Source organism: Simochromis diagramma, unplaced genomic scaffold, assembly GCF_900408965.1.
Source record: "Simochromis diagramma unplaced genomic scaffold, fSimDia1.1 OVJJ01000150.1, whole genome shotgun sequence".
In the NCBI taxonomy this organism is placed as follows: Eukaryota; Metazoa; Chordata; class Actinopteri; order Cichliformes; family Cichlidae; genus Simochromis; species Simochromis diagramma.
In genome coordinates this window covers 60,499-182,394 of record NW_024387083.1, presented here as the reverse complement: position 1 = coordinate 182,394, position 121,896 = coordinate 60,499, and the positions used below count along the sequence as shown (strand labels likewise).

Here is a 121,896-nt window from a genome sequence, read left to right as displayed (position 1 = left end):
ATGACGCAAATTTCAGAAACCAGCGCATTTCCACAACCATCTCTCTTCCAGAAATTACATAAATTGACGTTTATGGTCTCACACAGAAGTATTTAGCTCTTGTAGAGAAAGGGGCTATATTTTGGGGCTCTTCGCCCCCATTAGCATCATTTCACAAACACAAGCCAAAGCACTCACGTCAACCCGAGGCCGGGCCGCAAATCCTCAGCTGCACAAGAGGGGAGGCGGGGAATCCCGGAGTGTCTCTCTCCGCAGGTCCTCGATTTACAGCTTCAGGAGCCGGGAAGTCCCAGCACAGCTCCCCGGGTTGTGTCCTCGGCGCTCCTGGAGCATTTTTTCCCTTATATGCCACAGACTGAGACTCGGACAAAGAGTGGCGGTAGATGGGGGAGACACAAGCGTTTTCCACAATTTTCTTTTCTTTTTTTTATAGACACAGAACTGCTTTTTGTCCCACAGTTCTTTTTTTAATTTAAGGGAGAAGAGGGTGCTCGTTTTGATCACATGATTACAATTCACCTGAGATAGAAAAAAGAAGAAGAAGAAGAAGAAGAAGAAAACAAAGGGAGCAAAGAAAGGAGGGGAACCGGGGGAATGAAAGAGGCAACACAGAGATTCACTCGTGGTTAGGATTCCCTTATCACAGTCAGCATTCATGGATAATGAAAAAAAGTGGTGATTTTTGGACTGGGGGCCGGTGTGTCGCATGGCGGGGATACAAGGGGTCATTGTTGCGAGGAACAGCGCTGGTGGTTGTATCCGTGCGGCCAGTTACGTCCCCTCGCCGTCTCTCCTTTCTGCTTACCAGCACTGTTTGGTTTGAAACGCGCGCTCTCTCTCAGTTAGAGGCGCTGATGCAATTATGAAATCCACACGAGATGCAGCACAAACTGCACGAGCTCTGAAATTGGCGCTAACACCTGTGACTCAATCTGGCTAAAATTAAACACGTTAAGCGGTTTGGATCGTTTTATACTAGGCCAAAAAGATGCCCATTTTATATCCGTTTCATAAGACATGCCTGATTGTGTTGTGGGTTAATTTAATTTAAACGTAAGCTCCCTAACACCATGCGTTGAAGTAAAAGTCAGAGAATATTGCTATATTTCTTTCTTTCTAAACCAAGTGCGCAACTGGTGCGTAAAACCTGCCATTTCCAAACTTATTTGAGGCCTGCATCGCAGAGCGCGTTTAAGTACCGGGTCTCTTTCTGCTCACAAGGCCAAGACTGACGCCCATTTCTTCTCTTAGTAAATAATCAGGACTCGGATCTGTCAGTGCTGTCTGTGAGCATGTTCTGAAATGAAAAACCCCTTCTCCATAGCCACTATGTTATATACAGGAGGAAATTTTCTCTCACTCTTTTTCCCCGAAAAAAGCAATGTACAGGATTGAGGCTTCAATGTGAAGTGTAGATGTTTCAGACAGTAAATTAAAGATTCTTTTTTAGATAATAATAATGATAATAATAATAATAATAATAATAATAATAATAATAAAGCTGGTTTCCCTGCCAAAATTAATACCCAAACACAGATAGCCCAATTTCACCTTTATCGTCTTATCATTATTGATGTGATGAAACTATGCATCTCCCAAAGTAAAATAATTAGAAATGGGTGCTCATGTACCCAATTACTCTGTTTAACGTAATAAAAAATACAAATGGTGCGATGGGTCTGGATAGATAGACAGATAGAGGGAGAGGATGTTAAGGAGCTAGAGAGAGAGAGAGTCCCCGGCCAATCAGAGAGCTCAGAGTCTGCGCCCGTATATGTGCTCTGGTCCTTTAAGATCTCTCCTCCGCATCTTTTTCATTTTTTTCTCTCGGGCGCGTACAAGGAGCTCTTTAAGCCCTGGTACAGACACACAGAGCAAGCATTCATACTCGGGCGGCGCGAGCGAGGGGGCTGGGGAGCGAGCGTCACTTTGGAAACTCGGACGGGAACTCACGGATTCTCGTGCTAAACCGACGACCTCCTTTTCCTCATTACTGAAGTAAGGCGCTTAGCATTTCCAACTCTTTCCTCTCTACAGCTGCTGCTGCTCTCACTCTACCGTTTGATTATTTCTTCTCGTCAGAGTCCGAAACTCAGACTTATAATGCACTCTTACCTTTCATAAACATGGATCATTGTTTAGCTATTTATGGTGTGTTTTTTTTGTTTTTTGTTTTTTGTTTTAGCCACCACAATGATTCTGTTAAACCATGTGAGAATAGTCCTGCTGCCAAAAGTTAACGATGTTGTAGGGCTACAGTAATATCACCTCTCCTCTTTTCAACAAGTGCTGCGAAGTTTTCCAGCCGATTTGTGTTGTGGTTAAAGTTTCATGTGCCGATCATCATAATTTATTTGGTCTTCAAGTGTTTTCCCCCTTTATTTTCTTCAGGATTTCATCATTAATTAAAGAAAAGTGCACAACAAGCGCAACAAAGGAGACTCCCAGAACTAAAGGCCATTTATGACTCTACACTTTTACACACGTATTAAAAAGTCCGATTATCCCCCATATTTAATTGGGTTATATTTCGGTATCTGGCAGACATTTAATCTTTAGATTATGAACAACAGAACCTTTTTTTCAAAACCAAATGAAAGCCAGATTTCTGGCAAGTCGGGTGTTGAGTGTTAGTTCAGTGGGTAGCCCACAGTAAATATCCTCAGTAATGAGGATATTTACTGTGGACACGCGTTATCTAAAGGGTGGGTCGAACGCAGTTAAGCTGTTATCAAATAAATTCAGCGATATCTGTTGTTCTGCTGCACATCGGTAGATGGGCCCAGTTGATTTTTTTATTGGCTTTTCCACTGATTTGATCTTGGTTTGATCTGCTAAAGAGAAAACATACTTAACCAATTGCTCGGTGGCGAAAGCAAATGATCCCCGCTCGGTCAGGTGACGCTGAAAAGGCACCGATGGTGTTTTCGTTGTTTCGTAAGAATGAAACAAGCAGCATGTACTACAAACACAAGAGACGCGCGCGTAAATGCGCTTTCCTCAACAGTTTACGCACACAGACCTTTAGAGATGTGATGACAGCCCGCGAAGTGTCCTTGCAGACCAGGTGGCAACCGAGCATCAAAATACGCTTCGGACAGATGGGGAAGCTGCACCAGCCGCTCTGTTGGAAACGAATACAATTCCTAACATCCAATTAGATGTTAGGCTAATTAAAAGCTGGTGTTGGAAACATGTATTTAGAGTCACAGCGCTCACAAATGTAATTTGAACTCCTGTGCCGTTTGTTAAATTATAGATTTGGTTAATTAATTATAATTGCGCACAGCAAACGAACCGCCAGGAAATGCAGAACATTGATTCGGACATGTAGTGTGCTGCATGATTACGAAAAACTGTAAACGTATCAAAAAAGAAATATGAGGGAAGCAGGGCGTTGAGAGGCCAACCTTTAAAAAAAAACAAAAAACGACCAGAGCGATTTTCTAAATAGAAAACAAATAATCGGACTGCGTGTTGCTCTTTTCCATGAAGTTTAGGACGCAAACTTCCAGACAGGCCGTTAATTTAATGGACAAAACGAGGACAACTTTAAACCTGCCCCTGTTTAACAAGCTGTCTAATTTATAGGAGTGCCCATACACACACACAAGGGGGGTTATGTTTCCAGCGGCATGATGTGTTTATTCAAGAACCACGCGGTATAAATCCGACTTTTGTGCTGCTGTGGTCTCCTATCATTCCAACACATTTTCTCCGGGGACCTTGCAATAACTGCAAAACAGTAGCTTGTTTTGGGAGCCGAGGCCCGGACCTGCAGGGGGGATGTGCGCTATAGAGGGCCACAAATATACACATATAGGCATGGTTTCACATATCGGGATATCGTGTTGAGTATTTATGTGGGGTTAATGCTTTCAGATCCAGGACTTTTAGCATCTTAATGCTGGATTCGAAAAGAACAGAAAGTTTTGCTAAATCGTGGCCAACCGTACCCAAATCCGCTGTCGCTCTACCTCTGATTTATTAAGCTGATGCTCCTCATCCCTCTGCTGTTTCAGGTCCTCGCTGTTGGATCTCGATCGCGGGATAAACGGAGGAGAGAAGGAAGGTGTAGTCAGGAGGGAAGTAAGAGCGGGTGAGTTTGGCGGAGAGAGTTGCGCAATAGCAGGTAAACTGGGGTCCAAGGTGCGCATCGAGCCGCCTATGATACCAACAACACGGATGGAAAGAACTTTAATGTGGAATCCTCACAGAGTTTTGCAACGGAGGCTGAGAGTAGAGACAGACTGGCAGTTTATATTATAACTTAGATGAGGCCAGAGAGACAGCCGACCCTCCGTGCGTAAACTGCAGAGCTACACAGAAACAAGAACCAGACAGGTAGAGCTGAGCATTTAAGAACAGCTTTTTACATCCTCTGCGCGCCTGGAGGCTTGTGTGAAGGACGATGTCCAGAGAGGAGCAGAGCTTTTCAGAGGTTGAGCTCAGCCCAGGGATGTCTGACGACAGCCGCTCCCTGTCACCGGGTCATTCCTCCGGGGCCGCTGGTGCTGGGGACTCGCCTCTCCACGGGCAGCAGCATCAGCCGCAGCTGGTCGGGCTGGACGACGCGTCGGCGGGTTGCTCCTCCGTCAAATCCGACGACGAGGATGACCGCTTCCCCGCGGGAATCCGCGACGCTGTGAGCCAGGTGCTCAAGTGCTACGACTGGACCCTCGTGCCCATGCCCGTTCGCGTAAGCAGCGGAAGCAAGAACAAACAGCACGTGAAGAGGCCAATGAACGCCTTCATGGTGTGGGCGCAGGCGGCGCGGAGGAAACTGGCCGACCAACACCCCCACCTGCACAACGCGGAGCTCAGCAAGACCCTGGGGAAGCTCTGGAGGTGAGCAGGCCGGTTGCTTATAGTCCGTCTTAAGGCCCACTTTAAAATCCCGAAAACGTCTGGCTCTCACACACAATAAATTGAATAATAATTTTAGGTGAATTCTCGTTCCACCAAACAAGAAAGAGACGATTAAGCTTTGACAGATTAAAATGTCCCGAATAAACAATCACGTGAACACCACCGCTCAAGGGTCACAGCTTAAGTAGCTACTCCAGGAATAATTGAATCAGACACTGAAGACTTTTTTTTTTTTTTTTTAATCAAAAATGAACACACACGCGCGCGCGCACACACACGTTAGTTATAGTTACAGGGGCATCATCTCAATAAACTGAAACATATCAGCTCAAACACATCAAACACACGTTTCTATTTCAGCTTCTGCAGGCTCACAGAGAGACCACTGTATATTCACCACTTTGACTCGTGTGATTTAGTGCACACCCTCCACTTAATGTTCTTAAAGTCGAATGCAATGAAAACCAACACAGTTATAACGTGTTTGAAAAAAACGCCTCGCTCTGTTTTACACGTGATATTATCTGTGATATGTTTCCTGGAAAAAAAAAGAAGTATTTTTAGACTATTAAGAGGCAGCTCAGTCTTCTTTCCGCTTTAGGCCACAGTTCACCAGTTGAGCAGCTCTTGTTTTTTGGTGCAGTGAGTGTGCCCTGGTCACATGTTTCTGAATCCTGGCTAATTCAATTCACTGTTTTAATTCCTGGGAAACATTAGCTGGAAGGAGTTCCCCCCTGGCAAAGTTCATTTAAAGTACATTAAAAGTTTAAGAAGAAGAATGATCTAGCCTTTTTTTAATAGTTAATAAACTTACAGTTCCCTAATATTCTGAGTCTTTCATTTCTTCATTTGCTTACAGAAAACCTGCACTTCTTTCATTTCAACCTTCTGTCAGGCAGGCACTGGAGAGTCTTTCCTTCTTGGTTGCTGACTTCTTCAGATCGCTCATTATTTCTTACCAAGAAGGACAGAAAAGGTTAAATGCATTACCTTGCAGGGATCATATTAATTTGATAAAGACTTGACCTTGGGCTCAGTCAGTAGTAGTTAATTGACCCACAAACACGATGAACAGGGAGGCTGAGGAGGGTCAGGGTTTTCTCATGCCACTCCTGTCAGGGGTGTAATAGTAGGAGCTCAGTCCCATGTTGCAGACAGGATGCAACTTTGGGCTGTGTTATTTCATTAGAGTTTGGCAGTCAGAAGCCGCTGGCAGGAGTGACATTAGATGCAGCTGTGGAGATGTAGCAAATGAAACTATTGCTGCTAACAAAGGAAAATATGTCATCCTGGCAGGGTTGACAGAAATATTAGCAAATCAGAAGGATTAGCAAAAAATTTAAACACATTTTAACTTGAAGATAGGGGACAGACAACATGCCCCCCCCCCCCCCCCCCCCCTCCAAAAAAAAAAGCAAACCAAAAAACACAAACAAACAAAAAAGTATTGTTAATGTTTTTATAAGACAGAAAGTGGTAACATTATTGGGTGTTAAAGAGTATTCCAGAGGAGTAAAGAGAGGCATTTGAAATCACTTCTTCCTACTCTGGGATCAAATTCATTCCTTTAACTCTTAATCAACCTTAAATCAGTTCACAGTGAAACATGAACTGGTTTAAGGTTCAGAAATCCAGATTTATCTCGTTATGAAATTGAAATGGAAAATGGAAAACAAAAAAAAAAAAGAAAGAAAGAAAAAAAGCCCCGAAACTCTTCAGCATCTGAAATCCTACACCAAGGAAGAATTGGAAAACATTTAGGTTCCAAAACTGGAACAATCAGTCTCCTCGGTTTCTAATTTTTACAAAGTGTTGGTCAGAGATGAGGTGTGTTCTCTGAGGTGCTCGGTCATCCAGCTTCATGGGAGTGTGAAGTGCTTAAATCAAAGATGAGGTGACAAAGCAAACCAGTAAATTATTTCTGTTGCTGGCTCATTCAAAATGAGCGTATTCTTCAAAATCCAAATATTTTATCCTTTCAGCATTTATCATACTGTCTTTCTACACATTTCAAATAAATCTAAGGTTTTAATCATTTGCAAATCACTGCCAGTCATAAAGGTTTATTCTTTTTTTATTCTATGGTCTTTTTTGCACCATCCTGTAGAATATGTACTGTATTCAACAGGAAAAAAAGTGACTATGGATCTTCGTAACTTAAACGATCAAATTTACCATTTTTCCCCCCCTGAGGCTTCTCAATGAGAGTGACAAGCGACCTTTCATTGAGGAGGCAGAGAGGCTGAGGAAGCAGCACAAAAAGGACTACCCTGACTACAAGTATCAGCCGCGACGCCGCAAGAACGGGAAGATTGGTTCTGGGTCAGGAAGCGAGGCTGAAGGCCATTTGGAGGGTGAGGTCATCTATAGCCAGTACCACTACAAAGGCACCCACCTGAAAGTGGCCTACAGTGGGGGAGCCGGGTCCCCTCTGGCAGATGGGCATCACCCTTATGCTGTAGGTGGGCTGCCGGCTCCCGCCCGCTACTCCACTGTTAAGCCTGAGTCCACTGAACATGATGACACACGCTTAGGTAATTGTCTGTGAATCTGCAGGGCAAACGAGCTGTAACTGCTTTCTCTTTTGCCACAGGTCAGAGCCACAGTCCTCCAACACCTCCCACTACTCCCAAGACCGAGCCTCAGTCTGCAAAGGCAGGAGATGGTAAGAGGGAGGGAGCTGGGAACGGGACTTCTCGTGGTACAATGGGAGCGGAAGGAAGCTCAGGTGCTGCGGGGTCTGGGAAACCTCATATCGACTTTGGTAACGTGGACATTGGTGAGATGAGTCATGAGGTAATGGCTAATATGGAGCCGTTTGATGTCAATGAGTTTGATCAGTACCTTCCCCCTAATGGGCACCCAGGGGTTGGGCCGAGTGCGGGGGCTGCAGGAACCACAACAGCTACTCCGGCCTCTCCGTACACCTATGGGATCTCCTCAGCTCTGGCAGCGGCCAGTGGACACTCAGCAGCCTGGCTCTCCAAGCAGCAGCAGCAGCCGCCACAGCAACACCATGGCTCCCCTCTGAGCTCAGATCCCTCCAAAGCCCAGATTAAGAGTGAGGCCGGAGGTGCTGCGGGTCACTTTGTGGAAGCAGCTTCAGCAGGTTCCCACGTCACCTACACCCCCCTCAGCCTTCCTCACTACAGCTCTGCCTTCCCCTCGTTGGCCTCAAGAGCTCAGTTTGCAGAATACGCCGACCACCAGGGCTCGGGGTCATACTACGCCCATTCGAGCCAGGCTCCGGGGTTGTACTCCGCCTTTTCTTACATGGGGCCTTCCCAGAGGCCTTTGTACACTGCCATCACTGACTCAGCCAGCGTATCGCAGTCGCACAGCCCCACACACTGGGAACAGCCTGTCTACACAACGCTGTCGCGGCCATGACAGATAACGAGACCAGAGCGTGCCGGTGCAGGTTCAGCCCCAACGTCAGACCAGAGGAGCAGAGGCAGCAGCAGCAGCAAGAGTCGCGCTGGTGGTGTCAGAGTCGAACGAGATCTGGTCTGGGGGGAGTGGGCAGGCACTGGGGGATGCGTCTGGGGAGGCAGAAGGGGGGAAACACCGTTCTGCTCTTGCCCAGATGAAAACATGCTGTCACAGCCTGAGGATGAGCTTGGAGCGTGGTGCTTTTGAGGAGCGGTCGATCATTTGCGGCACTCGGTGGAGGAGTCAGAGTGCAATACATCGATAATGCAAATAAGTAAAATAAAATAAAAATCACCCACCCAACGCCACCAGCAGCACCACAGCAAAGCCTTTGGCACTTCTGGCTGTGTTCATGGGTGGTATGAGATCACGTACTTGTCAGCGTGTATCACAGCAGTCCACAACGCCACGGGCAAACGGAGGGGTCAGAGGTGACAGGGACACAGCGAGAAAAAAGCAAGACTTCGATCTGTGAGCGCGACAAAGGAGACAAATTCATTTTACCCGAGATGTTTGTTTTAACGCCAGGAGAACGGAGTGCCAAACTATTTGCCGGCCTTTCACTTCTCAGGCTTGACTGACCTTTTGTCAAACAAACGTTAGCCTTGTATTCCTTTCGAAAGTCAACACAACAAATACGCACGACATACTGTCCTCTCAGAGCCACAGTCGTCCCTTTTTGAATTCAATTTGTTTATGCTGTGTTCACTTAAAATGCCTTTGTACACTCGACAAATGGGCACGGAGGGGAAAAAATGCCATAAATCCATGCTGTGCTTTTGTTAACTGAAGTGTATATTTAGCTTATTGGGTGTACTTGAAGTTGCAAATGTACTTATGTCGATACACACAAACATGACCAAAGTTTTGAGACCAAAACCTGTACTTTTTATAAAGAAGAAACTTTTCTTTTAAAAGAAAGTTTCTCCCAACATAACATTCAAAGCTACCTTACATTTTGTGGCCAATTAGTGTTTTGTTTTTTGTTGTTTTTCTTAGCTTTGACTCAATTCAAAATGCAATCGTGTCAAAAACTTCCTTTAAGTTTGTAGCACAAAGGCACTGACTCACGATGAAAGGCAGTTCTATTCATCTGCTGATAATCCATTTTCACTCAGTGTTTCATGACAAAATCCTTAACAGAAACATACTTGTTGTTTTAACAACGTGCTGTGTTTACTGTACTGTTTAAAATGACTTTTTGCCATTGTTATCCACTGAAAGTCTACAGCACTGCCTTTGTCTGTTGTTGTTTTTTTTGGTTGAGTGTGAGACAAAATGATCTTTTGATTATAGTTTAAAAAGTTACATTGTAAATAATGCCAACACTGAGAAACAATTTCCAGGCACTGAATGTTTTAACGCAGCCTGATGTCAAATAGAAAACGTGCCTTGTCCTTATTATGACTTACTACTAACAGCTTTTGTATCAGTACTTACCTTTTGATGATTACTTACCATCTTTATTTACACGTTATACCTGTTATTTCTCTTCCCTACATCCCGCATTCTTCTTCACTGCTTCTCAAATATATCTGCATTTTAAATATCTTAACCTATATCTGCAAAAGAGCTAAACTGAATTTCTTTGTTTTATACATAATGTATATCGGTACTGCACACATGTGGACCATATGCATGCACCACAGCTCAGGCAGAGCTCAAAGTAAGTTTTACTTTAACCAATTACCTCCAGCATAAGAGTTAAGCTTACATTCTCATTGCGACTATATATGTGTGTGTGAGCTATGGGTAATGTTTTTAATTCCACATTTATTTATGATTTGGTTTCACGTTTACGTGCACATCCTTTCTCTCAATTTCTCATTTGAGCATTTCACATTTCTCGTGTAACTGCGTCTGAATAACAGCAGGTGTGAAAGCCTGAACACGATGATGATGACTTTGTATTCTCACGTGAAATAAAGCTTTGTTATTTCTGCTTGAATACAAGTTTGCCTCTTGAAAAGTCATAAATACTACAAATGATGAAAAAAGGTTCCTTTCGGTTGTGAAGACCACAAAAACTCTTCTCTTCTGGCTACAAACTGCAGTGGAAAAACAAACAAACAAAAGCTCACGTCTTTGGGGCATCTAATGACTCAGCCCATGCTGCTCACATTCCCAACATAATCTCTTCAGCTACTGGATAATTCACTTTGGCTGGCTGATGCTCAATCTGGCCACTGGTAGAGGTAAGCTGGACACGGCTGATGGTGATGTGCATGTGGAGGGCGATGAATGAGACTGTGATGCAGCTACCGTCCTTTACATAAACTTAAAGTAATGCAGCCTCGAGGGGCAGGGTTGGTTATGCATGCATATTTCAGGTTCCTTATATTGTGTGTGTATGTGTGTGCGTGTTGTGGGTTAAGCCTGACTCTTAATTCCCTCTTTTTAATCGGCTGTGTGATACTTTGCAAAGACAAAGAGGGCCATTGAAAGGGATCTAGGGGGAGGAGGGAAACATGGGCAATGAGGGAGCGTACCCATAACTGCCTGGCCTGCCGCTTCAGCAGGATACAAAGGGACTCCTACACTCCATGCAGAGACCCAGCAACCCTCGCTACCCTCTAAGCGTCCCCAACACTCACCCCATCCTAGTACAAAAAAAAAAAAAAAAAATCAGATAGAAGCTGAAATGGGATTCAAATAATGAAAAGGAGAAGATATAGACAGAGTTATGGGATTTTGTGTCAAATGAATGTCAAAGCAGGTGTCAGACAGGTGACTGTTGAGATACTGCTCAAAAGGCTTCATTTGATTCTCGCAGGCAATGAAACGTTAGCTGAGCACATTCTGTTCAGAATCTCCTTCGCCTGAGATGTGAAAGGAGGTGGCACGCTCCGCTCTGATGATCCATGAAAAAATAGAACAAAAGCTCTGTGCTGATACGACCAAACTGACAAACGCAAATGAAGAATCAGAGGAGAAACTCCAGAGTGCAGTAATAGATCAGCCTGTGATAATCCAATCTACTGATCAAGTATAAAACAAATCTATTATAGAGAATCAAATGAAAGTTTGGGAGGGTGCAACAGGTGAAAGAAAGAGAGATGAGACTCAGTTGTGTTGCAGCTATGAGATGACCACTGCTGATCAAAGGAAATAAAATGCAGTTCAATTTGTTAGTACAGGGTTGGACCTTCCTGAGATGTTCCTCTGAGATTCTGGTCCATGTTGACATGACAGCATCACACAGCTGCGGCAGATGTGTCAGCTGCACATCCATAATGTGAATCTCCTGTTTCACCACATCCAAACGAAGCTATACTGGATGGTGATCTGTTGACTGAGGAGGCCATTTAAGTGCACATTTAACATGAAATTTCCCACTCGTGGGACTAATAAAGGTATCTTATAAACTCAGAAACCATCAAGATGATTTGAGCTTTTTGACATGGTATTATCCTGTCATGATAACATGTCCAATCCCTTTATCTCCATCCACAAAGGAAAGGAAATGTTCAGCAACACTACTCGGGTAGGCTTTGCTCAGTGCTCAAAGGGGCCTAAAAGCTGCAAAGAAAATAACCACCATGCGATTACATCACCTTTTTTAAATGTTCTTTTTATATTTTTTTTATTATATCAAATTCTGATCATCCAGTCAGAATATCACAGCAGAAATCAGGAAACACTTTTTTATGAGCTGTGCAAATTGTAGCCTCAGTTTTCTTTTCTAAGTTGAGACTAGTGGCACAGGTGTGGTCTTCTGGTGTGCATTCAGACTTTAGTTGGTTAAGTGTTTTTTTAGCTTTTGCCACATTCCTCTCAGCTTGCAGAAGTCTGGCCATTCTCCTCTGTATCCCCTAGAGATGGGTGCGTGGGAAAATCCCAGCAGATCAACAGTTTCTGAAATACTCAGACCAGCCTGTCTGACGCCAACAACCACGCCTCATTCAAAGTCACTTACATCACCTTTCGTCCTCATTCTGAAGCTCAGTTTGAACTCCAGCAGGTCATCTTCACCACGTCTGCATGCCTGAATGCAATGAGTTGCTGCCATGTGATTGGCTGATTCAATATTTGTGATAATGAGCAGGTGAACAAGTGTACCTAATACAGTGGCCAGTCAGCGTATATCTAGGAAAGCAATAAGAGAAGTCACGTTGTAAAGGACTGAAAAACAAATCAGACAAATGACAAACAAATCAAGTAGGAGGTGGAAGTTCCTGATCCAGCGAAGGTCTCGGGAGATTGTAGTCATTCCCTCTGCTGGAGGCGACCTGATATTGGCCTCCCTGTGTTGGTGCTGGTGAGCATCACATGAGCCACCCTCTCCAGCCCATGAAAGAAGCGCAGCATCACCCCGAGGCGCCGTCTCCTCCAATCAAAAGACTCATAGATTAAAGCAGTTTTTCACACATTTTACACATAATTACTAATGCCAGCGCCAACTGGCTCCTGCCTGCTGATGCTCAGAGGTCACAGTGACCGACACGTCTTTTCTTTAAGTCGACTACAGAAGAAAAAAGACGAGTTTCTTCATCAGTTTTGTTACCAGCTGCATTTTTTTTCCCTTTCAAATCAGTTCTGTCTTTACATACATGTCACGGAGCTCCCACAAACACACACACAAGCAACATATAATCCGCTCGCCTATTTACTAGAGTATCATCACACACTGTCTCCTACAAGAAATCCTTTAATCTGCTTTCTCACAAACTTTCTGTCTTCCCGCATTCACTCGCCGTCTCTCTGCCCAGGCAACAACCCATTTCTCCTAAAACAATACACTGACTGTTTGGCTGCTTTGTGTTTATGGAGTGGGGCGGGGGAGCCACACACACCATGCATCATGACTGTGACAATACTTCTCCGTGTAAACATCAACATCCACTGTCGGAAGTGAGGATTCTTACTGTTATCTATCGATCTACTACAGTAATGTGTGCATTTAGTGCTTGTTGCAGTAGGATTCCTAAGTCTTTATGACTTATGAACCCAGAGAGTGTAACTTCACCCTCATTGTAAACCTCTGTTTACATTTCATAGTGTAAGTAACATAAATCAAACTCTTTATACAAAAATCTTTATTTATAACAATAAAACTGTAATTTCACTACAATCACCTCTTTTCAAAAACACAAATACTTAATAATACAGGATTCCTTTATAAAACTTAAGTGTTTGACTGAGATATATCTCCCCCTTGTGGCTCTTAGAAGCATTGCAGCTGCTAAAACAATTGAGTTCAGTGGGTACCAGATAAAAGAAAGAAGAAAAAAATGAGCTGGGTTGTGATGAACACTAAACAAATAGTTAGAGGGGAGAACAATAAGTAAGTTCACAGGATTATGAACTATAAACAGCATACTAATTTGTTTTGCATTATTTTGAGTCTTTAAGTAGTCTTATGCAGTACACCTCATGTTTACAGTCACTGGAGAATTACAGCGACTGGATCTGGGAGTGGGCGTGAAGGAGACTCCTCCACTGGGTTTTGTGTAGCTGTAAAACCAGTTAGGGTGGTGGCTGTGAAGCAGCTTAGGCTGATCTGTCAGCGTAGACTGCTTCATAAGTAGTTTAATCAGTTATGATGAGCTCGTCGCAACCCCAGTCCTCGTAACTCCCATCGGGAAGGTACCTGCGGATGATGATGGGGATCTTTCTGCTCCTGTCGGTGAGGACAAAAAGACAGAGATACTGTTACAGTCACCTGCTCTTTAAATAATGTCACTCACACATGAAAAAGAGAAATGACAAAAAGTCATCAAAGAAAATTATGGCTTACTTTAGTTCTTTCATAGCTATCTGCAGCGGGTCTGTTTCTCCCTCCAGCTCCACCATAACTGGAGCACACATCCTGTTGGAGACAAGTCAGCAGGTAAACCACATCAGTACAGTGTTAGAGCCTTTTTTCAATGCTCAGTCTACAAACACCATGTCTTCTTCTTTTAGGTAATTGAGGGTTAGTATTTAAGGAAGTCTGGATTAATCACTGACAGGTGGAAGTGCCTTAAGAGGAAGCAAGTCATTTTTGATTGTGCTTTACTTTGTGCCGCAGAGTTTCCTTTCTCTTTTTTAAAAATTGAAATGGTTTGTAGAAGGTAAATGAGAGGCATATACTACAAATGAAGTTCAACATAGCTAGGTTTCCCTGCACTATCTGGCTTGACAAAACCTAAAACCCCAGTCAAAGATGACAGGTGTCATCACAGAACTGTTTTTGTTAACTCAGGCTCTTTGTGTGCTCACATATAAGAAAGGGGGCGTCTGACACGATGTTTGACTCTCCTTTAGCGCAGAATGGGTCGAGTGAGCATTAGAGACATTTTTAAGTTCTACAGGTAGCATTTACAAAACATCTCACTTCAGCAGAGAATCTATATCACATTTACAGGCAACTGGAAATAAAAATAAAAAAAATCAGTAAAAATGTGGCACTTCTGAATGATTTTAAACTAAAACTTTAACCACAACATGTTGCTGACCAGGCTGTGTATTTAGCAGAAGTTACTGTGGTGATCTGGCCAGGTCAAAGGAAAGCCATCTTTGTGACACTGAAAACGCTGGCTTTAGCCTCGTCTTACCTTGCTAACCCATTAATCTCACTAAGGTTAAGATCAGAAGGTGCTCACGTGAATCCAACTATCATCTGTAACACATGAACTCTAATCACAGGTAAACTGATATTTCTGGTGCTAATTAACTTTATATTAATATGACATTAAATGCACCAGCTTCACTCAATTATTCATGGTCCTTACCTTTGCTCCTACAAAAGACAAAGTAACACAATGTACTATACCAGAAAGTCAGATGCACTCAAATACTGCAGTACTCTTTTACATTACTTTTCAGCATAGTTCTATATTCAATGACAAAACTTGACAAAAGGACCAAAGAAGTGTGGACGAATATTTTCAACATCTCACTCTCACCGACTGTGGTGCCTTACGACCCACTCTGATAGTTATGAAATGCTTTGCTCTCATAAACACAAAAGTGGAAACCTGGATGACTGAGAACCTTCACAGACAAAAGTGGAAACTCCTATGTCAGGTTTTCAGGAATATCGGCAGACTGGTGTGGGAAACATAAACCATCTACACTGCAGACTTCTCCCACAATTCCACCCAGTGCTTCCTGCAGAAGTTCTCTGATGACTCTGCAATAGTCGGCCTCATCACTGATGGGGACGACAAGGAGTACAGAGGTCTGACCCAAGACTTTGTGGACTGGTGCCAGCTGAACTACCTCCAGATCAACGCCAGTAAAACCAAGGAACTGGTGGTAGACTTCCGCAGGCACAAGCATTCTCCACTGCAACCACTGAACATCCAAGGTATGGACATTGAGGCTGTGGACAGCTACAGGTACCTTGGTGTTCATCTGAACAATAGACTGGACTGGACTCATAACTCAGACGCCCTCTACAGGAAAGGGCAGAGCAGGCTGTACCTGCTACGGAGACTCAGGTCGTTTGGAGTGGAGGGCCCACTCCTGAAGACCTTCTATGACTCTGTTGTGGCTTCTGCTATCTTTTATGGTGTGGTCTGCTGGGGCGGCAGCATCTCTGCTGGGGACAGGAAGAGACTGAACAGGGTGATCCGAAGGGCCAGCTCTGTTCTAGGATGCCCTCTGGACCCAGTGGAGGTGGTGAGTGACAGGAGAACGGCGGCTAAGCTGTCATCCCTGATGGACAACATCTCCCACCCCATGCAGCAGACTGTGACAGCACTGAGCAGCTCCTTCAGTGGGAGACTGCGGCACCCACGGTGTGGGACGGAGAGATTTCGCAGGTCTTTCCTCCCCACTGCTGTCAGACTCCATAATAAAGACTAACTGATCAAGCACACACATCCATACATATGCAATAATACTAAGTGCAATAATCCTTTCTGTCATCGTTGTATTTTTACTCAGTTGTATATAGTATATAGTATTTGTATTTGTATTCTATTTTTATCTTATTGTATATTTATTTTATTTTATTCTACTGTATATAGTATTTTATTTTATTCTATTCTGTACAGTTGTGTACTGTATTTATTCTTATTGTATTCTAATTTTGCCTCATAACTTTTGCACTGTCCACTCCTGCTGTGACAAAACAAATTTCCCACGTGTGGGACTAATAAAGGTTATCTTATAACCTCTGTATCAGTTGGACGTGGAACGTCAACACCTCCAGCATGATTAACCTTAAACCTAACCGTGAAGCCGTAAATGACAATGAAGAAACACTCACGCTATCTGGAGGGCTCGTGTCCCCAGCACTCTGGCCCTCTCGTATTTGGTCATGTACGGAGTTGTGATCCTCTTCTGGTTTGCCTGCTGGCCCTCTCCCGCGGGCAGGATCTGCACGTTCTCCTGGTCATCCTATTCACCAGAAAACAACCGACAATAAACATGATACAAAGGCAGCGATCAGTAGTGCTAAAATAAAACTGACGACAAACAACAAAAGCAAAGCAGTGTCTGTGCTGTCCAGTTAAGAGAGTCATCAACTTACGTCTTCCGCGTTTTCGAGATCATCTAATCCCTCATCCTCCTCGGCATCATCAAAATCTCCATCATCGAAGCTGCAAATTTGACACAAAGTTTTGTTTTTAAAGACAATAAATAGATTCTAAAGACAGCAAATTGTCAATAAGTTTATACAGAGCACTTAGCAGTGTGGCTAACCGCGTTAGCTACAATGCTAGTTCGCGCCGAGTTATACTAAAGAAACAAGCATTTTAATATGAATTTCATCAAAGTGTCATCATTACTTACTTATCTTCGTTGTCGGACATGTTTTAACCTAAAGTTTACGTACAATATTACTCAAACAGTAGAAGAAAGTCAACACACTTTGTTGTTAACACGGACCCACATGAACGCTACGAAGCTTAAACTTCCGGTGGTTTGGTGCGCTGGAAAATATTCCGGATGAAAAACAGGAAAAGGAACTTTCTTTCCACTTGTACTCCAGTACAATTACATTTATTTATTGTTTTTAAATCCCAAAAAACAAACAACAAAAAAAGTTGATTGTTGTAATTAAAATAAATAAATAAAATTCGCCATTTGTCGTACGAGCGGTATTTCTGTCTTTTTCTCTCTTTATTTTTTGCAGTCCTGTCAATGAGCCTGCAGCTTTTTATGACCCCTAATTTTACTGCGAAACAAAATACAACAGTATTAATACAGGAAAACATTCTTTTTGTTTGAAACTATGAGAAACAGATAATTTTCTTTGTTAACATAAATGCAGCTGCTGTCGTTCAGCACCACTGAACGACACAGGAAATCTTTCCTACCTGTGGCCATCTCCCTGTACAACGCATCCACTTAACACACTGGTTACTGCTACAACTACACGTTTCTTTTCCAGCTATTTATTTATGAGTGACTTATGTATATATATGTATATATTGTACTATTCTAAGTTAGCATATTGTCTGTCTTGTCTTAATGTTGGTTTATAATGGAGCACTGTAACAAAAAATAATTTCCCCCAGGGATCAATAAAGTATTCTGATTCTGATTAAATGCAATTTAACCTGGGTTTCGTTTAGACTTGACAGCCAACACGTTTTTCTCCCTTTTTCATTAATGTTCAGACGTCAAACAAACTTTCAGAATAAGATCTTCTAGAACCACAAATTAAGACTCATATTTTGAGTCACCAAGTATTTTCAGCCTCTGCTCTTTATTATTTTCCTTTTACTTAAAATCATAGTGAAGAAAAAAAAAAAACACTGCAAAATTGAGAATGAACATAATCCTACATTACTGGTGTGTTAACAGGTACATTGTGCGTGTATATTAAATATTTTTTGTCTGTTGTTTTGAATTCAAATGCACTACAGACAATACTTAACACATGAGATTTATTGCACACTTAAAAAAACCCACAAGTATGTGATACAATACCATAAAAAATAAGATGTTGATAATTTTTAGAGTGAAAAAACACATTAATAATAATGTATACATCGTGCCGACTGAGAACAATACAAATTGTTTGGTGATGTTACTGAGCTGGGCTTTAACACATAATTAGTAAGCATGTACTTAATAAGTGCATATTTCATACTGTTCACACATGAACAATGAGAGCTTCTGACACTTCTTCAACTCTTTTTATCCACAGAGTTCTTCGTGCTTTCTTCTTTGTGGTTCAGGATTTTTAGTACTTTTGTAGGCTTGAAATCTTTTTTGGGCTTCCTTAGCTCTTTTAATCCTTCTTTCTGGAAGTCTGAGAAGAGATGAAAGAGCAGCAAAACAAACATTAAGCAGTAAGCAAACATTGACATAGAGCATTATTTGTGATCCAACGAATCAATTTCTTTCTGCCTTCGTCATACAGGCAAAACAGAAGATACAAAACAGTACCAAAGAGCTTTTATTAGAAGGCTCGTTATCTTACCTTTGTTCATTACATCTTCCCAAAGCACGTTATTTTCTCTCTCCCTAATCAGAAAAACAAAGTTGCACTCAGATAAAATGTACAAATGCAAAAGCATAATTGATTTTTTTTCCTTAAGTACCTCTGTCTGTCCTGATCCAGGCAGCTGATGATGTGGTTCCTCTGTTCAATGATGGTGACCAGCTCATCCATCAGCTTCTTCTCTTTATCTCGATCCTCCTGACTCCAGTTCTTGTCTGTGTGTGCAGATGATGACAATGAAAGTTCAACACAATGAGATTTCATTTAACAAATCAGTGATCTCCATTGGATTCCACTGATAAGATAGCAACAATATTCTTATAGAAACATATTAATTCATCTCAGTGCCTTTTAAGAGTCAACTCAGAGCCTTCTTGTAGTGTTTCTTGTTCTTGTTGCACCATTTAGCCTCAAAAAGCATGTCAGGATCCAGTGTTACTTACCAGTCTGTGAATGGCAAAAGTATGTGACCCTCTAAGATTAACTGGTAATTCAAATATGTGATTAGAAACAAGTGTTTTCAGTGACAGACGTAACAGTCAAGTGTGAGCTGGTGTTTCTGTTTCTCATCAGGCTTGAAAAGTTCACAAAACCATCTCTAAACTGTTTGGACTTCCACCAGTCTAGACTTACAGTAGCGAGTTTTCAAATGGAGGAAATGCTGGAGCATTGTTACCCTCCACAGCAGTGGGTGTGTTGTAGCGCGGGAGGTCACAGAGGAACAAAGGTTAGTGAAATCTCAGACTCTGTTCCCTCACAGTGACCAAAACTAGATCACTTTCCCAAACAAATAAATGACCAAGTCTATTACTATGTCACGTTTGTTTAACTGGGTCTTCTTTCCTTCTTTTAGGATCATCATCTATTCTTCTTTCCAGCTGCTCCCTTTAGCACCGCAGTGTCTCATCTGCCTCATTAACACTCTGCATTTCTTCCTTCACTACACCCATGAATTTTGTCTGTGGTCTTCTTCTTAGACCATCAGTCTTTGTCCTCTCTGTGGAAAAACAAAGTGCTCCTAAACACCACAAAAACTAAGGAAATAATGGACTTCTGGAGAAACAGACCCTTAGCCTATCACATCAGCAGGGACTGTGTAGTGACTGAAGTTTCTGCGCCTGCATCTGGATGATGATTTAACCTGGAAAACCTACACAACTGTGCTGATCAAGACGGCACAGTGGCGACTTCGCTCCCTGAGGTTTCCTGAAAAACAATTCCCTAGCCAAGGAGCTTAAAGTGTACAGGCGGAACTGTTTCCCGGTGTGGTTTGCAAGCTGCGCTGCTCAGGAAACACTCCAGAGGGTCATCAGCGCAGCACGGAAAATCACCGGCTGTGCTCCTCTCTCTAGGACCTCTACAGGTCCTGGTGCCACAGTAAAGCCCACAGTATCCTGATGGGCACATCACACATCCTGGCTGTTACCCTCAGGGAGGCGGTGCAGTTGGAACAAGGCAAACAGACTGGAAAAACAGCACATCTCCCAGAACTAATAAATGAACACTGAAGAGTTTGCCTCCTTTCACTAACCCGTGCAACCAGTATTCACAGCTGTGAACAACAGTGCAATAATAATGACACTCACAGACATACATACACATTCAAACACACACTGATTGAGATAGTTAGATTGCCTTCTGTGCACTAAATAGGACTGCATACAATTTCACTTGTTCACAATTTCACTACTTTTCTTACATGATCATAAAGATTCTACACTTCTAACCCCCTAACCCCTCTAACTATGTCTCTGAACCGTGTCACAGCAGGTCTCGGCTTGTAAACATTCCTTTTCACCCTTTCAGCCATGCTGTCACAAATCACCCCAGACACGCAAAAGTCTGATGGCAGTTATGTCAACTTTCTGCTAAAGACCTTTCATCACGCCTACAGAACCTTGGATGAAAGAATATTGATCCCTGAATTATTTACAATTCAGGGAGATCAGTAATTCCCGTTAATGTCAAATACAGTGGGTGATAAAAGTGACTGAACAATGCACAGAGCTACATACTAACCAGGTTTATTAAAGAGACACCGGAGGTCGTACTCCACGTCGGTCTGCCTGTCCTCCAGCTTTTTCTGCTTTGTCCTGAGAAATAAAAATTACACATGTGTTTACGATGCTCAGAAAACACGGAAAAAAAGAAAAGCCGCACAAGTGAAAAAACGCTTACAGATGAACCAGCTCCGTGTCGTGGCACATCAGAACATGCCGCTCGTGGATAAGACAGAACCACTCCATTAGCATTTGTTCCTCCTGTTTATCTGAAATAAAAAAGCAGGAAGTGTCAATTTAATTGTATTTACACAAAGCGGCTTCGCAATATTGAGAATTTTGTGCCAATAAATTATTTTATTTAGTATGAACCATTTTTGCAGCCTCTCAGGTTCCTCTCCAGTTCCACTCCTTTTCCCTCCAGTGTCTCCAGATGTTGATCCACTTCTCTCATCTGCACCTGCAGCTCTTCTGGGGAAGCGCACTGATCTGTCTGCACCTGTCAAGCAACAAATATCACCAAAACTCAAGACTTCAAAAAATAAATAATTTCTTAAATAAATCACACACAAAAAAAAGTGACTAAACCTTGTTATTCTGGGTAAACTACTCAGTTTGCTCAAAACGTCTCATCTTAATGATGAGTCTGCATCTACATGACACAAAGGCACATCTAGAAATGACTCAGAATTAGATTTTGTGGCCTTTGAGTTTGTTTTAAATCCAGCTGTTGTACCTTTCTCTTGATGAGTGGGAATCCATGGCCAGGTGCGGGGCCCCGACAAGGCGAGAGGTCCTGAACGGTATTTGATTTGGATAATGTGGGTCTTTGAGCCTTAGGATCGTTTTCACAGGAAGGCTGAAAATAAAAAATATATATAATATGGAAAACTGTAAGAAACGCCATACGAGATTGTCCTCTGGTAGAACGTGAAACGTGCATTAATGTTTGGCCTTTATTGGTTAACTCTGATCTCTTGTCGTACCTTACTTCGCCACGATGTGGCAGCTTCATCCGTCTGTGTTTCACCGACAGGTGCAGAGCAAGGGTCAGACGCAATGGCTGGCACAGAAAGACTTCTGGGTAAAATGCGACTCTGTCTTGAAGCAGGAATGGGACGCGGACCTGCTGCTTCTGTCACATCTGATGGAGCAATCTGACCGCCATCTCCACCTCTTTCACCACAAGGTCTCTCTGTGTTAGTATCTGCAGTCAATTCTTTTACTGGGTCAGGTTCTGCAACGTCAACACGCCCTCTGAGATCCGGGCTCTTCTGTGGGAGAGCTTTTTTTTCTTCAGCCTCCTGCGATGCCAAGGTGCTGCACTCTGATTGGGTAGCTCCCAAAAAAGGCTTATTTTGGTCTTCAGATTCAGATTTAGCAACCTCGCTTTGAGAGTCGTCCTCCTGCACATCTTCAAAAGGATTTGGAGCAGGAACTTTGGGTCTTTTGGACGACCCATCTAAGTTAGAAGCAGATTTGGATCGAAAAGTGGGAAGTGGAGGTGGAGCTGGAGGCAGCTGTGTCCAAGGTCCCGGATGCACGAGGGCCATCCATGGATGGCTGCTTTTCATTTTAGATCTAGCGCTGACTGGGCTGGTGCTATAGAGTATTGGAATATAAAAACACATTGAAGAAAGTCAGTTATTAAGACCTTATCTCTTGTTCCATTTTATGAATGGGCATTTTCTTTTATTTATTTGAATTCCACCACAGAAACTTCGCACCTATATTTCAAAACACACGATGTGCTGTTAAGTCTGTTGACTTTGGCCACAAAGGGAAGAAAACATCTGATTTAAATTTGGCCCATCTCCCCTTCAAGGTCATCTGTTCAAGCCTCTCTATTGTAGTTGTTTTTAGATCCTAAGCCAAGAGTGTCTGTGATGTCAGAACATACCTCAAACCTGTGTAGAGCCGGAACATCAACGTTTTTGTGAGACTGACACGTTTCAGACGGATTTGTGCATTGAGAATTTGTAACCCAGGATCAAATCCAGGTCAGTGCAAACTTTTACTAATGTGGCCACACTAACACTCACTGCTCACTCAATTTAGCCTCCTGGAACTTCCTCTTCTTTCCCAAAATGCTAAAGAGCTCCAAGGTAAGAACCTTGAAAAGCACCCTGGCCAATATTAAATCAGGTCTGGGTTCATATTTTTATTGGCAAATGTGACAATTCGTTTTTCAGCATTTAATAAATGATTAGATACAAATCAGAAAAGATGCATAAGAAAAGACAAGTGCGTGCCAAAAGGAAGCGATGAACAGGTTGTTTTTGTCACACTTACCCTTGAGGCGGACTGGCTGCACATTTGCTTGGACTGGATAAACCACCTGCACCTGCAGAGAGAAAGAGTGAGGAAAACAAAACACATAATGATTATGTCTTAACAGAGAAACAGATGTATGACCAGAATACACGCAGAAAGCAGGAATGTAATAATTACGACTGAACAGCTACAAGAAAACAAGTGTGCCAGTTTACCTGCAGCAGGGGAGCTATTTACAGTCTGTGAACTTCTGATCCTGGCTGCAGGAACAGGGCCTACAGAAATCCGCCTTGGTGCTGGAACAGGACGAGTCCTTCCATCTATCCTTTCTGTCCCGCCTGTTTCTGCTGTCTTGCAACTCAGTGTGTCCTGTGACTCTGTTTTCTTTGTGTAATTAGGGACGCTGGTGATAGGCTGTCCACCCAGAGAATAACAAACTGTCTGAAGTTTACTTTGAGATCCAGTTTGCCTGCTGACGTCGACGTGAGTACCTTTACTGTTTGTCGCATGGTAAGCGCAGATCAAGGAGCCAGCGTCACTTCCCTGCGTGTAAGACTGTGGTAAAAGAGTTGCGTGGCACACTTTGCACCTGAAATACAAAAGAGAAATCTAAATCTACCAGATCTACTGAATCAAGAGTGTCAAATATGATCAGATATTACTGTATTACAGTACTTTTCAGAAGAATTGAGCCTGATCTCGTGTTTTTTTATGTCAATGTTTTTTTTATATCACACACCTGTCCAGTTTCCTCAAACCTACTGCACACCATGCTGAGATATGTCTAGTTTTCAACTAATAACTCTTTCTAAACTGTGCAAAAATACTATTTCATGCCTGCAAACTTTTCTATCTCTGGCATTTTGTTGTTGTTGATAGATTCAGCTAAATAAATGGGAAATAATGACGTACTTTTGCCACAGGATGCTAGTAACAAAGTGCCTAAATATACAATTTAAAACTGGTTCTTCACCAAGTAGTGTGTGATGTGCAAACACAACACTGTTTCATCCGTTAATTTGGGTGGAGTTTTTATGCTGGAATGACTCATAGGCCAGTGTTGAGCAGTTTAACCATGAAATTTAAAAAAACAAAAAAGAAAAACAGCTACAAGGACTTTACTAAAAATGAGCAAAAAAGCAGCCAATGACCAAAGAAACTCTGAAAAACTATTGCTCAAGACCACTTTTAAAAAGTGACAAGAAATTCTGGCTCCATGGAAACAAAATATAAAGAAACCTCGAGGTGGCTTAACACTTTTGCACAGCATTGTGACCTTCTGTTACCTGAAACAGCTGCGGTGGTAAACTTTTCCATCTATCAAATGCCTCTGTATCAGGTGCACGGACTTCAAACACAAACTGCACACAGTCTGCGGCCTCGCATCAGAAACATTTTCCTCTCGACTGGTTTTGCTGTCAGTCAAGCTCTGAAAACAGAAGAGAAACCAGTCGCTCAAGTGACAACCACAGAGATGACTAAATCAGAACCAAAATAGCCTGTGAACATTCACCTTCATGCTCTTTGGATGATGGTAAGTTTTGCTCTTCGAGAGGCTGTGTGAGGAAGTGCCGTGCGATGACCACAATTTGGCAGGACCTGCTGTAAAGTCAAGATAAGACACGCAAATCACCGTGCATGCACTGTTTCTTTGAGGACGGGCCAGTCTGATTTCATTCACCTGACCTGAAGAGTGAGGGATAACACTGCATCCAAAATATTAATTCAACTGTATATGTTTGAGCAGGACAGCAAACTTCAGCCTGAAACAACAACATAAAATTAGGGGCTACAACAGGCAGATTATCTTAAACGCACCCGAAGACTTCCCATTGAAGAAGCAGTAGTACTGAGCAAGGTAGGAGATGACGCTTAAACGATCGGGCACCTTGGTGGAAACCATATCCTTCGGATGCAGGAAGGCAGGGATACCCAGCTTTGTTTCTGCTATCTCAAACGCCTGCAGGCCCACAGGCGAGAAACAGGGAATGAAAGTGAATAAACCGAAACAAAGATGCGGGATGCTTTCGTTCTGGTTTCTAATCAGAAACTCACCAGCTTGTTATTTTCATAAGCATTATCTTTGGAGAGGGACCTGAAGTCTCTGGAGTAAAGTGAAGAAATTGGAGAGATTCAATTAAAAACAAAAACAAACAAAAAAACAATAAATGAGCGACAAAGTTGATGATTAACTACATAATGAACTTTTCTAAATACAATAGAAGCAAAAAGCATTAAAAGATCAGAGATGAGATGATTCCAGAGGAGTGGTTCAGTGTCAAATAAAACAAATTAACCGATTTCAGGCCAATGAGACTGGACAAAGAAAGGGTTAAAAAGAGATGCAGATTAGCAAAATGACAGCAGATTAACCAAAGTGCACACGGGCCCCTCTGCTTCTGATTAAACAGAAACAGATAGGGGTAAACTGGAGTTAGAAAGTCAGAAGCAAGGCACAATTCACTCCGCACAGCCATGACAGCTCTGTTAACATATGGCATTACTCACATGAGGTCAGGGCGGTGTTTGTGGATGATAGCACAGAACGCAAGTCCATCTGTGAATGAGGTTGACATGTTAGTTATTTCCACGTCGGGATAAGTGGCGCATGTGACGCGGCACCACTCCAGCAAAACTCTCGGTGATGCCATTTCTCGTGCGACTTTTCACAAGTGGGCAGGGAGCAGAACATGGCACCGTGTCAGAGTCGGAGAGATCAGATACAAGTGGTGCAGGTCTGGCTTTTTTTTCGGAGGAAACAGGAAGCAAAGCATCTACCTTTGCAACTATTTCTCTGCGGCCAGACTTGCACGTCGTGGTGGCGAAACAGCAAGAGCAGGAAGGAAGGAAGTTTATGTTTTCCCCCCCTTTCGTGTTGTTTTTGTCAAATATAAACAAAGGCAAGTAAAGCGACCGCGCATTGCTCCAGCGTTTCAAACCACGACCACAAGTCTCCTACTCGTTTCAGCTCGATGCTATTTCCTCCACCGCAAAGATGCACCGAGCCCCTGAAGTGAAGCGAACTGTTAGAGAAACACTGCCAGTCCTCTGGTCTGTTACACGGGGCTGATATTTTAAACTTAGTCCGTTATTAGCTCTGCAGTTGTGCTCCACAATCTATGAAATGCCTAATAGCTGCCACTGGAGGGAGACACAGAGCTGTTCTTGCCGCCTCTCTATAATTAGGAAGAAAAGTTTTGTAATTATAAGTTTATTGTCCGGGTGCAAACTTGACAGACCGATTCAAAACTGGCCGTGCCTTCTTTTTTCTTATTTCTGCTTTCTATGTCATTCAACTCTGTTTTCTACGTGTCCATCCACTTCTCGCGAGATCGAGGCACCACATAAATCTCGCAGTTATGGCTGCGCCTCCCGATGCAGAGAGTTTGGAGTCACGTATCAGTGAGTGTTTTAAACTTATTCTCCTGCGCCCGTGTTGTCCGGGGACCCCGACACTGACAAGTTACTATCCGTGAGTTGTTGTAGATGAGATGAAAGCTCACCGTAGCTGCGTTTGTCCCGTTAGAGGGGACTCGGACCCCGCCGTAACACCCAGGATGCTAACCTAGCTGCGGAGCTCTACCTTCCAGCTGTCAACACAGCACAGACATGCTGGCTTTGGATTTACGACTCTATAGCTAAACCGGGATGCTGGGGGCAAGATCGTGGGACCCAGAATTTGCATTCACATAGGATAGACTGTGATTAAAGCAAACCTGTGACTTCGTGGAAAAGCTCGAGAAGACACTGTGACACGACTGTGACTGTCGACAGCAAGCTAGCTAACCTTACACTCAGTTAGCACCTGTCCCATGTAGTCTGCTTGATGACATGCTGGGATACACTTCTAGCCTGCTTAGTCCAAGTTTTGTACATTATATTTCGACAAGACAACCTTATGTTTAGTGAAAGACCTCATGCACTCCGTGGCCAGTATGTTAAATATTTGTAGTTCATTTATGAACATAGCATAAACGTCCAAAAATGATTAATAAAGGTTGTAATGTTTACTTAAACTGCCACAGAGAAGCGTTTTAGAGGCATTTTGGCGGCTATATTTAGGCTGTATCGCTGTGCTTATATTTCATTAGTTTTATATGGATGTAATTAACTGAAGGAAGATACTAGGACATTATAACAACTCGCAGTAACCAAATCCGAAAACATAAGCATTTAAACATAAAAAATAATAAGATTCGGAAAGGTTAGTAACATTTATACATTTTTTATGTGATATCCCATTTCAGACAGAGCCACAAATCCACTAAACAGAGACACAGACTGGAGTAGCATCCATGCCTTCTGTGACCAGCTCAACAATGAGTTGGAGGGGTAAGAGCTGGCCCCAGGGCCAAGACATTATTTACACATCATTACATAATTATAGTCTTACTGAGCCTTGTGATCATGTCTTCAGAGATATATTCATCTTTTCTACAAAAGGACAGTTTTTCTTCTACAACATTGGTAACTGTAGCTATATCAACACATATATTATGCCGATTTCTAGTTGTTTTTGAAAATGGCAAGGGTAATAGAAATTGAGCACAGATTTTCTTTTTTGTTGTTGTTTTTGTTTGTTTAGGAAAGAGCTTTTGTCAGCAGTCATTTTAGAATTTTGAATAATTTTATGCATCATTTATTTTAAATAAACCACCCCCAAAAATGTGACATGTTCATAGACCGCAGCTGGCCACCAGGCTCCTGGCCCACAAGATCCAGTCTCCACAAGAGTGGGAGGCCATGCAGGCATTACTTGTAAGTTCAGATCAGAATCAGGATCTGTTCAGTTATTTTCAGATGCTTTAGTTTCAGCTTTTGCCATTTTTAGATTTTTTTTTTTCCTACCCTTCAATTTCAAGGTCCTGGAGACTTGTATGAAAAACTGCGGGAAAAGGTTTCACAGTGAAGTGGGCAAATTCCGTTTTCTCAATGAACTCATCAAAGTTGTTTCTCCCAAGGTAGGACTTTAGGTCTCTTTGTGTCTGTGCCTCTTTGATACATGTCTTTTTTTTCCTTCTCTCTTGTTGTTGAGCTTTTTGTGCAAATGACCTGGGTTTCATCTCCAATTTAGTACCTTGGAACACGGTCCCCTGAGCCAGTTAAAATAAAAGTTTTGGAGTTGATCTATAGCTGGACTTTGGCGTTACCAGATGAAGCCAAGATTTCAGACGCTTATCAAATGCTGAAAAAACAAGGTAAGAGTCGATCTGTCATTTGATGAATCCTGTCAAAACCCATTTTTAAAGAGTAATTATGCTGAACTTGAAGATGAAGATGCTGTAATAGAGTTGAACATTTGGAGCTGAAAATTAAAGTAATAGGCCCACGTGGATAAAAATGCCTTACGTTGTAACAGATGAGGTAAATCAACTAATGAAAATGATTAGACATATTTAAATAACTCAACACCTTCATGTTCTCTGCTTGTTAATCAGGTATTGTTAAACAAGATCCTGAGCTGCCACCTGACAAGCTACTCAACCTTCCTCCACCCAGACCCAAGAATGCTATTTTTGAAGATGAAGAGAAATCCAAAGTAAGGACTTTCGTACTAAAATATATGAACGAGTTATGTAGATGTGATGAACTAGCATCTGATGTTCTTCCTCATGTGAACTCTGACTTTCTACTTTGTCAGATGTTGTCTCGCCTATTGAACAGCTCGCACCCCGAAGACCTCAAAGCCGCCAACAAACTCATTAAGGAAATGGTCCAAGAGGTAAACACTCTTTCCTTTTCCTTCCTATTTTCTTCACCACATTCATTCAGTGCAGCGATGTGTGATTTTTAGGAACAGGAGTAAAATGGTGCACTCAGAGCGGAGCAATAACTGAAAGAGGAAATTGGGAAATTGCCCTGTGGGTGTTTCAGTCTTTTGTACTCATTTCATGTCTAACAGGAATTAGTCTTTGCTCTCATCCATGAACCTGAACTGATTTCTCCCTGACCTTGCTGCGCTCTTGCTTTACTGCCTCTGGCTGTGTTTGTTGTGTTACAGGTCACCACAGTTTGGTCCGTTCATGACTGTTTCCTACATGTGCACTTGCTTTTGGCCAAAACCCGGTATGTGTGCAGTTTGTGAGTTTGTGTCTCGTTGGTTTTAGGATCAGAGGCGTGCAGAGAAGGTGTCAAAGCGGGTGAATGCCATTCAGGAGGTAAAGGAGAGCGTCACTTTACTGACTCAGCTTCTGCAGGACTACGACAGCACGGCTACCGATCAGAGCAATGCTGAACTCATTCAGGTGAGAAAAAGACAGATGCTTTAAATCAAAAGATCAAGCTGTAAATCAACCTGAAGCCATCTCCATTTAAAGTATTTTTTTAACGTGGCGTGTGTGCTGTGTGGTCAGGACCTGTATCAGCGCTGTGAGAAAATGAGGCCAACACTGTTCAGACTGGCAAGTGACACGGAGGACAACGACGAGGCTCTGGGTGAGCTTAGTTATTATTCATCTGCCACTGAATAGGAGCTCTCTCCTTTTTTTCCCACTATCATATCACTCAAGTGATGGATGGAATGAGGAAGTGAGGGAAATTTTTCAAAGGAGGCTACCAAAGAAAAAGTGAGGAAAGTAGACACAGGGACAAATGTTTGTAGTGAGTTGTATAAGAGGCTGGACACTGTGGAATGAGAAAAAAGGTTTGTACCGACTGACTGGACGGAGCGATCGACCTGGAAAGGGTGTGAGCCAGGTTAGGGGAAATGTACTAACAAGTGAAGAGTGTGTCGAGAAGATGGAAGGAGTACTTTGAGGAGCTGATGAATGTAGAAAATGGGAGACAGAGAGGAGGAAGTGAGGGCAACTATGAAGAGTTGGTCCAGATGACATAATTGTGGAGGTGTAGAGATGTAACTCTAGGAAAGAGTGAAGTGGACTTTTTGACCACACAACCCTGGACAGTGAGGTCGGATCTCAGAGGAATAGAGAAGTGTTCTTGATTTTTCAAGAACAAGGGTGACCTATAGATGGTCTAAAAAAAATCTCTCTCATAGTATTTCTTTTTTTTTTAAAGAAATAAAGTGATGGTTTCTATTAGCGCATGAATTTATTTTTCTTTTTTGGTTCAACCGTTTATGAGCAGTCTTTCTAACAGAGCCAGGCGATTCTGATTAAATCCAGTGATAAGGATGAGCACTTTGTCATCTTTCCTCAGCGGAGATCCTGCAGGCCAACGACAGCCTGACTCAAGTCATCAACCTGTACAAGCAGCAGGTGAAAGGGGAGATTGTAAATGGAAACAACACATTAAACACACAGAAACAAACCGGTGGGTGAAGCTTTGAACACTAAAGAAGCCAAAAAGATTTTACTGTGTTACAATGAGCTGTCTAAAAGAATCTTTTAGTGAAGGATCAACAGTACTGATGGATTTCTCACAGGAGGAGGGACAGCGCTGCTAGATCTGTCAGGATTGGACACGTCACCACAGTCGCCGCCTTCCTTCCCAGAGTTTCCCACTCCCACAGACAGCCTAAACCCTCCCTCACATGGGGACATGGGGATTAGTCTCCTTGATGACGAACTCATGTCGCTTGGTAATAAAACACGTCAGACAGGCGTATGTAGCATACAACTTAAATCTCAGAGTCCTGAATGGAAACTGAGGGAAAGAAAACTTTTGTTCCTAAATACTACAACACTTTGCACCTCACACAGGTTTAAGTGAAGGAACACACACCTCTAACCCCGCCTCACAGCCTGAGGACTCCACAGCATGGGACTCGTTCCAGGTGAGCGGTGGAGAAAATCTATTATTGCATCTGTGAAGCTCTCATATTTTTTTCCTGTACTCATTTTTTCTATTTATTAATTTTTTTTAAACTTTCAGTCCTCTGACAGCATAGATACAGATATCGCAACAGCGCCCAGTCTCCTTTTGAGTCCAGATCCGCTTCCCCACTCTCAGCCTCTTTCATCTGGCTCCACTCCTGGGAACTCTGCCTTGGATGAACTGGACCTGCTGGGAAAAACCCTGCTGCAGCAGTCTCTACCTCCAGAGGGCCTGCAGGTCAAATGGTACCTAACAGGATTTGAGCACGATCACATTTTTGCTGAATTCATAGGAAAAGGCTCCTAGATGGCCATAATACTTTTGTAGTTTTGTAGTTTGGACAGCATCAACATTGAGTCAGGAGTTGGTTAAACTACTGTTTCTGGGAAAAGCAGATCAAAATCATTTAAGAGCTCAGAGCAAAAGTTGACGCAGAGTTGCTCATTCTTCTTCTCTAAGGGACAAGCAGCAGTCTAAACCGACTCTGAGAGACCTCCAGAACAAGACTGGGACAAACATCGCTCCAAATCCAATTCCAGCTTTTACCGCTGAACCTCCTGCACCTGTTCCCAACTCCCAGCCCAGCCTTAAAGCCACACTGCTGGATGTGTCTCCCTCTCACACTGAGGTTTCTTCTGCAGACGTTTCTCTGACTGATGTTTTTGTACCCTTAGAATCCATTAAGCCCAGTAAGTAAACGAGATCACTTATTGGTTTTATACCAAGGAAGCTTGTTTGGTTTTGAGTGTTTTGGGTATATGATGAACTAATTTCCTTTCTGTCCTGTCTTTCTGCAGGTAGTCTGTTACCTGTAACTGTGTTTGACAGCCACAGTCTGCGGGTTCTCTTTCACTTCGCTCGCGACTCTCCTCCGTCTCGACCCGATGTTCTGGTGGTGATTATCTCCATGCTTTCGTCAGCCCCTGTGCCTGTCACCAACATAAACTTCCAGACTACTGCTCCAAAGGTCAGCACTGATATAGTCCAAGGCCTTTGTCCCCTCTGTCAGATGGAGTAAATGAGATCCACAGCTGCTGATTTAGTGTCTCAGTTAAAAAAAAAAAAAAAAAAAAAAAAAAAGAGGGAGAGAAACAAAACCCTAATGTTGTTTTTATTTATCAACTGCAGACGATGGCCGTGAAGCTGCAGCCCCCGTCAGGGGCGGAGCTCCCCGCTTTTAACCCCATCCTCCCTCCTGCTGCTGTCACACAGATCTTGCTGCTAGCAAATCCAAACAAGGTAGGTCCGGATATTTCACAGAATAGATAGCCAGACATCACAAGGACATTTCTGAGCAAAGGCCAGAAAAAAAGAGCCTTTAAACTGTTCAGCAATAGATAAGTGCAGCATATTTTCAGTGCTGATTATCTTGGCCAAGGTTGGAAAAAAGAATAACAGATCTAGAAAAATGAAGCCCCAACTTAATTTAATGAGAAAGCAGAATTAAACACAAGCTTGAAAGCAACTCTGCACTGGGCTGTACCCCATTTAATTATTTCTTTGGACTGTTCTTTTTGTATAGCATTCCACTTTTTAGCCTTTAAAAACAAGAAGTTAAAAGAAATCCCTTTCCCAAAATTATTTTGACATTCATGCCCATGATTAATGAATTTTAACAAAAACTACAGATGTGACAGAAAATAAGGAAAAGCATAATGGGTCCATTTGAATCCCGTCATCTGATGGGAAGGTCAAGGAGCCTGTCATTCCTCTTGTCCCAGAGCATTAATTCAAGCTGTCATACTTAGCCTCTCTCTGCATGTGTTTGTGTCTCAGGAGAAAGTGAAGCTGCAGTACAGATTAACCTTCACCATGGGAGAGCAGGAGCACAGCGAGAGCGGCAGTCTAGAACAGTTTCCGCCTCCGGAGAAATGGGGGAACCTATAGCATTTAAACACAACCACAACCTGACAGACTTTCTGCTCTCAGACTCGCCCCCACCCCCTAAACTGACTCCTGAGCTGGAGGCCTGCTGAAACCTTTTTCCTTTGCAGTCATGTTGTACTTTCTTTGACTGGTATTGATTGTGTTCCTCTGATTACACTCATGCGCAGTCAGTGTAATGTGTGTACGCTTTGCTATAACAAGTCACGTGTCTAGGTCTAGTCTGCTGTATGTGGCTGCTTAAACAAACCTGCAACAGCCGCTTCATAGTTGTTGCAGTTGTTTTTTTTCCTTCTTTTTTTTTTTTTTTTTAAGCACAGTGCTACAAAGGAAGTAAACTACAACAACTGTGTGCATATTAGGTTATTTGGTGTACTTTATTTTTCACCTCAGGCAGTCGAAATCCATTATCAGCTGTTTACCTTCACATCAGCATGCTACGGTCGGTGAAAAATGGGACACAGTGCTTGCAAAACCCAACGTCAACACAAAGCGACTCTTTAAGTTTGCAAAACGAGGCTGAACTGAATCAACTTGTTGTGGTGTCTGTTTACGTTGATTGCTTTTCTTTCACATTGACTGAGTGCACTTTGTGATCACAGAGAATGATTGTTTTAACACTTTTGTTTTTCTAGCTGACCCCTCGAATCTTGTGTAATGAACAAAATTTACTGTTAACATCAAAACTGTGTATTTTCTGCCATATGTGCCTATTTTGCAGTTCTAATATTATTTAAAGTTCAGTTTTCTTTTTCTCATCTGTTACATGTTTGTCATGTGAGGCGTGCAGATTCAGATACTATTAATATAGTCATCTTTAATACGCTATGAGTTCAATTTTGAGATTAGTTTGACATTTGAGTTGTTGTGTAAGCATTTATTCGGAAAAATGGAAAACTTGAGCATATGCAAACTGAGCTGCACTCCGGTGCTCTGAGCGCGGTGTCCGTCTCAGACGTGTTCAGATCGTTTCTACAATCTGCGATGCATGACAGCCATGCTGAACACTTCCTCCCACAGGATCCCGATCACATTCCACTGCACTAATTTCCAGTAAGACTGCTTTGTTAAATGCCAGATATCGCAGTTCTGTTATGTACATTTGAAATGTGTGAGAGCATAACACTGGTAAAATGGGGAAATAAAATTTATTCTTGGTGATCAAAAGAAGTGTTCAAGTGTTTACAGAAACACACAAACATGTCTTGTACACCAAAGAACTTTATTAAACATGAAAAACAAATTTAAAAAGGGGACTTACTGTTTGCTAGGAAATCTCATTCATCACTGCTGCAAAGACCAGACCACACTGGTGATCCTCTAAACAGGTAAGCCTCAGGAGATTTGTTAGTAAATACAAACTTAGAAATCACTAGTTGGTAAGGCCTCAATTTGCACTTACGTAACAAGATCGAGGTAAAGCTCAAAGAAAAACACTCCAATGTGGTAAAGGTTTTTAACCCACTTTTTTTTTTTTTTTTTTTTAAATCACATCAGGATCTGTTTTTAATATTTCAGAAGGATTTTTTTTGGCTTCCAACAATGATCTGAAACAGAAAAAACAAAATTAACTTCAACACCTTCCTTTGCCATACCTACACAGAAAATAACACTATCAACCTCTTGGAAGTAGCTCACAAAGAGATTCACAATACAAAACAGCAGCTTTGCTTTTTTCCATCCAATACAGCTGCAACAAACTAAGCTAAACGAACACAGAATTGCTTTAAACCAACTTTAAGCTGAAAAAAAGTTTTCCACGCAAACACCTGAAGCCAGTCGAAAACTAATGTTGAAGAAATGAAGATCTCTCAGTCAACTAAAACATGCTTTTAACTGGAATGTTGGAAGAGCGATAAAATGAAAAATTCAACACAAATCTGCCCGGGTGTAGTTTGTGATGTGCTGTGTAACACTGATGCACATACTACATCATTTCCTCCCAGACAGAGATGCCGGAGGAGGCGCAAACTGGTATGGCGAGTGCCCCATCAAACCCATCATAGGCTGCGGAGGGTTGAACTGCTGAGCCATTAGAGGCTGAGGGCCTGATGAAGGAGGTGGGGCATTCCCCGCAGCGCTGCCTGCTGAGCCGGAGCCACCTCTGGAGCTGCTGTTATTCTGGTACTGGTCATAGGAGCCGGAGCCGTAACTACGTCCTCCATCCCTGCTGCTGCGATCTCTGTAAGAAGAGGATTGATCCCCATCCCGGTTGTTTCCGCCGCGGCTGTAGCTGCTGCCGCTGCCACGGCCATCCTTTGAGCTGCTGCCCCCACCAGCAGAACGCATCCGACGATCACACTCATCCTGGTACATCATGTTGGGATTGTTTGAATTGGAGTTGCGGAAACGGGAACGGCCACCTGGGAATTAAGAGTTGTAATGAAACTGTTAGCTCATTCATTTACCCAAGCATTTGTTTATGTGATCAATCACTTGCACCCTTAAATACAGTCAATCTATCCTTCACATACTACCAAAGCTCATCCCCATTTAGGCAAATCAATAAAGACTCTTCTGTGGTGCAGAGAGCTCAGCAGTTAAACGGTTTAAGCAACACATGATGCTTAAACCGTTCCTCACCTCCTCCGCTGCGTCCACTGTCGGCCAGCTGCAGCAGTTTGGGATTGATCGCCTGCCGGGCTTCCTCCAGGACCCGAATCAGCTCTCGGGCCTGCCGGAGGTTCCCCGGAGTGAAAAAGGTGTAAGCGGTGCCTTTGTTAGTGCTGCGAGCTGTACGCCCGATGCGGTGGATATAATCCTCGGATGAGTTAGGGTAGTCATAGTTGATGACAAACTTGACATCCTCCACATCTTTGGCAGCAGGGGCGGTGCGAGAGGAGAAGAGGTCAGTAACAGGGAGGGAAAAGATGCAAACAGAAGTCAGATCAAAACTAACGCTAATTGACTTTTACATTATTTTGAGTGTTCATCAATTTTGTCTTTTAAAATGGGAACAGTCACACAGACAATAACTGCAAGACACCCATCGTCCTCTGAAAGCATCACTTACCAGTCAAATCATCGGCTATTTGTACTCTGCACGCATTTAGAAAATGACCTAACGTGCCAATTAGAAAAACAAATAATGTAGCAGAGAAATAAAGTATGTGCACACATGAAAACAGGTTACATGCAGTCAAATATAAGCTGAAAAACTAAGGAAAAAGTTGCAGTACGAGAATTTGGATAAACATTAAAAAAAGAAACAAATTTTCAAAAGCTGTGACCCTAAAATTAAATATATAATGTAGAGAAATTTCTGACAGAAAAGATTAACTCAAAGTTAAGAGGTCTGTTTCTCATTACAGTTGATGAAGGGCTCAGAAAACACTGCTGATTAGAGAAAATGGACGTCTTGTTTTGGAAGCATAATGACAAAGACTGGCGGAGAGGAAAAATAGGGAAGGGGGAAGGGTTAGGTACAGTACTTACCCTGTAATCAGAGATTTAGGGATTTCCCTCTCTGTCCCCCCACCCATCACCAGTCATGGGAGGTCTGCAGGGGTAGGAGGAGAGCGCACCGGACAAATGCAGTCCCTTCTCCAACCTCGCCACTCCTCCACAACCCTCCCAAAGCTGGAAGCTGTCTGGGCCAGAGCTCCAGCTGGACTGTGCTGGGTTGCGGTCCTACCCTACTCCTAACTGTGCTTCTTCGTGTGTCCCAGCCGTGATCGGCCTGGAACCATTACTGCTGGGCTTATGTATGTTTCTAGAGGAAGAGGTCAGTGGAGAGGCCTTCTAGATTCTTTTATGTCAACTTCAAGGATCTCATATCCTTGCCATTTTTTAGATTACCAAGAAGTGATGATACTAACTTCTAATTAAGAGATTGGTTAGTGAAAGAAGTAGATTTTTTCGAACGGGCTTTGACTGATGCTGCTTGCTCCAAATGCCTCCTAGGTCACGTCAAAGGGCAGTGGTATTACCGAGCCCAGCTTTTCAATTTTCGTAACAAGAAACAGACATTAAAGGAGGGAGGACGTTCTCTTTAAGAGAGATTTGGGAGTGGGCTCTGCCAGGGAATGTGCTCTAGTTCTTATGATGGTATTTAGAAAGTCTGACCTGGTGATCTGGTGTGATGTATACAAAGACAACAGGCCAAGGAGTTCAAGACAAAGGGGAAAGTGAAAGCTGTGAGTTCAGGGATAGAGGTGAAAGGGACAAAACGGACAAGTCAGAAATGTTTAAAGGCAAACAAATAGATAAATAAGAGACCAAAATGAGGTGGGGTGGGGGGGGGGAGTGAAAAAAAGAAGAAGAGAAGGAGGGATGAGAGAGAAACAGGCAGACAAATTAAGAAAGACAGAATAAAAAGGAAGGGGAGTGAAAAGGAGGGAGACTGATCACAGTGAGGTGGCTCCTCCAGGCCAGGACTCCTGCCAGCCAGGACCAGACATGACGTCCTCAGAGGGAGAGGTTGGCCTGGACAGCCAGTGGTGGGGGTGGTGTTGGGGGCTGGCATCAGGGGGGCAGTTCAGAGGGAAAGTCTCCAGAATAGCCGCCCGTGCCCGGCTCGGCTGCTTTCCACCCTCATTTCCTGGCAGGTGTTTCTGTCTTTATCGTCTTGTGACACACCACTGCAGCTCATCTTCACAAAACTGTTTTCTATTTAAGTGCATTAGCTGAAAGTTCAAATTTAGGCACAATTTTATGAGTTTGTTATTGAATGGACTTGAATCTCCTCGAGGACTTTACGGGAAAGTTTTCTTAATCCGTTACAGCCGTTCGATTGAATACCGGCTGTGAATATGAGTGAATGTTATCAGCAAGTGCTTTGGGTTCATCCCTCTGTTGATGGCATGCCAAATAAGAGTCCAGCCTCCTCCACGCCCCCTTCTTCGCCCTCTCACCCGACAGCTGCCCTCGAGCATACGATCAAATTTTGGAAGCCCAGCGGCACCCTGCGCTTGCCACTCCCTCCCCGCCCGTCATCACCCAGGCTGCCAGTGTCCTGGAAGACGGGGGGAGAGCTTCATTAGCGGGCTCTTTGTTAAGTTTTCAGCAGAGACGGCCGTGTCTGGGAATCAGATTAATCAGGCTGTCTTTCTCCCCAAGACAGCTTTCGATTTGTCATGCCTAGGTCCGGCTGCAGGCTCCCGAGAGCCTGTGTGCTTCTAGTTGCCAGAAGAGAGACTTGAAACAAAAACAACACAAATAAACAAAATGAAAAGAAAACAAATGAACACAGAATTAGGTTCAAAGTTGGACTGTTGTGCTGTAAGGGGCTGCTTGGCTAGCCTCTCCCCTTACATCGTCACACTTCATTCAACATCAATCCTTCGTTCGGCTTTCTTAGTGTTTCTTTAATAAAGCAAAGAGACTTCAGTGTCTGGAGGAAAGCCTGCTTCAAATGACATACTTCTTAGATACACACTTTATCTGAGAAGCAGCGCATGTGTTTGTGGTTGGCCTTTGATAAATTTACTGCGAATAAAAATGCAGACAACAGCCAGATCAATATATACTGATCATTATCATTCTAAATACTGAAGAGGGAAATATATTGCATGTATGTGGGGCTATACTTAGGAAATTACTTGCTTTATACTTGAGCACACATGACATACCAAGCCCACGTGAGGCGACGTCAGTAGCAATGAGGATGGGTGCTTTGCCACTCCGAAACTCTGCAACATGAGATGAATAAGAGGTGATTAGGATCAGCTAATTAATTTAATTCAGTTGAGTTTGTATAATTATGCAAGCAGAGCCAAAACATGGTTCAGGGCAGCACAACACAACAGTACAAAGAACTGTCGTACAATGAAATGTCAGAGAGTGTGTTTATTGTACCTGATAATACCCAGTCTCTCTCTGGCTGACTCTTGTCACCATGAATACACATCGCTGGCCACCTAGAAGACAAATCAGCAACTTTAACAGTGCGTCTGTGTGTCTCTGCTCTTTTGATCTTCTCTACAACCACTCATCTGATGTACTACAAACCAGTGATGGGCAATTCAAGCAAAAGTACAATTCAATATTTACAGTGGACCAATTTGACAAGTCTTCAATTATTGCTCCTAAATGACTGTGCTTAGCTAAGGCTGTGGAATAGCTTAAAAAGCTCCAATAGCTCCAGTCCATATACACACTCCAGTGTTAAACTGCCCAACTTCAGCATAGACCATACCACTGGGTGACATCATGGTGTCCATTCTTTATTACAGTCTGCAGTTAAAACGGATGCTGGGATGAGTTGGTATACTCACCCGTCACGTCTCATCCTACGTGTCAGGTCATCACACCGTTTCTTGGTCTCAACGAAGATGATGGTCTTGTTTTCCTTCTCAGCCATAATCTCTTCCATCAGCTGGATAAGCCTGAGAAAAGCAAAAGAAGCAAATGCATTATAATTAAAGGGATGTAAACGCACACACCAAACACAGCAGATGCTGTTATTATTAACGTGAGAAGTTAACTCCTATGTGACCAGATCACCAAACTCTTACTTTTGGTCCTTTTCGCTCTCCACGCAAACGTCAACAATTTGAAGGATGTTGTGGTTAGCGCTGAGCTCCAGAGCGCCAACATTGATCTGGACATAGTCCTTCAGGAAGTCCTCTGCCAGTTGGCGAACTTCTTTAGGCCAGGTAGCGCTCCACATCAGAGTCTGTCTGTCCGGCTGGGCAAGAGAACCCACCAAATAAAAAAACTATACACTAAAACAGCTTTGACTTCAAACATAAGAGTAAGCAGCAGAAAACAGAAAAACAAAGAAAAAAAACCCCAAAAAGACAGAGATACAGCCTTTGAGTATTAGCTTTTACCCTGATCTGATCCACAATTTTGCGTATCTGTGGTTCGAAACCCATGTCCAGCATGCGGTCAGCCTCATCCAGAACTAGGTATGTGCAGCGCCGCAGGTTGGTCTTTCCAGCTTCTAGGAAGTCAATGAGACGACCCGGAGTGGCGATGCAGATCTCAACGCCTGGACAAGACAAAGTTAGCATGTTTCAGTATGTAATATAATCAGTTAAACTGAAAAAAAATAAGTTACAGACTAATCGAAAGTGGTTCCCAAAAGGACACAACTGTATGGTTGCATGCTCTAGTAGTCTTCACCTCTCTCCAAGTCTCGTATTTGAGGTCCCTTGGGAGCACCGCCGTACACACAAGTGCTTTTGATGCGTGATGACTTTCCATAGTCATATGCCACCTGCTGGACCTGCTGAGCTAGTTCTCTCGTGGGGGCCAACACCAAGCACTGCACAGCACATATATAAAGCCACATCAATCCTCTCTTTAGAGTTTTAGTTTTATGTTGTGCTTTGAGGTCTTTAATATCTTTAATATAATTAGGTTATTCCAAGGCAGACTACTCAGTGATTAGTGCTCTCCTTTTCTCTTCACGTACAATGGGTCCATCTCCACGCTCCAAGTAGGGCTGATGATTGATGTGCACGATTGCAGGCAGGAGATACTGAAAGAAGAAAAATATGGAAGACTGGTTAATCTTTCACCTGTGAAATTCATCTGTGTGGTGCGTACAGGTGAAGAGGAAGACACATCTCACCGATAAAGTCTTCCCAGAGCCCGTCTGAGCAATGCCCACCATGTCTCTCCCACTGAGTGCCAGAGGGAAACCTTGAGCCTGAATGGCTGTTGGTTCCTTGAAGTTTTGCTGCATCAGTACATCCATTACATATTCTAGTTGGAAGAAGCAAAAATAAGGGACGACAAAGTTTCTGGTTATGTATGTCTGCAAACTGTCCACAGTGCTGCAGGTGTATCCATGAGTGCATGTGCTTACGAGGAAACTGTGCATGATGGAAGCTGGTGACAGGTTTTGGGCAGCCTGAGCCTCGGACTGTGATTTCTTTCTTTCTGCGATACTCCTCAACATCATACTGAGAGCAAAGAGAAGAAAAGCAACAAGTGAAGACAGACTAAACAACACAACAGGTGCAGCTGAAGGTCAGACTGTGACATGACGGACATAATACCTGGCTCATTCGCTGCACTTCGGAATTTTCATTATAGAAGTTTTTCTCAAATTTAGGAAGCTCGTTCAGGTCCCATCTCTTCTTTCGTAAGCGTTCCCCAGGATTCCGAAACTTCTTACCCGGGGGTGGTCCTCCTCTGCTTGATCCGAATCGGGGATTGCTGGAATATGACAACGAACTGTAAGGTCAATGCAACCGCTGCTAGTGACAATAAAAAACATATAATAGGGTTTTATGATAACTAACTAGCATTAGCTGACAAGCTAACTTAGCAGTCCTCTTACCCTCTGTCACGACCACGGTCTCGGTCTCTGTCTCCGTAAGAACCTCTCATTTTGAGGGCTCTTATTAAGTTTTGCTAATGGACCTTTATCTTCTACAGGTTGTACGGCTTTTGCTTACAGATACTTTTTCTGGCCTTGCTTGAAAACTCCAGAAGCTTCACTCGGCGAGACCGTGAATTAGCTTGGAAAACTGACTAAATCAAAAATAAATTAAAATGTCGTCTTCGTAAATGCCTGCTGAAAAGTTAAGTAGCACAACCCGCCATATTTCCGTTGTGACAAGCGTCGTTAGGGTTGCAATAGTAATAAGACGCAGGAGATGGTTGTGTTGTTGTTAGCTTAACACAGAACCGGAAGCTGCTGTGACTGGCTGGCGGCTGGATAAGCCCCGCCCCCATACTGTGAGTGACATACTCATGGCACGCGTACGTCTGTTTACTTACTTGGCCATTTATTAAACAGCTTTGGAAACTTAATGCAATACACTCACTGGCCAGAACACCGGTTCACGTGGTCACCTGCTCCTTAAAACAAACAGGCCATCAAGATGAGCCGCTGAACTACAAACCGAGCTTTAGAATTGAAGACAATTTAAGTGACTTTGAAGATGACATGGTGGTTGCTTCCAGTCGGGCTAATCTGAGTATATCAGAAAATAGTGAAATATTACGTTTTTCCCACATCACCGTCTCTAGGGTTTACATGGTCTGAGAAAGAGAGGGAGGGGGGCATAACTACTAAATACCAAAAGTTGAGTAAAAAACAAAAACTGTCTAAAACATTACTTGAACGATAGTCTTTCTGTCAATGGTGTTTGCAGGGGTTCTAATATTCTGCTAATGACAATGATGGAGTCTACAAGCCTGCAAAAACTGCCAGAAATGTCTTTTTATTTTACTATTCATCTTTTATTTCTTTTTGAAACATCAACAGAAATCGATATAGCATCAAAACATGTAATATTACCAATATACAAACAAAAAAAATATCATACAACAAAAAATTAAAAATAAAACAGGAGTATATATGAAATGAAACCATTAAAACACAAATATATTCAAACAGAGCACTATACCAAGCAATGGCGTCCCAGTCGTCGTCATAAAGGTTTTGCAGCACTAAGTTTGACTTTATTTACAGCGTTCCTTCCATTTGGATATAGTATTTTCTGGATTAAAATACAATAAGCTTTGCAAAACTATGATCTGACAGTGTTTTGAAGAAAATGCTCAAGTATGAAACGCTCAGAACAAACACACTCGACCTTGATTCTAACTGAAGCAATGCAGGTTTAGTAGAAAGATACACAAGTGATGCGGTCACTGGGGCAGGAGGCGGCTGGATGGGATGTGGGTCACAGATGGAATCCAAACACTTTCACCCACCTTCTATTGACCGAATATGATTTTGTCATTAGGACAAACTGAAAACGCACACATCACTTTGGCTGGTTTGACTCCTTTTCTCACAAAAGGTTGGGCTGTGATGTACTATGTGTCGACCCGCAGTCACTAACTCCAGTCTGTTAAATCAATATACACTCAACATAAACAGAATCTCAGCTTTTATACAGCTGTGCTCTGCCATTCAAACATTTAGAACCACAAACCACATGCAAGTTTCATACCAGCCACTGTGTAAACGCATATTAAACATAATTGGATAAAATATGAATGCATAACTTAAACAGTTTCAGCCATCTTTTGGAAAAAGAAACAATTTCTGGCCAGCCCGAAGGAGTTTAGTCACTTTTCATGTCCCTGTAAATGTACTGACCACCAATTTTAAAATGCTCAATATATTCAAGTACAAATGTGATTTCAATCTGATTTAAAGCCTTGTTTTCACCAACATATCTTCGCATTCTCTCTCTGTAGCGGCTAACAACGTGACTTATTTGCCGCTGCTGTCGTAGTGATGCCATTACAAATGACACCAGCAGAGGCAGGGCCGATCTGTGCAGCACGTAATGCCATTAATTATGAGATCACAATCCAGGGCGCATCACAGCTGGGCCGACTACGCAGGAAAGTGCTGCTCCGTCAGTAATCTGTAATCTGTGTGGGCGTTGTCCTTCCGTCAGTCCTCCTGCCTACGCTAAAAATCTCTCCTACAGCTGTTACCGTGCTTCTCCGCAAACAATATAGAGTCTGGCCAACAGCTGGAATGCCATTACATTACATAATGATGACATCCACAGTAAACTCATAAAATTTCTAGGATAACAATAACATACACCTTCAAGCTCAAACAACATTTAGATAAAATATTTATTTATCATTGAAGTCATATATTAAAAATAACCCCTGCAATTCAAAGGTCACTTGAAAAAAAACAACAAACCTAAACTTTAAGACAGTGTCTTGTTATTTGGAGCAAAGGGTGCTATTTGGCAATATATAATTACAAAGAGCGAGAGCGCTAGCAGAGAGGTGAGGAGGAATATTGATATTGATTATGAATCAGTGTAAAGAGTAAAGAATAAAGAGGCCACGTGTCTCAGAAGAAGATGGCACTTATTTTCTCCAGCTCATATCTAACTTTTTTAATGCCATAGTGTCATTAGTGCAGGATTAAGATGGTATAATGCAGGCACGGTTATCTGTACGAATCCATTTTCCACGGGTGAATACAAAAATTGCATTTCTTTCAGCGATGACCTAAAATCACAACTAAAACAACACAAATAATAGCTTGGACAGTTAAAGAATCAACCTCACTCCTCCCTCACTTTATTTGTAACATCTACATTCTTTTCAAGCTCCTCATTTCCGTGCTGTAGCAAACATTTCCTTTTTCCTTAGAAAGAACTCTGCCCTGCCTTGGTTTCAGCAATCTGGCAACCATGTGACATAAATCTGATCTTTCACTGTTATCTAAATGTGAAATAACCAGAACCACAGCCTGAACTTCCATGTTGAGGTCGGGAAAAAAAGATCCGATTCTTCCGTGGCTGCTAAAAACTTGAGAAGGGCTACAGGAGTAAGGGTTAGCCTCTGAGTGTGTGTTTGAGTCTCAGAACTCATCATCAGAGCTGAGTAGAAGGGTCTTTTCATTGTCCCCGCGGGTGCTGATGTTACTGTGGCTGCGGGAGAGCGGTGGCCCTCCACTTCGCTCTAACGTAGACTGCTGGGTGTACTGCTGATAAGCTGGGGAGAAGTTGTGGATGGCGTCCTGGACCATGTCTCCTGGATTCATCGTCTCCTTCAGGCTGCTGGAAATGCTCTTCATTGGGGCACAGCGACCTGGAGGTGTGATGGGAAGGTGGTAAATATTAAAAAGAGACACTGAATGGAAGCAATACATGAGCGAAAAAGGAAAGAAACTAAGTTTCCATCCCAACTGCCAGCTGGATTGTCCAAATAAACCTAAGCATTGTTGCAAAGAATATAAAATATATTAAGATAAATATTATCCCTCCATCTGGCATATTTATTATCAAGGCAAGGGTTTACGACAAGGGTAGGACCACAGACTGAACAAAGTGAGAAGGTGGAATTAGCTGACTGCAAAATAAATGAAAGAACACAAAACAACACAGCGAAATATCCATCATTTCAAAATCTAATGGAAACATAAATATCTGTATTTTCTATACAATGCTGAAAATGAAACACTGAACTGAAACACATAACACAAGCGATGGAAATGCAATATTTTTTTTAAACCACAATCAAGGAGAAAAAAAAGACATCAAATTCCATTTTAACATAAACAACTGAGTCACATACAGACAAAACATAGCTAACATCAGACGTACCGTACTGTCCATAGATAGGAAATGAGCCTTGAGTGCCGCAGAGTGAAGGAGGAGGAAAAGGAGAGAAAGAGATAAGAAACACAAGAAGGTGAAGATGAAAATAAAAGAATAGAAAAGAGGGCAGATGAAAAGAGAACAACTCAAAAATAAACAGATTGTTGAAGATAGGAATCAAAGTAAAGAGGAAGGGACACAAAGAGTGAGGTCAGATTAGCTTTGAAAGACTTCATCAAGAACCCTCTGTTAATCACATAATTACAATACTATAATACTGTTAGTTGCTCTTTGAACATTTCACTCTCTACTACAACCAGACATCAACGCACACACATAAACATGCCGCTTACCATATGAATCCAGCCTTTTGTCCATGTAGACCTTGTAAGTAAAAGCATGGCGCAAAGCAATAGCAGCAAAGAACATCTCAATGCAGATGATGAAGTTTTGGTAGCCAGCAGCAACTGTTCCTTCCCCCACAGAGAAATCAGCAGAGTTGATCTGGGGGATAGCGCCACACTTCTCCAGGATGGCCAGCAACATCCCTGAAATATACAAAGATAAGATATGAAAACATAAATCAAAATACTGATGTATTACTCCATGAGAGTTCAGCAACATTTGAATCTGTGCATGGAAATGCCCAAAACTGGCACTAAAATAAACATATTTGGACCTGGCACAAAAAACCTTTTTGGTCTGTAAAGCTAACAGACAGGTTGCTTTAAACAGTAAAAACTCTTTCAATGTTAGGGCCAGAGCCACACCGATTAGTGAATACTGAGACACAAAATGAGCAGCTGTCTACTGGGGTTCTTTTCCATTAATTAAAGTCACTATGTTTGAGGTTGCAGTTCCTTATATGACATATATTGTAGTTTCCTCTGTGATTAATTCTTCAAACAACCCATCAAAGAATTCTGTGCTCCAGTTTTGGTGGGTTGTTTTTAGCACAAAATAGCAGGTATCTATGTTGGTATGAACCCTTCATGGAGTCTAACCAAGCTTGGTAGGGTTAGATGAAAAATTTGCACTCCACCACATCATCCAAAATTGTCCATTCTGGCAAAAGCACAGCGGCAACAGCAATGATGCAAGAATCTGTTATATACAGCCTAGGCTAGGGAGCCAGGGACTGAAGAGATCACCTCTCACTGGGACTGTTTCTACAGTATCTACAGTATAGTGACTAGAATGAGCAGTCTTCCTTGTTCCAACTCGCAACTCTTCAACTCTGAGTTTACATTGGTCACCTTTGCTAGGTTTCCAGTTGTGTATAACAAGCTACTTCCAAGGTGAATTAAGAGAGGATGTATAAAGTTAATACACACACACTTACCCTGCCAGAAGGAGAGAAAGATGACTGACTTGACCATGAAGAACTTGAGCACTGGGTTATACGGGACGAGCAGCTCACGTGTGGCAAAGTAGAAGAGGAAGAGAGCGTAGAGGGACAGACTCACAGAGATGTTGTAGATAATTGTGATATACAAGTAGCCACTAGCCACACTGGAGGAGACAGAAAAAAAAAAGATTATATAAATGCAAAATCAAACAGTCATTTCAACTAAAGCTAAACAGTAAGATGCTGATGCTCTGGTTGACAGTGCTGTGGAAACATACTTGAAGTCTCCATCTCTGTATTTCCCAAAGGCCTGAAGGATGACAGTGATCACTGCCATCAGTGGTTTTACCACGCAGAACTGGAGAGTTGCCTGCACAGAAGTGAAAGACATAACAGTTGGTGATGTGTGATACCTACAGTCATTCAAGCTTAAAATATTTGCAAGTAATTATTTTGGGTATGCTTACGAACACGTTACATTTTTAGTAAATGGAGAAAACATGTATTAAAACTTGTCTGTCACAGTGGACACCACAACACTCAAACAGAGTCAGTACAACCTAAACCTCCACCCAAACTAAAACACTCATACCTGTTTGCAAAACCTGAGGAAGCCAATGGAGTAGGTCCTGCCCCACAGACAGCATGTCCCATACATACAGCTTGACCTAAAGTGATATACAAGTTAAAAAATACACACACACACACACACACACACACACACACACACACACACACACACACACACACACACACACACACACACACACACACACACACACACACACACACACACACACACACTAACATGAAACAACTGAAGTAACCAATTATATGGGCAATTATACTATGAAAAGGAATCAGACTTACTCGATGGGTTTCCCTCTGATTTCAGCCATTATGGCGCTCTCTCCTCCCAGATACTCGTAACACAAACTCAGGAAGTTGTAGATGACAAAAGCTGGAGAGGATGACACAGAGAAAAGGTTACAGTTTTCCAAAGTGGCTGTCAGCATCTGGAAAACAATTGCCAGATTTTAAAAAAATATTTTTTTTTAACTGGAGTTAAGCTGCATCAGAAAGCACAAATGAGAAACTGCGTCATCAAACTAAGGAACTGCATATCAGTGATATGACAGGAAGAGAAACCGCAACCTTCATAATCTTGCAGGATTTAGAACTCCAAAAACTAAGCAAACAAGCTAAAAAAAATACACTGAAATGACAGATATACAATGTGATCAACACACAGTGGTAGAGCTCAGGCAGTAGAGCAGCTCACCTACTAATCAGAAGGTTGGTGGTTGCTGCTCCAGTCTGCACGGGCAACATACTACTAACCCCAATTTGTTATCCAGCAGAGTATGATTGTGTGTGAATGTTAGGTAGAAAACACTTACACAGGAAAGGCATAGAAAAAAGTACTTGTGTGAATGGGTGAACGAGGCAAGTTGTAAAGCACTCTGAGTGCTCATTTAGTGCGATATAAGAATCAGTCCATCTATCACACTAGTAAAGGAATTACTATGCTTTAATAACTCGGTGCAACTCTAATAGTAACAGTTAGATTTTGCTGACTCTATTTCAGAACTGCTGAGACTGCCACTTCTAGACAGGAAGTGAAACTTATCAGTAGTCTTATGAATGACTAGCGAACACAGAACGAGCCTTTGACTGTGCATCCAGGCACAGTAATTCTTCTATGCAGCAAAAAACACCCTGCGACAGTAAAAGCTTGTGACAGTAAACGCTTACTGAGAGCAGTGTTGGTCCAGTTACTTGAAAAAGTAATCAGTTACTAATTACTGATTACTCCCCCAAATAAGTAATCCCGTTACTTTACTGATTACTTATTTTCAAAAGTAATTAATTACTTAGTTACCTAGTTACTTTTTAAAAACACGATTTACAACCTGAATAGGTGATAAAGCGATAGATCTTTCAGCCCAATTCTACTTTTTCTACATAATCCATCATACAAAATGTAATCAAATGGAAAAGTCCTTTTTTAAAACTTGCAAGTAAAACACAACAGACAATAAATAAAGTCAAAGACTAGCGGTCCTGTTGCTCTATTTTCACCTGTATAGCAGGAGTGGGGTAGGCGGAGGTTTACCCTGGTGCAGGTGAGCCGGAGCGGTCAGTTGAAGAATCCGCGAGTTTCTCTGTGAGTTTCCCATTACGTCGTTGTGCACTCGATGCTTGCTCGGAAGTTTAGGGGGGTTTTTTCGCTGTAAAAAGAAGTTTTCTTCCCACGCAGTGAACAGCGGACGCTAATGTTTTTGTCACTTTTTATGGAATCAAACTCAAAGTAAGGTCATTACTTCCACACTTTAAACTCTGCACGCTCATACTCTCTCCTGCACTCGATATATGATCCATTGTTGATCTGCACACAACTGTTGTCACAAACGTCGCACTTGCTTACGTCACTGTCATGAGACACTCTCGCAAAAAAAAAAAATCACGGTTTTAGTAACGCAGTAACGCAGCGTTCCTACGTGAAAGTAACGATAATCTAATTACCGTTTTTGCAATAGTAATCCCTTACTTTACTCGTTACTTGAAGAAAAGTAATTGGGTTACAGTAACGCGTTACTGCCCATCTGACTGAGAGAGAACATTTTTTTGCCAGAAATTAAAAAAAACAAAAAAACAATTTACAGTTATATATGTAGACCATTGTGTAATTCATCATTATCTGATATCAAAAATGTAAAAACATTCTCCTGGATTTAATATCCATTATTCTTTAAAAATCTAAATATTTTTAGAAAAATCTCAACAAAGCATATAGGGCAGTTGTATCATATTCTGTGCGGTGGTCAGTGGTTTACTTTGTATTTTGCTGAGGAGTAACACGCAATTTATAAAAACTGACTGGGCTGCACAGTGATCGCAGTTTTCCTGCTGGCCCAGGTGTTCGTCGGCTAATCTAAGGGTAATCCACAGACCCAGGCTCCCTGCTGCCTCAGCTTTCTTTACAGTTGAAAGCTGCTGAGCTTAAAAGTAAGCCTGTGATTGCAGCACATGGACGACAATTGGGTCCTGGGTTTTTCAGTACTGCATAATTACAGATACAGTATGTTTTAACTCTGAAACAAGAACATACGAAGAAGCTAATATTCTTTTGAATGGCTTCTCCACGTAAACCTAAGGTTTGAACAGTAGGTGGGTGGGGCTTTTGTGCCTAGATCACAATGTCATCATCATAAAGGGTACAAAAAAAACTGACATGGAGTCCTTAGAGCAGTTTGAAATCTGAGCTTCTGTCTCACTGGGGTTACGTGTACGTACACCGACATCCTAACCTAAAACTCTGTTTATGTTTATTATAAGCATCCACTACTAGTTACCAACAATATACTATAAATGACAGAAAATACCAAAAAGCACAGCGGGCCCACTTTGAATAATGGTGGGATACATCATGATTTATCTGCTTAGAAGTGAGATGCCTTCTCAAGCATTTGCTCTTTTTCCACTCAGTTGCTAGGATACCTGTCCCCCCTCCCTGCAATCCCAACAGGCCATGGAGACATGAGAACAAAGATGGCAACCTTTGTAAATGAACACACTGTAAAGGCCCTCTGTTAGTGGGCACAGCACAATTCTTACACCCTCACACTTACTCTCATTGTTGTGTTAAATGCTGACCATACTGTGATGGCACATGTGGCAGCGTATATTCCTGCGTGCAACATAATAGGCTAGTGTATTTAATTTGACTCTGTTACTTTGTCCACTCACCTTCATAGCAGTCTCGGACTGTGTCGAAGTACACGTAATACTCCTCGTTGGTGAAGAAAAGCAGGCTGAGCCAGGAGTCAAAGGCATAGATGGGAACTATGAAGAGGATCCTAACTATGTGCCGCTGCTCGTTTGGAGAGCTGTAGTAACGTAGGTGCATGTAGATCTGAAAAAGAAAAAGAGGTTAGAGAAACATAAGTTCATCTAAACATATAAAGTCCTTTATTTAGAAATCTAAGATTAAACTGCTCCTATAAAAGACACCATCATCTAACAAGGAGCTCCATATGCTGGAAAAAGCCTCCATAACTTAAAGACAAAATTAAACGAGCAAGTAAATATTGTGCAGCACTGGCAAAGGTGTATCTACACTCACCACCCATTTGATTAGTTACTGAAGTTAGTTAGTTGCTGAAGTTCGAATTGAGCACGAGAACGAAGAAGAAATGTAAATTATGTGACTTTAAACTTAGCATGGTTGTTAAAGCCAGATGGGCTGAGTATTTCACAAAGTGCTGATCTATTGGGATTTTCCCACACAACCATCTGTAGGGTTTACAGAGAATGGTCTGAAAAAGAGAAAACATCCTGTGAAAATGCCCTGTTAATGTCAGAGAAGACCGAGAAGAATGATCAGGTTACTTTCAGCTGATTGGAACACAACAGTAACTCAAATAACTACTTGTTACAGCCAAGGCACAATACGGTCGACCTTGATGAGCTAGAGCAAATTGGAAAAACAATGCTTGATCTGATGCAACATTCAGATAGTAGGTCCACACAACATGGATGGACCTATCCTGCCTTGTATCAAAGTTTAAGGCTGGTGGTGGTGGTGGTGGTGGTGTAAAGGTATTCAGGGTTATTTTCTTGACATACTTTGGACCACCAACTGCGCATCATTTAAAGGTGAAAGCCAACAGTATATCAATCTTTTAATGACTGCTTCCAGCAGGATAACGCACCACGTTGCAAAGCTCAAATCATCTCAAAATGGTTTCGTGAACATGATAAGATCACCGTACTGAAATGGTCTCCACAGTCACCAGATTTCAAACAAATAGAGCTCCTTTGGGATGTGGTGAAATGTAAAATTCACATCATGGATGTGGAGCTGACAAATCTGCACCAATTGTGTGATGTCATGTCAATGTTGACCAAAATCTCTGCTAAAAATCAATGCCATGAAGAATTCAGGCAATTCTGACGGCAAAAGCAGGTCCAACCAGGTATTAGCAACGTGTACCGAACAAAATGGTCAGTAAATTTAAACCTGCTCATGAGAGCATCTACACCTATAAAAACAGAGATAATGAAAAACCCTGTTGACATGCTATGTATGGGCTGCATAAACAAAGAAGGAAAATGGTATCAGGTTTCCACCAACAACCTAATGTACCACGTAATATTTCTAATTTTTAAAATGCAAACATACTGTATTTAAACTTGCCTATATAATGATTAAATTTCCTAAACTTTATTTAAAGTTTAGTTTAAAAAAAAAATAGGACCTAAACTAAAACATGGTGAAGTCTGGCAGGGAGTGTGTTTGGGGCCTGCACATAGAGTGAGACAAAAGCTATCAGTGTCATGGAAAAGGGCGTGCTGGTACTGACCAAATAAAAGCGTCAATGCAAAAATGAAATGTGACCCAATAATTGTTTTATCTTGATTTTCTTGTTTTTATAATAATTGAAGCCAAAAATTGTAACTGAAAAAAAAATGGGTTAGTAGTTGTCACATTAAAAAACAACAACAAAGAAACAAAAAACAACTAAAAACACAACATGAGATCAACATGGACCAGTTTTCTCACTGCAAAACCACAGTTCAAAATGTGCTAGGTAATCAGGGTGGCCCAAAGTAATGGCTACCTCATGAAACCTGCATGTGTGCAGTCAGTATACACTTGCCAGAGTCTGATACTGGAACAGAGTGAGTTTGCAGGGTGTGTGTTGTGAGTGTGTGCTTGATGGGGGTAACTGATACTGAGCTTTTATCACTCCTTTTCAGAGAAGCAGATGGCAGGAAGGACAGGGTGGGCTGCTGTCACCAGCACCTCTGTCTGCGCCCTGTGGCTCTTTTCCACTTACACAATGTCCACACCTATCACCTTTCCTGGCCTGTAAACAGACACACCTCTGGTAAAATAACAAACATTGAAAGGGGGGGGGGGGACAACACACCAGGCCAGACAGTGCACTCACAGGCAATCGTTGCTAGGTGACCCTACTTTCAGCACACACATCTCCTGCTCCTGTACGGCGTTATACTCAAGCCAGGAGCACCTGTTGCCAGAGCGACACAAGGCTATTCTTTAACCGAGTGTGTGAAGAGCATCGGCAAACAATGGAAGACAAATCATTCAACTATGCCTCGAGGTACAATAGATCCCCCTTACATAAAAGGGATGTTACCTGAATGCTTCAGTGTAACATGAGGGCTGACAAACAAAGAAACCCGACAAGGTAAACTGCTCTTATTCCATGAATTGCAGTTCTCTGCAGTGCTCGCACACAGCACTCCACAGGCTTTTAGTACTGCTGAGGTCTTGCCATACAGCCATCGTAAATTGTCCCAAGCTGGATAAATTTAAGAGGGCCGAATTAAATTCAGTCAATCAAACTTGGCACTCTCATGTGTTCGCGCTCAAGGTTGCCACAAACTAGAATATTCCAAGTTTTTACAGCCTGCAAGGAAAATTTATAGCATGTTGTTTTGCCCATCTCTGTTTCACTGCACTTATGTAATCGTACTACTGCCAGCCCCAAAGAAAACACAAAGACATGTATTCGTATTACTTGTTTCTAATGTTTAATGCTTGCAGCCATCTTAAACCTGGCTCCTAAAGGCTGCTTTAAAGATTTAAATGTGGCTCGGTGACTAAAGACACTAGACTAAGACAAAACTCAGTGTCAGCAATTTAGGATGACTGTCTCCCTGCTCCCCGCAAGTCAGTGGAATTAAAGCCATAAAGAAGTAAATATTTCTGAGCTGTGGCAATGGGAGCTTTTTTCGTATGATGTCTCCTGCAGCTAACACAACTGGGCATGGTAACAAACAGCAGAGTAGGTTTAGCTGTCTGTGTCAGTCCACATTTCAGCAGGAATTGTCAGTATACAGCCTAGATGCATCAAACTTGTTTTCCAAACAACAACAAATTAGATCCACGTGGCACAATTTGGCTTGCAATGAACCTGTAAGGTTGCTGAAATCTCACCATGTGTAGGAGCCTTTGGAAAGCAGATTGTAGATGAGAATAAGTACTTATTTATTTAACTTCTTCACAAACACAGTGTAGCCAATTCATGGGAATGGGATGTTATTTATCACCTTCACATCAAAAACAAAACAAATTTGCAGACAGAAAATTCCATAATATTTAGAAGAAGAATATTTCCTCATATGAAGCACATAACACTACATGTGCTTGGTGTGTGAACATCCAGATAAAGAGTCAACCAACCTTTAATTAAGTCTAAATAAAATCAAACAATCATGATCATGATTCAAATTTGGGTTTTGAGTCACTTACCCAAAACACTGACATTGAGATCAATGTTTTGGGTAAGTGCTATGGGCAAAGACGGGAAAACAGATGTAACCACATTGAATGAAACCAATAACAACATGTTAGCAAAGAGTGCATTTGAGTTTTGCCTAGTGACATATTTTGACCAAATAAAAAGCATAACCTGGTTATTCCTTTAGTGAAACCACCACATAGTCAACAGGTTCCCAAATACCCTTGGACTGCAGAAAGAACTCTCAAAACCCTGTAATTATTATTATTTAACCTCTTAGATCACAGTTTACCCTCTCACAGGTAGCTGTTAGTGGAACATTTCATTTAAACCCGCTGACCATTTAAACACTCTGCTTACCTGGTGGCATGTGATCAGAAGAGCTGTCCAAACAAAAAACCCTGATATAGTTTGGGCAGTGGAGGTCATGAGGAAAATTGGCTCATCTGGTGTTACCACTGGGGTTTTAGGCACCCATGATGTGTTGGATCCTTGTGGGGCTGTAGTGGCTGGGGACCCCAGGGTGAGGCCGCTAGGAGAGTCATTCTCCAACCTCTCTGACAGCCGCTTGACTCGCCACCAAAGCTGACTCATCTGAATGAAGAAAGGACACTTCATCAACAAATATGCTTCTTGTATCACACTTAATTTACCCTCGACATTTTTAATAGCATGCATCAATCAACAGAACACGTTCCAGTTTGTAAAGCCTGAATAAAACACTCTTGATGTGTAAATGCATCTCAGTGGGCTCGTGCGGCCAACGACCTAAATCTCATGCCAATATCTGCCGAAGCTGGAACGAGAAAACAGCAAAAGATAAAGAGCAGAGCAAAGTAGGACAGTGCACAAAAAAGTGCAAATGACACTGCACGGCTGGCAGACGGATGAAGCCAGATCAAATGGAAGGAGTGAAAAGAGGAAGCACAAGGTAGGCGGGTGAGGAGGCACTGGTGAAAACGGGCAAAAAACACACACATCAAGACATGGAGCAGAGGGCTGAAAAATCCTTAAATCACACAGTGACAGATCCGTAAGATCTGGTGACCCAGTTTCTCCTCTTCTTGTTCCCGGTGCTCTGCTCTGGGCAGAATGAAGTGGAGTGCAGCTAGAAATAGCACTATGCACAAACATATCTCATGAGAGTAGCGAAACACCTTTGCACAAATTAGTCAAAAAATGCAGAACTAACACGATCATGCCTGTGGCTGCATGTGGTTGGTGAAAGCTGAAAGCAGTAGAAATTAAAGGAAACAACTGCACGCAAATGCACATTAGGAAAATGGATAAAGGTGTTCTGAAGTTTCTATTCCACAAAGCTAATGGAACAGCCTCAGAATCTTGGGGGCTGGAGGGTATCCGGGCTGTGCATCCTGAACAGGCCCATCACATGGCCAGACACATCCATGCTCTCATTCACACCTATAACCAATTTAGGCACAGGGGGAGCACACAAACTCCACACAGCTGCCTGAGTACACCACTTCTGCAGCACATAATGACATAATTATGAGCTGCAGAAGTGGCATTCATCTCATAATTACACAGGACTGATGAGGACAACTGAAAACTAGACAGGCGACCGGCCAAACCGGCACTCACAACATCACACACATCGAGACAGATGCTCTGCTACACTCCCCGCCCCCAATCATCAAATTACATCTCCCTGCAACCGTCATCTCTCCACCTACGTCAATGTCTTGGCACAGATTTTCAGGAAGGCAATAATCTAATAGTTTGCAGTGAAAACTAATTTCACAATGACTTTCAAAGCCTCCTGAAACACCAGCTAAATATAGGGTGATTGCACAGTGTTGTCATGGATGACTCATGCCACTTTGCCAAAGCCTAAATCAGCTTGTGACAATGCAGCAACTGGGAATGAGCCAGTGTGTCTCTTTCACTCTCTCGCTTTCTCTCTCTCTCTCTCGCTCTCTCTCTCTCACACACACACACACACACACACACACTCCAGAATATGTTTTAGTTGAAAACAAAACAAACAAACAAAAAACCCCAGAAATAAATTTAGAACCCTACAGACAATTCAGTCTAAATGCTTTGCCTGTTTTTAATACCACCACAAAGACACAAGTAGAATATTGTTATTAGTATTATTATTATTGATTTTAGTTGTACTAGTAAATATTATTGTTTGAGTAATTAAAGAAGCTGACAGGTCCATATTTCAGTGTGATCAGGATCACGTTGATTTAACAGCAGAAAATGAGTTTATTTATAGTATGTAAATCAGTTAAAACATGCCATTTTAAAATAAACATACAAATGATCTGCATATCATCCATATTAAAGTCTGTGCTCACTGCTGTGCATACGCAATGGAGATGATCAGCACCTTGCACTTACAATAACACCTCGCTGGTTCCCAGTGGGCCACAGACAAGACAGAAAGGCAGATCATCAGTCCTGCTGACTGCACCCGGGGAAAGATTTCAAAACATGCATTGTACTTCGACATCAATCGAATTGGCAGTCTTTGTGACAAGAATTAAGACTTCAGGCCAGGAAAGCTGTCTGAAACATACTGTAACACACCAGGGCACCGAGGCTGTGTTCAGCCAGATGAAGTGAACACAACAGGACTCAGCAATAGTTACAAGTCATTTTTATACTGTTAAGAGCAAATTAAAGAAAATACACCAAGGACGAGAAGTCAAGCTTCCCAGCTTTCAACCTTCGTATTAGTGCACACAGCCGTGCTATACATGCAATATCAGACAGGTGGAAAATTCAGGCGGGATAACAGTTAGCACACAAATGCTGATTTATGACAAGGTGTTTGAGCCATTCCGTTATGAGTGTTAGGAAAGACACAATAAAAGCGGAAAATTACAGCCGCTGATCGGCGCTCCTGACTCCGTGCTGCCGCTTTGCTTACCTCCTCTGCAGTTGTTTGATGTGCGCCGATTTGAATCCAGGCATCAACTTAGCTCATCGTCTCGAATCCAATCTCGAGCCTTTCGGGAGTATAAAAAGTTACCGAGCCAAGCTATTACATTCAAACGAGGGAAAGCCACGTATGTAATCACTGCATCTTTCTTTCAATTCCGGAAACTGGCTTCTTCTGCGGGAAGAGTCGACAGCTGAGCTTTAATGACGCCGACCTCAGCTGCTAACCAGCGTTAGCAAGCCCTTTCTAGCCTAACACAAACTTAGCAGTTACTTCTTCCAGTAGAGACAAACCAAAGACGTATAACACGGTTTTAGAAAGCTTTAAATAAAACACGACGCTGAGGTGTAAACTGAGAAAATAACTGGTATTAGCTTGCCATTTCCAATCCAATGCTAATGGGCTACTAACACCGTTATTTCACCCACATCAGCAGCAGCAGTTCTCTGTATCAACAGCAGCGACTCCGCTCAGCGCATGCGCAGTCACGCCTTTGTCGTTCTCCGTGCTTGGCCATTGAACAGAACGCAACTTTCTATCCACACCCAGCACCCGCTAACAAAAATGATGAAAAGTCAGAAATTGTGAGCAATGTTATTAATTTTTATTACTTCATAAAATATACACAAATACTGTAAATAAAGAGTGTTTAAGAACTGTACATGATATCAGTACACAATACATAAAGTGAAATCCCCCCCAAATAGGCTCATTCTCCATACCATCCCCAACCCAACAGTTACAATGCCACTGGGTCATGGTGGCCTGTACAAAGGTAATTACACACAGTACATTGCTATTTACAAATCCCTGCAAATTGCATCAGTTAAGCTTTCTTCTTAATGACATCGTCAAGGTTTCTGGAGGTTTAAAAAAAAAAAAAAAAAAAAAAAATCCAAAAGGTGACATCACACTATTGGCATTTTATTTTTGCAGGATACTGAAAGCCCTAAGTATTGAATAACGATGAAGGTGGACAGGCTTTGAACAACTGAGAAACAAAGGCATTCAAAAAACATAGAAGGTACGTCCAATAAATTACAGGATGATGAGTGACAGTTTAACATAAATACAGTTATTTTAAAAAAAACTGCATACAAACTAAGACAAAGGGAATTTATTATTCTTTGCAGGGATTCACTGTATCACGCTTCCTTTCACACATACACAAAATGTTGGATGACCCAGCTGGCACAGCAACAGTAATCCATCCCACAATTTAGCATTTTAAATACCCAAACTCCAAATGCCTATTTCTGTTGTTAGTTTCCATTTTTCTACTTTACACTTTAAAACAAAAATTACCACATTTGGCTTTACATTGAAATAAAAAAATATTTACAGTGGAGTAAACAAACTTGGGTGTGGGGGAAAAAAAAAAAAAGAAAAAAAAAAAAAGTATAGTTATAGTATATTACTGGATGCCCCCCCTCCCAGACCGCACCCTGAAATGTGATCCCAAATGTTGAAAGAGCCTGCCCAGTACCCCCTATTACCTTCAATAATAAAAGAATAAAAAAAGGTAATGTTAAGAACTATCATAAAAATTGCAGCCACTTTTTGTTAGCCAAAGTGGGCAGCTGTGGTCTCTGGTCGAATATAATCAGTTTGCTGAAAATTTCCTGAGGAGCTTCCCTCAAGACTTCAGAGTTCTGTCTTTGCGTCATCTACCGTCATTCTTTACCATTTCCACTAACATTTTTAAAAGAAAAAAAAAAAAAAAAAGATTCAAAACAGGCAAGTAAGGGGTGGCGAAGACTTCCATGGCTACGTTTTGAGGGGCAGCAAGTAATCACAAAAGGGATGAAGGACAAGCAATCACCAAATGCTACTTCACCAGAAACATTACAGCAGCTAAAAACATCACTTACTATTCCTTTTTCAAAGTTACTCTTCATTTTGCCTTCTATCACCTGACCTACATGTCTCCATTTATTTATATTTAAGAGGTTATTAAAAACAAACAGTAAAGGGGACCTATTATGCTTCATTTTCTTCCATAGTCTGTATGTAGTTTCCCTGTATAAGTAATCCATGAGCTAAATGTTTTGGCTTCAGACTGCTCTGAATGCCCAATTTCAGACAGTTTCTCTCTAGTCTTGGCTCTTTGTGATGTCATAGAGAGGGGATATCCTAATAAAGTTGTTATGTTTGGGAGAAACAGAAAAGTTGACTTAGAGGGGGAAGCCGTTCCAGGAAGAGATGAACAAAGAGGCTGCAAGACCCAGTGTAAGACAAACATGGATTATTATAAACTGTGAATCATGCAAAGCTACTTCTATTAGTAGGCTCAAAGAATTCAAATATGGAGCAGGAAACGAGCATAAGAGGCCCCCTTTAAGAACAGGAAAGTACTCCAATGTCATTATGAAAATCAAAAGATGTTTTTGCTGTGTCTAAATTGAAAAATACATTTTTTGGGGGGAAAATAATGTCAGCTTATAATCAACCTTTAATTAAACACATGCATGTCCCGGATACCCTTCTGCTCCTTTGATGCCAACAGTTCTTCACATTTTTCAGAATGCTGAGGGAATGTTTTGAGGAAGAGGAGGGCAGGTATGAGCAACTGTCAAGGTGCAGCTTTGTCATTTGTATTGTGGTAGTGATAATCCAGGGTTCAGTAAAGAGAGTTCATGGAGAAGGAAGGAAGAAGCAGAAAAAAAAAAAAAAAAAAAAAAAATGCTGGATACCTTCGTGTATTTTCCTGGGTCCTGAAAGAGTTACTGTCCTTTTCCAAAGACCCATGTGTCCATTTGCAATCATCTTTTCTTAGAACAAAGTAAGAATGAAGGAAAATAAACTGTAGCAACAACTATACCTTGAAGCCCTGAAACAAGAGATGTATTGTCATTAAAGAAGAAATTTACAGATAAATAGCAAATATTTAAATTAAACAAGTGATTTAAAAAAAACTAAACTTAAAAAAAAAAAAACAAACAAAAAAAAAAACCACGCTACACCTCACCTGTCAGTTTTACTTGCATGCAGAGCTGGAAAATTCTATTTTCCCATGTGCTCAAATGGCACGCTGACCTGCAGAGGACAGTACAGATTCAAGATAAAGAGTCAGCAATTACATCTCTCTTACACACACACACACACACACACACACACACACACACACACACACACACACACACACACACACTAAAGCAGGACAAAATTATCCCACACCGAATCATGTCCTAACCCCATTAGATACAGTTCAAACAACAACACTGATAACTTTGCAAGCTAATTACAATGTTAATGCTTTCATATTTTTTTAAATCTCGTTCTGTCCTTGCTGTTCTTCTTCGTTAGTATTGAGTGCAGTCTTGGCAGACAGTATAGGCGATACTACACCATAGCGTCCTGTAGTGTATTGCAGTTACAAAAACATATGGGCGAATCGTTGCAGCCCTACATACCATGTATTAATTTATCCTCTCTCAATTACATCAGTCATCTATCTGCCTGTCCTACCCCCAAAGTCTAACCTTCTGTCACCCTTGTATGCCGTTTTTTTCTTCTGTTGTTAAGTAGGAGGGGCTAAAATGTCTCTCTCAATGTCGAAGTTTGGCGACTCCAATTTAGACGAATCAATGCTGTACAAAGTGGCATTATATATATTATTTAAATAATCAGGCCTGAGTCAAAAGCTCAAGCTTCAGACTCCTTTAAACACTCTGCTATCTACTCTTAGAGGTTTATGATGCCAGATCTAAGCCTAAAAGAAGAAATCTTTAACCGAACGGAACTAAAATGGCTAATTACAGACTGTGGATGAACACAGATGTTGCAAAAAGTCCCAGTATAAGAATCAAACAAAGCTACTTTAGCAGGGCTCAAGAATAAAAATGTAGAGGTAAAAAACAAGCAAAACAAATGATTATCATCACCAGCCTTGTGGGTTACCTGATCAACCCCAAGGCCTTTTCTCACCTGTGACGTAGAAATTCTCGATTGGTCGTGGCGGGCTGTGAGGTCAGAGGATGATACGTTGGCAGGAGCACCACGGTGGAGCCGCATGCTCACCTTCCTCTCTCGCTCTGCACGAGAAATTGCACGTGGTGACGTGTTACCTAAAACACAATAAAAACGCCTAGATTAGATAAAAATATTCAAGAAAAAAGAAAAATACTCTGGTGTCCGTCTTATTCTGTTTCCTCTTTTTTTCTTGTAATGCAGCAGTTGGCTGAAAACTCACCAGACTGCTGGACCCGAGAGGCAGGGTTAGAAATGGCTTGCTCAGGGCCGTTCCTGACTCTGTTGGGAGCTCCAGGATTTGGACCTGGAGGGAGGCCTCGCGATGCAGACCCCCTGGGGACTCCTCCGATCCGCTCATCTCTCTCATCCGCAGTCCTCCTCTCCCTATCCCCATCCTCAGCTGTCCGACTGGCACCCTTTTAGATGAGATAAGCCACATTCAAGCCTAACTACTGACAGGTAGCCGTATTATAATGTGGTGAAAATACAAATCAAAGTTCAAGTTAGAAACTGTAGATATAAACTTACAAATTTGAGCATGTTCCAGTCAAAGACATAATCGTAAGAGAAGCCCTGTCGGTGGAACAGATTCCTGAAGAGCTGTCGAAGGTAGGAGTAGTCTGGTTTGTCATCAAAACGGAGTGAGCGGCAAAAGTTCAGGTATGTGGAGAACTCAGCTGTAAGAGGGTAAATAAAAATAATGAGAGTAGAACAGAAAGTTCACTGTAGCGGTAAACTTTGTGTGATTAGATAATTGTTAGCATTCAATTTCATACTGAGAAAATACAATACAACATCTTAAAATAATTTCCGAGGTATGTGTAGTACGCAGAGGCGCCCTGTGAGCCTCACTTACATGGGTATCCTTTGCAAAGAACTTCAATGGGTGTGGACATTTTCTTCTCGCTGATCCGTTCGTATTTCTGTCTCTTTGTGGCAGCCTTGAGGCCCTGCCATGGGAGTGACCCCAGGTTGAAGTACATGAGGACGTAGCCAAGAGACTCCAGGTCATCACGTCTGGACTGCTCTGTAGACAGAACGCATGAGAGAGAGCGAGAAAGATAATTAGTCATCATAAAAATCATAAAAAAAAAAGTGGCCTGTAAATTTGTTTAAAGAGCATCAGAATGAAATTACAAAGCAACGTGAACCCTCCCCCCCCATCCCCACAATCCCAGATAACTCTTCCTTCTTTACAGCATGCATATCTATCTATCTATCTATCTATCTATCTATATATATCAGATACAGTGATGATAAAACGATGCCGCAGTGAAGAGGCACATCCAAAATTAAATGGCTGAATAAGAGGGACTTTTCACTAAACACAAAACAGAGCTAGAGTCAGTAAATTTCTACACAGAAGAAATATTAAGCACAAGGAAGAACTTCAAACACCATAAATTTTTTGGGTGCTTTAACTCAATCATGTTACGATTTGGTGAAAGGGAAAAGATCGTAGTAATTTGTAAGATTCCAAGTATTCCACAAATCCGGGTAAGTGCTAGAGGGTTTAAAAAGAGATGAGTGCCATAGAGTGGCTCTAAAGAATCACATTTAAAGTAATGTTTAGATGAAATCTCTACATCTGCTGTGGAGCTGATGAGATTTCTTTGAGTCACAAGTCTAAGGCTACTGAGATCACATCTTCATTAACACAGTCACACCAGTTCAATGAAATGTAAACCTTATGACAGAGAGAGTGCATTTGCTGTCAGCTCCACTGTGGAGCCTGCCCACCTGCCTGCTGTGAGCTCTGTGGTCAGATGGAGGCAGTGTACACACACGTACACACACGTACACACACGTGTACACACACAAAAACAGTCTGCGGACCACTCTTGCTCATGTTGTTGTTGGTTCGTTAGCCGGCCACGGAGAAGAGCATAGAATGAGCTGAAGTGAAACAGATGAAAAAAATAAAATAAAATAAAAAAAATACAAAAGTGTGGACAGCAGACACTTAAAGATTTTTTACTTTTTTTTTGCGCCATTTCCCCGTTCCTGATCAACTCCACTGTCGCACCCCACTATACTCCTGCCCACTTGTCAACCAATCAACATTCGGTAGTCGCATACATCATCTGCTTTAAGCGGCACGCAGTTAGGATCTTGGAGTGGTGCATGGCCGCACATCTCACATGGGTGAGAACCTCTCTCCCTTCTGTCTGACCAAAAAGTGTACGCAGATGAATATATTTACAAGGATAAACCCGTTTTAAGGTATATCGTCTCCATTGGTCATGATCACGCAGTTATTTCTATTTGCCCTCCATTAGGGTACAGGAAGCTGTTGAACAATAGGTATCGCCACTCAGACGATAGCACCAGATAGCTGGATAGCATAAAAATGGCCTGTATTTATATAGCGCTTTACTAGTCCCCAAGGACCCCAAAGCGCTTTACACATCCAGTCATCCACCCATTCACACACACTGGTGATGGCAAGCTACATTGTAGCCACAGCCACCCTGGGGCGCACTGACAGAGGCGAGGCTGCCGGACACTGGCGCCACCGGGCCCTCTGACCACCACCAGTAGGCAACAGGTGAAGTGTCTTGCCCAAGGACACAACGACTGAGACTGTCCAAGCCGGGGCTCAAACCGGCAACCTTCCGATTACAAGGTGAACTCCCAACTCTTGAGCCACGATCGCCCCGTAGCATAAGGGAGAAGTTGTTAAACTGCAAACAAGGACTTTGTTGAAAACTTTTTACAATGAACACTCTCCAAAGTCTCAAGTTTTCAAACTATTGCACAGCTCCTTCTGTGTATCTATGCATCTCTGAGCTTCTGTACTTTAGTATCATTAAAATAGTAGTGAAAATCAACATGATCATACTACAGCGGCTGCAGTGCAACATGCCAGGTTACAAAACTCGAGAGGTGCACGACCACAAACACTGTGGGGCCACAGCGAGCATAAGAACAACATTACAGAGAGACTGTATCAGTTTAAATCATTTGACTGATTATTTTACAAGGAAAGATCTGGTGCATCAGAAAATCTCTGAACTTGAACTAACATATGGCACCTTAATACAGTTCTTTCTGCTTAAGGGAAGCTCTCTCTACTATATCAGTAAGAAACATTAATCACAATACAGAGCTGTAAGATAAATGCTTCAGATTATGTCTAAATAACTCAATAACAGCAGTACTCTGCAAAATTTAACACCATGGTTTCATATCCAACACACCAAAGCCTTCATTAAAATGCAGGAAAATTAGGCTCACGTGTCTCCTCCAAGTCTTACCGATCCCAAGATGTGTGTTGATGGAGGCGTAGCGCGCTGTGCCCGTCAGGTTCTTGTTCTCCCGGTAAGGAATGTGCTGGTGTGTGCGGGCATCACGGTACTTCTTGGCCAGCCCAAAGTCAATGATGTACACCAAGTTGCCTTTCTTGCCGAGTCCCATCAGGAAGTTGTCAGGCTTTACATCTCGATGGATGAAGTTCTTGGAATGGATGTACTCAATGCGACTTATCTGGAGAGGAAAGGTGAGAGAGTGGTGAAACAATGTTAGCAGCACAAAAAGCCTCTAGGTAAAAACAAAGGTTACAATGGGACATGACAGGTCATCTTATATTTTACATCCCATGAGTTCAGCACTGCCCCTGTGGAGTTTCCCAACTCAGAAAAACAGTTATTGTCACATGACCATTTCTTTTCTGAGTATATACTATCAAAACACTATATAAATATGCAAAAAGAAAAAGTTCTGGAATAGTAAAATTTCACAATTTGTGTATGACTGTTTCTGAATGTGTCATAACAACCAGCGTGAGACTGCATGTCACCTTCCGGCTGTCCTTTACACTTCTTGACTTCCTGCCCAGCATATGCAATTAATATCTATTAACTGAAGCTACTGGTGTAAATGATCTCCACAACAGACTGAGCGTCACCACTTCCCGTGGAGTTTGTTTTTTGTTTTTTTGCTTTTTTAAAATCCCTGCAACCAGCAATGAAAGCTATGTAGACAAAATGTGTTCTCATCCCATCTAAAAAGCCAGCCATACCCTTAGTGCCCTCAATACATCTTGGCTTTCTCATTCCATTGATATGAAAACAAGGCAAAATGTGCCAGAGGATGTATAAAGAGAAGCTTCAGCTGGAACAAAAGGTGAGATCAGTTGTGCTTGAGAGAGAGCCACCAATAAAATCGAACATCTAGGCCAGCACAGTCTACAAAAAGGCCAATATTACAAAACACACAAATCACAAAATTATCCCTGACTTTAACTGAAAGGTTCGTAGCATACCATCTGGTCAGCCAAAAGCAGGACAGTCTTTAGGCTGAATTTGCGGGAGCAAAAATTGAAGAGGTCCTCCAGACTAGGGCCGAGCAGCTCCATCACCATCACGTTGTAGTCTCCCTCTGCGCCACACCACTTTATAGATGGAATGCCCACTAGTGAAGACACACATCAAATCAGAACAAAGCCCCCAAATCGTGGCACACACACTGCTGGTTGGACATTTATCGTCATCTTCACTTTACACATTTAGCAGATTTCATAGGATTTGCATCTCCTATGCAGTCTTGGCCAATAAATTCAAGAAGGAATGTGTTGAAAAATCTTGACAAGCATGTCCAAGCTCTAATTTCTTACCTCCTCCTTGCATCATCTTGTAGAACTTGCTTTCAATGTGCAGCTGTGGGTGTTTGGTCTTCACACATTCCAGCTTGATGGCTACCTCCTCACCAGTGGCGATGTTGGCACCTGAAGAGACACGTGCAGAAATACCCACAGCAGTCAAGACAATTGCACCTTTGCATGTACGAGGACCAAAGACGAATGAGCATAAAGGAAAATTTGAGTTCAGTGCCCGGATAAAGGAGGGAAAAAAAAAGAAAAAAAGGAATGGCACAGTTTGAAAAGAGAGGCTCTCCACACACTAATGTGGAAAGAACCTCACCGGGCAGAAAGCTGGGTAAAGCGTTTAAGAACTGAAGAAAAAGAAAAAAGAAAAAAAGAAAGTGGATGCTTCAACTTACCGAGGTAAATGTCTCCAAAAGAACCACTCCCTATCTTTCGCCCGAGCCGGTACTTGTTCCCAACTCTCAGCTCCATGCTTCCAACTTGTCACTGTCACAGTGGGAAAACACAGATATTAAAATAAAGCAACAAACCTACAAACTGAGCATCATCGCTCCTCTTTCACCACTTCAGCTATAACCATGACCATTTCCTGAACTTTCCACTAAAGGCAGAAAGAGGGAATTTATCCTCAAGGGTCAGTCAACTGCTCACATGATGTGTACCAATCCCTCAGCACTCAAGTGTTCACATGTTTTTGAGACAGAATGTGGCCCAAACAGGGCCACTTGATCAGCAAACAGCTGTCTGATGCCCAGAAATACAAGATCAGATTTGTAGGGCAGCTAGGGGTGAGAGAGAGGCGGCTGCAGTGAGATCAGCAAAAACATGGAAGGGAGGAGAAAGAAAAACAGGAAAAAAAAAAAAAAGAAAAAAAAAAAAAGAGAGAGAGGCCATGCACAAATGCCAGTTTCCACTTGGAAGTGGAGTGAACCAGAATCAACGGACTTGGCACACACTGAGGAAATGAAACAGCTTTTTTTGGGGGGGGGTTTTGTGTGCGTGTGTGTCGAGCTGATTTGCACGTGATGCCGGAGCAGGATCATCACTTATTTAGTGCTCGCTCCACCACGCCACATTGTGCAGCCATTGCAAAAGCAAGACTAAGCTCTCTGCCGTTCTGCGCTGGCACTGCCAAGCGAGTGAAGGCATGAGCAGCCAGGGAGCACTGACTGGCTTTATCTATGTCAAGGCCCTCACACAATTCTGTGTGATGAACTCCACAAAGCGCTGCACAGACTTTATCAGCATGGACATTTCTACTGTTGCCACCCTTTAACACTACTGCAACAAAACATCATATTACACTGACGCTCGTTTATAAAATGCTGTCGCTTTCGAGTTTCAACCCTCAACTTTCCAACCGAACGTTTGCAAAGCACAGAACGCCCTGCATCTTCTTCACCAATCCCTGTGTTGCATCTGCCAACTCAAGAACCTTTATAAAATCCCAACTTTAAATGACTCCACATATTAGTTTTGCTGGAACGCAGACACAAGCTCTAAAAAACACCCAGGAATCACCATCATGGATCAACTGAACCTTGCTTTTCATCAGCAGCAACTGCATCACAAAGGCCGTACATATCCTGATGAACTCTACCTGATGAGGACAGCCTGCTAGGAGATGTGATAGAGGCAGATGGATCTGGGTCATTAAAGAGTGAGAGTTCATGTCTCATGTGCTGCAGCCAGGTCTCCCGATTTAGGGAGGAACACTAACACAAGGTTACACCTAAAGGGTACAACGAAAGTGCCAGTGGTTAATTACTTCATATAGGAACAGTGGCACAAGACGCTAAATATAAGACTCTACCCATATTATTTGAGATATTTTCTCATGAGCTACTAAAAGACTAAGACAGACTTTAGTACAGCAAATGCAGTTATTGCAGTAACGTGAAGAGTCTGTGATTTGAGGTTTCAAAGGTGCCTTGTGTGAAGTGAAGCAAGTGGAATTAGCCTGTCACACTGCACTGGAAAAACACCATGTGCTATTACGGTAGTAATCGTCTACACGAGAGTGGATTGGTTAAGATGGTACAGTACACATCTGCTGGTTGGGGGGAGTCTTAGTGGTGACTGCTGAGACAGGATGTCCTGAGGATGTTGTACACTGTGGTTGAAAAATCACACACACAGACAATATATCACTAAAATGACCTCAATCTGAAGTTAAATTATCGTGCGTTTTCCGTACATGTAATCGTTTAGATGGATGTTTTAAAAAGTGCTATACTTGGAAATGATTATCGCTCTTTTAAAACAAACAAAACAAGTACTGTAACAGAGAGCCAAAAGATTTCACAATCGCACGAAGAAAAGAACAGAGCTAACGTTATGCCTCTCGCACACGGACAGCTGTCACTACTACACAAACAACTCGCGTGTTACAGACTCCACGCTGAATGCGTGTGTTAATATCGCCTAAAGTTGCAACACAAATGTATGTTGTTGTTGTTGTTTTTTTATAACGGCAACGCTACATTTCTCTTTCCTGTTTGCAATTTGACAAGTAGCAAGCCAGTGGCGAATAGGCAAGAGCAACAAATCTGCCGTAGTTTCAGTTACGTTTTTTTTAAATTGCTAAGATTTACTGAGTATTTACTGAGTGTTTATTGAGTGTTTCTGTATAATTTGAGGACGTTTCGAGTAACGTTAGTGAAAAACATCAGCGCTAGGCTGCTACGTTAGTTAAGAGTTAGCTGCTAAGAGTAAGCTAGGATAAATACGTTAACGGAACCGTGATACGCGTAGCCCCGTTAATACTGTAAAAAATAAAATAAAGAAAGCTAATAATATTTAATATTATACTTCGTCACATTTTATATTATAACCGCACCCATGTATGTCACTGGACAAGCCTGTGCAGATCCCTACTACGCGCCCCCTCCCCCTCTCTTGGAAGCCGTGAATAGGAGCGTCTGATTCGGCCGAATCTGGCCCCTTTTCCCCCTTGGTTTCTCCGGTTCCCTGACCCAGCACTCACCCGATATTAGGTTCGTCCGAGAGCTGGGTTGGTGGAGGTTCTGATCCGATGGTTGTCAGTCGGACAAGAGCCCGGGTAGTGGAGGATGGAAGCGGATTCTGGTGGCTCTCATACCCCCAGCTCTTAGCTCAGTCGTCGACTGCACTCCCTGTTAATAGTCCCTGAGATGCTCCGGCAGTACGACGGCCGTTCTCCGCTCGAGTCTGTCTCCCCCTCTCGTTACTTAACGACGTGCGTGTTCACAGCGCAATGATGTCATTCCCTGAATGTCAGTGCACTGCCATTAAAGGAAAACGCCACATATAACGACTCCTATATCTGCAAATTTACCATTCACGAATAACTATCCAATACCATTATTACTGTCATTCGTTTTTAGTGTAAATAGTCAAGTGTGTGCATACTCCTGCATTAATAATGAGATAATTATGTAGTACTACTACTAAGTATGCAAGAGTTTTTTTTTTTTTTTTTAAATTCCTGGATAAACTATGTCCCTGCACAGTTTTTCACTTTGCCATTATTCTTGTTCCTACCTTCCATGTGTTAAAATCTGATGCCAAAGGGCGTTTCTTGAATCCAATCATTTTCAATTCAGTTTTATTTATATAGCACCAAATCACCAGTTGCCGCAAGGAACCTTGTATTGTAAGGTAAAGAACCTAAAATAATACAGAGATAACTCAACAGTCAGACTTTAGCACAAGTGCTTGGTGACAATTTTAACAGGAAGAAACCTCCAGGCTCCAGCAGAACCAGGCTCAGGGAGGGGTCAGCTAGGACCAGTTGGGAAAGAGAGAGAGAGTGAGCTCATCCTACATACAGTCCTAATCAAAAGTTTAAGACCACTTGAAAAATGGCAAAAAAAATCCTATTTTTCCATGGTGGGATCTTAACAAGGTTCCAAGTAGAGCTTCAACATGCAACAAGAAGAATTGGAGATGAGACAAAAAAAAATTTTGAGCATGCAATTTATTGAAAACAACCCTTAAATGGAAACAGGCTGCTTTACAGCTGATCTTTACGACCACACCACCAAAAAAAAACCTGTAAACCCTCCCAAAACAGAAATCAAGTTCCCTACATGAACTCAGTAATGAGTAGCTCCACTGTTATTGTTGATCACTTCAAAAATTTGTTGCAGCATGCTTGATGCAAGCATTTCCATGAAGCGAGTGGGAACATTTCTGCAAGTGGTGAAGATGGTCACAGGAAGATGGTCTGGAACTGTTGTACACTTTTGTAAACTTCCCTTGCCATTGATCTGAAAAGGTTCTCAATTGGATTTAGATCAGGCGATCACGCAGGATGGTCCAAAAGAGTGATGTTATTCTCCTGGAGGAAGTCCCTCGTCCTGCAGGCATTGTATACTGTAGCATTGTCCTGTTGAAAAACCCAGTCATTACCACACAGACGAGGGCCCTTAGTCATGAGGGATGCTCTCTGCAACATCTGGACATAGCCAGTGGCTGTTTGACGTAGTAGGCCGTTTTGAGTAGTGGGATCTACTTGTCATGCCAGTAACGTTGGAAACAATCAGGGCCATCAAGGTTACATTTTTTCTCATCAGAGAATAAAGCTTTCTTCCACCTTTCAATGTCCCATGTTTGATGCTCTCTTGGAAAGTCCAAACAGTCAGTTCTGTGGCGTTCAAGGAGACAAGGCCATTGAAGACGTTTTTTGTTTTTGAAGCCCTTCAGTGTCAGATGCCATCCGATGGTTAAGGGGCTGCAGTCGGCACCAGTAACGGCCTTAATTTGGGTAGAAGATCGGCCTATGTCTTCACGGACAGCCAATTGGATTCTCCAGCTCAGTGCTGGTGAAATTTTTTGGGGTCTTCCACTTGAGTTTTTTGTTCCATAACCCTCAAGATCATTTACGGTAAGAAATTCCAATGACTGTCTTACTGCGTCCCACCTCAGCAGCGATGGTGTGCTGCGAGAGACCCCGTTTATGAGGTTCAACAACCCAACCACGTTTAAAAAGGGAAATATTTTGCCTTTTCTGTCAGATTGTCATGACAGTGTGACTACCTGACAGAAAATTACAATGAAGCCACATGTTTGCACAGATTTGTCTCTTTAAAGGCATGTGGTCTTAAACTTTTGATCAGCTGTAATCAGCCTGTTTCAGTTTCCGTGTTGTTTTCAATAAATTGCATGCTCAAAACAATGTTTTGTCTCACTCCCAATTCTTCTTGTTGCATGTTGAAGCTCTACTTGGAACCTTGTTAAGATCCAACCATGCAAAACATGATTTTTTTTGGCCATTTTTCCAAGTGGTCTTAAATTTTGATCGGGACTATATGCAAGGGCACTTGAAAATTATATCAAGCCATAAAATTTAAGGTGTATAATAAAGGTTACATGGACAACCTCATACAGGTTTAACACAGGATGAACCCATAAAGGTTATCAGTGTGGGTAAATAATTTCATTCAGTAAGCACTGGCTTACCAGAGACTGACGCAAGTGTTAAATAGGATTGGTTTGTCAATAGTGATGAGAGGGTGACTGACATGTGGTCCAGTCCATACACCTTTTTTCTTTAGTCATGATCACCTGCTGAGCCAAGTGTGGATTACAGCAGACAGACACCTGAATACAAATACACACACACACACACACACACACACACACACACACACAACAAAGAAGAAGAACAAGTTTAGAAGCCAATACTTTCATCTTTATTAATCTTGTTCTCATTTTGTTTAAATAAATTTTTTTTCTTTTATTTGTAAAATCTCAAAACGAAAACACTGAACAGGAGTGTTAAAGCCTGTCTTAATTTAAAACGAATACACAACAACAGAACATTAAAAACGTACGGTAACGCTTACTCTGCATCTGTAAACAACCCATCCCACCCCTCCCTCCCGCTCTACACAGTTTGATAAGATTTTGGCATGTCCATTTTTTTTTTCTCGACGCATATGCCTTCAGCTCTTTGTGTCATCAAAATGTTCTTTTTTTATTATTGCAGGTCGGACAATAAAAAAAGACAAGTCTGCTTTAAAAAAAAAGAAAAAACAACTTCAAATGAGAGAGAAAAGCATTAGTGCGAATATTTCTTAACACACAGTCAGCAGTATACTGAATGCACTCAAAAACATTTTTGTATAGACCTTCTGTATAAGTAAGCAGCCTTGCCCACATTATGACAGGCATTAACATGCACACACATCATCCTCACATTCACGCACACGCGCACTCACGCATGACAACTGCGGTGGTTTAATCCACTTACTTGGTCTCAGTCTCACTCACGCTCAGTGTGTACGACACTACGCGTGCACACAGTATCAACACATGGAGAAATGCATCATAGCCTCAAACTGCCTGCAATTTAACATTTATCACTGCAACAGTAACAACCATGTTCAAGAGAGAATAACAGAGAAAAAGAGTGCGTGAGATACAACAGTAGGAGGTCAGCATTTTGAAAACAGAACAATGACATTTTTCAGTATTTTCACTGTTTAAAAATTAAAACCATACAAACAAAAACAAACTTAACATACACAGTAAGATACAGTTCTGCTGTCAATCAGAGCTGTTTGCATGTGTTTGGATTCGATCTCCATCTTTAAGGGGATGTGAATACAAACTGCACTTTAAACCTCACATCATGTAGTAGTTTTAAGTTCTCTTTTACGATGAAGGTAATGCTGTTTACAGTGCCTATCTGTCTGAAGGCTTCTCTGTATTTGGTGTGTGCATGTGTATGTAAATCTGCTGAAAAGTCACCTATTTACTAAGCACATTGCAATCCAGTCAAGTCTTTCAGACCAACTGACTTTTCATTCTTTTTTTTTTTTTTCAGGATTCAAGTCTAAGCAGTTGAAATCTTCATCTGTGGAAAAAAGGCTGTATACACATCTAACAGTCCCTGCATTTGTTTTATATAATAGCTTAAGTCTGGCCACGAGAATGTGTGTAAGCATGTCTCACATTTCTGCTTTGTGTGTGCACATAAATTTGCATACTACGTATACGTATGCACACGTGTGTATATGTGTAGTACATTTATATGCATACCATGTAATGCGTGTGTGTATGTGTGTGTGTGTGTGTGTGTGTATATATGTGTGTGTGCGTGTGCCATAGTAAGTACATATGAATCCCAGTGTATGCTGTATCAGTGTGTCCAAACCTACACGTACAAATGGAAGCAGGGGGGGGGAAATCCTCAGATGGAATCGGTTCCTCCCCCCAGCAGGTCGCCAGGCAACAATCCAGCAGGGCTGTCCATTTGGTGCCTTTCCTCCATCTGCGGTGCCCCCCACAGGCTGCTGCTGGGGTATCCTGCAGTCATGCCTCCCCAAAGCCCAGACCTCCCAGACTCTACTCCCCCGACGCCTCCTCCCTCCCCAGCCCCGTTGGTGCTCCACTGGGAAAATATCCCCAGCCCGGGTCCTTGGGCTGAGGAGCTCTCTGAAGAACTACCTGTACCATCAAGACTCTGCCAGCCAGAGCCAGAGGACCTAACTCCAGCTAGAACTGCTGCTCCACTCTCTCCTCCACTGCCATTTCCGTTTCCACCTGAAGTTGCCCCCACAGCTGCCCGCTCGCTCCCCGGAGAACTTCCTCCACTGCTGGCCACCACAGTTGTGCCTGTTCCGGATGAACCCTGTGCCCCACCGGTCGCTGCCCCTCCTGAGCTGGCTCCCTCTGCCCCTCCGGCCTGGGAATGTGCAACATAGCGAGCAACTTCTTCTTCGCTCACAAACTCCGCCAGGATCGTGGTGTTGCCCAGGACACACCTGTTTAAGAAAGTTATAAGACAAGGTTCTTCAGGTCAGTATGTGCAGAATTACCGTTTGCTTCACGCGGAGCAGTGAGGGTATAGGTAAACTTACATGTGCAGTGCACCCTGGGCCTTGGCTGCTTCCTGCCGGGTGCTGTAACGAATCAGAGCGGTGCCCTGGGTCAGGCCAAGGTGGAAGGTCAGCAGGGGGCCATGCTGCATACAGATAGTCCTCAGCGTGGAGCCATCAATCTACAGGGAAGAGGGAATAATTGTATAGATACCGTATAGGATTAGACTCTGGAGGTTGTTTGTCATATTTAGAAGGACCAATTTTGGTGAAAAATCCGTTACTGTGAAGAGACTCTTGATTTCTGAGGAACCCAAACATAACGTAAGACTTTTGATTAGAAAAGATTACTGATAGTCACTTTGTTGCAATGGTAGAGGTAAAAGTAAGGAGTGAGGAGTTATATTACATCGACCAATGTCCTCAGCAGAACGCGTGGATGTGTGATGTAACGTTCATAGGGCAATTATCCACCATCTTGAGTGATCACTTATCGGGCCAGAGAAAGGTCAGGTAAGGAGGCCACACAACAATGATTATGTACATGAAAAACTGTGCACTAATAAATAATGTGAGTGGTAAGGTGTGGCTTTATGACATGTAATAAAGTTACAGTACATTTACAGTAAGATCTTCAAGTTGTGCAAGCCTGCACGGGAGATTCTAACAAGAACAAACTTGGTCTTACTTTGGAAAACACTTTAATTTCTATGATTTTCACAGAGGAAGTCGTGGAAGTGTCATTTATACAAGCTCTAATTGATTAAATGGCTCATCCAACTTGGCAATCAAATTACGGCTGGGTCATTCATGGGTCCGTGTAATTTGCATAGGACAGAGTGAAGGGGAATGCAAATGAATGAGAAAAGCAGTTTAAAGTGCCTAAACCCTGACCGATCTGTACATGTAGCTGTTAATATGGTCTAAGTATTTATGGCCATGATCAATTCTGTTGTGTCAAAGAGGTTTAACCCGTGAACACATGAAGTACTTAAGAAAATCGATTTTTAAAACTGAGGCCTTCAATGAACCATTCGAGGTAAAAACAAAAAACACTTTAAATAATTTGAATCGCATCTATAATTTTATCATAGCGTACATTATTCCTCATGACTATTTTATACTACACAAAGTCAATTGTGCACATTTTCATGTTGCATATGTAAACAGCTGTGGTTTAGATACCTGCCTAATGAGACAAAGATCCCTGGTTTGATCCCAGGAGACAAATCCCACTGGGATCATGTCAAGAGTGTTATTCAGTGTTTAAATAATAATAAAAAAACCCCTGCCAAATCAAACAGACACCTGCTTTTAAATAAGGGAAGAGCTGAAAGTAGCTACACTGGCTTTGGGTATAGTACTGTATAGCTTCCAGGTTTCTTTTCTTACCAAACAAGTCTATACACTTCATTTTTTTTGTTGTTTTTTTTAAACAACCTATTCCTTCATCAACTCTCAAAACAAGTCTCAAATTAACAGGACCCTTTGTTGTGCCACTTACTGTTGCACTCGTTTCTCTTCTTTGTTGTCTGCTTCACTGTGCACCTTTAAAGGTTGTGCAAAGATCACATTCATTTTATTAAACTGGATGATATAGTTCTGCTACTGATGGCAGGGAAAGCTCGTCCTGGTCTGACCACCAGCAGCAGCAGCAGCACCTCTCTGCCTGTTAACGCCTTTATTGCAAAGCCAGAAGAAGAATAAGGGGCGAACAAAGTAATGGCAATTACTCTCCTTTTGGAAGATGTAATAAAAACCACAAATATATAAATTACACAATTTTTTTATATTAGAGTTTGATTATTACTGAATCATCATAATAAATTTTCCATGTGACTGCTTCACTGATTTTTAAGGTTTTCCAGCTGTAGCTTGATCTGGAGGGGGGGGGGGTCATTAATGCCATTACAGATACCCCCTCCTCCCCTTTAAATTCCTTCTCTTATGTTTCACAAGAAAAGCTCATCCAAATTCCTTCAAGCTATTAAATTGTCGATCATTATTTTTTCACATAATTATATGAATGACGTGGCGATCATCAAACAAATGCATGAAGTGTGAGACACACTGCTCATACAACACGGTCCTGTTACGATTTTACATCACCCTTTCGCACAAGTTCAGTTTCTGAAGATGGCAATAACTGCCTTGTTTAGTCGTTTCTCAGTGTTTGCTTCTCCTCCTCCTTACCTGAGGGGTCAGGTTGCTCAACAGCAACCAACAGCTGCCTCTGGAGGCTGCACCATCACTCCAAGCTGAGCCTATAAATTAGGGATAAAATGACAAATGTAAGGATTTCTTTATTTACACTGACTTAATCCTCTATATCATAAACAGTTAAGCTGTAAACTATGAAATAAGGTCCCTGTAGAGGTACCTTGCCCAAATCTTGACTCTTGATTAATCCCACCCCCTCCCCAGCTCCGGGCCAACCGAGGGCCACCAGTACCCCATGGCGAGGGTGAGGCTTGCTTCTGATTGGTTAGGCCAGGAGGGGGGCGTGGCAGCTGGGAGCTGTTGCGACTGGTCTTCCACAACTTGTTCTGTCCAATGGGCTCTGGAGGCCAGCTGGGCTTGTAATCAGAGTACTTTCCTAAGAAGGAAAAGGTGAGTGGAAGAAAGAGGCATAAAACAAAAGAACTCTTAACTTGTAAAATACAGTGCTAACACATGACAGAAACAATATAATGAAGCTAATAAGTCAAAATATAAATACAGTTTAACAATATCCACCAATCAAAAACCCACCTGTGCTGTGTGCATTGCTGAGGGGGCTGTCTGAGGCACTGTAGGGCCAGGCACCAGGTGAAGGCAGCGAGGTGTTGAGAGAAGGATTTGGCCCTACAAAACATTACAATATTATCTAAACACCACTACACTTCTGAAAAGTTTATACACAAAGGCCATCGCCACCCTGAATGCTGTGACTTTGTCATTGCCAAATCATTGTCTTTCATTTTATATTTAAAGCATAGTCTACCACCTCAAATTACCACCTTTGTGTGAGAGAATTTTTTTATTTGCTTATTTTCTCCATTTTTTTCCTCTCATCTCTTCTACTATTAGTAGTTTTTCCTATTTTATACTATACAGGGTGAGACACTGTTTAAAGCACTAGTGCAGCTTTTTTTTGTTGTATATGACAAATGCAGAACTAGGAACCTTAGGGGATGCAGCCACTATAACTTATACTGATTAAGAAAAAGCAGCAATATGCTTAAAATTGCTTTTTCCGGTCCTGAGCTTGGCATAGCAGACAACTGTAGGCTACAAGAGAAACAGACAAAATAAAAATGTCATTTTCAGATCCGAGTCCCTGTTTTCTGGGATTTTTTGTTTTTATTTGGTAGAAATCTGTGAAAGAGAGCCAAACTAACAGCTCTGTAGTAAGAACTAACACAAAAGAAATGCCTGCCATATAGAATAATCACCAGCTGACAGCTATAACAGTAAGTGGTGAAAAGATTTAGTACTTAGCCTTAATCCTCGTAGGGATGAGCTGCAGCCTTCAAAGGGGAACTTAGATTGTAATGCAGTCTATTAACAACTGCACCTTTAGTGATATAGCAGATTAATCGGCAGAATTTCAGATTCATGTTCATTCTCAAAATGACTAATCATTAGCACAGTGAGTTCCTGTAATCTATTCTGGGCTTTATTTGGGACAGAAGCAGAGTTCTTGTAATACAAATCATAATACCAGAGTCAAAACCAACACCTATGCTCGTCAAAACTTCAAATACCTATGTTGTCTCGCAGTAACTGGTGGTCAGAGTCGTTGAGGCTTGGGGATCCTGGGGAGCCAAGAACACTACCAGGGGTCATATAGGGATCAGACTCTGGGTCTCCACTGTTCTGTATGCCCTTCCAGGGCACACCGGGCTGGAATTCTGTCATTACGGAGGAAAAAAAACAAAAAACAAAACCCTGATTAACAAATATGCCGTGCAAAACAGTCCAACTTAATAACAGTGTGCCTGCAGGGTTTGTTAACTATGCTGGCTCCAAGTCTTCAACCTAAGTACTACACATACTGGATGGCCCCAGAATTAGAAGCAAATTAATTACTTTAGTTATTAAGATGAAAAACAGCTGTTTTGGTAAGTAGCAGACAAAAAAAAAAAAAACACAAACAAACAGAAAAAACCACTCACCTGGAGGCCAGCTTGATGTGGCAGATTTGTTCCCCATTTTACTACCAGGGGTCCGGTGCCAGCTGTCTGCAGAGCCCTGAGGGGGAATCCCCAAACCATCACTTCCCAGCATTTCATACTGGGAGTAAGGAGACCCTCCTCTAACCTTTACAGCACTGGGTAAAGGGCCTTTAAAAATGGGACATGACAGAGAAAGGAGGTCAGACAGACTGACATGAATATGTTTCGCAACATTTTGGTTCACAGCGGCTCATTCAGATACACTGTGAACAAAGATGATTACCAGACCAGTTGCTGATAGGAACAGACCATCTGTTTACCTACCGTTCTTGTGAATGGTTGAGTCGGGGGGAGAGGGAGCTGGAGAGTGTCCCTCCATCATCCATTTAAAGCGGGACTGCTGTCCTCCTAGATCCTTCATCCCTCCCATCATGGGACCGAGCTCCAGTCCTGACAGGTTACTTCCAGGAGTAAGCCCTGGCAAGATGGGAAAAGAAAAAAAAAAAAAAAAAGTGTCAGCTTTAATGCGCACATAATATTTTGATAGTCAGAGCCTTCAGCTTTCAGCATTTCTTCTTCACTCAATATTTACACACCACTCTGCATTTAACCATTGTTATTATTAATCTCTGGCTCTCTTCCACAGTGTGCCTTTTATCCCGTCTCCCTCTCCTCACCCACTACTGGTCACAGCAGATGGATTTGCCTTTCCAAGGCGATTGTTGGGATTTTCTGTCTATTATTGTAGGGTCTTCACCTTACAATATAAAGCGCCTTTAGGTGACTGTTGTGATATTTGGTGCTATAAAAAAATAAAATAAAACTGAATATTATGCAAATCCGGGGAGCGCTGAATTTACACCTAACCACAAGCACTCACCAGAGTACATCCCTGGTGTTTTGGTGTGAAGGTCTGATAAGGTTCCCCCAATTCCAGGATGTGGAACAGGGTCTACCATGGCCTGTTTGGATAGGCCTCCTCCCAGGTGAGAGGGGGACAGTTTGGAACTCCCTCCTGGTGCTGCTCCTCCAACTCCACCCTGCTGATGCTGTCTCTGTTGCTGCAGAATAGCCATAATCCTCGCCAGCTGACAAGATGAAATTTTAAAAAAAAAAAAAAAAAAAAAAGTACAGTTGAATGGTCACCAATAATCTATATTTATATTACATAGTTTCACATATTCTAGTCTGACGTGACTGAAGCAAACACTAGTGTCACATCTGTCACCAAAGTTTAAAAATAAAGTGATGGTTCTGAACTACACCTCAGCTAATTAGCCTAACAGAACTTCTGAGTATTTCTGACCACATTTTACAGAGTACTATTTATAGTGTTGTTACTGCTCCGATGGCATTTTATTGGCATGCACGCTCACCTGCTGTGGGTCTGGCTGCTGCCTGAGAGGCTGAGGCTGAGGGAACTTCCTCTGGTTCTGCAGAAACTGCTGCTGCTGCTGCTGTTGCTGCTGCTGCTGTTGTTGTTGTAGCAGGAACTGACAAGCCTGTGTGTTGGCGGACAAAAAAACAAAACACAGCTGTTTTCACAAACATTTTAATCCATTACAAAGTGACATTATTTAGTCTACATCTTCTGCTTCGACATCAATGTTTTCCACTATAAACTAATAAGAAAAACTACTGACAATGTTTTATTGCAATCAATCAATCGATGACGTATCATTCAGGCACTTACCAGATGGAACTGCTGCATGGGGGGGTAAATGTTGCTGAGCATTGCTAGCTGCTGTGGGGAAATCTGGGGAGGGAACACGCCTCCGCCAACCCCTCCGACACTTCCAACACCACCGACACCTCCTACTCCTCCAACTACACCACCCACACTTCCACCAGGAGAGGGCATCTGCTTCAGCATAGGACCCGGCACCTGCAAGCCACAAGAATTCACAAGTATATGGGTGCTGAAAGACACTCCGGGCAAAGCACGTTATGAGAAACAGGGACACTCTATCAATAAGCCCTGTCAGGTTTCCAGCAGTGCAGGATAAGCTGGAGCATCGAAACCAAACGCAAGAAATGTATGAAAGCCCCGTCAAAAACTGATATTCAGTTTAAAAACATTTCAAATTGGTGTCACATTTACATGAGGCAGATTATGTGCCTGTATCACATGTGCTAGTGCATACTGCAGTGACTCTGCACGCTGTAGGCAGGCAGCTTCTAGTTCGATAAAACTGAAATTTTTATAGTCTGTGATTGCACAATATGACTAAATATTAGTTGGCGACGCCATTATAATTACTTTAATAAGTGGTGGGAGTAGTCAGTAAAATAACTAAGCTAAAGTTTAATTAGTTGTTAAAAATAATATAACTATATTATATATAATTGAATATTAACTAACCAACTGTAATGCTATAATTTGTTTATGTCATGTATAGTGAAAATCAATTGTTTTCTTTACTTAATGTCACGTACAGGTTTCAGTTACCTTCATAAAATTGGCACAAAGTTTAATGGACTATGTTATTATATATATTTAATAATTATGTATAAACTCTTCTCAAAAAACTTGTGAGACCACCAGATGTGTGAGGTTAGCTGACCTTGATGACCCAATGGCTCTGCATTTGTATAAGATATCCAATATACCAAAAAAAACAAACCAAAACCTTGTACAAACAGCTTCATCATAATTAATAACAACAGGAAACAAACCTGAGCAGACAGGAACGGATGAGGCACTTGTGCACGTAACCCCTGGGAGGGGTTCATCGAATGCATGCCAGGCTGGTGCATCCCTCGAGGCTGAGACATCCCTCCACCACCACTGACAAACACTCCGTGGCCACCCATCTGGAACAGAATAGAAACAATTTACAACTAAAGCCAGGGCTCTCGAAGTGTGGCCAGTGGAGGCCCTTGGTAATATTCTGTGCAGTCCCTGAGCACAGCAAGAGAAAACGAAGCATCCACAGTTCATATCATCCTATCTTTAAAAGGAAAGGAGCATTTCTCTTCAATTTCAGCTCCATGGTTCTACCTGCCATAATTGATTAAATCTACATAGCACTGATAAAGCTTGCCAAAGTGTAGAAGTGCCACTTTACATCTAAAAACTTTCCAGCTTCCTTAATTGGTCATTAAAACCCTTACTTTATTTGTGGTAATATTTTATAACACTCAGTCGATACTGTGAGTACTAAAGTTCAAATTATTCAAACTGACAGCTACCTTTGTTCTTATAATAATTAAAGACTACTTAACACTCCCAACACACCTTTTCACCATAGGGCCCCATGTCAACAGGGCCCATATCTTTGGAACTAGGCATGCGGTAACCACCTCCACCTCTTCCTCCCCTCCGCATTTCTCCATTATAGTCAGTTATTCCTCTCTTGTCTCCTTCCATTTTTTTGTCGACACCTGGATCATCCTAGAGAGAGGTAGAAAAAAGAAAAGAAAAGTGACCTCACTCTTTAGTAGTACAGTGATAGCACCCTCACTGATAATGTAACCATCATAACAACATTAGTGATAGAGGGGAAAACAAAATCATATCAAATCATACAGCAGCAATGGCACTAAATACATGAAAGCTATAAATCCATCCACTCTCTTCCCTTATCTAATTCAGAGTCAGGGTGGGTGGAGCCTGTCCCAGCTGTCTTAGGGCAAGAGGCGAGTTACACCCTGGACAGGTCACCAGTCTGTCGCAGGACTAACACACAGACAACCAGTCGCACTCACATTCACACCTATGGGCAATTTAGAATTACCAATTAACTGAACTCCACTAATTGCATGTCTTTAGACTGTGAGAGGAGAGCTAAAAAAAAGTTTTTTCTTAAATAATTATCTTATTCGTATCTTACCAGAATGCCCATATTTGAAAACTGGCGTGACACTGGGTTCATCCAACTGTCCCCTCCTCCGGCCTTTAAGTAAAAAAAATCCAAACATCACCCTTTAAGTGCTAAACAAAAATCAAAGTGTTTTGTTGCAGTACAATGAACTTCAATTGGTAGTTTATAGCCGTTTGTGTGTCCTGGAATCTTTCTTCCTCACCTTCATGTTCCCTCTTTTCCCCCCATGTGTCTGACCCCAGCCTCCAGAGTTGAAGGAAGAACTGCTTCCCTGTGAGCCTGTGCTGTTCCAGGCTCCGCCACCACCATCTTCTTCCTCATCCCAGCTTGGATGACGGGAAGCTGAAATAGAGTCTCCTTTTCCAATCCAGTTTTCAATAGACTTGGCACCTGCAGTGAAAACAAAACAGATGGTTATGATAAAGTCAGCTGTTTCTCTATTTGGGGATTGTGGAGTTAACATTCATGAAGCCTAGTCATACTAAGAAGTGCAATGTTGCTAAATGTCTGATATGTGGTTCTGAGACATCATCAACACATGAAAAACAAAATGCTGTTTTTTGTTTTTTTTTGTTTTAAATCCTTACCAGGTTTACCAGGGTTGGGTGAAGGATTCCCCCAGCCAGAAGCTTTACCAGGTTCATCTGGATCACCCCAACCTGATGTTGCATCTGAAGCCTGACCCCAAGCTGCCGTACCATTATCCACAGTTTGTACACCTCCTCCCCACATGCCTGCACCTTGATAAAATTAGACATTGTTGTTTAGAAGAAAGTACTACGTAAAAGAAGCTTAATCGTTTATGATTTTAATAGCAAATGTCCATAAGGTTGTTAACAAGGCTGACACTGTGAAATAAAAGCTTTTTCTTACCCATGGCGCCATTGCCAGGAGTTGTGCTGCTGGACTGCATCCCCTGTTGTCTTCTAGGTGGTTGTTGCTGCTGCATGGATGGTGGTGGGGCCTGCTGACTGTGGCTCTGGCCTGGAATTGCACTGTTCTTGTCCCACAAGTTCACGTTCTTGGTGTTGTAGCGGTTTGGGTCTCCCCAGGCTGATGTGCCATCGTCGATTTCCATTTTGCGGCTGATGGACTGAGGGGAGGGCTCTTCCCAGCCGCTGGGTTCTAGGGTGTCACTACTGCCACCTCCGGAGATTTGGGGAATCGGGCCAGAGGTCCAGCCTGAACTTTGGTTCTGATTCTTGGAAGGTGGACCTCCACCTCCAACATTTGGCCGGCTGTTCCACCCTCCTTGTATGGGACCTCCTGGTGGTTGCTGACCCTGTGATTGGTGCTGCTGCTGATTTGGGGCTTTCATTGGTGTCGCTTGGCTGTTTGGTATCTGTGCTGCTGCTGTATGGGGCTTTGTACTCCCCCAGTCCGGGTGGGATTTGACGCCACCCCCATCTCCCCATCCTCCTCGCTGAGACCCTCCTTCATCCGATGCACCCCAGGAAGATCCCTCATCAGAGTTGCTCCCACCTCTACTCCTCCCATCTCCCCACCCACCTCCAGGTGTAGAATCTCTCTGTCTCCAGTCTCCTCCCCCCCAACCACTTGTCTCCCCTCTTCCACCTCCTTTCCACCCCCCTGTTCCTTTATTTTCTGGACCATCTTTCCACCCACTACCCTGTTCTCCTATGTCTCTCCAGTTACCTCCTCTTTGATCCCCCCATTGTTGTTCTTCAGCCCCCCATGTTTTGCCTTGGCTTTCAGGTGGGAGATCACCCCAGCCTCCAGCTGCCTTCCCCTGGCTGCCCTCTAGATCTTCTTCTGGTGATCCCAGCTTCCTTATAGTGCTACTTGGCATATGAGGACCACAGGTGGACTGTGCAGCGCCACCATCCCAGCCATCCCTTACTGTAGAGTTCAGGCTGGTTGCATGGCTGCCACCAGATGTATCATTAGTTACTGAACCAGTGTTAGATGGGTACCTAGGACTGCGAGTAGTGGTAGTGTTCATGGTTGCTGATGAAAACGCAGAGGAAGATGAAGTGTTTCTTTCATTTCTGTTTCCGACTCCTGATGAGGTGTCCAGGTCCCAGGCCACATTCTGTCGAATCTGGGTCTGCCCCCAGCCCGTGTTTGACAGAACCTTGGGGTCCAGGTCAGGCCGATTGAGCAAGCTAAGTAAGGCCACTTCAGCATTGGAGGTCTGATGGGAGTGGTGGTGCCCAGATGAGGAATTCTCTTGTTTCTGTTCGCTACCACTCCCTCCTCCACCACTTCCAGCTATGGATCCTCCTCCACTAGAGGATGGTCCTTCACCTCCAGTGCCTCCACCCCATTCCATAACTGCCCCGTCCCCAGTATCAATCCCTTTCTGATTGTCCCAAGCTTTTGTCATAGTTGCAAACTTTGGTGAGGAAGAATCCTCCAAACTGCTGCCAACAACACCAAGGCTGCCTGCACTACTGCTGATGCTGCTCCCCTCTTCTCCTCTTCCACTGGCTATTGCTAAATTACTTGAACTTGCACTTCCTGCAGTTTCACCCCACTCTGCATCTGAACTGCTTCCTTCCCACGGTCCCTGAGATACCACTGGGGTAGTTGAACCACCACCATTTCTCCTGCCCCACCCTGTCTTGTTACCTGGGGTACCAGAGCCCCAAACATTCCCTTCCTGCCCCTGAGCTCCAGTCCCTCCTCCACCCCACCCATCTGCCTGTGAGGCCCCTGCACTGAGGTCAGTGGACACTGGGGGTATGGATCTCCAAGAAGAGCTGGCAGAGGAGGAAGACGTAGAGCCAGAAAGATTACTGCTCCCTTCTCCTTCACTAGCAGCCCCACAATCCCCCTCACTGCCACCTTCTTGATTTGGTCCTGCTTCTCGTGCCGCCCCGCCTGAACCCAGCTCCTGTCCTGGGTTTCCTAAGTGCTGCTGCTGCTGTTCTCCACTCCTGGCACCTGCAGCTGTTTCAGTGTGCTGCTGATAAAGATCAGTTTGATTCACAGATGAAAAAGTGTGAGTGGTGATGAGGGTGGTGTTGGCGGAACATGAGGAAGATGAAGTAACGGATGAGTGTAGTGGAGCACTGTCCCCAGCCGAAGTTGATGTCCCACTCTGCACCAGGGCGGGCCAAGCGGAGGGGTTCATGTCAGGGTTGAAATTGGCACCAGGGACACTGCTGCTGCTGCCACCTACAGGGCTCTCCTGAGGGCTAGGAAGAAGATGGGAGACTTTGGAATTGTAAAATGCTGCTAATCCTAGCCCCGCATCCACCTGAGATGAGGTGGGAGAGACCCATACACCACTGCCGCCACCACCACCACTTGACTGAACACATTCGTTTAGTGAGGAAGTGGAGGATAGAGGAGAAGAACGAGGGGGGGAAGGATTGTCCATGTTCCCTGCTCCTCCCTTCTGCTGGATGCTTATCTCACTCCATGAGGCACTACTGTTGTTGTTTCCGGGGCAGTCCTGCACCCCTCCTCCAGCCCCATCGGAACTCACTTTGGCCCCCCCTATAATGGTAGGCCAGTCCTCCAGGTCAGTCCCATCCACAAACACCTTCCCGCAGCCCTGAGAAGAGGACTGGCTGCCAGAGCCTGCCCCCCATGTGGAATTTGCATAAGTTGAAGTAGTAGTAGTAGAAGACGACGGAGCAGCGACACATAATGAGGATGAGGAGGAGTTTGGGGGTGAAGGGGAGGATGAACCCAGGTTGGAATCTACGGAAAAAATCATGAACAACACTCAAAACTTTCAGAGTTTACTACATGTTGCTAACACTACCTGACTAATTAGAACAGCGAACGTATATCACTACTGTCATGAACAACTTTATAATGAATAAATTAATTGTAAAGGCCACTGATTGATTCTCTCCATTGCGTTATCTGTAAAAATTCACCTTAAAACAAAGTTTCTGTTCTAATGTAGGACAAGACTACTACTGTGTTACTGGACTACCTATTAAACTTGATCATATGTTCTGAAACATTAACCCACCTGTGCCTCCAGCTGTGTTTGCATTGGGGTTATCTGCTCCCTGTGAGGGAAGAGGTGGGGCGGCCCCCCAGCCGCTGCCTCCTTCAGCCCCTCCAGAGCCCCCCTCACCTCCACCCAGCAGCATGGAGGACAGCGGTGGCTGGCCCCTCTTCAGTAGCACTTTGTGGTCCTGCTGGCAGCGAAATCTTGGTGGAACCTCGCGAGACATGTATCGCTGCTGCTGGGTGGTCTGACTTCCAGAGGGTGAGGTGGAGGGCTGTCCGTTGGCCACAGCAGTCCGCTGCTTTGCATTGTTCCCACCACCAGGAGGAACTTGGGCAGAACCCCCAGCTGCACCAGGACTGGGGGATGAGGGGGCAACAGGGCCAGGGCTGGGGGACACTGAGCCTGGGGTGACAGGTGGCTGGGAACAGGAGGGCTTGGCTGATTCTGGCACTGGCAGAGACACAAATGAGAGAAACCATCACTCTGTAGGTGTGTTACTCAATTTATGATTAGTTTAATAACATTCACTATGGGTCTAACATATATGTACGCATGTGCATAACCACATCCAACAAATTCCCTACGTCGTTACCTCATACTGAAGTTCATTACAGCATATTTAAGAAGAAGAAACAAAGTCATTAAACTGACATGTGGAATACTCAGTGATGGAGGAAGGAAGAGTGACATGAAAAACACATACCTTTGATTTTTTGTTCTGGCACCTAAAAAAGAAGAAAGAAAGAAAAGAAACTGAGATGTAAAGCAGGAGATAATTAGATTTTTTTTTAATGCAAAAAAAGGTTTGCATTCATGTGACTACCTATGTCCACAGGGGACATTCCATATAAAATACCCATCTGAGAAGCTCAGATTTTTGTTCAGTACCTTAAGTTTATTTATGGAAGATTTGTGGCAGAATCTCCCATAATACTCTCAAACTTTTATGAGGTAAAGGCCCTTGAAATAAATAACTTTTGATTTTTATTTTAGAGTGTTATTTTCCAGCCTTTTTTAGTCCTCTACAATACAGGAAGCTGGCCATGTGTGCACAATAAAGCAAACTGCAATTTTATATCCGCTTCAAGTGTCACAATCTAAAGCCAAAATCTCATTTCTGGTCGACTCAACATTTTTCTATGACCAGCATTAACAAAAAATATAATGGGATATAATAGCTTCACTACCAAATATTTACCAATTCAATGTCTATGACACAAAGGAAGAAAAACAATCGTTTGGCATGCTTGGTTTTTGGGAGGGGGTTTATTTCTTTGTGTGTTTTTTTTTTTTTTAAATCTTTTTTATCTAAACAGGGCATTTCGGCTAAACTTTCAAGAGTCATACCAATGTGTGGGATAGGCAGCTTGTCAAGTTACAGCATGTTAAAGCAATTTCAGCTCTGAAAATTTCAAATGATGTTATTAGGGCTCAAAAATCTGGCAAATAAACTGTAAATTTTATCAACTCCTGTTCAACACAAACAGTTAGTGATACAGAAACAGACTTTCTGCAAACTAGACAGAGCACAGCTTACCTTCTGAGAGGTTTCCCTTTTCTTTTTATCTTCTTTCTTCTTTTTCTTGTCTTCCATGAACTACTGTTCCCCTTCTTGATTCTCCTGTCTGAAAAGAGAAATATACATGTTCAATTATTTATCTAACTAAAGCCTCAATGAATTTGGCTTGTTGCTTAAAAAGAGAGCATACCATTGTTTCACACACATAAATTCTGGCTCGAAATTTATAACATGCCATCACGAGATCACCGCCAAATGTACTCCTACACAGTCAGTGTTGTAAGAACTGTAACGTTAACCAGAAGCAGACAGCTTGACAACAGCCCTTGGTAGTCTTGTTTCTCACTGCATAATTCATTAACCAGCAAGCAACTGCAATTCAACCAGTGGACAAACAGAGCAGCAGCCAAACAAACATGACTTTATAGTCTACAGCATTTCTGGGAAAAAAGGGGGGGAAAAAAATGGGATTTTTTTCAGGCAGTAAAGTAGGAAGTAAAATGGCTGCAATGACCCAAAGGGTACAAAAGAAAAAGAAATAGCGACCTGTCCACTGTTATGAAGGAGACACTTGTTTATGACCTCCCCACCATGCCAGAAGTAAACAAATGACATATGCAAACGCACAGCTCGCATCTAACAACAAAACACATGACATTAAAATAGCAAAAACGGCCACAGAGGGAAAAATAAAGGGATCCCAGCTTCTACAGAGCTGTAAATGTGACTAGGCCAAGTAATTCTGTTAGCCAAGCTGCTGATAATTAGCCCCACGACACAAGACGCTACTGAATGCTAACCCGACAAGTTACAGCCGTGACCCTTCACTGTTTAATGCCGCTCGCTGACATTACAGGTAATGATGAGAAGCACAGCCGGACATCTGCGCAGTACTGGGAGCAAACAACCTGCACCTCATGTAAATATAACAGGTCGGTAGGGAACAGACCTGCACCCACGAAGGGGCACCGGGAGAGCAACTAGCTAATGGTAGCGGGTTTTAAAGCAGCTAGGCAGGTGAGCTCTCGCGCTTTGACCCGAGAGCCCGGGCTCGCGGCGGTGAGCTGTCACAGAGGAAGGTGCCTCTGTGGCTCCGCGCGATCGTAACCTGAGCGAAGTTGACTGCTGAGAATGAGGCACGTCAGGCCCATTATTTCCACACGCTGCCCCCTCCTTTTACACGGTTTATTCTTGTAATTCGTAACGTCACGGCGGGCGCAAAACTCAGGACTAACATGTCAGCGAATACACCGAAAACCAGTCCGTAGCAAGGGGTCGACAGGGCCAAAACACACGACGAACCTGTGACGTTTCCCCAGCTTTTCAACGCCTAACAAGCGAGCCTATTCCAAAAACCGAGAAACCTCGAATGCTCGCCGTGTGAGTGAATAAATACTTCGCGTTTCTACTCGGTACTTCTATTGTGTGAAGGCCAAACGTCCGTGTTTTAGTACTCACCTCGGGAATCACGCAGGACATAAAGTGCTTCTGTGCAAAAATTCTTGCAAACCTACCGCTAGCAGGTTAGCAAGGTAGCTACCCTAGCGAGCTAGTTCTTCGAGGCTTTCAAGGCTAAATTGAATAAGAAATGACATCACCGAAAGGCGAAATGTTAATCGTAGAAAAACTGAAGAAAGGCGAGTATCCTTTTTTGCGCGACTGTAGCTCTCAAGCTGTAAACAAAACATGCATAACCCCTTGATTACTGTCAGACGGTCTGTGATCGGTTAGTTTACTATCGGCCATTTTGCTTCTGTGTGGAGGTTTTTAGGCAGCGTATTATATCACCAGGCTCGTTGTTGATCAGAGAGGGGAGGAGGAGCAGGGCTCGCGCCTACACTGTCCACCAGAGGGCGCTTTAACTCTGGAACATGATAACTCTGGAACATGACGTCATGCATAAATAAGTAAACAAATGTGCTGAAAAAACAACAACACAACACAGCAAGCGCCTCCCACCCCACCCCCCCTTTTCCATGTTTGACATTTAATTAGTTTAGATAAAATAATAAATGTGCTCAGATGTAAGTATTTAATAATGACTTAATTAATACTGTAATAGGATATTGTACAAGATATGGTACTATTTGGAGCTTGTACTGAATTTTCTTATTCCTGTGAGCTATACATTGAAATGGTTAACACTGTGACACACTACATTTATCCATCAACCCATCCATCCATTTTCTTACACTCATCGAATTCAGGATGAGGCCCGGAGCTTAAATCACATCAGAATCAGAATCAGAATGGGTTTTATTGCCAAATGTTGAGCAGGTTTACAACATTAGGAAATTGCTGCGGTGCTTCAGTGCAAACATGCTGTCATAAATTGCGCTTAAATAGACATGAAAAAATAAAAGTAAGAATAAGAATTAAAAGTGCTACGTAGAAAGATATATGCATGAGATATACATGAGATATATACATGAGAATAAGAATTGAAAGTGCTACGTAGAAAGATATATACATGAGTGCAGGTGGTGATCAGTGCCAAAACATGGAATCATGCAGTGAACACAGCGTAGGGTCATGAGTTAGTGGTGGGGACAGTCGTACGTTTATTGTTCATGTGTCCAACAGCAGAGGGGAAGAAACTGTTCTTGTGGCGAGAGGTTCTGGTGCGAATGGACCGGAGCCTCCTGCCTGAGGGGAGCAGGTCAAACAGACTGTATACAGGGTGAGAAGGGTCAGCTGAGATCCGAGCTGCACGCCGCAGTGTCCTGGAGGTGTACAGGTCCTGCAGAGATGGGAGTCTACAGCCAATCACCTCTGTTCTATAGCACATGTGACCAGCTCTAGGTAACCATTACTGCTCAGATTTACACCTACGGTCAACAAACTCAATACAGAAAGATCCCCCAGCAGGGTTAAAACCCAGGATCCTCTTGCTGTGAGCCCACAGTGCTGACCACGCTATCACCATTTTGCACACTGTATTATGTCACATTTTATGGCATTGTATATATATGTATTGCAGTAGAAATTAAAATGTAAATTATCTGCCTTTACTTTCTATTACTTTGTCTACATTTGTTTCACACTGTTATATATATATATATATATATATATATATATATATATATATATATATATATATATATATATATATTAGCATTTCAATAATTAAAGAGAAAACAAATCACTTTAGACATGAGTGAAATTTAATTCATTTATTTTTTTAAATGGATACAAAAAGCAGTTAAAAGGAGTACACTATAGCAGAGAAATGCAGTACTCCCTGACTAGTCAAAAACAATCCACTTAAAATGATCAAAAGACACACAGTTTGTGTTTTAAAATGTGTTCACATAAAGTCACATTGTTTAACACCTAAATATGATATGTATAGTTGTTTAGTGTCCATGCTAGAAGACATTTGAGGTCTGGGGGTGCTCCGCCCCCCGGTCTGGGGTGCTGGCCGGGCCTTGGGGGCTTGGGTCCTGGCTGTTGTGTCGCCGGAGCAGTGGGCGGGTGGATGCAAGGGGGCTCAGCCCCAGTGCAGGGGACCTCCGGTGCATCGGCCCTACTAGGGGGCTCTCTAACTGGTTGGGAGGTTGTTATATCTTTGCAGGTGGTCTCCTCACTACAGGAGCTCACTCTGCAGGTGGGGGGAGAGATATAGGAGAGGTGGAGAATGAACTCAACCTGGGTGTCTATTGTCTTGTGTAGTTTGGGAGATGATTGGATGATGGGGTGGGTGCAGTTTTCTCTGGGGTGGAGTCGGGTGGGCTGCCCCGGACTCTGTGGGGCTGGGCGGTGCTGCTGCTGCGGTCCCCGGTCCGGATGGGCCTGGGCCCCCTTGCCCTGGTGGGTTCCAGAGTGTGGGGGTGCCTACTGGGGTCAGCAGGGGAGCTGGCCCCAGGGAGGGGCCGCTTGCCCCTCCCTTTCTTCCCTCCCCATCCTCAGCTGCCTCCCTATTCCCGCTCTACCACACCCACCCACACACGCAGGGCTTGGGGTGCAGGTATGTCACCAGGGTGCAGGGGAGGCACTCCCCCTCTGTCCCCTTCTGGCCGCCTGTGCCTCAATTTTATTCGGCAACCTAGACATCCACATTACTCACACTCTCACATAACACATACATATAGGGCCTTGAGGGTGGGCACGTTTTACAGCATCCAGAGGATGGTCGGTGTACTCCAACCCACCTCTGGCGCTGGTGCCCTACCCTCAATTTTAAATGCATTTAGACACTAAGGGTTTTCAGGAAGAGCTGTGCTGCTCTCTGAGAGGAAGCTAGTACCATGCTCTCCTGAGTTTTAAATGCACTTTAGAACAGCACACAGCAACACTACATATGAGCGGGCGTAGGGAGGTTTGAGGTCTTCCTCACCCCGGTTCTGTTAGCCGTCAGGGCTGGGGGGCTGGGAGGAGGTGCTGGCCGTCAGACTGGGGTCTGGGATGCGGGGCCTCCCTGCTACTGCAGATAAGGAGGTGGTCCGCTTGCCTCCACCCCAGAGAGAAGGGTTACATCTCCTGGGTCTAGGTGCGGCTTGCCCCTCTGGGGGCAGGGGTAGCTGGACCTGGGATATAGAGTATGTTTGGGGAGTGCGACTGTCTGTGCAGTGTCTATTTGTGTCTGTCTACACGTTGGGTGAGTGCCGAGTATTTGGTTGTGCATATGGGGTGGGAATGCATGTCTGTGTCCGCGTGTGCCTGTTCGTCTGTGTCTATTGTCAGGTTGGGTCTTAGACTCAACCTCTCTGGGTACATCTCAGGCCCTCTAAAGTACGGAGGCCTATCTCCCCTCACCACACTCCCTGCCGGTGGCTGATGCCCTCAGACTTTGGTGTGTTGGTGGTCCTTGTCGTCTGGGGCTGAGCGCTCATGTATGTACCGGCTCACTCCTGGTGGCCAATTGGCGGGGCCGGGCGCCTGTGGCCCGGCTGGGCTCCTTCCGGGGGGTGGGATGCCCTCAGACTTCTGGGCCTGAAGCTCGGTCCTCTCTGGCACAGCTGGCTGCCGGCAGAGCCCGCGGGCACGCCACTGCAACCCCCTCTGGCCTCTGCTCCGTAGCTGCGGGGTGACCTCTCCTTTGGGGCTCTACTCAGCTCTTCCCAGGAGGGTGGCACGGTTCCCCCCCCTTTGGTGGTCCTCCTCGGGTCCTTGTACTCTGGGGCCTCTGGATATCTGGGGCCTGGATCTCCTCCATACCTGCTTCATACCCTGGTGGACGGGGCTGTGGCTCCCCACACTCCCTAGCAGATCGTTACATGGAGAAACCTTTGGAATACAAGCATGCTGATCCGCACAGGTATGCACACAGGTGTACACACGGGTGTTCACAGACGCGGACTACACCTTTCTTGGCTGCTGCCTCAAAGCACATTGTGCGCTGTCTATCGTGCGTGCTGCACAATATCGTTTATTATTTAGTATCTACTGATATCTACTGCTAGCTAGTTTATTGTGATGGTGCTGTTTTTTTATTATGTTGCTCTTTGTTGTTTGCTTTCTCTTCTGTTTTTTTTCTCCATACAGGTGACCCAGGTGTTTTGTTTGTTTTTCTTTTTCTTTTTTCTCTCTTCCCCCCCTTCTCACCGTCTCTTCTCCCACTTTGGTTTTCTTTCTCTCCCTCTCTTTCTTTCATTCTTTCTCCCTGTCCTATCCCCCAGTCATGTCTGTCCCGTTTGTAGCAACCGAAAATAAAATAAATTCATAATTATAATAAAAGTCAATCAAATGGACCAATATGGCAAGGCCATGATGATCCACTTGGTAAAATAAATCCGCTTGGCATCTTTCTTGGCCTCAAGACAACAATTCTGATGGCTAAAGATCCAAACGGGACACAAAAAAAAAAGAAAAAAAAAAAAAGAAGACATTTGAGCAGCTAAACCTATTGTTTCAGGCTCTTTGCTTTGCATTCAGTTCAGTTTGCAGTACATTCAGATTGAAATACAATAATGAATCCACTCTGTCTAAACTCGACACCTTAATGGAGCGTTCATTATTTCACTTCAAATGAAAAAAGCTGAAGAAAACAGGCTGACATAAAATGTAACTGTCCAAACAAACACTGGCCTAGATCTATAATGCACAGATAACATTGTATGAAAAAAAAGCTTCAGTTCCCTTAACCTACAACATCTGTCACACTTAATATTCTCACAGCTTCAGCTTTTCACTCAAAACATAATTAAATGACCCGTGGCCTAAATACCAAAAACTAGGCTCCTTGTGTTATTGAATATAGTTTTGAAGTACAGAAGTATAATAATAAAACCTTAAGTGTGGTAAGTTGAAGGGAAGATTGCAGTTTTAATGAGGTAAGTACATTTGTACTTACATGTACCTTCCTTGTGCGGCTCAAATAAGTTGCAGTTTTTTTTATTTATTCTAGCCAGTCCAGCTTGGCTATTATAGAGACCTATAATTATGAGAATTTCAAAATTAGGTTAAAATGTATGTACACAAGCCTAGTGTGGGCTCCTTTGAAATTCTTAGTAGATACTGGCACATGCACTAGTCATACATGGTACCACACACACATTCTCTCTCTCTCTCTCTCTTCTACTGCAGCCTATCCAGTTCAACCCAGACCATCGCCCTCTGCTGGCTGTGGATGTTGGTACGTAAAGCAGCCAGCAGCTCATCAGTGCAGCTCCAGGTGTTGGGCTCCAGGGTGTAGTGAAGCATGGGCAGTGTCTCCAGCTGCAGCTCCTCGGCGTGGCACAGCTCCTCCATCACACTGTCCTCCCCACAACGTGGAAAAAACTTTCTGTTTCAAGTGATGGATAAATAATCACAGAGTATCTAAGACATGACTTTTTCAAATATATGTATTTCAAGGTAAGAAATAATCACTCTAGAGAAGTTAAACGCTCCTTACTCCACGAAGTGGATTGCCATTAAATAAATACAAAGCTTGGATAAAGTACAGTAGTGCTGCTATGGTGAGACCAGAACTTACTGTAGCACTGAACTGAAAACTGCCTGTGTGTGCACACTTACCTCAGCTTCTTGTGTTTTTTGTTCTTGGGGCGAATATGGATGACGATGGGGTAAATCCCAAGTCTCAATAAGCCTTCAACACTGGACAAGCCCAGCTCGAGCAGGCAGTGTTTATCCTGAGACAAAGAGATGGCATCTGTTTATCTACAGCTCGTTTAAGGTCCCAACACACCATTTCCATCAGGTTGGGTCAGGACTTTGCCTGGGCCATTGCAAAACTTGCTGTGTTTGGTTTTCTACAAACGTGGTGCCTTCCATTATGACCAAACATCTCCTGTATGTATGCTGCCATACAACAAGCCATCCTTGTTTAGTCTTTTTTAAATCATGCTCTCATGAACTTTAACATTTAACATGCTAACTGAGGCCAGGTGAGTCTGAGATTGAGCACCTGGGATTTAAAATTTTTTTTTGCAGTTTTTCTGATCAGACCTTGGGACGACTGTGGTTTTGTCTTAACAGAGTTCAATCTGCACACTTGCATGTTCAGGAGCAGCAAACTGCCAAACCATCTCCTTTTCTCCTTTTATAGAGGTGCTCACACTTGCTGATGATCAATTAATCAAGTGGATTTGATTAGCAGCTCCTGGCTGCTCCTTACCTTCTTAATTTCTCTAAATTTCCTCTTAATTCTTAATTATGGAAGCAGTAAGGGTGAACCTAGTTTTTTAAAGGATTTCAGAGTCCTGTGGAAATTTCTCCCCACGATTGTCGGTAATTGACTTTTATTGGTTACTTAATCGTCCTAAAAACAGCATTCTTTATTCTCCTTGAGGAAGACATTTAGTAGGATGGTTGTAAAGCAAAATGTGGTGACATTTTTGCATTTTTGTCTGGCAAAGCAAAAGCTTCTTTTTGAAAACCACACCCCCAGAAAACACTGCTGACCTTACCTGGCTGATGACATCCTGTATTGACTGCAGCCTTATGCCAAGGGCCTTCTCTGGACTGCAAGAATCCAACAAGAATATTCTCTTGTCTTGTCTCTCTGAAGCTGGAATGGGCTCTGAAAATATTTAATGTATGATCAACAAATCAGCACCAAACTTTGTGCACTGTTGGGTGACTGTGAGTGGATAGGTCTGTGTGTTGCACAGATACCTGGCTGGCAGGTGTTAAACTTTAATCCAGACTGTGCTGGTTGCAGGAGCTTCTCTATCAGACCACGGGACAGCAGAGACGGTGAGAAGATGACTGGCCGCTTGGTCTGAACCTGCACTGACTGTACTAAACTGTAAGGGATTAAGTGGTCCTCATGGCCTGACATGGCAAAAACAAGTACAAATACATCAACACAAAGTGTGCACATACACAAACAATCCATTTATGACACACACATGCTATTTCATTGAGGGAGCGACAGGGCTTCAACTTACGTTTGCTGAGCGTGTAAAGGACCTGCTGTGTGGAACCAATCCCACGGCAGTTTGGATCCACAGCTTTGACCAATCGTACACGGCCTGATGTTTTCTTTAAGAACTACGCAAAGAAAAATATACGTCTTCCAATGAGGAAACGGGCAAAAACTGTAATATGAGGCACCACAGTCGTTGTGCATGCTGATCGTGTAATTTAAATATGCATCAACTTACCATCTTCTTCTTAGAGTCCTTTTGCTCCACTGACATTTTTCGTAACCTTATGAGTAACAACTGTTGAGCCCTGAAAGAGAAGTCGATATATTCTTAGTTATTTACACTAGTCACACAGCTATTTTGTTATCAATCTAAATTTATTCGCCAGTTTTGTAAATATATCTACCTTCTCTTATATGTACTTGAACTAAATAACACTGGCCTTGTGGAACTTTCGGGACTGAATTGTGCCTTTAAAATAATAATAAAGCAAAGTCACGTCAAAGTCTGACTGACATACCGGTTGTAGTTGGGCATGGATCCTGTCTGCAAATGCTTGGCTGTGCTCGGGTCCACCAGGGAGCAGCGCCATTGGTATTTTCCATTGTACCTTGTATCTGTGACATGTATAATGTCATCACAAGAAACACCCAAAGATGGCGGGTCACCATGAGGCTCCATGCTGAGATTAACACGCACATAGAAAGAGTCGGGACCCAAAAAAGTTGGCGATGAAACCTGTGAGGACAGGTTTGAGTACCCTGAGGATGAGAAAGCATGAGAGGGGGCACCTTAGCGTCACCTTTCTGCACCACGAGAGGAGAATTCAAGAGCAGACTGACCGGCCTCATATGAATTTTTCAAACCTCTGAAGTAACAGACTCACCCTCTGGGTTGCTCTGGAATTTAAGTGTTGACGGCTCGGTCCACCACTGCAGAGAAAAGTGGGCCACCTCAGCAGTGCACTGACTCAGCAGCACACTTCCCCCACCAAACAGGACTTGCTCCAGCTAAAAACAAGAGGACAAAAACTGCATGTCATTCTACAGCCTCATTTTCATAGAAGCAAAGGCACACACTTGTCCTTGTGGGACACGTATTTCCACATGCACACATTAAAAGTGCTCATATATGATTTAATCGCATATGCAGACGCCCACCTCCAGCAGCTCACTGCCCTCCTTCAGTCCACATTGTTCAGCTGGGGAACCTGCTCTCACATGGCTGACAAATATCCCCGTTTGGCTTCCTCCAATGATGGTGATGTCATCGGCAAGACTTGGTCTCCTGTGCTTTGGAGAGGTTGGGGGACTTGGAGATGGTGAGCAGTGTAGGGTCCTGAGAGATGGCAGAAGACCGTCAGAAGCAGTAAGGATGAAATTACATAACATTAGTCTGTGACGGCATTCACTTTTCTTTGGTGCCACTTTTGTGCTCTTTACAATATGTTGTACACTATGACAAACAATTGCACTTATATAATATTAATCACATTCAAAACTGTTTAAAATTTTATCATACAGTTATTATGTAATGAACTCAATTTTTTAATACCAAAAAGATAATAATAATAATAATAATAATAATAATAATAATAATCCGCCAGGAGAAAATAAAATGAAGGACAAACCAGATACATTTTAAAGACATCTAAACATTTAAACCATGAAGTTTTTTTCTTTAATTGTTTAAATTTGAAAATTTTACTTCATGTGCTGGAAAGATTTTTTCTTTTGAAGCTGTAGATGGACATCTGCTCTTCCTTTTTTTTTTCTTAGCTCTGTTGGTTTGTTCTCGCCTGTTTGTTTACAATAAATAAAGTTATTTTTGAGTTGTGTAATGGTCTGTGGCCTAATACCCACAACATACCTCTGACAAAAGAAATGTTAATGCTCTTCTATACTAATGTTAATGTTAGGACCTTTTAGGACCATCATTCTCACCTACGAAGATTAAGAGATTGCACTGCAGAAATTAATATTACTTGTAATTAAGGAGGAAAAATGACAGTTTAACAGAGCTTTTACTGGTTTCAGTGACAGACATCAAAGCTGTAAGTTTGTACCTGGGCACTTTGGGACTGGGCTGCTGTGCAGAGACTATGGGCAGGTTGACCAGGTCAGGGGGGAAAAAATGAGACTGCAAGGAGCTCCACGAATCTGACAAAGAAGGCTCACTCTGCTCACCTGAAAACACCAGAGAGCCTTTTAATGTACACTTACATTTTTGTTATTATTAGATTGAACATGATTAATCACCAACACATTGATTAAAAAAAAAAAAAGATTGTGCTGGTTGTAAATGCAAAGAGTCAAATGTACCTGGAATGTTGTCATTCTCATCACTGCCCCATGAGTCCAAGTCAAACCTTTGTGGAAGCAAAACGAGGAAAATGGTAATCAACGTGAGAATAACGGGGGAAATTGCAGGGTGAAAAATATATGAACTCACTCTGTGTTGACTCGACGGTTGATGGAGTTCATGCAAGGAGGAAAGGGGAATGTGGAAAGGCGGTTTATTTCCTTTTCATTGGTTTCTGTCTGAGGGTGAGGAGGTAAACATAAAGATGCAGATCTTTAGAATCTTATTTTTATTATTTTTTATTATAAGCAGGGCTTTGATACTCACTGACAGCAAGAGGTTCTCCTCTGAGTTTGAACCAGAATCTGTGAATCAGCAGAAAAACACCGTTTACTTTAACCTAAAACACTTGTGATGAAATCCCCCACCGACCTTCCTACTTTGTGTAAATGAAAAGTACAAAAGCAAAAGGATTGCACAAAGAAACACTAGATAAGCATCATCCAGCTGCCAGTGTGGTTGACTTACCCTCTGAGTTTTCATTGGCTGGGCCACTAGAGGGCACCTGTGACACAGAAAAGATGCTCAACAGAGTATGAGCTCACAGATAATGAGATGTAAGGTACAGGCACGAACATGCAAAGAGTTGCACAAGAACGCATTGCAACATTTCCTGCTCATAATAGGACCCCTTGCCTTGTCTAGCTGCAGTGAAATGTTTCAGTCAGAAAGATACATTCTCTGCATAGCACACGAACAGCATGAAAAAACAAGTTTTTATCCTGTGGGAATTCCTATGATATAAAATTAAGTGGTGATTACACAGCAGTTAGGTCAGTAACACCTGATTCGATTCCCTCTGATCTTAATTTAATCAAACAGGGCAGTTGTGATTCTGTTGTTATTGTCATTCTCATCATAATAACTAAACTACTGGTATTAACCGCAGCACTGACCTTTCTTAGTAACAGATTGGTTCTTCTCGGCTGCGGGCTCAGATCCAGGCCGGGGGAACAGCAGGGGCCAAAGCACTGTTCCTCACTACACAGAGACAGGTGGGACTGGGGGGCAGAGATGGAGGACAACACTTGCATTAAAAAGTTTCTGTAGAAGGCAGGGGAAGGTGAGCGCTGCCCTCATGACTTAGTGTTTGAACTCACACAGTGCAGGCAGGAGCTGTTTGGCTCCATTTTCTCCTGGCTCCTCTCCCTCTCTTTGTCCAGCTCTCTCTGCTGCTGCTCCAGGTTGGCCTGCAGCTCAGCAATGCGTTTACGCAGACGGTTCTTATCCAGCAGACAGTCGGTGTACTCAAGCTGCAGGCTGTCTCGACTGCGCAGGGCCTTGAGATGAGAGGACAGAAGTGCGGAAAGTGAATAGGTTGGTGATGTGCGAGAATAAGCCAGAGCAGCTAAAGTGACTGATGAACTCTTTGTGGTTAGACAGTGTGCTCTCACTAACCTGGTCTCTCTCCTTTTCCAGCTCCATGATTTGGTTGAAATAGGACACACTCCTCTTCTGCTCTGTCTCCCAGTCCAGCTGGAGAGTCCTCACCTTCAGCTGTAGCTGTTCGCACTGAGACTCCAACTGCAAGTACAGTCCAGAAAAGAAAGTATCATGAAGGAAAAGGTCATTATAATGTTATAATGTATTATATAATATGATGGCAGACAACCTCTCACCTTGTCCCTTTGCTCTTCAGTGTTTTGGAGCTCGCTCTGTAGTTTGGTGATGATATCGCAGAACTCCTGTCTCTGCTCGGCAGCCTCCCTGCGGTCCTGCTTCAGGATATCCATCAGAGCCTGAGGTGAACCAAAACAAAATGAACACAGATAAAAAAAAACATACAACAAAGAATGATAACAGCTTAAAAAACATGATTTCAGATGATACACAATATGCAATCAAAAACATACAACGACTCCAGTGGGTGGGATCGAGTTCTTCATCTGACTTCCTGTAGTCTCAGTTTTCTTAGGCAGGTTTTCTGGTAGAGCAGGTGTAGAACCAGTTACAGCTTTAGAGGCATCAGGGGCAGCACTTGTTTTTTTCTCTCCTGCTGCCAGCCTGGACTTAAGCTCCTCTACCTGCATGTATGGAGAACAAGCAAATAATAAGCATATCAATAACCTGCTAGTGTGGGACTCTTTTATATATTAATATCAGGAGCTAATATCAGCTGCTCCTTTATTGACAGTGGGTTACCACGGCAAATGTTTTTTCCCCTGATATTGAACCAGGGATCTTTTGTTTTTCAGGCAAATATGTGAACAATAACACAAAGGTCCCACTGATAGCAGTATCTCTAAGTCTACAAATATTATCCATTAAGGGGACTTGTTACACTCGTAATCCACAACCAGTTCAAAAGGTGAGACCCAAGGAAAGTCACAAAGAAGACAAAATGAATATAATGCAAGATGATATTAGCAGTGCAAAGGTGGAGGTGTGTATATGAGGCAGGGGGATTGGCTATTTAAAAACGGGCGTCAAGAACGATAATGTGGGGCATCTAGCCACGAAGGATGGAAAACAGGAAGGGAAATAGATAACGGTGTGACCTAACTGAGAATTAGAAAAATTAAAAAGGGAATGATGTCACTGAAACGTTTTAACCACTTGGTTCTTAAAATAGTCGTTTCTGCTTTTAGGTCAGCATGATGTCGGTCAAAGCGGGCATCCCTAATATGGTCACACAGATCAGGCTGGGAGCACTGAAGCCCCACCCACCGCTAAACAAACTCTGTGTTTACGAGGGACAGCAAACAGAAGTAAAGTGGCTTAAATGGTGTGTGGCCTTCAAAGGAGAGAAACCTTAAATGGCTTGTTTTAGACAGTAGACAGCAGCCGCTGGCAAAAAGATCCCACTTTGAGATAAGAATGACTTCCAGTAAACAGCTGGAAATGAGCTTAAAGCTTTAAGGTGGAACATTTAAATGCAAAAACCAAAGAGAATTCCACAAGTTGCTTCTTTCAGAGTTTACGTTTCTGTGAAAATCTTTCAGGGACCTTATCACGTGTCAACTGGTCCACTGTGGCTCTTCAGAAGATGACAGGAAGGCCTATAGGGTGGGTGGACGTCTCTTGGTTTTGCCATTTTGGACTTAAAATAATAAGAAAAAACCCAGGGCTAAATAATGATGATTTCAAACTATTCTAATAAAAATATAGGATTTTAAAGATCATAGATAGACTGTAGATCATACATTGACTTGCAGCTATTAATATCGCCTTATTTTTACAGCCAGCTGGCTCATTCCTCAGTGGTTCTGTCAACATGTTGTAACAAATCCTGGGGTGGCTGATAACATCTGCCCCTGCTGGCTCGAGCCGCTTCATTTATCTCTTTTGCTGCGTGCCATCCAAAGAAGTTTCGTTGCCTCAGGTGCTTTTATTTGTTCCCTTTTTTATGCCTTCAGACACCACATAACTTCCGAGAACAGCGCTTGTTTCTGTTATATGCATGGCAGCAAGAGGTATCGAAGTCGTATCAAAGCAAACAAAGCTCTTTCTGGCTGACCTGGAGCACCTAAAACAGCAGCTTAAAAGTGAAATCAAACAGATGCAAAATGCAAGAGAACTAACATTAATATAAAAATATATTTTTCTTTCACCCAAACCAACTGACCTGACTCAGCAGTTCTCTCTCTCTGGTTGAGGCTTTGCCTTGATCCTCCAAGGCTCTGGAGTACTTCACAGCCTGCTCCAGGTGTCGGTCTTTCAGCTTTCCCAGCTCTCGACTGGCTAACTCCCAGTCTTGACGCAGCCTTGAGATCACAAACCATCCAGATCACACATTTTCACTTTTTGTTACCAACTCGTTTTTCTACAAATGTAAAGATGAATTTTCGTGGCTCAACAATTTTAGATAACTCTGGAATTAGCAGAGGTGAAGATCTTGAGATTTGAATTTGGAGTGAGCAGGATGGACAAGATTAGAAATGAACATCAGGGGACAGACCAGATTAAGTGGTGCAAAGACAAAGTCACAGGCTGGAGGTGCCAGGCTGGAGGACAAGAGGAAGTCCACAGAGGAAGCTCATAGATGTAGTGGAGGAAGACTTGCGGAGAGATGGTGTGTCAGAGGAAGATGCCACCACAACCAACATGTTTATTTTTTTATGTTTTTCTCAGTGTTTAAAATGATTTCTGCAGAATGAGAGTAAAACAGTTTGAAGAAAGTAACATGAAATGTTCTTAAAAGTGTTTTTTTATTGTTCAAAAGTTGTTTAATGACAGAGAAACACATTCTGGAGCCAACGCTGTAGCAACACATCAGGTTTCTTCTCACTGGGATATAAAGTAGAGGGAAAGTAGGCGGGAACAATGGTGCCCTGACCCCTGTAGCTCTGACAGCCTTTGTGGATTATTAATGTCACCTTGTAAATTCACCCCATGTGAATTTACAGGTTTCTATGACATATTTGATTCTCTGACAGAAAAGCTTTAAAGGAAGAAACTGGAAACTAGAAAAGCCCAAACCTTTCCAGCTGTAGTTTGTCGTGGCGTAACTCCTGAGCTTTACGCTCAGCGCGGCTTCGCTCCTCCTCCGCCATCCGGCAGCGCTGAGACAGGCGCCGTTCGCACATGCGGCTGTTTCGAAGCTGCTCCCTCAGTTTACGCACCTCCAGCAGCAGAAACTGAGTCAAACCCTCTGGACCTTCCTCATCTGTGTAGAAAGAGAATCACACGTGGAGGTCATTATCATGGAAGGAGGGTATTGTGAATCAATGGAAATTGTAAACTGAATTGTGAGCCAGAGAAACTGGCTTTAATGTGTGGGGAGAAAGGACAAATACATGTTTATGTGTTGTGGTCGTCAGTAAATGGCAGCAAGAGAACATTAATGCCAAATGTGCAAATGTGTTCACTCTTTTCTCTGCTCTTAGGCAACATAATAAATTCAAATTCAAATCAAATTCAAATTTTATTTGTCACATACACAGTCATACACAATACGATATGTAGTGAAATGCTTGGACAACTGCTCGTGACCTAAAGAAAACAAAAAAGGAAAAGGCTATGAATAAGATAGGAAATAAATATGAAAAATTAAAAAGGGTAAATTTAACTAGGAAGGAATAAAATATAAATTAAGGTTAAAAATGAAATAACTGTACAACACAAATTAGAATGAAGGGTAAATTTAACTGGGAGAATAAGATAAAATATATAAATTAAAGTTGAAAATAAAAATAACTGTACAACAAAATACACAATATAGAACTATATAAGAATGTATGAAGAAATATAAATAAATATATACACAATAACAGCAGCGTGATTTAAGTAATGAAGTGTAAACAAAGTCCAGAATGTCCAGTGTGTGTGTAAGAACTATATGTGTGGGTCAGTACTGTGTGGTGGTGTGATTGAGAGACCGTATCGCCTGCGGGAAGAAGCTCCTCCTCAGTCTCTCTGTGTTGGTTTTCAGGGAGCGGAATCGCTTTCCTGACCTCAACAGAGAGAACAGTCTGTTGTTGGGATGGCTGAGGTCCTTCACGATCTTCCTGGCCTTGGTCCAGCACCGCCTGCTGTAGATTGAGTGCAGGTCAGGGAGCTCGGAGCGGATGGTGCGCTCAGCTGACCGCACAACCCTCTGTAGAGCTCGTCTGTCCTGCATGGTGCTGTTCCCGAACCAGGTTAAGATGTTTCCCGTCAGGATGCTCTCTATGGTGCAGGAGTAAAAGTTCCTGAGCACCTTGGAGGGCAGTTGGAAGTCTCTCAAGCGTCTGAGGTGGTAGAGACGCTGACGGGCCTTTTTCACCACGGTGTTGATGTGACAGGACCACGACAGGTCCTGCGTGATGTGAACTCCGAGGTATTTGAAGCTGTCCACTCTCTCCACTGGGCACTCGTTGATGACGGGGGTCTGGTAGTTCCTCTCCTGCTTAGTGCTGAAGTCCACTATCAGCTCCTTTGTCTTACTGACGTTTAGAAGGAGGTTGTTCCTCTGGCACCAGTTCTCCAGATTCCTAATCTCCTTCAGGTAGGCCGTCTCGTTGTTATCAGAGATCAGGCCCACCACGACGGTGTCGTCAGCAAACTTGATGATGGTGGTGGAGCTGGTAGTGGCCACACAGTCATATGTGTACAAAGAGTACAGCAGGGGGCTCAGAACACACCCCTGGGGGGCTCCAGTGCTGAGAGTGGTGGAGGCTGAGACATGTCCGCCCATCCTTACTGCCTGTGGTCTGCCAGTTAGGAAGTTGGAGATCCACTGACACATAGATGAGCTGAGTCCCAGATGCTCCAGCTTGGTGGTGAGTGTGGAGGGAATTATGGTGTTAAATGCAGAGCTGTAGTCTATGAAGAGCATTTTAACATAATTCCCCCTTCTAGTGTCCAAGTGAGTGAGTGATGTGTGGAGGAGATTCTATTAATAGCTTTGTCAAATAATCATATGCTCACTTTCAAAGAAAGCGCTTATGTTCCAGTTATTTGTTAACCATTTCTGTTCGTCAGCAATGAAAGTAAATTAGATGTGTTTGCGGATAAGATTCACATACGGCCCCTTTTAAGTTTAAATGTCTTGGCTTTAATTTGGTTGTCAGTAAAGAAGAACTCATCAAACTCATCACTTTGGGCTAGGCTAGTTTTTGCAGTCCAGAGCTGAATTATGTGAAAATGAGTGTATTCAACCATCGATGTTATTATGCTGTCATAGCACCACTGTGAGAACCCCTATGACAGCTGGGATAGGTTCCTGGCTGCCATAGGGGTTAGATGTCAGGTACATCTGTCTGTCACAGGGCTAACAGAGAGAGATAGACAACCATTAAAGTGCAAAGTCACAGTTTAGAATCATCATTCAGCCCAATGTGCATGTTTTTGGACTGTGGGAGAAACTCAGAGTACCCGCCGAGAACCCATGCAGGCACGGGTAGAACATAAGTGGGTTAACACTTGGGACTGAATGACTGTGACGTGACAGACTAACCATTGCACTGCCTAAGTATAAACCTTAAATCCTTAAATGTAATCATCAAAATACTTTAGTAGTCTTCACAGACACTCAGTTGTTTTTAAAATTTATAGTGAATTAAGCTAAAATGCATTAAAAAAACACACCCACAGTAATTTGAGTGTATAAGTTCATCATGAAATCTAGAATATCCCCATACATGGAACATTTTCCATCTCACGTAAATGCTTTGGGTGATTTTTCTTAAGCCTGAGTTACTTTAACTTTAAAGTTTTAATTTAAGGTTAATTTATGGTTTAGTCCAACTACTATGCTATTCTTCTTTCTATCCACAAAAAAATCTCTGCTTGCCTAGTATGAGGGAGCATCGGTGTGTTGGCTGTTGCCCGGTCAGCTGTGTGTACTGCTCTGGATGGTAAAACTCCAGTGACTCCATGAAGGCCTGAAGACCTCGCTGGCCCTGACCACGCAGGATGTCCAGCAAACGGCCTTTTTGTGACAAATAGGGAACAGAAAACATAAGGTGAGTAACACTGCAAGTGTGGAATAATTTACTTTCCGTTGCATGACATTATACAGTGACAATGCTGAAAGATAAGTGCAATGACAAAAGGTCAGGTTAGGGTAAAGCAGCACGTTTAACTAACAGATTAAAGAGTCTCAGCACAAGAATGCTACCTCTTTGATGTATGTGTCATTACCTCTGTAGTTACATGCTGTTGGTATTTCAAACACGACAATGATAAAAGACTGAAACAACAAAATTATCCAGGGGTTGGACCAGGTGTTTGCCTTCAGTGTCTCTTAATTTACAACATACCTTTCATCTTTATCCTCATCCTTCTCTCTGCCTGCCTCGACTTAGCAATGAAGTTCCTGCTCTTTTCTCTCACTGGAGCATTTATTCAGTTCTCCTGTTTCTGACTGATGAACTGTTAGACAAACATTCACATCTAATGTTTATCCTCTTGAAGTTTTACCAAAGAACCCACTTCTTTAAGTCTTTTAAGACTGCAGCTCAGCGTCAAATGAGTAATCACGTGTTTGCTTAAATTTCAGTGCTCTGACACCATTGAAACGATGCTGAAGCACAGATGTCACTTTGATTCTAAAGAAAACCTGAAAATGACAATTTATGAATCATTTCCTCAAGGCGTCGCTCGCACTGAGACTTTAAATGTGTTTATTTATATTTCAGTTACAATCATTTAACGGGCCAAATGAGCAGGCCAAATTCTCTGAGCAACGGTGTTATGTTACACTCCCATGAACTGTAGTAGACCATTGCTGGTTGTGACTAAAGCTTGGATTACTGCACTTTCAGCTGTGGCAGTACAAGTCTGTACAAGCGGATTAAGAAAGAAAACTATAGGAAGTGTGGGATGTGACCCATATCTTGTTATTGGGCGTCGCACTGACTGCGGAGGATGTATGCTGATGGTTTTGCTGGGTGAGTGCACTGTTGAAAGCTACAGTACTTCTGAACCCCTGTGGTATGGCATGTTCGTATCGTTCTGAAGCACCATCTTTTCCTCATGTCTCTATAAATCTGTAGGTGCTGATCACTGATTTGACTTTTCAGCCGAGCTCTTCTTCCTCTCACCAGCTTTGCTGATGCGCAGGGGGTACTGCGTGGAGTTGAGCACTTCATCTTCATCCTGCTCGTCGATGACCTTGCACTGGCGCAGGTACGGCGTGAGTTTTGCCGGGTTGAGGATCCGCGTGAGCTTGTGCCGTACTCCCTCCACGCGGTCCCACAGCTCCTCGCAGCGCTCCTCTGACCACGAGGGAGAAGCTTGTGATTCCTCCTGAGCGATGTCGTCCTCCTCCTCCATCCAGACGGTGACACCTGCGCACGACCAAAAAACGTATCAGTTCAGCAAAGAGCCTGGTCTGGAAAGATAAAACAATGTCCCTTAGTTCATGTTTTTTTCCATTTACCGAAAATATGCTTGTTGCCTTGGGCCTTGCTCATGTCCCACTTCAACTTTACGAGCCAGATTTCCAGACATGCCCTATGTCCACTCCCAGACTAAATATTTTCCCAAGCAGAATTCCTTTGTGAATTTGTTTTTGTCTGACCCCTCTTATCTGAATTCCTTCAAACATCAAAGTAGGTCAAACCTTGTGTCATTTATGCGCTTTCTAAACAGTAACTATCTGTTTTTAACAAATAATAATAACAAAAACCTTTTGAGAGCAAGTTTAATATAATTTCATGCCATAATTCGCTGTGCCTAACACTGAAAGGCTATAAATCCTGGTAGGATTACTGGATTAATCTGCTGCAGAGCGAGGAAATGAAATGGGGCTCCTTTACTTAGAAGAGTCTACTCACTACAAAACAGCCTGACAGGTCTGTTGTGGAACTGAGTCTCCAAAAAAAGACTAAAGAGACAAAGAGAAACTTATTTGATGAAGTAAGTGAACAGGAACTTCAATATAACAAATCAGAAGTAGTTAAATTGTTGTAGAGCAAAGGGTCTGCTGTTGAAGTAGCAGGGAGGACTCCGAATCATGGGCTCAGAGGACAGGAATGCAAAGATAGGTGTGACTCATATTGCACATCAACAAACACTCCAGGGGACCACAGACAAAAGCTTTCTCTGCCTGATTCACTTCACGAGACAAGGGGAGAAAGTGAATAGAAACCGTCACACAGAATTCCTCCATATTAAAGAAGAGACAACATAAAGTGCGGTGATTCAGTTATCAGTGAACTATAAAGTACGAAAATATACCGTAAGGCCCCCAAAAGCTGCATGGATCGCAGACATATGTCATTTTTGTTGGTGGGGCAAATATAGTGGGGTTTATATTTCCAGAAAGTCAAACAAACTGATCCATTACAAAAAAAAGAGAGATTATTTTTCCCATATTGATGCCTGAGTGATAATGGGAGTTCCTGCCACTCTGTGCAGGTGATCAAAGCAGTGTGAGGTAACAGGCAGGTTGAGGCAGGCTTGGCTGATCTGTTTTCATGGGATTACGAAGCAACTCCTTACACTCAAGGAAAACAAATACTGGATAGTCATTAGCTGTAGGAAGCAGTTCATCTGCACTGCTAACCAAAGACCTGTTTTATATTCAGAGTAAATAAAAACAGCGGCACACAGTAACACCGATAAGATAAAATTAAGTATCGTTTGGTTCAATGAGAAGATTATGCTTGAAACCTGTTTATCACAGGGTTCATCTCCATATCTTTCAGTAAATTTCACTTATTGTTTGTTTTGGAAATGCGATACACCCCCACACCTTCTGTAAAGTGCAAAAGTCTTGAGTCAACCCTGATTTTTTTATATTTTGCAAGGAGTCAGACTTTCCTGTAAATATAAAAAGCAGTCTTGATCAATATTTCTTGAAGCTTTCTGAAGCTTTTTCAAAGTTTTTCTTTCTTTCTTTGGCCGCTTTTCCCTACTTGTTTTCAGTCCAGTGTTTGTACCTGACAATTTTCTGGGGAATATTTTTTTTTGTTTGTTAAGCTGCTTAACACTGACCTTCGAAGCATTCAGGCTAACTCGAGGGATGAAACAGTGTTTGTTGTGTCTACAGATAAAAGAAAATTCGGCAAAGAGCCAATTTAAAGTTGTATCTTGAGGCACTTTTTTACTAGAAGCATGTCCCACATCATTTGTTCCCATTTGTTTTTTGAATCTATGGAAAATGTCTAAGACAAAAAGACAACACAGTCTGACAGCCAAGTAGTAGTACTCTAAAGAGCTAAAGAGCCATTAGGAAACTTGGGATATCTCGGCAGTATGTGCTGTGTGTGGTGTGCAGTGTGTCCATAAAAAACTGCAGAAGCAGATAAAAAAAGAAAAACTGGCAGGCCTACAAAACCATTTAAAGCAGATGAACAGCACCTGGAAGTCCTGTTGTTAAAAGTCCCGACACAGGACCTGAAAGATGCAACTGGCCCTTCCGTTGCTCCATGGACTGTAACAGACCGCTGAAGCCTAACCAAAAATGATCTCAGTAGAAGGCTTACTGTAACAAAGTCATTCTTAATGAAGGGGAATAAAGGCCGAGGTAGCCAAATTACAAAAGAACTGCAATGAAAGCAGGTCTTATGAAGTGATGTATCCAAGTTAGAAATTTTTGGCTAATCGTCTGTAAGTTTGGAGAAGATCAGGAAAGAGGTACAAAAGTGAATTTATAAATCTATCAGTAAAACACGGTGGAGACTCTGTCAGTCAGTGGTGATCCTCCCTGAATTGATAGAATTATGAATGCAGAATAGTGGAGTACTATCTGGAAGCATTTGATTAGAAACAATTTCATTTTTTGGCGACAATAAATGATGCCGAACAGACTGCCAATACAGTAAAAGTGTAAATGGATAGAAAAACACACTGTTGAGTCTGGAATAGTCTGGAGAATTATTCTTGAAGAACTTAAAGAAATGTCAAGAAATCTGACTAAAAGATTAAAGGTGGTCATAACAAATATTGACTTTCAAGTATGTTATAATTATACAGACTCCGTTTTTGCCTTATAGTGTATTTCCATTTATGTTTGCATATTTTTTAAACTGCTGTAACCATTTTCAGTTTTCCGATTAAAACATAAAGCAATAAGGAGTGACTCTGTCGGACTTTGGGAAAATCCCTAGTTTGTATTTGAAATGAGTAAAAATATACTAGAAGCGTTCATAAATCACCATGGTCTGAAATTATTTTGTTGCAAGAAACTGGCCTTAAAAAAATCAAAAATAAATAAATAATGAGAATAATAAACTTGCAGAGACTGTCACTGCAGCTGTTACTACTTCAGCAGTTGTTATGCTTGTTTACAGAAATCAGACATAAAAGCGTACCACTGATAATAACCCAGTAACAGGAGCACACTCCTGCTGCCCGGTAACACCTGTTTATTCGGTTAATGATTGCTAGAAAAGTCTGGTAACCTGTTACTAGTAACACCGTTCAAGCTAATCAAGCTAAAAATTACGCTAAACAGCGACTAAAAATCTGTTACTTTAATCTTAAATGTTGACTTACCACTCATAATTTTCTCCTGTGAATCCGAGTCCCAGTAAACCGCACTGCGATCCAGTCTTTACATCCCAGTCAGGTCCACAAACACAGCCGAGGAGCGCACGATACGCGCTCGCACACCTTTGCGTACTCTGCTCCAGTTCCTCCACCCTCAACCACAACATCCAATTGTCAGGCAAGAGGAAGGAGGGAAAAGTCCCACTCCTCTCCAAATCACGGCGGATTTCCTTATCGGGACTTTACCGCGATGTATGATGTCAGTGTAGCAGAGGCCGGAGGCACTAGATGGCGCTTTCAACCAATGCTCGTCCACACACACACACACACACACAGACAGACACACACACACACAGACAGACAGACAGACACACACACACACACACACACACACACACACACACACACACAGCTGTCACGTATAAGCTCCGCATTTCACACTTTCCACGGCTGTCAGATGGAAAAATTAGACAGTCTACCTTCGGTTCTCACTGCTGCCTCAAATTGTTAGTTGCCACACAATTGTCATAAAGAAAACACTAGTCATTAACCGCCAGGTGCTACAAGAGTAAAAGGAAAAAAAAAAACCTGCTACCTTTTAAAACTACAGGGGAGACGGTTGTTATTGCAGGAAGCCCTGCCCTGGAGCTCAGCAGGTTAGTCACCAAGACAAGGGACACCTGAGAGAGCATTTTGCCCAAAATACAGTGACGCACAATTTCATTCTCAGACTTTTTTCAGACTTTTGTTTGGGCTTGTCCTCGGTATCTTCCAAATCTCTTGGTAAATATAGTCTAATGAATCAGGGTTTCAAATAAGTGGGAACCCTGACTCATCCATCCAGGAAGAAAAGAGGTAACAAGCCTGTGGAAGGTGTGGAGGTGTGGAAAATCAGTGTGTAGATAGGTGGCAATTACCAGTCATATATAAGGAAGTAGAGGAGCAGTAAAAGACTTTATGACATCTGTGTTCATTTTTCCCTTTAAACTAAATTTAAGTACATCTTTAACATGTATGACATAAACAAAACACATGGTTATAAAGCCACCCATAGACCCTTTTCTTTTTCAGGGCAGCTAACACTTAAAGTGGGCTCACTCAGGGATTGTCATGTGAAATGAGTCCTTCAGTTACAGTATAATTCAGAGAGGAAATGCAGGGGGCCGGCAGAAGAAGGTTATTTTCCGTCCCCAGTTCTGGGCTTGGGGTCTCTGTGGTCCTGCTGAGAGACAGCGTGGGTTAATGCAGACAGGGGATTGTAAATGAGATACCAAAATATGCATTCATACACCCATACATTACAGGAAGCTAGGTGGGGAAATCAGCTTCCTCCCTCTATTTTCTATCTTCTGGTGTATCATTTTTCTTTGACTTTCAGTTTCACCCGTCTGTACTTATAGCTCAAAAAGTCATATCTTGCCTCTGCCTGTCTGCCTTCCTGACCCCCTCTTTTGTGCTCCCTCTTGCCCACTCTTTTATCTTCTCTATTCTTCCCTTTTCTATTTCACTTCGCCTTACTGTCTGTCATCAGCTTTCTTCTTCAGACAGCCCAATCCATTCCCCTAACTCTCGGTTCAGGCCTTGGCCTGCGGCATGAGGGAGGGCTGCAGTGAATGAGCATTCCTGTTGTTTCTGAGGTGACAGCGGCACAGAGGAGCCATTGAAGACGGCACCGGACCCCACAGTTCGTTCATGCCGGAATGTGTGATATTGTGGAAGTTCAGTCAGACAGAAATAGTCTGCGTAGAGTTCCTACGTTCACTGCACATATTTAATTTTTCTTCTCTTTGACTTTTTCTTTTATGAATAAAAAAGTAAGTGCGTGCTTCAACATCTGAAAAGCAAAATGCGCTATCGTGACCACAAGAATACAGTACTGATCCAACAACTTCAGCTAAAGCAATAAGAACCCAGAACAGAATGAAAACATCTTAAAAATGCTGATTTCTGTTGGGTTCATCTGTGTTGTTCTTCTCCGCTCCTGCTCAGAACACAACAGGCCTGGCTCTTCACCCGGCAGCTGACCCCACCGATGACTCAAGGGTGGCGGCTGCACAGAATCACCCCTTTGTGTCCACAAAGAATGCATCTTTTCTGGCTTTTTTAGAAAACAGAGGCAGAGAAAGCGAGCCGCGGGGGCATGAGTAACGGAGACAGATTTAAATCTGATGACATGTGATTTATGCTTCCTTTGGAGGCAGAAGATTGTGACAGAAGATCCCCTGACTGATCAGGCTGCTGATAAGGGATACTTTAAGATAAAGTTTATAAGTGAGAAATTAATATTAGGTTAATATTAAATGATGTGTAGCAACTATTCCCTACTGGTAAAGAGGAAGATAGATTTGTAAGAAAGCCTGATTGGATTCCCACGACCAAGAAATACACTTGATTTTCCTCTAATGTGGGAACTCCAGCATAGCTTAATGAGATCTTGTAAATATCCCACAGTTATATGCAATTTCCTGTTTAGCATGGAATCAACATCGATAATCACCAGAACATCAGAGTGAAGGAAGAAATTCTTAGCAAAGCAAACATCATGCCTAGAAAAACAATGTGTGGGATGACATCTGATAGCCTTCTTGTTATGGTGGTATTTTTAATTGCCTTAAACTGACCTGCCTTTGTAAAATATTATTATACACACTGCTGCTCAAAGGTCTTGTGCCACACATCATTTATATTTAGCTTCCAAGGAGCCAGACTTTGTTATATTTTATTAAAGGCGTCTTGAGCAATAGTTCTCTGGGTTTCCTGAAAGTCTGTGACAGTTTTCTTTAGACATTTGCTGCTTTTCACTCATTTTTAGTCCAGTCCTTGTACCTGACATGGCACATCGAGGTGTGTACCAGTGTTGTGTCAACTTATCTAAAATATAACTTTTAGACACTTTGTAATTGGCAGCCTGTTAAAAATAATTTGTTCCTATTTCTTTAGTTGAATTTATGAAAAGTGCTAAAGATAATAGAAACTTGAAATATTTCAATTCTCGTCAAAAACGTTGGACACAGAAAAGTACCGTCAGACTTTTATCCAGTATGCAATACAATTTAGAACGTGTCTCATTCATTTGTCAGCATGACAGTGATACCAGACACACTACCGGGATAGAAAAACACACAATAAACACTGACATCAGTCATGGATTGGCCTCCCCAGAGGCCGGACCTCAACATTATTAAAGCAACAAAACAAAAGGCAGCCAGCATCTAAAGAAGAGCTTTGATGTCCTTCAAGAAACCTGGAGAACTATTCCTGAAGACTACTTAAAGAACAGAGGTGCCAAATAGATCAAATATTCACTTTCAAACTCGTTAGAATTGTACAAACTCTATGTTTGCATATGTATTTCCATATATTTTTCCTGGCAAAATATAAATGGCGGTTGGCTCTTTTGCCAGTATTGTAGTCACAACACAGTGCATAATCAATTTGGTGTCTCCTTCTTTATACAAATCATGCATTATTGGTCTTGGTCAGGCTGTTTTGCAGCTGCTGGAATGAAAGAAGAGGAAAATGTCTTTGGTTTGTAGTTGGGATTATACAACACAAACGGACGCACACATCTAGAGCTGTGTGAAAGGCAAATATAAACTCTTAATGTACGCTCTAGTAGTAAAAAAAGGTAGTTTAGTCCAAAAGTAACGTCAACCACTAAATGTAACCTTTCCCCCACACTAAAACACGGCATCAATCATTCTTAATTGACCCATTATGCTGCTTAGAGTCTGTTTTCACATTTAGATAAACCAACACAGACAAATATTCGCACACGCACACACAAACATCTTTGTGGTGCCAGTGAAAACTGGCGCCCCGGCCTGCTCCTCTTCCTGTCACTCTCCTTCCAGAGCAGTGAGGTTTGAGTAGAATTACAGGGTGTAACAGGGCTGTCTAAATCTGAGCTTCACCACACATTTGAAATGCAGACACAGACAACTTTACAAACCGCTGCACATCAATTTTCAGATACGCAGTGTTAAAAAGGCATCTTTTGCTATAACCGCATGCTAAAAGTTGCCTTAAAACAGAATCAGGGTTATATAGTAATAAAACCGTCACAATACACATTATATATATTTTTCTGGTCTTTTTGGATTCCACTCGTTTTTCTGAGTATTTAAGCTCACATGTCAACATGCCCGGTGTTATTTTCTGTGGCAGCTCCTGCTTCTGTGCTTTATATGAAGTTGAAGAGGACAAAAGCAGAGATAGCATCTGGGTGTCATTGTTTTCTGTCCAAGGTCAAAGGTTTGACAGATGCCACACCTGCTGCTGGGTCACATACCACTGGCTTTTTCATGTTAACTGGCATCAATGAAACTCACCAACAGGACAATCAACCCTCTTGGAAATGAAAGAAGTGAGCTGGAGAGAGTATTAGTTGGGTTAAGTTATTCAGTAAGATTTCAAGAAGCCATCTAGTTGTTGCTCATAATCTTTGACATATCCTTTGTTTTCATATCCAGCTCAGCATCTGGGTGTACGCTCTGAGCAGGAGCAACTATTTCTGTGAGAACAGTGGCTGGTTTCTCACCGGTGCTCCTAGGCACCGTCATCTGTCTCCACAGGCAGACATAAAGGGACAAGAGATTAACTCTTGCTGAGTCTTTGTATCTCTAATGATTCCTCCTGGCTTTTAAAAAGGTCATGCAATATCCCTGCACAAAACTGTGCCCTCACTTACTTATGCTGTTTTCTGTCACTGCAGAAGGTGAGAATCACTGAGCTGGAGTGTGGCTTCCTGCAGAGCAAAGTAAAGCTTCATACATGCATGCACACTTTTTAGAAAATTGACAGAGACATGCAGCACACACATGCAAATTGAATTTTTGGACACTATGTGATGCAATGCATTGAAATGTCTTAAGAGATCTCAGTACTCCAGATTCTTGTTTTTCTAAAGCACACTGCAGAAACGCACCAATAATTGTGTGATACCCCACTCATATAAAAGCTCCCCACATTTTAAATCACCATTGTTATTAGGCACATTTTCAGTCTGATCTAAATTTATTTATTTCCTTTAAGACATAAATTAAGGTTTGAAAAGTGCTCAGCCGGGATAATTTGTTGACTTCTTTGTTTTTAACTGGTAAAAACTGGTTGAGGAAAAATGTTTTCTCAGGAACTGGTGAAAAAGCTGCTTTCTTTCCTTCTTTGTGGTTCTTCTTTTTTAAAGTGTTTGTTTGTAAAACTTAACCACAAAACTATGAATTGCATAACCCCATGGCTTTTGCTGAAGAACTAAAGAGCAACGTCCCTGAACGTGGGAGGGGTAGATGTGTGGGTCAAATACTGGAATTTTGCCCTGGACACTGGGGTTCAACTTTAGCTCAAGCCAAATGTCAAGGCTTACCAATTACTCCTCATTATTCTCATATTTTTTCTTTAGCATCACAAACCCATGTTAGAGCATCTCTGGGGCGCATGGCTTTGTGTGAGACTACTAACAGAGACGGCTTTCTAGCAGGAGGTCACAGAAAAAGTCCTGTAATTAACCCTCACAACCTTAAGCCTTTGCGTGTTTTGGTAGTTTTATATATTTTTATTTATATATAATTTCCTTGACCTCTAAAAAGAACCTGCAAAAGATCTGCATCATCATAAAAAAACATCTGGCTTGCCTCTCTGGGCTTCTCTTGGAGACTAAGTGGATCAACAGCTAAGAGGTAGATTACTTTGCAGGAAGAGTTTAACAAAGTTCTGATGCAAAAATGCTGATGTGATGCAAAAGGTGAGAAACTTTTTGTTGCAAAGTTTCCAGGGAATGAGTCTCAGTATAATTATAGAATAGAATAAACAGATAATCTGCGTCAGACGTTATTGTCTTAAAAAACACTGCTCTCCTAAATTTAAACCCCGGATTCTAAAAACAAAGTGTTTCAGCATGCGTCTTTGTGTTCATGCCTGTTGTTTTATTGCAGTCTAGAAAGCACTGAGGATTTGCTTTACAATACTCTATTGTCTCCGGGCCAACACTCAGCTTCCTGGCAGGCCTGAATCCATCCAAAACAGGAGCGTAGATCCAGCAAAGACACAGAGATCAGCTTCTTTTTTGTCCCTTTTAAACCTTCCATATATCACCTTCAGAGTCTTCTACAAACGCACATCTGGGTTTGTGGAGATCGGGAGTCTACCCTGTATCTGGTCTCTAAATCAGGAGCCAAGTGCAAAGTGAAATCACCCTTATATTTAATCATAGCTAATTTGTTTAAATGTGTTTATACTGGATGAGCCCATTACACTGACAGGCCGATGGCGATAGTGAGCCGTTAACTGCTAAATGAATTTCAGCATCTGAAAGGAGTTTTAACTTCTTGGCGTCCTCTCTGATTTGCGAGAAAGCCATTTCCTGTGCAGAAAGCCTTCGTCTGTCTGAGGCTTCTCATCCTGTTTGACTAGCATTCCTTCCTCTTCACCCCCTTCTCTTTCCTCCTCTTTTTCCCACAAGCTTTGTGTGTGTTTTTTGTTTTTTGTGGGTTTTTTTTGGTCAGTTTGTCCTCTTTAATCCATGCTTGAGCCCATTTCTGCCATAACTTGCTTGTGCAAGAATTCAAAATGTGATCTCAAACACTCCTGAGCAGAGACAATATTTTCAGCACAATAGTTTATGGTGTCTGACTTCCTGTTATTGCTCACTCCCTCTGTCTTCTGTTTCTTTTTTTTTCACTGCTCATCAGAGAGCCTGTGATACTTGTCAGTGGGAGCTGCTCAACCACTCAGATTAACACGGCAGTGATGAAACCTCCTTGTCTCGTATCCGTCCACAGTACTGTCTCCCTTCATCACATCTGCTTCTCTTCAAGCGCCTCCCCTTTACCAACTTCATCTGAGCTATCAGCTTCTCTCCCACAACCCCCCCTTTTTTATCTTTCTCTTTAACATTTGCAATGAGATCATATTTTGCAGGTTTCAAAATGTTTTTTCATTGTCATATATACATCATAAGGTAATCAGATCAGACATCTGGGCTTCTGTTCATCCAGTCAAATCTCTAGACTTTTCTTTTTTTTTCATTTCTGGGACTACAACAGCTGGTGTGAGTGATAAGTAGGCATTAGTGGACCTACGGGGATAATTTAACCTCTGAATCTCAGTTTAAAAGAGCAAAACTAGTGAGAATAAGAAGCACCAAAACTCTTCTAAAAAGTCATATTAAAGAGTTTGATGGATGTCAACTGAAGCAAAGGTTTAACAGATTTAAAGTAAAGAATTATTTTGTGTCTGCTGTGGATATATGTGTGAGATATGTGCTTTGTTAATGAGCTGTTCACGCAGATATCCCACACAATCACACACCTACCTGCAAACAGATAGTTGCATGCCCACATAAGCTTGGCCACGAGTGTATTTTTTCTCCTCAAAAAGCCACAAACCCACAGATGACATCTATGCAGATATGAGGAAATCTGAATAAAGGTCAGGGCGTGTGCATGTGTCTGTGTATTTGCTGCACACATCAGGTCATGTTTTTGATAAAGAGTTACTGCTTCCTGCCCAAAGGCAGGGCCAAAGATGCAGATGAGTTCAGACAGGAAGTAAATGCACATTAAAAAAAATAAAATAAACAAGAGCAAAACTTCTAGACATGTGCTCATATTTATAAGTATAACCTCACAGTGGCTGGACAGTGTGGGTACGGCCACTATAGTTTCTTATTAAAGCCTCCAGCCCTCCATGAGGCTCACACCTGCCTGTGACTGTGTCAGCTATTTCTGCTGTTTGAGTCGTTCTGCTTTATCACAAGCCTGATGAACAGATCTGCACGTTGTTCACACTCTTTCTTCTTTTCATTCCTCTTATGTTGAGTTAATGTTGATCCTTCTCGGTCAGGTTTTAGCTTTGCATTGCTTTACCTATAACATGCATGTATAAGGCAGGGTTTCACACTTCCGAGGTCCTCCTACCACCTCCACCCTTCTTTCTCTTTCTCTCCTCTTCCTCCCCATCCCCTTCCAGTTCACTTGCCAGCAGCAGCAGCAGCAGCACGGATCCGCTACGCTGCTGCGGTGCACTGATGTCCCAGCAGAAACTTACGGTGCACGCCGCAAACCGAGCAGGATGAAAACGAAAATAGATGGTAACCTCGAATTTTTTTAGAATCCGCCCTCTGCGTTTTTCCCTTCTTTTCTCTAAGGTAAGATTAATCGAGGGAGTTTGTTAATGGCTTTGTGCATGTGGCTTGAAATTTACCGAGAACTGCTAATGAGCCTGCGATAAGAACAGCAAAAGTTATAGCCGAGGTGCAGTTACGCGGTCTGAATAAAGTGTTCCTATGAATGCGTTTTTAGGCATGCATTCAGTATATGAGAAGAACAGCATGGAGCTGTTTCACTTTTGCGTCTTATTCAGTTGTAATAACCTGTTACACGCCTTTGTTCCAATGACAGAGTCTGTTTGTCTCTGCAAAGTAACAAAGAAACAAACAAAAAGCGCTATCCAAGCTGCACACCGTTCATATATTGCAGGTGTATCAATCCAATTGCAGCATCATTGTTCAGTTAACGTCTCTCTGTATCCCCGAGCTTGTCAGTCACTTAATTTGAAGTGACTTTTTGCGTAACCTTTTCTGTACATCCTCTTTAACAGCGTCACTTCCCACAAACTCAGAGGTGGTTTGTGTTTTTAATCAAATTAAAACAGAAGTGACTGTAAAGCCCGTAACGTGCACTGCAGCCCCGCTTGTTTAGAAGTGAGGTGGTGAGATTTTGTTTGGTTTAAGCGTTTTAAATCAATTGGTTGGTGTTCTCCTCCAGCTGAGCCACAGAACAACTGTCCCAGATTTGTGCCAGGTCTCAGATCACTGGGCTGGCAGCCTGTCAGGGAGCTGGCGTCACTGTTAGAGAGGCTGCCCTTCAACCATCTAAACAACTGGAGTCCTTTCAGAGGCTTAGGCCTGTGTTAATCGCTGACCTCTCTTTAGGATGGTGAGTGAACGAGGACAATGAACTAAACATGCTTTATGTGCTTAATAATTACTCCTTTAAACTGCCAGTTTAATATTTCATCAACTGCACCTTCTCATTGTGTTTGCTTGATGGAAGTTTGGCAGATTTCATTATAGCCTTTGTCAGGCGATGCTCTCAAATAGAATCAGACGTGTTTGCACGTAACTGTTGCCGGGCCTTGTTTCCTCAGAGTTTTGTTGACCCAAGTCCCAAACATAAAAAAAGGAATTCATGAAACTAGTGACAGATGGCGAGTGTTAAACAAGGCCACAGTGACTGATGTGTTTGCTTACCCTGCAGTTGTTTTGCAGTGCTTTCCTCACAGTATTTGTGCACTAAAAAATAAGTTAGTGAACCCGTCGGGGAGCTCTTAAGTGTTGTTATCTTCAGTGTTTCTGCACAAGTTTTGTTGACTCAAGAGAACATCAAGGTACGCGACAGAGGAAGGAAAAGAAAGGTCATATACAAGTGAGCGCTTCCATGTACGCACTGTGATATCAGTTGAATCAGCGTAAACCCAGATGTCACACCTCTCAGTCATCACTGACAGAGTCAAATCATGTATAGTGCTCTTGAACGTGTGCAGCACAGACACCCTCATGGCAGGCCGTGAAGTGCATTGCCACGTTGCAGCAGTCGATCCTTGTAAAGTGAGCGCATGCTGTATTTTTGAGCTGTGTGTAATGGTCAGGGTGCTCTGACCTCAACCACAGTTTGCTGGTGCAGTGCTCTAAGAGGACGACGGCCCTCCGGTCCAGGGGAGGAAGCAACTTCAGACCTGATCCACTCTGACTCAGCCCTGCATCTCCATATAAGTCTACATGCGACCATGTTTCGCTGCCAGCCTCTCAGATGTCTCCAGAGCCCATTCTTGCAGTTTGTGGGTCTGTGGTACCAGACGTTTAACTAACGCGGTAATTCCACTTGCAGCTGGGTGACTGACAGAGACAGGAAGCATGTTTGACAGTGTGTGTGTTTTTTTGTGACATAGGGAAAGACAGAGACAAAGGACAGTGAGATTAATTAAAGTGAAAGCCTAAAATAGAAGCCGAGGGGGACACACACTTAAAGACGGAGGTATAAATGTGCTTCTCATCAGCGTCCCCAGATCCTTTATTTGATGCCCGTAATTGATGGCGTCCGGTCTGCTCTCCCAGCTGCACGCTGTTCCCATTACACTTTTCAGACCTGCATGTTTGCCACTGTGTCTGCAATCAGCCCAGCCGCTCATGTGAAACAGGTTTGTTTACGGATGCCCGCAGGTTCAATTTAGGGATAATTAGCATGTTTAGCACATCTAAACGTCTTTCTGTGTGTTCCTAACAAGGCCAATTGTAGGACTGAAGTTTCCAAACTGAGTTTATGTGCCGGAATTACACTTAATTTTACATGGAGAGCTGAGCTGAATTACTGCTCACAAAGTCACAAGAGCGGAGGGGGAAGAAGATTATATAAAAGTCTGTTATGTACCTAGAAGAATTTGGCAGCTAGAAGAGCTGGAGAAACATAAAGCTGCACCATGAGAAGCTGTGACTGATTAACACACTTAGTAGTAATAATTCAAGGAGACTTTGTCCCTGTGTTTGCTTTTCGTTTGCGTCGATAGCGATTCATATGGTCCTTGTCAAACATCGCTAGGAACCTGAGTGAGTGCAGCACCGAGTTTGAGGCCAGTTCTACCAGTGCTTCTTATATGTACGCGAAAAGTTGTTCCATGATGCCAGTGTTTATGCAGCGTTTACTCTAGAGCAGGGGTGTGCAATTAATTTTGCCAAACGGGCCTCATGTGGAACTGGGACTGTTGTGGATGGCTGCACCAAAAATGCTTACATAGAGATAAAATTAATAATAAGCAGAATATTGAGGCAGCTATGACTGTGAATTGGGGCTATGTAAATAAAATTGAATTGAATTGAATTGAGTTCATTGATGCAGCCCTCCACAACAGTCCCAGTTTCTCATGTGGTTAACTTGGAAAAGTTAACACTCCAACCCTGCCCTAGAGTGACTGCTAGCTGCTCCACTCTGTATGTAGTGGGAGGGGCACATAGAAACACAGGTGCACATTTGTTTAGTTATCTTTGCGATCATTGACATTAAATCATTGCCAAGCTTCTTACTTCTAAATTTAACCATCAGAACAAATTGACAAAATTGTTAACTTAACCCCGACATAGTTCTAAACCCAAACCTAAAACTTAGTCCGAATTCTCAAAAAGTCCTTTTCAATGGGTGTAGAAAGTGAGGACAGGCCATAAAGTTGTGTCTTTTTTTAAATGTCATTACTCTGCTCCCCACAAAGAAAGCTGGACATGTTTGGATCAGCAGTTTTTTAGAAAGCTGCAAACCATTCTGCCTGTTCTACACAGCAACATGTTGAAGCCACAATCACACAGACACAAGCATTTACTGCAGCGACTGAATCTTCCTAACGTTCCTGTTTTCAAAACTCTGAGGTCATGAGTGCCTGCACGTGATGTGTTTATGGGACATCTGTAAATTTTAGCTCCAAAAACACAAGTTGCTCTCTGCCTGAAAGGGTGCTCCACTCGTGCATATGTAATACTAATGTGTTAGGAAATAGGGATAAAAACAAAAAGCTAGTCATATTTTTTATTTTAATTGAAGGAATTCAAAAGTTGGGGATTTAATCTAAAACTCCCAACAGCACAAAGCAGTTTCCAATCCAACTCTTTCCAAGGCTGGTGTTGTCATCTACACTGCATGTTTGCCTCTGAGGTTAATGGTTATCTGTCACTCACCTTCTTGTGCTGCACAGACCCAAATCACTAAAGCTAAGTATTATTAAGCTGAGCTGAGAGATCAGAAGTGGTCAAATCCCCAGACTTTCCCTCTTCTTGTATGAATGGATATTGGCTCTTTCTGCAAATATGTCCACTTTTTCCTCTGATTTCTTTCCCTTCTTCAGGTCAGTAAATGTTATCTGTTTCAACATCTTTGTGCTGGAACTCTATCAGTAACCAAAAATGAATAGAAAGCGATCTTAGCTCATACCTATGCCCAGCAAGCGTGGTGCCATCATCTTACTTAAGTTCTTAGATCACACTTCCAGATTGGCCTGGCAGCAGCCTCGGCTAGTAACTCCTGCAGCCTGTGCCGTTAATCCATCTCTGGCTGTGTTGTTGAAAGGTCTCGTGTTTGGAGATTACTAGTGCTCCTTTTGCCTTGGATTCATTCGTTCAGCAGGAAGGAAGACAGTCCTCTAAGTGTGTCCAGGAAAAACAGAACCTGGGGACCTTCGGATGTTTTTGGAGAGTCATTTATTCAAAGAGCTGATTATTTCCCCACCTGTCGAGTCACTGCTTCAACATTAAACTAAATCAGATTCTAAACTACAAAAGTGTGTAAAGGGTAAGGAGGTGAGTCTAAGTACACACAGAAGACCTCTGTAAGCCCCCCGTCAGGTTTTATGTGTCAAGTTTGGTCACAGACTTCCCAGCAAATAATCCCAGCAGTGCAACATTTTAGAGCTCTGATGCATTTATGTCTGCCTGAAAACTCCTTGTTTAGGGTTTGGTCTCGCGTGTAACTCTCATCTCTCTCCTTTTCTCTCCCTAATCTTTAGCTTGCCCCATGTGAACTGAATGAAAACCTACCTGGCAAACACTGAAGTCCTAAGTGGATTGAAGAAGGCTAGTGAGGGAGTCCGAGAGGGAGGGAAGACAGAAGGGATTAGCAGCTAATCCAGTGCACGGACAATCCTGAAGGAGCTTTATCGTTCTCCCAGAACGATGCAGACAAAACAGTTACTGGATTACACCGCTTTACTTTATTGCCCTTTCCAAGAGCGCATCAGCCTTCTTCATTTGGTCTGATTGCTTTCGTTGGCTCTCAAAAGGTTTTACCTCTTGGGTGCACAGGGAACAGGGAACAGAGGACAAAGAAGCCGGGCGACAAGGCCTGGGGACAGGATGTCCTGTGGACAGTGTGGTGCCACACATGGATAAATCTTTTCAACGGTAGACTGTGCATGGCAGCGGACGCTCTGTTTTTTGTTTGCTCGGACACTAAGGAAGACAAGTGGAGAACAGCGCAGTGGATAAGACACTTAAGACCCTCTCAGAACAAACACTTAATGCCAGTAAGCAATATCGGAAATGCAGCAGTGTTAAATTTCAGCTGTATTTTTTGAGTCTTTACAGAAAGTACCTGAAAGCTTGTGAACCTCAAACAAGATAAAGCTCACTGACCAATAAAAGCAAAAGACTGACAATTTCCATTCAGTGATTCAGAATGCTTGCATTTCATCACTGCTTGCCCCGTGTGCATGCAATGTTCATGAGTTGCTAAAGTGCGGTTAGAAACCACAGACGACCTGAGTAACACCTCAGGCACACACTCAAGTGTTTGTCTCAAATTTAGGCTAATTTAGGCTATCAGCAATAGTGAGAAGAGAAAGTACGTCAAGTGAAGGAATGTAGTAATAT

At 42.6% G+C, this 121,896-nt stretch overlaps 10 protein-coding genes across 27 annotated transcripts in view; 3 read left to right on the top strand and 7 right to left on the bottom strand.

Moving 5' to 3' along the window:
- The first annotated feature begins 1,759 nt into the window (after positions 1-1,759).
- Positions 1,760-10,254, top strand: sox10 (SRY-box transcription factor 10). Of its 2 annotated transcripts, XM_040045853.1 has the most exons (4): positions 1,887-1,998; positions 4,023-4,848; positions 7,063-7,223; positions 7,463-10,254. In XM_040045853.1, exons 2-4 carry the CDS (start codon positions 4,412-4,414, stop codon positions 8,257-8,259), a joined length of 1,395 nt encoding a protein of 464 aa, XP_039901787.1. In that variant the 5' UTR covers positions 1,887-1,998; positions 4,023-4,411; the 3' UTR covers positions 8,260-10,254. The 2 variants fall into 2 exon arrangements, with proteins under 2 accessions (XP_039901789.1, XP_039901787.1); XM_040045855.1 differs by lacking the exon at positions 4,023-4,848 and having other exon boundaries at positions 1,760-1,998.
- A 3,065-nt stretch (positions 10,255-13,319) lies between these two features.
- polr2f (RNA polymerase II, I and III subunit F) lies at positions 13,320-17,167 on the bottom strand. Its single transcript, XM_040045864.1, has 5 exons — positions 17,026-17,167; positions 16,763-16,832; positions 16,499-16,629; positions 14,039-14,110; positions 13,320-13,921 (listed from the first exon to the last, which is right to left on the bottom strand). Exons 1-5 carry the CDS (start codon positions 17,043-17,045, stop codon positions 13,831-13,833), a joined length of 384 nt encoding a protein of 127 aa, XP_039901798.1. The 5' UTR covers positions 17,046-17,167; the 3' UTR covers positions 13,320-13,830.
- Positions 17,168-18,108: 941 nt separating this feature from the next.
- Positions 18,109-25,841, bottom strand: LOC120742558 (MICAL-like protein 1). 4 transcript variants are annotated; one of them, XM_040045942.1, is made up of 16 exons: positions 25,738-25,841; positions 25,468-25,516; positions 25,015-25,063; positions 24,778-24,919; positions 24,473-24,561; positions 24,246-24,388; positions 23,175-23,548; positions 22,978-23,029; positions 21,672-22,287; positions 21,422-21,544; positions 21,058-21,184; positions 20,864-20,954; positions 20,705-20,778; positions 18,786-18,900; positions 18,665-18,708; positions 18,109-18,493 (listed from the first exon to the last, which is right to left on the bottom strand). In XM_040045942.1, exons 4-16 carry the CDS (start codon positions 24,860-24,862, stop codon positions 18,369-18,371), a joined length of 2,058 nt encoding a protein of 685 aa, XP_039901876.1. In that variant the 5' UTR covers positions 24,863-24,919; positions 25,015-25,063; positions 25,468-25,516; positions 25,738-25,841; the 3' UTR covers positions 18,109-18,368. The 4 variants fall into 4 exon arrangements, with proteins under 4 accessions (XP_039901876.1, XP_039901872.1, XP_039901875.1 ...); XM_040045938.1 differs by lacking the exon at positions 25,738-25,841 and having other exon boundaries at positions 25,468-25,636; XM_040045941.1 differs by lacking the exon at positions 25,738-25,841 and having other exon boundaries at positions 22,978-23,023; positions 25,468-25,636.
- LOC120742559 (ADP-ribosylation factor-binding protein GGA1-like) lies at positions 25,575-33,786 on the top strand. Of its 3 annotated transcripts, none has more exons than XM_040045943.1 (17): positions 25,575-25,859; positions 27,207-27,291; positions 27,642-27,717; positions 27,822-27,920; positions 28,034-28,157; positions 28,398-28,498; positions 28,601-28,681; positions 29,067-29,204; positions 29,313-29,394; positions 30,118-30,231; positions 30,344-30,499; positions 30,621-30,694; positions 30,793-30,980; positions 31,195-31,424; positions 31,533-31,702; positions 31,864-31,974; positions 32,512-33,786. In XM_040045943.1, exons 1-17 carry the CDS (start codon positions 25,604-25,606, stop codon positions 32,620-32,622), a joined length of 2,196 nt encoding a protein of 731 aa, XP_039901877.1. In that variant the 5' UTR covers positions 25,575-25,603; the 3' UTR covers positions 32,623-33,786. The 3 variants fall into 3 exon arrangements, with proteins under 3 accessions (XP_039901877.1, XP_039901878.1, XP_039901879.1); XM_040045944.1 differs by lacking the exon at positions 25,575-25,859 and adding an exon at positions 26,169-26,361; XM_040045945.1 differs by lacking the exon at positions 25,575-25,859 and adding an exon at positions 26,328-26,431.
- On the bottom strand, positions 32,918-41,209 carry LOC120742560 (probable ATP-dependent RNA helicase DDX17). Its single transcript, XM_040045946.1, has 13 exons — positions 40,853-41,209; positions 40,569-40,728; positions 40,376-40,472; positions 40,139-40,272; positions 39,980-40,045; positions 39,688-39,829; positions 39,393-39,553; positions 39,075-39,247; positions 38,835-38,945; positions 38,416-38,477; positions 38,190-38,249; positions 35,203-35,433; positions 32,918-34,982 (listed from the first exon to the last, which is right to left on the bottom strand). The coding sequence occupies exons 1-13, from the start codon at positions 40,900-40,902 to the stop codon at positions 34,552-34,554; spliced, it is 1,878 nt and encodes a 625-aa protein (XP_039901880.1). The 5' UTR covers positions 40,903-41,209; the 3' UTR covers positions 32,918-34,551.
- A 917-nt stretch (positions 41,210-42,126) lies between these two features.
- On the bottom strand, positions 42,127-56,617 carry LOC120742561 (transmembrane protein 184B-like). Of its 2 annotated transcripts, XM_040045947.1 has the most exons (10): positions 56,131-56,617; positions 53,589-53,822; positions 49,705-49,870; positions 46,825-46,915; positions 46,547-46,622; positions 46,233-46,324; positions 45,949-46,118; positions 44,960-45,154; positions 44,613-44,639; positions 42,127-44,097 (listed from the first exon to the last, which is right to left on the bottom strand). In XM_040045947.1, the coding sequence occupies exons 2-10, from the start codon at positions 53,820-53,822 to the stop codon at positions 43,868-43,870; spliced, it is 1,281 nt and encodes a 426-aa protein (XP_039901881.1). In that variant the 5' UTR covers positions 56,131-56,617; the 3' UTR covers positions 42,127-43,867. The 2 variants fall into 2 exon arrangements, with proteins under 2 accessions (XP_039901881.1, XP_039901883.1); XM_040045949.1 differs by lacking the exon at positions 44,613-44,639.
- Positions 56,618-57,854: 1,237 nt separating this feature from the next.
- LOC120742562 (casein kinase I) lies at positions 57,855-67,928 on the bottom strand. Its single transcript, XM_040045950.1, has 11 exons — positions 67,707-67,928; positions 65,116-65,206; positions 64,730-64,840; positions 64,379-64,527; positions 63,372-63,600; positions 60,971-61,141; positions 60,643-60,791; positions 60,335-60,530; positions 60,070-60,209; positions 59,111-59,178; positions 57,855-58,972 (listed from the first exon to the last, which is right to left on the bottom strand). The coding sequence occupies exons 2-10, from the start codon at positions 65,189-65,191 to the stop codon at positions 59,146-59,148; spliced, it is 1,254 nt and encodes a 417-aa protein (XP_039901884.1). The 5' UTR covers positions 65,192-65,206; positions 67,707-67,928; the 3' UTR covers positions 57,855-58,972; positions 59,111-59,145.
- A 2,444-nt stretch (positions 67,929-70,372) lies between these two features.
- On the bottom strand, positions 70,373-87,750 carry LOC120742556 (trinucleotide repeat-containing gene 6B protein-like). Of its 4 annotated transcripts, none has more exons than XM_040045937.1 (21): positions 87,421-87,750; positions 85,981-86,068; positions 85,147-85,168; positions 84,459-84,893; positions 81,380-84,178; positions 81,094-81,240; positions 80,709-80,899; positions 80,516-80,578; positions 79,921-80,076; positions 79,359-79,496; positions 78,376-78,567; positions 78,059-78,184; positions 77,563-77,770; positions 77,007-77,159; positions 76,683-76,850; positions 76,272-76,418; positions 75,277-75,369; positions 74,906-75,121; positions 74,719-74,789; positions 72,568-72,707; positions 70,373-72,471 (listed from the first exon to the last, which is right to left on the bottom strand). In XM_040045937.1, the coding sequence occupies exons 2-21, from the start codon at positions 86,035-86,037 to the stop codon at positions 71,898-71,900; spliced, it is 6,096 nt and encodes a 2,031-aa protein (XP_039901871.1). In that variant the 5' UTR covers positions 86,038-86,068; positions 87,421-87,750; the 3' UTR covers positions 70,373-71,897. The 4 variants fall into 4 exon arrangements, with proteins under 4 accessions (XP_039901871.1, XP_039901868.1, XP_039901870.1 ...); XM_040045934.1 differs by having other exon boundaries at positions 81,094-81,246; positions 87,421-87,749; XM_040045936.1 differs by having other exon boundaries at positions 80,709-80,896; positions 81,094-81,246; positions 87,421-87,747.
- A 4,039-nt stretch (positions 87,751-91,789) lies between these two features.
- On the bottom strand, positions 91,790-108,745 carry zmp:0000000896 (caspase recruitment domain-containing protein 11). 2 transcript variants are annotated; one of them, XM_040045960.1, is made up of 24 exons: positions 108,501-108,745; positions 105,101-105,390; positions 103,849-103,986; positions 101,055-101,241; positions 100,201-100,339; positions 98,489-98,659; positions 98,255-98,374; positions 98,034-98,159; positions 97,736-97,915; positions 97,532-97,636; positions 97,104-97,140; positions 96,903-96,940; positions 96,726-96,814; positions 96,596-96,642; positions 96,340-96,460; positions 95,435-95,612; positions 95,161-95,284; positions 94,795-95,035; positions 94,512-94,581; positions 94,296-94,398; positions 94,021-94,179; positions 93,813-93,925; positions 92,920-93,035; positions 91,790-92,686 (listed from the first exon to the last, which is right to left on the bottom strand). In XM_040045960.1, the coding sequence occupies exons 2-24, from the start codon at positions 105,330-105,332 to the stop codon at positions 92,479-92,481; spliced, it is 3,042 nt and encodes a 1,013-aa protein (XP_039901894.1). In that variant the 5' UTR covers positions 105,333-105,390; positions 108,501-108,745; the 3' UTR covers positions 91,790-92,478. The 2 variants fall into 2 exon arrangements, with proteins under 2 accessions (XP_039901894.1, XP_039901893.1); XM_040045959.1 differs by having other exon boundaries at positions 105,101-105,346; positions 108,501-108,743.
- A 7,692-nt stretch (positions 108,746-116,437) lies between these two features.
- The window catches only part of cdc42ep1b (CDC42 effector protein (Rho GTPase binding) 1b), a 10,752-nt gene continuing 5,293 nt past the window's right edge, over positions 116,438-121,896 (top strand). The window contains exons 1-3 of one of the 7 annotated variants that reach the window (XM_040045954.1): positions 116,438-116,637; positions 117,257-117,427; positions 121,035-121,550. The gene's annotated coding sequence lies outside the window, so the exon portion shown is untranslated. The other 6 variants (XM_040045956.1, XM_040045952.1, XM_040045953.1 and 3 more) reach the window with 6 other exon arrangements.

Bases quoted from the DNA above. Each gene is read 5' to 3' on its own strand.
- sox10 (XM_040045853.1), top strand. From the start codon at position 4,412: ATGTCCAGAGAGGAGCAGAGCTTTTCAGAGGTTGAGCTCAGCCCAGGG. The intron at 4,849-7,062 runs GTGAGCAGGCCG...TCCCCCCCTGAG, and splicing joins ACCCTGGGGAAGCTCTGGAG to GCTTCTCAATGAGAGTGACA. The intron at 7,224-7,462 runs GTGAGGTCATCT...CTTTTGCCACAG, and splicing joins GGCTGAAGGCCATTTGGAGG to GTCAGAGCCACAGTCCTCCA.
- polr2f (XM_040045864.1), bottom strand. From the start codon at position 17,045: ATGTCCGACAACGAAGATAA. The intron at 14,111-16,498 runs GTGAGTGTTTCT...TGTCTCCAACAG, and splicing joins ACACGAGCCCTCCAGATAGC to GATGTGTGCTCCAGTTATGG. The intron at 13,922-14,038 runs GTAAGCCATAAT...CCTCACCGACAG, and splicing joins ATAGCTATGAAAGAACTAAA to GAGCAGAAAGATCCCCATCA.
- LOC120742559 (XM_040045943.1), top strand. From the start codon at position 25,604: ATGCCATTTCTCGTGCGACTTTTCACAAGTGGGCAGGGAGCAGAACAT. The intron at 27,718-27,821 runs GTAAGTTCAGAT...TTCAATTTCAAG, and splicing joins AGGCCATGCAGGCATTACTT to GTCCTGGAGACTTGTATGAA. The intron at 31,703-31,863 runs GTCAGCACTGAT...TATCAACTGCAG, and splicing joins TCCAGACTACTGCTCCAAAG to ACGATGGCCGTGAAGCTGCA.
- LOC120742558 (XM_040045938.1), bottom strand. From the start codon at position 25,610: ATGGCATCACCGAGAGTTTTGCTGGAGTGGTGCCGCGTCACATGCGCC. The intron at 23,549-24,245 runs GTAACAGAAGGT...TTTGTATTTCAG, and splicing joins TACCACCGCAGCTGTTTCAG to GTGCAAAGTGTGCCACGCAA. The intron at 21,185-21,421 runs GTACAACAGCTG...GTTGCTTGACAG, and splicing joins TCCCACTCATCAAGAGAAAG to GTGCAGACAGATCAGTGCGC.
- LOC120742560 (XM_040045946.1), bottom strand. From the start codon at position 40,902: ATGAGAGGTTCTTACGGAGACAGAGACCGAGACCGTGGTCGTGACAGA. The intron at 40,473-40,568 runs GTATTATGTCCG...CTTTGCTCTCAG, and splicing joins AAGTGCAGCGAATGAGCCAG to TATGATGTTGAGGAGTATCG. The intron at 39,830-39,979 runs GTACGTGAAGAG...TGTGCTGTGCAG, and splicing joins AGCGTGGAGATGGACCCATT to TGCTTGGTGTTGGCCCCCAC.
- LOC120742561 (XM_040045947.1), bottom strand. From the start codon at position 53,822: ATGAGTCAGCTTTGGTGGCGAGTCAAGCGGCTGTCAGAGAGGTTGGAG. The intron at 46,916-49,704 runs GTGAGTGGACAA...CATCCTCTCCAG, and splicing joins AGTCCGAGACTGCTATGAAG to CTTTTGTCATCTACAACTTC. The intron at 46,325-46,546 runs GTATGAGTGTTT...ACTTCTGTGCAG, and splicing joins TCCTCAGGTTTTGCAAACAG to GCAACTCTCCAGTTCTGCGT.
- LOC120742562 (XM_040045950.1), bottom strand. From the start codon at position 65,191: ATGGAGCTGAGAGTTGGGAACAAGTACCGGCTCGGGCGAAAGATAGGG. The intron at 64,841-65,115 runs GTAAGTTGAAGC...GTGTCTCTTCAG, and splicing joins TTTTGGAGACATTTACCTCG to GTGCCAACATCGCCACTGGT. The intron at 63,601-64,378 runs GTATGCTACGAA...TTTCCTCTCCAG, and splicing joins TGCTTTTGGCTGACCAGATG to ATAAGTCGCATTGAGTACAT.
- LOC120742556 (XM_040045934.1), bottom strand. From the start codon at position 86,037: ATGGAAGACAAGAAAAAGAAGAAAGAAGATAAAAAGAAAAGGGAAACC. The intron at 84,894-85,146 runs GTATGTGTTTTT...TGTCTCTGCCAG, and splicing joins GCCAGAACAAAAAATCAAAG to TGCCAGAATCAGCCAAGCCC. The intron at 75,122-75,276 runs GTGGGTTTTTGA...TTTCCTTCTTAG, and splicing joins CAGCAATGCACACAGCACAG to GAAAGTACTCTGATTACAAG.
- zmp:0000000896 (XM_040045959.1), bottom strand. The intron at 98,160-98,254 runs GTGAGAGGTTGT...CTGTACTTGCAG, and splicing joins CTGAAGAGCAAAGGGACAAG to TTGGAGTCTCAGTGCGAACA. The intron at 97,916-98,033 runs GTTAGTGAGAGC...TCTCATCTCAAG, and splicing joins TGGAAAAGGAGAGAGACCAG to GCCCTGCGCAGTCGAGACAG.